At 42.6% G+C, this 144179-nt stretch overlaps 1 protein-coding gene across 2 annotated transcripts; it reads right to left on the bottom strand.

Moving 5' to 3' along the window:
- Positions 1-2274: 2274 nt before the first annotated feature.
- On the bottom strand, positions 2275-99027 carry KCTD1 (potassium channel tetramerization domain containing 1). 2 transcript variants are annotated; one of them, XM_025365656.1, is made up of 5 exons: positions 98323-99027; positions 49442-49620; positions 24847-24991; positions 6263-6568; positions 2275-2572 (listed from the first exon to the last, which is right to left on the bottom strand). In XM_025365656.1, the coding sequence occupies exons 2-5, from the start codon at positions 49603-49605 to the stop codon at positions 2414-2416; spliced, it is 774 nt and encodes a 257-aa protein (XP_025221441.1). In that variant the 5' UTR covers positions 49606-49620; positions 98323-99027; the 3' UTR covers positions 2275-2413. The 2 variants fall into 2 exon arrangements, with proteins under 2 accessions (XP_025221441.1, XP_025221440.1); XM_025365655.1 differs by lacking the exon at positions 98323-99027 and adding an exon at positions 96162-97986.
- Positions 99028-144179: the final 45152 nt, after the last annotated feature.

The raw sequence follows: 144179 nt of genomic DNA on the forward strand, positions 1-144179 counted from the left end.
TTATTCTCCTTTCAGTGGGATGTGGATGACTGAGCAGCTGGTGGGAGCAGCCCTGTCTGTCCCCATCTGAGAGAGTGGTGTATTAGTCTCAAATAGGGAAATTACGCAGCAATGTGGAAACCTGGCTAGCCATCATTAAAGTAATTCAGCGTTTGGGCCGCCTGTGTTTCAGGCAGTGATAGGAGCCATTAACAGCTCACTTTTAGTTTCAGAAGCCAGAGATATTTTCATTACTAGTGTCCTCAGGCATACACTTTTTAATTTAAAAAAAGAAAGTAAGTTCAGGATGGAAATAACCCATCACCACAGGAATATTTCTGCACCAGAAACACATTCTCGTTTACCTGTCAATCTTACCAGCATGTCAGATTTATTTTGAGTGTCTGGAATGAGGAAGAGGAGGGAAGAAAGGTGGGTGTAGGGCTGATCGAAGAATCAGGGTCACTAATACCTTGGAAAAGCTGAGGACTTCATTCTGTTTTTTGTTTTTTTTGTTGTTGTTGTTGAGACGGAGTCTCGCTCTGTCTCTCAGGCTGGAGTGCAGTGGCCGGATCTCAGCTCACTGCAAGCTCTGCCTCCTGGGTTTACGCCATTCTCCTGCCTCAGCCTCCCGAGTAGCTGGTACTACAGGCGCCCGCCACCTCGCCCGGCTAGTTTTTTGTACTTTTTAGTAGAGACGGGGTTTCACCGTGTTAGCCAGGATGGTCTCGATCTCCTGACCTCGTGATCCGCCCGTCTCGGCCTCCCAAAGTGCTGGGATTACAGGCTTGAGCCACCGGGCCCGGCCCTGAGGACTTCATTCTAAAGTGCTGTTGAAATCTCAGGTTTTTTACTTCTCTGGCTAATAATAAAATGATAGTTCTGGCTCTGAGATGTTCCCTACTTTTTGCAAAACCATAATGCCCTACTTATAAGATGCTTTGGACAGGTGTTATGGTAGATTGAAGGTGGTCACAAATGCTTTGTTACTTTCCCCAACAGGAGGTTCTTATTTCCCCCTCCTTGAGTCTGGGCTGGCCATGTGGCTGTTCAACAACAGGAAGCAGCAGAAGTGTCCTGTGCCGCCCGGGGCCCAGGCTTTTAGAGAACTGTGGCTTTCTCTGCCTTCTTCTTGGAATCCGGTTACCATGTTGAGAGGGGCCCAAGCCACATAGAGGCCAACAGCCAAGAATTTGCAGCCATCTGGGTGAGCCATGTAGGACATTCCACACCAATAAGACCCCCTGGATTGCAGCAATGGAGCAGACTCGTGGAGCAGACACAGCCCAGCGAAGGCCAGTATTGCAGGTCAGAACAAAATGTTTTAAGCCATTAAATTTTGGTGTGGCTTGCTCTGCAGCCAGAGATAACTGAAATAGGTATAACCGAAAAGTCCGTAAGAAGGAAGATTTACCTTGCTAACCAATGCAGAATCACAAAGCACGTGAAATAACATTTGCTGAGTCAGAAGACCACTGTCTGGAACAGGTGATGACATCCTTAGCCTTTAGTAGGTTTTGCCTTCAAAACTGACCCCGGCTTTCAAGCCTCTTTTTGATGCTCAACACGGACAATTTCAAAAAGAAAAAATTTCACTTTAATCCAGCCTCACCCCCACATGTGTGTTTCACACAGACCATCTTTTTTAAACAGAGTTTATTGTATTTAATACATTATAAAATTTGAAAAATTGTAGGAAAGCAGCAGACTTGAACTGGAGCAATTCTAACAAGGAATAATTCTGGCCCCTTCGCAAAACTGATCCGTTTTAAAACAAAGTAGAGTTCACATCTGTGAGGCGGACAAAAAAGTGTGACTTCTGTACAAACTACATGTAAAATTTCATGTCTAACATCTTTGCAATGTGCTCATGAGGGTTTTTCTGAAGTCCCGCCTGGTCCCAGCCTAAAGAGGGACGTGGAACCTCCATATACAAAAAAACTGGATTCAAGGTGTTTGGTTTTTTTTTTTTTTTAAAAAAAAGGAAAAAGACAAAGGAAAAAGAAAGAATGGATGGCTGTTGGCAATGGAAACTGTAAGGAGACTGTGTCCTCACCGCTCATGGCTTGTTTATTAGTCAGAGACCTCGGGAGGCCTAGGACACTTCACGGCCATCACAGCACCAACTGCGGCTATCACCTTTTTTTTTTCTTTTTTGCATTTCCTACCTTTTGATATATATATATATATATATATATATATATATATATATATATATATATATTTATATATTTTTTACACCTTGAGGATATCACTATTCCAATTGTTCCCATATGAATACAGGTGTGGTCTCTATTGGATATAAATGTGTCTTTTATTCGATTTTAGGTCCAGGACTTGGTTTGCTGTTCCAACTGCACATAAATGTCCCTTTTTTGTTTGTTTGAGTTATTGGTTTTGTGTGTTTTCCTTTTTGCATAAGAAATATGTCCATTTAGTCCAGAGGCTCTTGCTTTATCCGGATGACGGAGGGTACGCGGGGCGTCCGCCTCAGTTCCCGCCGAAGGACGTATTCGCTGAACTGGGACGAGTCCACTCCTCCCCCACAGGAGCCCACGATTTCAAATCCTCTTTGCTGCAACCTCTCAAGGACCTGCGAGGACAAGACAAGCATCCAGTTAGGGGTGAGGTAAATCCTATGGCTACATAAACACCCCAAAGTTTGAGATTATGCGCAGCTCTGGTTCATCTCATCCAGCACCCATGTCCCTGTGAGCTGCTCCTCTCAAAGGAAGATCCTGGATTAACGGGCAGGAGAGAGGAAGTAAGCATTTCTAGTGCCTAAAATGTGCCTTTACATGGTTGCTTTACACACACCAGCTACAACACTCGGTGGTGTTAGGCCCATTTTATAGATGAGAAAACTGAGGCCCATGGCTAGTCAGTGATGGAACTGGGTTTCCAACTCAGGTCTGTTTGGCCTCAAACCTGTTTTTTTTGTATACGCAATGCTGCCCTCTCTGTCAAAAATGAGGGTTCACATTTCAAAGCTCATTTATCACTAAAATACATCCTATGAGATGATAAGTCTGGAAAGGACAGTGATGGCAAAGTTTACTTAGCCAGTGATTCATTTGTATTCTCAACTCCGCCTTTGTTCGAGTTTCCTAACACCAAGTTAATATATATGTTTCAAACTGGAAGATTGATATAATTTCAATAGCAGAACAAAGGGACTACTGAAGACACTAGAGGATTATCTACAGATTTTCAAGTTTGTAGCATTTGAAACAGATGTATTTCCCTGCATGCATTCAAGGAGACAAGAATCAGCACAATGATTACATATAAGAAAATGTATGAAAAATAAAGATATTCTAAACTTTTTATACAAATGTAAACCATAGAATCTGTTTCTTAATTTTGAAATCAAATACCTAACGCCAGCAAGATTCCCGGGTTTGGCACTACATGTCTGACACTCTTAAATGCAGGAAACAGTACCTGTGACTCTTAGACACAAATACAGGAAACTGATCTGGAGCATTCTGTTTCTTTAGGAATCCAACAAATATTATTAGACTTGCAAATATTTCCTGCCAGAGTTCTGAATATAATTAAATTACCTCCACACCACCTTGAAAGCAAAGTGATTCAGTCATAACTTTAAAAAAAAAAAAAAAAAACCATAAAAAACAAAAAAACGCCCACCTCAAAAAAACTTCTATTGGAAGGAAGTGAAATGTAGTCAATGTAACGTGAATCCTTACTTTTAAAAAAATTATTTTTTAGTTGCCTACTTCAATATAGAATATAGTCTGCTGTGTTGCAAAACAGCTTACTAGATGAGACTGGAAAGCAAGAGAGTGTGTTTTCTAAAAATTAAAACCTCAAGTGCTGGCAAATTAAAAAAACACACAAAGTCCTTATGAGAACAAAATTAACATTCTACCCAGCAGTGCGCTATTTCTGTAGGTAAATTCACAATGCATATGATACCCGTCAGCATAAGGACAGGAAGAAAACAATCCCTAATTTCAAAATCAAGACGTGCTTTGGTGGCAGGTAGATACAAAGACGAATAACAGCTCCCTCCACGTATTCCCCAGCAGAGGCAGGAATGCAGCTTTCAGCAAGAGGCACTCCAGCTTGCTTGGCCAAACCAGACCCTGGAAAACATTCCTTGCCATGATTAGGAGGGGAAATCCAAAGGGGAGGAAGCTGTGAACAGCAGAGAACCTAACCCCGATGTCCGTTTTTCTTTGAGTCTTAAGGTCACTAAATGCTAACAGGAGGAAATCTCTAAGCTCTTCTTCGGAGTTCGATAGGCATCATGTGATAATTATTCAATGTGATCCAATGTTACCTTGGATGTGGTCAAAAGCTTATTTCAGTGTAATGCAAACAGCTGATGGAGCCATTACTTTGGAAACAACACGTTCACAGCAAAGTTCCTTAAACTGAGTGATCATATAACAACTTAGTGAGGTATAGGGTGTCATAAGCCTTATCCCAGAGTCTCTGCGTGCCCACAGGCTGGTGACTATTTCTTGGTCAGTGGAGCAGGAAGCAAGGGTAGGTCATGGCTGTGTCATACGATCACGTTAATCCAGATGAAAATTTCCACATCTGACGTGGGAAACTGTCAAGCATATGAATTGACGATCATTATTCACTGGCCCCAGGGTGTGGCCGAGGCCTTCCTGTCCTGGCTCTGAATGGTTCTGCCCCTCTGTCTGCTCCAGTGGCAGCCAGGGCAGGCTGTTGTGTGGAAGGGGACCGGCTTTCTGGGCTTTAAAGAGGTTTAAACTGCTGAGACCGTCTCAGGAACGCTGTGCAGGGCCATGCGGGAGCGCCACACACCTCCAGGGGGCGCTCTCCACACAGGTGAGAACGCGAATGCCGTCCTCCGGAACCCAGCGACCCAGCGGCCGCCCCGCCGCCTGGGAGCATGTGCCTTCCGCTAGCATGCTTAGGGAACATTTTCTGCCAGAATTTTCTGCTCTTCTGTTCTCAGACATCTGTTCATACATTTAAAGAGTTATAAATAGTCATAGAACAATCCTTAAGAGGCAGCACGGAAGAGTGGGTGCTTCGAGTCTCTGTGCTTTGGGAAGGGTTCTGCTGACTAAATACTGAACAACTTCATGGGCCCATTCCAGTTAAAAAGAGGGAAAAAACTAGAACCCTCACTCCATTGACTTCAAACGGTTTTGTGTCACACGGAGCTGGAATCGAGACCCAGGTGCGCCTCTGCCTTCTCATCAGAAAGACAGAGAGGATTAACAGTGCTTACCTGTTAGGGTTGTAAGAAGACAACGCATGTTCAGGCCCTGGCCCAGGGTAGGGCAGAGAGTCAGTGCTCAGCACATGTTAGCCTCTGAGTTCTGAATTCCACCCCCACATCTCCTGCTCCCCTAGACTTCTCCATCTCAAGAAATGGCAGTTCCACTCACCCAGTTCCTCTGTCAAAAATCTTAGTCATCCCGGGCTTCTGTCTCACAACCCACAGCCATCGTCAGAAAACCTTATTAGCTCTACCCTCCAGACACTCAGAACTGGACACTTCTCAACTGCTTGTACCACAGCTTGCTGCCCGGTCTCCTCGCTTCTCCTGTTCTCTAGCTGCTGTCACAGTGTTCACTTTAAAATACGAGTTCTGTCAGTTCTCCCTTCTGCTCAAAACCCTCCAATGGATTTCCATTTGGCTCACATACACAAATGAACCAAAACCAAAAGGTGCCAAAATAAACAATCCTAGGGCACTTGCCACCCCCTAACAAGATTCTCCATGATCTGTCCCTGATCTTCCCTCCTGTCTGGGCACTTTCTCTCCCTGATTCACTTTCTTCAAGCCAAACTGGCTTTCCAGATAGTCCTCAATATGCCCAGCATACTCTACCCCAGAAATCCACTTACCACCTCCTGGGCAATATATTTATGTTGACTGTTTGCCTCCCACTCCACTCCCACAATGCAGTTCCATGAACACAGAGCTGTCCATCTTGTTCTCTGTTTGTCTCACTGAACCTGAACTGCTGGGCTCAAGTGATCCTCCTGCCTTAGCCTCTGGAGTGGCTGGGACTACACGCGTGTGCCACCATGCTCAGCTGTTGTGTTCTATATCTGTCCCTTCTGTATCTCCAGTGCTCATCCCAGCACCTGGCATAATCACAAGACTTACGGAATGACTGCTGTAGAGGGTGATAATTCACCTACCCAACAGAAGTGTCACTGAGTGAGTTTCTCAGCTTTTTGGAGGAAAGGCACTATGTGAGGGCAAGGTTAAGTGACAACGGTAAGAGTGACATTTGATGCCACACAGTGTGTAACAATGCTATACCTGGACTGAGTTGAGGTGACAATAGCCATTTAGTGGAAACCTGATGACGTGGGTCGAGTCGTGATTCCAGCCTGCATTGACAGAGTTACACATCACGTCGCCGATTTCTGGAAATACTTCTTCTATCAAGGATTTGTCACCGCTTAGTGTGATCCTTTCTCCGAGGTCTGGGGCCACACGCACGACGAGGCACTCACAGGGCCTTGAAAAGCGACCAGTTTCTCTGTCCTGTTTCCATCTTTCCATCTCCAACAACATGGGCTGAAGCTGAAAATATTTTGCCTCTTCATATAACAAAGTGTAGTCCTGGAGAAAAAAAAAAAAAAAGTATTTCACAGTGCAAACTGCAAACATAAAGTACTGAACATGTCCACATCTAAGAGGTGATTTTTTCCACCTCTTGTTACGTCAATAATCAAATCTGCATGTGCATTTTTCATTTGCGACAGGTTCATAGAGGCTCAATTTGCATTCATTCATTCAGTGAGGATAAAAGGAGCTAAGCAGATGAGGGCTGGTCAGGCCTTTTTACATGATTTAAATCCTGTAACCCTCATCATTGCCCAGTGAATTAGGAACCATTATTATTCCCATTTGCAGATGAGAAAAGTGAGATGTGAAAAGATTCACCCAAGACTTGTTTCTTTTAGTAGAAAAAATGTCTCTGGGTATTTCAAGTTTGATTGTGTCAGTGAGAACCCAATTTCTGTCCTCTTGGATGGAACGCATACATTGACCAAGGGGAGGCACAACCTTGCCAACAGGTACCCTTCATCAGAAGCTCCGGGTCACCTTTGGTGGCTACAGGAGTGTGTGGGACAGAGATATGAGGCTAGAGATAGGCGGGGATGGGCACCTGGAGGGGGGGCATGTGGCTTTTACTTGAACTTGGGTGTTGATCTGTGATGGTTCGGGGGAGGCTGGTGGAGATCTGGAAGGCTAGTGTACCGCCCTGTGCCACCTGTTGGAGCTGCCATCACAGAGTCAGAGACATAAACAACATTAGGCCTTGACTCCTGCAAGATGTGCAGTAAAGAAAACCTGTCCATTTCTGCATTTCTGAAAGCATGAACACCTGGTCTTTTGGCATGGTTTCCTTTCCTCCAGCCTCAAAATAATCTATTGAATTGAAACAAAAATCTAACAAAACAGGTATTAAAACACACACGTAAGCCACTGAATGGGAAGACAAAAGAGAATGAGGGGGAGGCAGCAACTCAGGAACAATGTTAACAAGCAGGTCAATGTTATGGCTAAACGTAGCTATGGCCACAATCATTTCTGGGTGTAAGATAAGTGGATACTTGTCTAGACACGTTGACTGAGAACATTTTAATCAGCTGACACAGGCATTTGTGCCTTCCGTCCATGGGCAAGAGCTGGCAGGGGATGCCCGGTGCCTGCACGACAGCCAGTGTTGCAAACATGTGGTCCGAGTGCCTCAAAGAGGCCTCTGATGTCCAGGTGGGTTAGAGCATGAGAAGCAGAAGATGACCATGGGATAATTATTTTCATTTTGCACTTCGCTTCTTCTCTTACAAATCAAGCAATAGCAGTAGCAGCAGTAGGGGCATTATTCAACACTTCCAGAGAAAACAGCATGGAGAGATGAGAGTACTTGGCGGCCTTGAGGTGGGTAATCCACTTTCCATATAAAGAAACTCGGACCCAGTAGACGATGCTGATGACGACACTCATCTCAGTGGAATGGGCTGCTGCTTTATTCTGTCCTTTTCCTGGCAACCCCCTTACCACAGGAGTCTTGGTTCCTTGCAGGAAAGGAGCCCATTGCTCTGAAAATCTTCCTTGCACATGTTTCTACCTGCTTAGCCTCCTGACCCAGAGGAGATACTGTTTTGCTTTAAGGAGTTGAAAACTAGGCTGAGGTGTGGCCACTCTTAAGACAGGGCAGAACCAGGGCCCCTAGCCCAGCCTGAGGGGTAGGAGTGGGGAAGCCACTGCAGGTTCCTCCTGGTTCTACCTGGGATCCCCACTCCAGGCCTGTGTCATCTTGGCATCACACCAACTCTAAGATACTGACCTAAATACTTAGTTACCAAGATGACAGCTCTCAAGATTTTAAAACGGCAATGAGAGTTACACAAGAAAGAGAAGTGAGAACTTATGCTATTGCTTTTTATTTTCTTGTGAGATTTAATTACAAAATTTAGCACAAGGAAGGATCTAGACTCCAGTGAAAATGCCACTTATCGGCTGGGCGCGGTGGTTCACGCCTGTAATCCCAGCACTTTGGGAGGCCAAGGCAGGTGGATCACCTGAGGTCAGGAGTCTGAGACCAGCCTGGCCAACATGACGAAACCCCATCTCTACTAAAAATACAAAAATTAGCTGGGCGTGGTGGCGGACAAAGCCCTGATCTCCCAATGTGTCCAAAGTGAATGAAGTGAATGAAGCTAACAGAACTTGGGGTTAGAAGTCCTCCCCACGCTGACCCCGAGTCCTCACCATCTTTTCTTCCCTCTAGGGTCACAAACCACTTGTTTAATAATCCACTCTGAGGTCTGGCCCTGGATGGGCAGTGAGGCTCGCAACATGATGTTGCTCCAATTCCTTGTTACCTACTTTTGGAAAAGTCGAGAAACACTGGCCCTTTTCCGATGTTGGCCCTGCTCAGTGACCACTCGGGGATCCTGCTAGGGTTTATTAAAGCGAGAGTTCAGAAGCACTCCTATGAAGGTCGTGCTGCCCCTGGGCTAGAGTCTCACGGGCCTAACCTTGAACTGCTTTAAGCCACCAGGTGTTCTTTTATCCTCTCTTGACCATCCTGGCTCCATTTTTTCCTTTACTATGTTGTTCTATCTGGTCTCCAGAGTAGAGCCACTGCTGCGCCATGGGGAGCAGATGACAGAGAACAGCCGAGTGCTCGTGCTTCTCTCCGGGGGCCGCTCACCATGCTGCCTTGCCTCTAAGCACTGGCCGGCTGGAGAACTGAAATGGTCCTTCTTGCTGCGTTACCATTTTCTGCACACGGTGAAGTGCACGCTGGCCATTCATTTTCTTGGCAGGCTCCTTTGTGTCTGTCTTTCTATCCTGCCTAACACCCGCTCACAGTTTCAGCTCATCAGAAATGAACCTGCAAAGCAGAGTCAGTCCCGCTGGCTGCTGTCTTTAGAAACCTCCTTTCCTTCCTTAAACGGGATCATTTAACTTGACTCTCTAAGTACCATGGTTTTTAAAGTTTAGTGTGTTTTTGTTAGGTTCTCTGGCCTTGTGCTTATTTCCTTCAGGCCTCTGAATCTTCAGAAATCTTTCCTTAAGCCTTTGTTCTAATCTGGCAATGTCCTTTCTGGGGCTTTTATAAACTTGAGATGACTGGTCTCTTGTTTCCAAGGTTCTTGGTGAAAATAGGCAGGGGTTTATGTGGCAGCAGCAGGTTCAGCACCTGTGTTTCTGAAGGAAATGAATTCACAACATCCACTTTTCCTCCCTTCTGAGCAATGAGCTTTCAGCAAAGCAACTCAAGAGTGTGCTAGCTGCTGTCACTCTTCTGCCCTGGTCCCATATCCATTTTATCTTCTGTGATTAAGAAAGCACCATCTGGCCAGGCACAGTGCTCACACCTGTAATTCCAGCACTTTGGAAGGCGGAGGCAGGAGGATTACTTGAGGCCAGGAGTTCCAGACCAGCCTGGGCAACAAAGGGAGACCCCGTTTCTACAAAAAGTGAAAATATCAGCTGGGTGTGGTGGCCTGGGCCTGTGGTCCCAGCGAAGTTGAGGCTGCAGTGAGCTATGTTTGCATCACTGCACTCCAGCCTAGGAGACCAAGAAAGACCCATCAAAAAAAAAAAAAAAAAAGCACCATCCGTATTTCTTGCTTAGCCCCATATACAGTTAAAGGGAAACCAGTTACTCACAGACCTATTATCATGTTTAAATCATTTCAAAATCTTAGAATATTGTTTTCTTTTTTTTGAGATGGCGTTTCGCTCTTGTCGTCCAGGCTGGAGTACAGTGGCATGATCTCGGCTCTCTGCAACCTCTGCCTCCTGGGTTCGAGCGATTCTCCATCCTCAGCCTTCCGAGTAGGTGAGATTACAGGCGCCTGCCACTACGCCCGGCTAATTTTTTGTATTTTTAGTAGAGACAGGGTTTCGCCATGTTGGCCAGTCTGGTCTCAAACTTCTGACCTCAGGTGATCCGCCTACCTTGGCCTCCTGAAATGCTGGGATTACAGGCATGAGCCACCATGCCCGGCCTGAATACATACTTTTAAATAATTTAAGATTTACAGTCATTTTACATATGAGCTTCCCTAAGATTCTGAGGACAGGTACATGGGACCAGAAAACAGACACGGGTGGTGGACTCCAAAACGCAAACAGGCCGGGTTTTGAAACTTCTTTCTTGATTAAATAATTGGAGTTCAGAAAACAACCTCCCTAGAGGGAGGAAAACGATACATTCAGTGTCACAGGTTCCTACTGCTGCTGTGAGGAACCACCCCAACTTTGGTGGCTTACAACAACACAAATGTATCCCCTTACAGTTCTCCAGGTCAGAAGTCGGAAATGGATCTCACTGGGCCGAAGTCATGGTGCCAGCAGGGATGCCTGCCTTCTGGAGGCTGTGGGGACAAATCCACTTCCTCATCTTTTCCAGCATCCAGAGGCTGCGAGAATTCCTTGGCCCATGGCCAGCAAGCACATCACTTCCCTCATCCCATCTTCTCTAACCCCGGCCCTCCTGCCTCCCTCAAATAAGGACCCCTGTGATTATACAGAGCCCGCCTGGATTATCCAGGCTAATCCCCCCATCTCAAGACCCTTAACTTAATCACATCTGCAAAGTCCTCTTTGCCATGTCAAGCATCGTATTCACAGGTTCTGAGGACTGGGGCAAACTTCCCCTCACAGTCAATGGTTCCGCAAAACAGTTCAAAGGCTTATTTTCTGAATGTACCTGAGGTTTTACTCAGTAGCTGACAGGTCCTTAACACTCAAAAGGCAACTCAACTGTTCACCTATTTCATCTGAAAACCTGTGTAGGTGCCAGATGCCATGGAAGGCACCGTGAGCACAAAAAGGATTTTTCTCTGGGGAATGTCTCTAATACCTCCCAGGGGCTCTCGCTCTCCCCATCCCCAGGCTCAGGGCAGTGGGATCCTGCTCTTCCGACCCTCGGCAGTGGGTGGTTCCCTAGCAGGCAGGGCACCTATGTATCAGGGGTACCACCAACAAAGCAGGGGTGCCAAGAAAATGAGACGATTTTACCTTTTCCATTTCCAAAACAGCATCCAAGTAGTGGTCATCACAAGAAAAGACAGATCTCTGCAGCACTTACTTTCCTTTGGTTGTAAAGATTTTGTTCTTCTTGTCAGGGACGGGAGGTTGGGGGAGTGGCCACTGCAGTGTTTTCGGTGTTTGGGGTACTAAAGCTCTTCATTGCCCTGGCTTGTCATACTCCTTTGAGCTGGAATAATTTCTTTCTTTCTTTCTTTTTTTTTATGGAGTTTCTCTTTCGTTGCCCAGGCTGGAGTGCAATGGCATGATCTTGGCTCACTGCAACCTCTGCCTCCCAGGTTCAAGAGATTCTCCTGCCTCAGCCTCCAGAGTAGCTGGGATTACAGGCGCCCGCCACGAGGCCCGGCTAATTTTTGTATTTTTAGTAGAGACAGGGTTTTGCGATGTTGGCCAGGCTGGTCTTGAACTCCTGACTTCAGGCGATCTGCTCACCTCAGCCTCCCATAATGCTGGGATTACAGGTGTGAGCCACCATGCCTGGCCCATTCTTTCTTTTCTTCAAAGCCTGGAGGGACTGGCCCATGTGCCCCTTTTCTCCTGCCACTACTTGATACTTCTCACCAGGCAGTCCCCTCCCCATCCAGGGGCACTGACTCCCAGCTTCTCCTGACTACTCTTGTTTCCTGGGTCAAGGATACCCAGACTAGGATTAGTCTTGATGGCTACTGAAAGAAATGGAAGCAGCAGCAGTGTCCCGTCTATGCCCTGTCACTGTCTCCACTCCCCATCTTACAGACAGAAGCACACACAGGTGGTCGTGCCAGGGTGCTGATGGCGGGACGGAAGGCAGGCCCACCAGCATTCTGAAACAACACCCTGGCTTGGTAAGTCACGAGGACGCCACACCACAGGAGCTAGGCCTGATGTCTAGACCGTGCTGAGGGTGGGGACCAGAGACACCATCGGAGATGGTGCCGGGGCTGCGGCTGGCTGCTCTCCCATCCTCCCAGTCCTGCGTCCGGGAAAATATCCTTGGGAGGAGAAAAGAGGGCATGGGCAGTACTAGACAGTGCCAGTCAACAGACCACAGATACAGCCTCGGTGGCGGCAGCTGAGGCCGTGGTCTGGGGCATGTCCTGAGTGGGCACTCCCGCAAGTACCGGTGAAGAAACTCCAGTGAGTGGGGGCCTACCCAGGTTGCCACTCTGCCTTCTCTGAGAAAGTTCTACCCACAGGAATGAGGACCTAGAAGCAATGTGTGTGCTGTCACATTGGCTAAAGGGCAGGCATCGGAGCCAAGCCGAGCCAATCAGATGGTGTCTCTGTAGGATCAAGGGAGGGAAAAGAGGCCCTGGGCTTGCTGAGACTGGCACATGTTAATGGCAGCTCCTGCAATTGAAGTCCTCAGGGCGGTCCTGGTGTTTCCACCCCTGAGAGAAAGCTTCCACTAATTCTATGAGATAAACTAGTAAGCGCTTCCTGTCAATACTCCCTTTAACTTTTCCTTAAGCTGGCGACTGGTTCTCGAGCGGGAGTAATATTGACACTAGAGGGCATTTAGCAAGGTCTGGAGACACTCTTGGTTGTTGCAACCAGGAAGCGGGTGCTAGTGGAATTTGATGGGTAGGGAGGGATGCTGCTGAAAACCCTACATTGCACAGGACACCCCCATCACAAAGAATTGTTTGGCCCCAAATGTTACTCTGAGCTTGACAGAGATCGTTTTTATTGCAGCCTAAGGAGCATGCAACTCACCTTGATCCAATGATCAGTTCATTCCTAGCATCATTAATGGTGGCTCAACCACATGCCTTTGCTACTGTGATGTAACATGAAGCAAACAGCATCACTGTGATGTATTCTCCCCAACATGTCTAACTTAAACCCATCATGTCTTTAGAGATGACTTCCAGTTTACAGGAAATCAGGGGATAGATTCATGAGCTAAACTACACACGACAAGGCCCAGTCTCCAGCAAGTTGTAAAAGGCATTGTGGGGTCAAGCAGGGAAACTCGAATATAATTGCGGACTTAGAGGAAATAATTGTTTTTTTTTTTTTTGAAAATGGAAAGGTAAAGGTTATTGTCCAAAATAAGCACAGGAAAAGATCCAGAAGGCTACTCACTAATGTTTTACCATTGGCAAGCTGAGTGGTGGGAACATATGGTATAGTTTTTTTTTTTCTTTTGGTTTGTTTATATTTTTAAATTTTCTACAATGTACATGTACTTCTTCTATAATATTAAAACGTTATTAAAAATAAACAATAGAGGTTGGATGTGGTGGTGGCTCACACCTGGGAGGCTGAGGCAGGAGGATTGCTTGAGCCCAGGAGTTTGAGATCAACCTATGGCAGCATAGTGAGACTCTGTCTCTACAAAAAATGAAAACTTAGCTGACGCATCTCCAAGACAATCCTAAATCAAAAGAACAAAGCTGGAGGCATCACGCTACCTGACTTCAAACTATACTACAAGGCTACAGTAACCAAAACAGCATGGTACTGGTACCAAAACAGAGATATAGACCAATGGAACAGAACAGAGTCCTCAGAAATAATACCACACATCTACAGCCATCTGATCTTTGACAAACCTGAGAGAAACAAGAAATGGGGAAAGGATTCCCTATTTAATAAATGGTGCTGGGAAAATTGGCTAGCCATAAGTAGAAAGCTGAAACTGGATCCTTTCCTTACTCCTTATACGAAAATTAATTCAAGATGGATTAGAGACTTAAATGTTAGACCTAATACCATAAAAATCCTAGAGGAAAACCTAGGTAGTACCATTCAGGACATAGGCATGGGCAAAGACTTCATGTCTAAAACACCAAAAGCAACGGCAGCAAAAGCCAAAATTGACAAATGGGATCTCATTAAACTAAAGAGCTTCTGCACAGCAAAAGAAACTACCATCAGAGTGAACAGGCAACCTACAGAATGGGAGAAAATTTTTGCAATCTACTCATCTGACAAAGGGCTAATATCCAGAACCTACAAAGAACTCAAACAAATTTACAAGAAAAAAACAACCCCATCAAAAAGTGGGCAAAGGATATGAGACATTTCTCAAAAGAAGACATTCATACAGCCAACAGACACATGAAAAAATGCTCATCATCACTGGCCATCAGAGAAATGCAAATCAAAACCACAATGAGATACCATCTCACACCAGTTAGAATGGCGATCATTAAAAAGTCAGGAAACAACAGGTGCTGGAGAGGATGTGGAGAAATAGGAACACTTTTACACTGTTGGTGGGATTGTAAACTAGTTCAACCATTATGGAAAACAGTATGGCGATTCCTCAAGGATCTAGAACTAGATGTACCATATGACCCAGCCATCCCATTACTGGGTATATACCCAAAGGATTATAAATCATGCTGCTATAAAGACACATGCACACATATGTTTATTGCGGCACTATTCACAATAGCAAAGACTTGGAATCAACCCAAATGTCCATCAGTGACACACTGGATTAAGAAAATGTGGCACATATACACCATGGAATACTATGCAGCCATAAAAAAGGATGAGTTTGTGTCCTTTGTAGGGACATGGATGCAGCTGGAAACCATCATTCTTAGCAAACTATCACAAAAACAGAAAACCAAACACCGCATGTTCTCACTCATAGGTGGGAACTGAACAATGAGATCACCTGGACTCGGGAAGGGGAACATCACACACCGGGGCCTATCATGGGGAGGGGGGAGGGGGGAGGGATTGCATTGGGAGTTATACCTGATGTAAATGATGAGTTGATGGGTGCTGACGAGTTGATGGGTGCAGCACACCAACATGGCACAAGTATACATATGTAACAAACCTGCACGTTATGCACATGTACCCTAGAACTTAAAGTATAATAATAATAAAAAATAAATTAAAAAAAAAAAAAACACTTAGCTGAGTGTGGTGGTGCAAGCCTGCAGCCCCAGCTACTTCGGGGGCACTGAGTCGGGAGGACTGCTTGAGCCTGGGAGGCTGAGACTGCAGTGAGCTATGATTGCACCACTGCATTCCACCCTGGGTGACAGCACAAGACCCTGTCTCAAAAAAATTTTTTAAGGCTGGGCACAATGGCTCATGCCTGTTATCCTAGCACTTTGGGAGGCTGAGGTGGGTGGATCACCTGAGGTCAGAAGTTCAAGATCAGCCTATCGATATGGTGAAAACCCATCTCCACTAAAAATACAAAAATTAGCTGGGCATGGTGGTGGGTGCCTGTAATCCCAGCTACTTGGGAGGCTGAGACAGGAGAATCACTTGAACCCAGGAGGTGGAGGTTGCAGTGAGCCGAGATCGTGCCATTGCACTCTAGCCTGGGTGACAGAGCGAGACTCTGTCTCAAAAAAAAAAAAAAAATTTTTTTTTAATTAATTAATTTAAAAAATACCCAATAGACTTTTGAACATATCCAGGGCTAGGTAAGTTGGGAGCTGCCTGCCAGAAAATTTGTCTATGTCTAGGAATGGTGGACATTCATACAGATAGAACATGAAAGATGTGAGCAACATGGGGGACACTTACCAAAGACAACATTAAAGATACAAGGCTAGAGAGAGAGAGAGAGAGAGAGAGATTTGTATGGTTCTCCATAAAAAATGGGGCCAAAGCTCTAGACTCTTGGTGTGCTGAGAGCTGCAACCACATATGTGCATGTGTGAATATGCATGCGTACATGTGCATGTGCAGGGCATAAAGCAAAAATGAGCAAATCAGTAAAACTGGAGGGAGGGGAAAATTAAGGGAAGAGGGGCAGTCATATCCATAATAAAACACTGCAGAAAAGTTCTGCAATCACTTATGCAGAGAACAGATCTCAACAGCTTTCCATGGAAGCCAGGACACAAGCGGCTGCCACTGAAATGGTGTTCTAAAATATGAAATTATCTCAAAGATGAAATGGGTATCCAGCTTGGACAGCACATTTGCAGAATGAGATTTTAGGAGTGGAGGATCTTGTTTTTTTCAGGATTGCATGCACTTGCTCACGCAGTATTAAATGGCTAGGGAGAGAAGCAGGCAATCAATAAACATTCTCCCCAGCAAACTTAGTGAAAGAGATTCTCTCCTCACGCAAAAAACCATGTCCCAGTCGGGCGTGGTAGCTCACACCTATAATCCCAGCACTTTGGGAGGCTGAAGCAGCCAGATCACTTGAGGTCAGGAGTTTGAGGCCAGCCTGGCCAACATGGTGAAACCCCATCTGTATTAAAAATGTAAAAATTAGCCGAGTGTGGTGGCACACGCCTGTAGTTCCAGCTACTTGGGAGGCTGAGGAAAGAGAACTGCTTGAACCCGGGAGGCAGAGGTTGCAGTGAGCCGAGATCGCGCCACTGCACTCCAGCCTGGGCGACAGAGCAAGACCTCAAAGAAACCAAAAGACCCCAAAAACCATGTCCCTCCCAGGTAAAAGAGAAAACTCTGACGAGGAAGAAAGCACCAATAGTACTGTTCGGGACGCGCAGACTCAAAGCTCCTCTGTGTACCTGTATTTGTGACTCCTGTAAACTGCACTGCTCCTGCTGATGCAGTTCCATCACCAGCCACCAGAGCGGAAGGACCCCTTCAGCTTCCGCTGACCCTCCCAGGTTCCAGAACACCCGGTACTGTAATTTACAGCCTGTCACCCAGAGGTTCTCTGGGAAATGTTTTAAGGCCCTGGGATACGTGAGTTTCATTTGACATGCTTTTGTTTGTTTTTCCTCAAGCGTGGGTTACAGCTAAATCCTTAGCCAATTAAAGGGTGTGTTTGGTACTTAGGATTGATAAATAGCAGGTCTTTAAAGGCTCTGGAATCCTCAGGAAGCACGCAAAAGGTGCAGAGAAGCAGCTGTGCCAATCCTCGGCAGGTGGGCGGGTGAGTCCTTAAGGAAACCGGCCACAGCTGAACTCCGTGTGGAAGTTTTTCCCTCCCCAGCATCTAACCTGAATGCTCTTGGAGGAGAAATAACGACTGCTATGTAGGTTTATGTGCTGAGCGTTAAACCAAACTACATGCCTAAAATACCTGGCTCAGTTTCTGGAACATACTGCAACTAAAAATGAATGGCTATTATCATTTCTAACTGTAATTCCCAATATATTCGTTTGTGATTCCCTGCAGCCTGCATCCTTTTTAATAATGGGAATTATAAATTAATATTATTCTGATAAGCAGCACACAATGATGATATTATATACATGTTTTGTATTTTCTACTTAGTCCTATATAACTTTGAAAAGAAGTGCATTGCCTACTCATATTTAGATTGCAGTTTCCTGCATCTCTTTTAACCCTTTTTTGCTGTATTTCAATGAATTAATACTAAGCATTGATTATGTGCCCAACACACAATGTCCTCTGGAAAAACATAAAAATGTCCCTGCCTGGAGAATTGCTTGAACCTGGGAGGCAGAGGATGCAGTGAGCCAAGATTGCAACACTGACCATCTCAAAGAAAAAAAAAGAAAAAAAAAAGTCCTTGACTGCAAGAACTTTATAAAATGCGGCAAGGAAGTGAAGATATATACACAAAATATCCAGAGTCCAAACATCAGGAAGTAGATCAGCAGGTTTCAGATGAACTGGTGGGAGCCACAGCCTAGTTTGAATGTGAACCTCACTCCACTCATCTATTTACCCATCCATGCGTTCATTCACTCACGCCACAAATATTTACATGCTTAATATGTGGCAGGTGCTGAGCGTGTGGGACAGATGCTGCTGGCTAGCTTCCCCAACAGCCATTTCAACCTCTCTCCCTTGCCTATTTCTCTTACTACAGAGGCTAAAAATAAGCGGGGAAAAAAAATCCCTTTCTCAGCCACCAAGGGGAGGCTCCATTCTGGCCAATGAGCCACAAAGGGAAAGTCTTCTGTGGAATTGTCTGACAAGGACAGAGTCTTGTGAGTTGAAAAGCTATCTGCCCCTTTTTCCTGCCTTGACTGAGGATGTGACGCCTGGAATGGCGATGCCTGGTGCCGTGATGCAGTCACCATATGATCTTGAGGTGACAGGCATGAGGCCAGAATGTCAACACTGAGGATGGCAAAACGAAAAGACAGAAAGCCTCCTGGTCCTCGATAACATTGCTGGGCAGATACCTCTGCCAACATCCACAGGCCTCTGACTTCTCACGTGAGAAAAATGAATCTCCAATAGTGTAAGCTGCTGTTCATTGGCTGTTCCCACTCTCGTGGCCGGAAGCATCCCTACCTCACAGCCGGCCAGATGGTGCTGCACAGTGAGTGATAGACGCACTGCGTGTGCATGGAGAATCGGGGGTACAGGTGAGCCTAAGCTACACTGGGCCTAGGTAGGTTTGCTGGGGGATGTGGTGAAAAAGATGAGTCCTGAATTCTAGTAAAGGCCAGGGGAATGGCTGTGTAGGCGCACAGAGGGGCGTTTGTCAGGGGGCAAGAGGAGGGTGTGTCTGAGGGACAGAGAGAAGTCCTGTAGGGACATGTGGAGGGTGAGAGTGGGTGAGGTGGGCAGAGGCTAGAGCCTTCTGGGCCTTGTGGGCTCTGACAGGGATGTGGTGCTTTGCTCTGTGAGACAGAGGAATGAATGGAAGAAGCCGTGGCTGCTCATTTCTGCTTGACCCTCTGACTCTGGGAGGACGTGCAGCTCTCCAGGAAAATGCCTTGAAGACACAACAGAGCCGAGCATACGGCCCCCCCAGGTCTCCTGCCTGAGTCACTACATTCCTTAAGAGATACATGACCCTAGTCCTTGCCTTTTCTTCCATATGAGATAACGTCTGACAGGTTGGTGAGGACGCTTCTGTAATCTATAACACGCTGTACTCTTACACCCAAAACTCGATGTATTCTGCTTGTGGCATCTGAGCAAGCATCATGTGATTTTCCATGTACTGAACCTCCACCGCCTGTATACAAGCTGTGGGCTGAAATCCTGTGTAGGACCTTAGTAAGACTTCTGAGTCAAACTAACTTTAATTCTTCTTTTTTTTTTTTTTTTTTTTTTTTTGAGACGAAGTCTATCTTCTTCATTCCACAGTTTCAGGAACAAGAGAAAGTCCCTGCAGAGTTTCAAGCAGGAGCAACTCCTGATACAGTATCCTTTTCAAAAAGTGTCACATGGTCAGGGATGGGGTAGGAGATAGTGGCAGGGAGAGAGAGAGAGAGGTGGGTGTAACTGTCAAAGGACTAGAGGAAGGATCCTTGTGGTGATGGAACTGTTCCGAACCTTGACTGTATCAGTGTCAACATCCTGGTTGTGATAGTATTTTGCAAGATGTTATTACTGGGGGGAGCTGGGTAACACCGCATCTCTATTATTTCTTACAACTGCATGCAAATCTATAATGATGTCAAAATTAAAAGTTGCATTTTAAAAAAGTGTCTCAGTTTCCATGCAGAGAATGAGTCAAGAAGGGGTTAAGAGTGGGAGAGTGGGCTCCAATTATGAAGCCATTCCAAGGAGTCCAGAGAGCTGCTGGGCCTTGGGCTAGGGAGGTAGGATGAGGGCAGTGGACTGATTCGCGATGCGTCCAGGAGGTTAAGATGACGGACGCACTGACAGATCACGTGTGGGAGGCGAAGAAGAGGAAAAAGTCCAGAAGGACTGCAGGTTCCTTCCTTGAGCAAGTAGGTGGATCTGGCATCTTTTACCGAGATAGGATACAAAGGAAGAGGAGCAGATTTTGTTCTTGGTGGTGGTGGTGGCAGAGGGGGAGGCAGGCAGAGGGAGCTCATTTTTGGGCATGTAAAGTTTAAAGAGCGAATGAACTATCCAGGCAGGGATTCTGGGTCAGTATTTGGAAATGCGATCAGCTAAACATGAGGTGATTTTCATATCTGTACTAACCAAACCTTCTCCTGATGAAGTCCAGGCTATATATAACTTAGCAAAAAATATGAAATCCTATGGCAGTTTTTCCTTACTAGTATACATGTCTGTAGCTGTGACTACTTGACTTCTTTTTTGACAACTTTATTTTAAAATTGTTATTTTATTGTTTTATTTTAATGACCTAAGTCCTATGTGAATGCCTGCTCATTTTAAAAACTAATGATAAAATTCATACCAAAGCATATGGAACTAAAAGTGAAATATTCTCCCTTACCCCTTTCCAATTCCACTGCCTTTCCTCTAGGAAAAGATGAGAGAGTAAGAAGTCATTCCCCCACCTCTCCACATCATGCTTTGGCCCTTCTCTCTACAAGAGCTTACTTGCTCCCCAAAGTGGGAAAGGGTCCAGAGCTGACTGGGGAGCGCCTGACATTGGTGGGGCCAGGTTGGACTAGTGGCCGATCACTGCTGGAATCTGTGCCCTGAGCAGGGACCCAGCTTCCTGACTCCTCTTCCTGTCTCCACGTGCAGCAAGCACCTGCTTTTGAGAACAGACCTCATTCTCTCCCTAGGTCTCTCTGTTTCACCTGCAGCTGCTGTGGGATGCTGGCCTGCTCTCTTCAACTATGCTATTCATCAGCCGTGGCCTCGAAGACGTGGGGCTGCTGTCTAAACCCAGTCAGTTCCCTTGATCATGTCTGAGAGTGTGTGACCCCAGGTGCAGACTGAGGGCTGGAGGTAGAGACTGCACTTTGGCCTTGGGCCTGCAGAGTGTTGTCTAATTCAGCTATGATCTGAGAGCCCTGGATAAAATTTTTGCTCAAATTAATAAAGTAGCACGGAGAAAAAGGCAGGAAAGAGGTTCAAAAGTTGTCATGCCAAGAAAAAACTGTATACACTACGTTGAAAATTATCCTTGAACAGCCTCTAGGAAGGTACCATATTAGAAACTGCTCCTTGGAATACCATGCAGCCATAAAAAGGAACGAGATCATGTCCTTTGCAGGGATATGGATGAAGCTAGAAGCCATTATCCTCAGCAAACTAACACAGGCACAGAAAACCAAAAACTGCATGTTCTCACTTATAAGTGGGAGCTGAACAATGAGAACACAAGGACACAGGGAGGGGAACAACACACAATGGGGCCTGTAGGGGTAGGAGGAGGGAAAGCATCAGGATACATAACTAATGCATGCGGGGCTTAATACCTAGGTGATGGGTTGACAGGTGCAGCAAACCACCATGACATATGTTTACCTATGTAACAAACCTGCACGTCCTGCACACGCATCCCAGAACTTGAAATAAAATAATAACAACAACAATAATAATAATAAAAAAGAAATCGCTCCTCAATATGCTTCCTTTCCTGAGCTGGAAGAGATCACTACTGATGAAGCGGCTTTTGCTTAGGAGCCATGTTGCACAAACCAAGCCCGCATGTCTTCAAACCCTGGAATCAAGCTCAGTGCAGTGAGATGCACGCCATTGAGGGGGCCTTGGGAACTGCCCTTGGCTGGAAGCAGTGGGCTCCTGTGCCTTCCTCAGGCTCATTCCAGGGCTGAGGGAAGCTCATTCACTGGCTGCAGTTATTACACTCTCTCTATTTTCTTGCCAATTGCATATAGTTGTTTCCATGTAAAATAAATGTGCACATGATGCAACTCCTCTGTGCTCTCTTTTCCATTTGGCTAATAATCCTTGGCATGTGCCCCACTGTTTAAAATCCTGAAGGAGAAGATAAATAAGGGGCCCCTGAGCTTCTCATGAACTTGGGATCTACCCTTCTGGATCTTTTTCTATGCATTTATATATGCATACATACCTGATCTTTTACATAAATAGAAACATACTATACATATGGTTCTGCAACTTAATATTTTCACTGAATCATGGAATTATGGGATTTCCCCCGCACATATCAACAGATACAGATCTAACACATCTTTCAAACTAGTCCATAGTATGGATAGTCTATAATATTTGTAACCATTTGCCACTGCTGAACTTTCTTTTTTAGAAAGTCCAGTTTTTGCTATTATAAACATGACTATAATAAACAGCCTACATATAAATATCTTTACATATTTATGTGACTATTTCTAGCAGATCAAAGAGTATGTATATTTGAAACTTTAATATTTACTGCTGAATTGTCCTCCAAAAATGTTTAATGATTTTTACTTCCAACCACACTGTATGTTCCCTAACACTGTATATTATACATCTTTTAAAATTTTGCCAATCTCATGGATAAAAGGGAGTATCTCATTTTATTTTTGTTTCTTTGATACAAAAGAGACGGAATGCCTTTTCAAATGTTTAATGCCAATTTCTGTTTTTTTCTTTGGGAAAATTTTGTTCATAGCTAAAAAATTTTTCCCACTGGGTTGTTTGTATGTTTCTTACAGATTTTTAAGATAGATCTTTTAGGACAGGTATTCATCTTTTGTTGCAAATATTTCTTATGGTCTGACACTTATCTTTTATTTGTATATGATGTCTTTAACTCAACTATTTTTTTTTTAAAGGATAGCTTCTGGGTAGGAAGTCTCATTTAGACAGGCCCTTTCTGCCTCAAAATTATACTTTTAGAAATTTCAGAGCCGGGCGCGGTGGCTCAAGCCTGTAATCCCAGCACTTTGGGAGGCTGAGACGGGCGGATCACGAGGTCAGGAGATCGAGACCATCCTGGCTAACACGGTGAAACCCTGTCTCTACTAAAAAATACAAAAACTAGCCGGGCGAGGTGGCGGGCGCCTGTAGTCCCAGCTACTCGGGAGGCTGAGGCAGGAGAATGGCGTGAACCCGGGAGGCGGAGCTTGCAGTGAGCTGAGATCCGGCCACTGCACTCCAGCCTGGGCGACAGAGCGAGACTCCGTCTCAAAAAAAAAAAAAAGAAATTTCTTTGTATTTTTTCCTAATACTTTTATTGCCTTTGTTTTTGTATTTATTTTTGAAATTTTGTGAATTTATGATGTAGGACAGGGCTCTGACTTTACAATTCCCTCAAATGTCTCAGTGCTGATCGTCTCAGCGCCTATTACTGACTACTGCTTTGTTTTCCCACTGATGTGAAATGCCACCTTTACAGTACATCCAATTCCTGTGTACCTGTACATCTATCTCTGGACCCTACTCTTCTCCATTGATTTGTATATTTCAGTGCTGTCAGCACCTTTAAATTAATATAGCTCAAAAGTCTGTTTTGACATTGGTAGGACACATCCACATTACCCACCTTTATCACCATTACTATGACCAGAAATACTTTTTTTTTTTTAGCTATCCTTACACTTTTTTTTATTCTACACAAACTTTATAAATGGTTCAAATTTCATTTTGAAAAATCTATTACTTAAGTGGGTTTGTCCTGACTATACAGAATAATTTGAGGATAACTGACATCTTAACAATATTGAGGTTTCCCATCCAGGAACCTAGAATGTTTCTTCATTTATTCAACTGTTTTACAGTTGTATGGAGAGATTTGTGGTTTTCTTAATCAGCCTTTGCTTGTCTCTTGTTAGGTTTATTCCTAGGTGTTATAATTTTTGCTGTATATTTTTCTATGATAGTTTACAATTGGCTCTTGCTATTCTCTAAAAAGGCTATTGACTGGCCGGGCACAGTGGCTCATGCTTGTAATCCCAGCATGTTGGGAGGCTGAGGCAGGCGGATCACCTGAGGTATGGAGTTTGAGACCAGCCTGCCCAACATGGCGAAACCCCATCTCTACTAAAAATATGAAAAATTAGCCTGGCGTGGTTGTGGGCACCTGTAATCCCAGCTACTCAGGAGGCTGAGGCAGGAGAATTGCTTGAACCCAGGAGGCAGAGGTTGCGGTGAGCCAAGATCACGCCTCTGCACTCCAACCTGGGATACAAGAGCGAAACTCCGTCTCAAAAAAAAAAAAAAAAAAAAAAACTGTATACTGATCCTGAATTGAGCTGCTTTAATGAGTTCTTTATAAGTTCCAATAGCATTAAGTTAGCTCTTTAGAATCATCCATTTGAAGAAACATTATCAGCTGCAAAAATTACATTTTCGTGAATTCCCTTCTAATATTAACACTTTCTATTTGTTCTCCTTGTCTGACTCCATTGCCTAGAGTTACCAGCACAACGTGGGCTATCTCAGCGTGACTAACCTTAACACTTGTTACTAACTGTAAAGGGAACAATTCTAAAATTTTACTGTTCATGTATGCTTTCGATTTCTGGGAGCGGGGAGGGGAAGTCTTCATTAAGCTAAGAAGGTTTTCTTTTATTCTCTAGCTCTCTAAGACATATCAGAAATGAGCTTTGAATTTAATCAACTCCTTTTCAGTTTGTTCAAGGGAATTATAATTCAATTCTTTAAATGCAAAGCGATCCTATTTTAGTCATGTAGAAGTTTAATGACCATATCCACTATTTCATGAATACAGCATAACCATGTGAAAGAGAACTCTGGCACCTTTCGAGATGGTGTATGTTAATAATGTAGAACTAGAAATATGTTTTTGGAGCACATAAAAAAATCACATATTTATGCTATTGGTGATTTAACATGGATCCCTCACCTTGAAATCATCAGGAATGAGGAGTTTGGATGTTCGTAGAAAATTCAAGATATATCTGAACATCTGTCCATCTCTGTCAATGAAATAGTGCTGTTTGAGACTGTCCAAAACAATGGGCTCTGTACCATCAAAAAGTCTTCCGATTCTGTGATAGAAAAGAGGGAACAGTGAAGACAATTAGATCAATTGTTCAGCCACTGAGACTAAGAGGTGACTTTTATCACTGTCAAAGGTAGCACTTTTGAAGATGGCAGTAGGGAAAAATCACGATTGTCTGCAAAGTGTTGGTCCCTGCTTGATAAATATCTCAGGATGAGACCATTCAAAATAGTCCTAGGCTTTGTCAAATAAATTCTTTTATTCACTGTCTTTCACCTGCAAAGAAAATGTTCCTGACGTGGTGATTATGGCTAAGTGCTGTCACTGTAATGGAAGGTCACATCTTTCCCCGTGTTACTTAAAACAAGCTTCTCTGCTACTTAAAAAATGTTATTGCTCCAAAGTGTCTTTGAAACAGATACTACTAAAAAAGCAATTTTGTTTTTAAGAAATCGTTTTCTGAGTTTTTGTCACCCATGAATCCCAAACTTTCTAAAAATAAGGCAAAGTCTATATGTTGACACCTACATTTAATGATAAAAAAAGAATAATTTAAAATACCACTCATCTAGGTGAATATGTTTTCCAATAACAATAGACACTACAGTTTCTTAGGTCTCAGCAAAAAGCATTTTTAACAGCCAGGCATCATTACAAAAAAATATTTGGCCACCCCCAAAATATGACCTGTTCAGGAACATGAGTAACTACGCTTAAAAACAAGAATCCATAATATGCTTTTCCCAATTTTGGAATGAACATTTGTATGGTGTGCTGCAGTTAAAAGTGTTTTGCATCTATCATTTATCCCATTAATAAAGGCTGAACCTATACACATTAGTATATGCTCAGTTAATAGAAGGTGGTCATATCTATACTGTGAAAACACAGAGGGCTGGCTAATGACATGCAAACATTCCATATCAGAGAATAGAATAGATTTTACACACTAGAAATCAGTTCCTGTACCAAAAGGTACATTTTACTTTCATTAACAGTGTGGGCAGGCAAATGGCTCCATTTTTTAACGAAAAGCTTTTGCTGATCTCCTAACAAATCTCTCTCTGATTTGGAATAACATCATTCTGTTGCTCTGAAGATCTTGAAATTATACATTTTCTAATCTTAGGTTGAAGTGGGGCAGGTGTAATGATAAATCAATAATTCCACCCCTCTTAAAATACAACAAACAAACAAGTAGGAAAGCTACTTTCCTCTCTCCCCCAAAAGAAAGGCAAGTGAATTTTTGTTTCAACAAAAATCTTTTAAAGATAATTTTAAAACTCATGTTTTAAAATCATTTTTAAAAATTCATGTTACCTTACTCTGAAGGCAGTAAGGGCAAAGAGGAAAGCAAGTACATATGGTAGGGTTATTTTCTAAAATTCAATAAATATTTTTGAGCTAGTGTTTTATCCAACTTTCCATGAATTGCCCGTGATTATCTAGGGTGTGGATTACAACCTTTTTGGGATTCTTTCACTGCATGCCACCTAGTCATTCATTTCTCACTGACACATCAATCAAACAGTAGGCTTGAAACTAAACTATGCTTAGTCACTTACTTCTAATGTTTCCAGGACAATTTGATACAGGATGAAAAAGAATGAGATTTGTTTGCCTATTATTAAAACATTTTACTCTTCACTCTTAATAACATGATAAATTTCCAGTTGACAGGGGAAGAAAAGGGAGCTATATTAAGTGCTTTCCAGATGCCTTGTACCATCCTTAGTACTTTATATATGTAACAAACCCATTATCTTCATTTTAAAGATGAAGAAATAGGCTTGAAAAGCTGATTAACTTGCCCAACTAGTTAAGCAGCATTGGGGGATCTGTGCACAGTCTGTCTGGTCCTAGAGGGGCCTCCCTTACAACAATCGGAATGAAAAGAATTACCAATATCGAATGAAAGCTTATGGTCTAGAGTTTTATTTCTGCCATATATTCGGGGAGTGAGAATTTTACAATGAAATCCAAGCACCTATACCGAAGTAAGTCAGTATCAGTGATCCTGTCACTTTACTAAGAGAGGAAAAGTAGGTATTTTGTTCTTTTAAAAATCTTGTTTTAAAATTTTTAGATAAACTCTCATTTTCAGGTCTAGACTTGGATGTACGCTTGCACAGAATGAGTGATTAATAAACCTATACGCAGTGAACGTGTAAAGGAATCAGGACTGAGGAGTGTGGAATGAGAATGGGGTTTGGCTAGTTACTAGCTGTAATCTAGGTGAATCGACTTCTTTGTCTCCATTTCTTTTTAAAAATTAAGTCTCACTTTGTGTTAACTTTTTCTCGGGGTTGATGAGGAAATTCAGTGTGCTCATGGTGAGCTCAAAAAATGCACAGCAATAGAAAGTATTCCAAGCCAGCCAACAAAAATTTCTATAAAAGCAACTCTTAGAAGACTGCAAGTGCTAAGGCACAGGATTTAAGGAGAAAAAGGAACAATCCTGGAAGTGCAGTGTTTATAGACCTTTCTAAAAATAGGAGAGAAGTGTCATTTAAATGGTTTTTAGGATACAAAAACCAAGAATAAAAAACAACCTCGGGTGTGGATACAATGAAGCATCTTCACTTCCAACGTAGTTAAAATAGAAAAAAGCTGCAAAGAGCAGAGCAGGAGGGAGATGTGAAGCAGGCACTAGCAGAGCTGGCCCGCGAGTAACCTAGAAGCCGCCTGGCCGTCCGGGCGGGAGAGACAGTGGGGAGAACTGGACTCTTCAGGCGGCCTCCACCAAGATCAGAGGAGACGAAAAGCTGAGGAAGGCCTGGATTCCACCCAGCACAAGAGGAACCCTAGCCAGGGAATTTTTCTCATGAGGGGGTCCAGTCAAAGGGCAGCAAGCAAGGCCCAGGCCCTGTCTCGGGGCCCCCTTGCCTGGTGGAACCGCAGGCCCCCGCCAGGCCGTGGGAAGGAACGCGGCGGCCAGCTCGGCCAGACCTGATGGAAGGGGCTGAAAAACGCGCGCTGCCAGGGCAGGAAAGGCCGCGTGGGCTCCGTGGGAGCCGAGCCGGCAAGGGTTGTGGAGAGAAAGGGGAAAGGGCTGGAAGGGAAGAGCGCTTGGGCCGCAGAGGCACAGGCCTGGCGGAGGTGAAAGCCTCTCGGAGAAGAAAACGTTCCCCATTGGAAGCAACAAACGTTAGGAGTAATAACAAGAAACGCAGGGCTGCTGATTTCTGCCAACTTTAAAAGGAGGAACGTTGCAGTTGTGAAAACACGGCGGAGGGGACATGTGGTGCCAAGGGTCGTAAAATGGCGTCCCTGGGTGGTGTTTGAGATTGCAGGGCTGTGTTGTGGAAAAGTATTGTTTGGCTAAGCAAATAATGGGGAAAATCGGCACAGGCTGTATTTCTTGTGGCCATGTGAATGGAGTTACAAATCAAACTGCAGTGATTTGTAAACTCTGGTGCCTGAAAACTATGTGGAACTCATTACAGTTTACTAACCTTGGAGAACATTCCTGTTTTCCAACTAACCAAGACCAAGCTGGCTCCAGACGACGTATGGCTGGTTTTGGATTTTTTTTTTTTTTCACTCATTGAATCAAGTGGCAATGCTGAGAATGACTTTCTTCCACCAATTTCTTTTTGTTTTTTAAGGATGATCATTACTATTTTAACTAACTTTTTTTTATTTTTTAAAACATTTTATTTTGAACAATTTCAAACTTACGCCAAAGCAGAGAAAATAATAGAATGAACCCCCATATGACCATCAACCAGCTTCAAAAGCTGTCAATTCCTGGTTAATTTTGTTTCAACTCTACCTCTGTGCCTCACTCTCCTTTCAACTGGTAATTCTGAGGTAAATCTCAAACACTGTATTATTTTACTGTACATATCTCATAAACTAGTAAGATTAGAAAGTTCACTAAAAATATGTTCACTAAAAAAAGTTCATTAAAAACAACAGATACTGAATTCCACTGTTAATACTAGCTTTTTAATATTAGCATTCTGAGGCCGGGCATGGTGGCTCATGCCTGTAATCCCAGCACTTTGGGAGGCCGAGGCAGGCAGATCCCAAGGTCAGGAGTTCAAGATGAGCTTGACCAACATGGTGAAACCCCATCTCTACTAAAAATACAAAAATTAGCTGGGCGTGGTGGCGTGCACCTGTAATCCCAGCTCCCCGGGAGGCTGAAGCAGATAATTGCTTGAACCCGGGAGACGGAGGTTGCAGTGAGCCAAGATCGCGTCACTGCGCTCTAGCCTGGGCAACAGAGCGAGACTTTGTCTTAAAAAAAAAAAAAATAGTGCTCTGTTGATTACTCTTGTTTATAGAGCAAGTAATGCAAGACCTAATCTCTGAGGAAACCAAGCTTATTTGGTGGGAAGTGAGTCTGGTTTTCTCCACTCTCCCTGGCATCGTGTGCTGTCCATACTGTGCATTAAAGAATAGTCTTAAGTCAAAGAGAGTATAGGGCTAGGATCCTACATTTGGCTTAGTGTGAATCATTCATTAAGAATTTTTTTCTTGTGTATTCATTCATTTTATGAACCTGATTTCTCTAATTTCCTGTGACTCAGGTTCTTAAGAATTTCTCTTTCTTTCTTGTGTAATCATTCAGTTACTCATTCACTCTTTCCACCAGTATTAGTGGGGGCTCACTATGCCAGATACAGGGGATGCAGTAGTAAATCAGCCACAGTCCTTGCTTTTGTGGAATTTAAGTCGTCGGGGCTGGGAGTGCAGGTCAGGTACAGTGTGATCAAGTGTGTCACTGGGTGTGTACAGTGGGCTCAGGAGGTGCACCTGGATCACCTAACTCAATCTGGGGTTGGCAGGGAAGAAAGAGAAAGCTCATCGGAGACCTGAAGGAGAAGAAGTTGGCCAGGTACAGGGGCGGGAGGTAAGGTTAGGTAAGCAGGGAGAAGGGTGGGGAAGATACAAAGGCTTGTAGCCAAACCCTGCCACGTGATTACTCTCTATTGGGGTGTAGTCAGGCTGGCTGAGAAACGAGGCTGGAGCAGCAGAAGCCAGATTGTAAAAAGCCATGTGAGCCGGGTCAAGGAGTTTAGATTTGGTCTCAAGGGCAATGGGGACTGGTGTCAGGCTATGTTGTCAGGGACAGTAAGTAAAAGAGCACATTTAGGAGTGAGACAGAGTCAAGATGCCACATCTGAAATCACACCTTCTCACAGACACAGCTTCTGGCTTACCCAAATCCTGTCTGTTTTGCCTTGCTTTGACTACGTCATTTGCATAATGCAGTGGTCTTTAACCCTGGCTACACGGTGGCATCACCTGGGCAACTCTGAAAAAATAATGATGCTGGCTCCCCACCCCCAGCTATTCTGATGTAATTGGTCAGGAATGAAGCCCAGGCATCTGTATTTCTTTAAAAAAACTCTGTAAGTCTCAACTGAGTTGACAACCAGTGTAAAGGAGGTTGAGCAGAGAGACGAAAGAGGAGGCAAGTAAATCTCAATGGAGACCCTGTCATTCTGAAGTGTCACAGCATACTTTCTCAAACTGTGAAGGATCTCCAGGACAACCAAGTTCAGCCTCTCATTTACAAATGGAGACACCAAGTCCCAAATATATAACACTCAAGGACGCATGGCTGGATAGGCACAGAGCTGGCTCCAGACCCCAGCATGCTGCCCCTGTGGTGATCGGCACAATGGTCAAGTTCAAGCCTACGGGGGACAACGGCTTTAATGCCAGTTACTACTCATTGAATAGCATTATGTGCCAAAGAGTGAGCTGACTGCTTTAAGGGTTTGTATCTCATTTAATCTTTACAATGAGGTCAAGGAGATCATTGGTAGACTGAGAAGATACCCTACACTGAACAGAACCAAACCAAACTGAAACACCCCAAGACTTCTTAGTTCCTTTCAAACTGCTGTTACAACTGTAAAGAGGTCTGAGGAGGGATGGGAAAGAGAATTCCCAGGGAAATGGAAACCTCTGAGAAGAGTAGTATACGTGAGGCTTCATCTCCATTTACCTTGCAGCTCTTGTTCCATTATGTGCCGTGTCCCTACACTTAATCCTGAAAACTCTTATGGGATTTGTCGCTTTACAGCTAAGGAAGTTTAGCTTGAAGAGGCTGCCAACTCTGCCGAAGCTGCCTTCTGGCTCCAGGCTCTATATACCCCACCCTTCCCATACTGCGCTGTCTAGGGCACCCCATGCCACCTCATGCACCAAGGCATGTAACTCAACACCAGGCCCGGCTTTACCGAGAGGCCAGCAGGTTAATCCTTCCAACTCTCCCCTGCGGTCCATGCATGGTAATTACAGAGGGAGGGCTCATCTGCATTGTTGCAGGATCGACCAACCCAGAGTGGGCGGAGGCATCCTGCTCAGGGGTGAGGCTGGGGAAACAAGTGCAAAGGGAAGGGCACCGGTGGTTGGGCTCTTTTATCCATTTGGCTTTCCTTTGCCAAGAAATGCCTTTTTTCCTCTACGTCTAGGCTTCCAAGCCGTGGGAAATATGGTTTGGATTTTAGGAAAAGATTTCATTTAGATTCTGGTCCAGATTTATTTTGCTGGCCAAGAGATTCAGAGGCTACTTACAAATGACATCTTTAGCATTTGGAGATATTTAATTACAAAAGTGATACCTGCTCATGTTGTCAACGGGAAAAGTATAGAGGGTGAAGCAGCAGCAAAACAGAAGAACAATCTGCTGTGAGCCCACCACTCAGCAGGGAATTACTTTTTAAAATCTGATTTAAAGAGTATTTTTCTTTCTTTCCTTTTTCATTTTTGTTTGAGAGTGAGTCTCGCTCTGTTACCTAGACTGGAGTGCAGTGGCATGATCTCGGCTCACTGCAACCTCTGCCTCCCGGGTCAAAGTGATTCTCCTGCCTCAGCCTCCTGAGTAGCTGACATTACAGGCACCTGCCACCACGACCGGCTAATTTTTGTATTTTTAGTAGAGTTGGGGGTTTCACCATGTTGGCCAGGCTGGTCTTGAACTCCTGACCTCAGCTGATCCTCCCGCCACAGCCTCCCAAAGTACTGGGATTACAGGCATGAGCCACTACTTCTGGCCTAATGAGTATATTTCTATTGAACCATTTTGTTTTTGGAAGCACTTGTAGCTTTATACATTTGTATGGCTACTAATTTGCATTCCCAACCAACTTTGTTTCCTAATGTCTGAAACCTAAGATAGATAAATCCAGGGTGGAGGCTGGGTGAAGGTGTGGAAGTTGTGTGCATGCACAATGGAGATTGTGTGTGTGTGTATGTGTGTGTGTGCACATAAGAGGCATGTGCAGAGCTGACACCACAGGTGCAACCTAAACTCAGGACAGCAGGAAGGGAAGGAGTCCTGGAAAGAGGAGATGGTGTTGCAAACAAAGGGTTCCTTTGCCTCCTTTCTGCTGAGATGAGAGAGGAACGAAACAAAGTGGGTGGAAGGGAAGGAAATGCTAGGTTAATACGTGAAACCTTTGGAAAAATAGGGGTTCAATATTGTATTCTCCCTGTGTTTGCAAATATTTTTAAATGTCCATAATAAAACGTTTTTCTGTTAGAAAAGGGAATGCGATGCTGGAGATAATTATAGTGTAAAAAATATCATTAGTCAATTAGTTGTTTCAGAAGTCTGCATTATCATAAACAGCATTTAATTCCTTTAAAGTATTATAACTGTTAAAAATTCCAGGAATAGCTCTTTAAGATTTCCAGACTCAAGAAATTTCATCTATATTTCATGAACACAGATAAAAATTAAGTCAGAGCTTGTTACAGAAATGGATAGGAGTAATTTAAGAGAAGGGGGAAATACCTTCTAAGTAAAAACAAACAAAACAAATTATATCTACTTATGAGGATATAATGTTTCTAGTACCTGTTCCCTGAGGTGGCATCATTTTCTTAAATGATACATAGAACTGAAGAAAGTAGGGGAGAAAGGAAAGGCAAGTTTGAAATATAAGAAAAAGTATGAGCGCAATAACAAGTCAGGAACTCGGCGTTGTGGAGAATCCATCACAGGGCCACTCAGGTAGCTGATTCGCCAGTAAGCTTATTAATCCTCCCCTGACTGTGGTTAGAACATTTTTAAAAATTAGAGGGTTACACTGCCTTTTTACTATGAAAAGTACTATTACAATGAAACTGAACTTTTTAAGAATTGACATAAGTAGACTTTTTGTTTCTTCATTTACTGAATGCCCACCATGTTCCCTGTGCTCTTTGGGGCCTTAAACTGGGCATGATATGGTCCCACTGGGTGTCATGGAAGGACAGAGGAGAGGGAACCAGCTGGCCTAGGCAGGCAGGGCAGGCCTCCTGCTGGAGGCGATGACTGCAGGGTCTGGAGTAAGGGGAAGTGCACAGGGGCTTGGAGAAGAGATTTTAGCCTGGGGGCTCAGCTGGAGAGAGGCCACAGAGGCAGGAAAGAACATGATGTGTGATGGGCGAGGTACAGACACAGCCAGTGAAGAGCATTTCTCTCAGTATTGACCTGAGCGGCACCATTATTCACAAGAGTTTTGGCACAGCCCTTCAGTCATGTCTTAGGAACTTCCTGGCATGTTCAGCTCCAAGACCCATAGACCTGGGTTTGAAACTTGCCTTGAGTTTTGATTTCTTCACCTGAGCAATGGGATAATACCTACCTCAAATAATTCTCATGAGGAATAAGTGGATATCTAATAAGCCCTTCATTGAACTGAGTGTTCATCTGTGCAGGGCACACTATAGAGTCTTGACACCTCCATGAGGTAGGTACTGTTATCCCCATTTTACAGGCAAGGACACCTGGCCAACTAATCAACGGTGAGGCCACATTTCACAACCAGGCGGCTGGACCACAGGGTCCAGCTGGGACCCAAATCTTCACTGTGGCCATTCTACTGCTCAGTAAAACACTGTGCATGGCCTTGGTAAATGCTGCAGATGTGCATCCTTGGGAGATGATGTGCTATGCCAAAACAGAGTTCTGACTGAACAGAAAATCCTGCATGCATCTTGAATTGAAAGAAAACTTTTAAGATCACCTGGGCCTGTTCTCTGACTTGAGTGTTTAAACATGATTTCTAGGGCAAATGGCTATTTGTCTAAGATCAGTCCAGGATCAGATCATCATAACCTTTCTGGGTAGCCCAATTTAGTATTTTTTTCAGCTAGAACAGTTTCTGTTTAGGTTTTCCCTTGCTTTTTATTTGGGCAGGCGAGCACGAACATATGCACAGAGCCTGCCCCCACAGCCCACGCCCACCCTCCTCCCAACACTGTTCTATATTTGGAGGTATTTCTGACACACTCCTTAGTCTCTTCTCTTAATTTAAAACTCCATAATTTGTTTTCCATTTCACAATAATAATTACTATTCAGAGAAAAAAATGTTAAAATAGCCAACATGTATTAAGCGTATCAAGTACTCCGCTAAAAACTTTATGGATTATCTAATTTAATCTTTTTTTTTTTTTCTTTTTGCCCAGGCTGGAGTGCAGTGGCATGATCTCGGCTCACTGCAACCTTCATCTCCTGGGTTCAAGTGATTTTCCTGCTTCAGCCTCCTGAGTACCTGAGATTACAGGTGTGCGCCACCATGGCCAGCTGATTTTTGTATTTTAGTAGAGATGGAGTTTCACCATGTTGGCCCCCATGTCTTGAACTCCTGACCTCAAGCGATCTGCCCCACTTGGCCTCCCAAAGTGTTGGGATTACAGGTGTGAGCCACCGTACCCGGCCCTGATTTAATCTTATTGCAGCTCTATAAAGTATTTTGATTTTCCTGATGGAGAAACTGAGTTACAGAGCTATCGAGTAACTTGCCAAGGGTTTCTGAGCTACATAGTCTATTGTCCCTGAAAAGTGAGGGCCAGCCCATGCTCGAAGCTGTCCCTGACTCACAGTGTCCGTCTGTCCCAGAAGTCCCAGCTCCTTTCCTGCTCTGGCACCTCCTGCCAATCTTTCTTCATGTCGCAGTTGTGCTCTTTGTTACAGAACAAACTCTTTTGCATGTGTTCCCAATGAACTTAATCTGCGTTGGAAGGACTGTTCCTATTCCTGGGTTTCCCAGTATTAGCAACCCTAACTACTGGACTGGGGCCTTCCTGTGTGAAGAAACATTCTTGATTCTTCATCTGTGGTGTCAACAGCTCTAACAAATGGAACAGACTCTGGGCCCATCCCCATGTGACTGCTGCTCTCCAGGTGGCCCCATCTCTCCCTATTTTTTGATTATTTCCCTTGGTGTTTTACTGTTCCAGACTGTTGGAATTGACTTATATGTCACTGCGGTCACTTCATATAAAAACGTCAGATTAATTATATGGCACTATGAGAGGAGTATGGCCAAGCCAGCTATATGTATTTTCAATTTTACAATTTTTCCCACTTGCAATCATGCCAGCAAAAGAACAGCCTACAATGAAAGTATTTAAACCTTTTGCTTTTTACCTATACTTGAAAAAGCAGAGGCTTAACACAGTGCTTAATTCAGAAAAAGAGAACTAGAAAATAGATGTAATTTACTTACAGACTAGGTAAATACTTTTTGGACACCTAACAGAAAATATTTGGAAGCAAATAACTGAATCTACCCTGATTCCTTCACACCCCTACTTTATCCCTCCATACTCAGACACACACACACACACAACTTCATTGATGGTATCAGTCAACAGAATATCTCTTCAAATATTTACAGTATTGAAACGTGGTTGGATGAATGAAAAGGAATGAATTATTCTGTCGTTTATGATGTTAGAGTGACTAGGAAGCTTAAAAACACATTCAGAAGCTACGCCTTGCAATGACCAAGTCAAAGGCAGGAGACAGCCTCAGGACGGTGAGCTATATCTCTTGAAAAGGAGGACAGAAAGCTGAAAATTGGACAAGAATCCTAATACACAACTTCAAAAGTATATAGACATTTTAAAGAATCTATACCCAACATTTTAAGAATGTCTAATTGCTTCTTCAAATCACCGTGGAGGATGAGGCTTTATGCTCTGAGAAGCTTTTAAGGTTTCTAATTTATGTCGCAAGCTTATTTAGATAGTCACCAAATCAAAATGACATGTGAAAAATATTAAGTTTATATCAGCTCATGATTCAAAGACAACACTTGTGGGTGTGTGTGGTTGGGAAATACCCAAGAAGGCGCTGACAGCATTCTGCCCTTGGGTGCACTGTGGCCAACAATGCGCGGTCTGTAGGTGTGTGTCTTGTGCAACCGTCTACGCCCTTCTAGGCTTAGTCGTGGTTTATCATAGTTCAAAAATTTACCCAGAGGCCCCAAGCCAGTCCATAGCCATGCTAGGTGATAGGAATATCTATCAATATTTCTTCCTACCCCTCTAACAAAGAACAGAACCAAGCCCTAACCTGAAAATCATTGAAAGAAATAAGTTTCCCAGCTAACAAGGATTCCTCATTTTTTTCCCCTTCCTTTTAAGATGATCATGTATAGACACTGACAAGTTTTATTAGTAGTTTGATGACTTCACTTCCCATAACTTGTGGTTTCCACTAGCTTTTCATTCAGAAGGCCTGGGTGCGAAAGAAATACTTCTCTCATTTAAAAATCTGCATAAAGAATTATCAGTGGGTTCCTCCAGAGCCTGACACCTGGTGTACTTGGAAATACAAACCATATCTTCCCTGTTCAGCTTTTCCAATCGTTAGAGACATCAAGCTAGGGTGAAGAATGGAACTTCATTTTTTTTAACGTGGTTTCCTAGGTTTTCTTAGTTGTTACAACAACCTTTATTCCAGTCCATTTTCTCTGAATTCCAACCTTAATACTACTTTGTTCCTTCTGCAATGTATCATCAAAATGATGATGTTTTAATAAAGTACCTTCTTTAGGGCCCGTAAGATTACAGATCCGTGGGATACACTTAAAAGAGCATTGTTATTTTTTTTTTCTTTTATATTGACTGTTTGTGTTGCTTTCGGACTAGAAGAGTTTTCCGTTTTTAGCTAAGCTCTAAAGCCCTCAGGACTTTTTAGCTTTTTTTTTGAAAATCAATTTTTGGCGGGGTCGGAGGGGCCTCACCACGTTTAATGAGGCTGGGTGGGAGTTCTGGAACACACTCAGCTCCGATCACAGAAACAAGTTCGGGCGAGCTCAAATTCACCCTTCAGCTATGAAGCCCTCCCAGCCTGGCAAGGTTTGCCACTGTTTGAAAGTGGTGGTTAGCTGTTATGTACGGTTGTAATTTATCTTCTGAATATGGAGAACACAATAAGAAAAGTTGCATAAGAATAAAAATAATCATTACCACCAGAAAAGATAAACAGCAATGTTATTACTAAGCAAACTGACACTGGGCATTTGATACTCGGTAGCAGCAGGAAGCCATTATCCAGCGACAGTGTCTTTTCCACTGATACCACGTCTTGAATAGATTCAGACAGTCGGGCAAATAGCTGATACGATTGTGGCACTGAAATATGATTTTTAAAAAACATTTTCATTTGCAAATGTCACTGCCATCAGATTGGAGCTTCCAGGTGCCTACTTTTGAAATACGAATGCATGAAAAACAGACATCTTGTAAGATTACACCTGACTCTCATCCCCTGCCCGGACCAGGACCATCCTGGGTACCTCTGAAAGGCAGCACAGAAAACATTCTGCACCCACGCAGCTGGCTGCTTTGGGGACAAACTGTCACCACTTCCTATCTCCAGGCAGCTTGAGAGTCATCTTTCAGAAGCCAAATGTTGGTAATTCATCGAACTGAGGCTACAAATCCTGCATTTTTAGTAAAAAGAAATGGTATTTTTATAGGCGATTTCTATAACAATAATAGACTGAACTGTCTGGTAGATGTGGTGGCCCAGACTCTTCTCCTAACATAGCTCATGTTTCAGTGGAGGGCGTTTATGTGGCAGTTTTGTGGACCCATGAGATCTCTTTCAGAGGGACTTTCTGATACTACTCATAGGAAGTTTGGGTTATTTATTTATTTCAGAGAGAGTGTTTTCCAGTGTTTCCCGGACTGGTCTTGAACTTCTGGCTTCAAGCGATCCTCCTGCCTGGCTTCCCAAAGTGCAGGGATTCCAGGCCACTGTGCCTGGCCTGTTTTCTTTTTTTAATCCTGAATATTTAAATGAAAATTATAACATCATGGTTTTGGGGTGTGAATAAATGCTTCTTTTTGGGAATTGGGGACAAAGGTTATTTTCCACATTGGCCTAATAAAAAACATTTCCCCAGCTTGAGAATAACTTGTACGGGATTTTCTTCCAGCCTAGCATACATATAGCACAGATATCCTTGAAAGGAGATGCGTGAGATTCGTGGGCTGGGCTGTCTGAAATAACATCTAAAATATTAAACCCCTTTGAATGGAACTGTTCTCAAGACACAGTAAAGTGGAGCATATTTGTCACATGTTAACGTTGTAAGAGATTATCTGAATCTTCTATGAAATGCCTATGAATTTTTCAAACGAGTAATTCGATCACATGGTTTATTATTATAGAAGTTCTTTCTGGTATGATGAGGGTAAACTCAAAATACGATGAAAAAAACAGAGCAAAAATGCCTGGGGTGTTGCTCAATGATATTATTCATGACTGATCAAAAACGAGTACAGTCAGTATTATTGTCCCAAGCGACGTGGATCGTGCCAGAGTCAATAGGAAAGGCCTCACTCTGCCAGTGAGTCTGCTGCCACACCACCATGGTGCCCACGGTACTGCACGGTGATGCGTTTACATGCCATCACCTTTCTCTGCAGCTCACGTGCTCCGACCTGGAGAGGCATGTGGATTGCGGGAAAACTTATTAAAACTAAAGATTTCCCTCACAACCTGGGAGATATAGATTAAGTAAACAGCAGGTGGAAACTCAGGAATCTGCATCGTCTGAAGTACCCTGAGATGACCCTGATACAGGGGGATTAGGGAAAAGCTATCAACTGGAGGAAAGCACTCTGAAGGCAGGGATCACTGTTCTGTTAATCTGGTCCATTGCTCTTTCCCTCCAGGATAGTGAGACCAGAAAAATCCTTTCTGGTTTGTGCCTTGAATTAAAAACGATGTAAATCTTTGCTACCCATATGAAACTAGGCCAGGCAGGTCCTAAGGCTACTCTAGCACCTAAGACTCAAACTGTTTGACTTTCACGCTGCAACTGTCCTGGGGTGGCTGAGTTGCTCCAGGACATAAAGGGAGATACTAAGCAAAATTCATTCACATTCAACAAATATTTATCAAGCATTTGCTCCATGCCAGGCACCAAAGACTACTGGTGGATCTATTATCTGTTTTAAAACCTAGGGCATAGGTTTGGAGGTCTTTTTTTTTTTTTAGGTAGAGTCTTGCTGTGTCACCCAGGGTCTGGAGTACAGTGGCATGATCTCGGCTCACTGCAATCTCCGCCTCCCAGGCTCAAGCGATTCTTATGCCTGAGACTCCCAAGTAGCTGGGACAACAGGTGCATGCCACCATGCCCAGCTAATTTTTGTATTTTTAGTAGAGACAGGATTTCACCAGGTTGCCCACGCTGGTCTCAAACTCCTGAGCTCAAGTGATCCGCCCACCTCAGCCTCCCAAAGTGCTTGGATTACAGGTGTGAGTCACCGCACCTGGTCCAGAGGGCATATTTTTACAATAAAAATTTAAACAAAGTTTCCTGGATTGGTGTGTGAGTGTGTGCATGCATGCATGCTTATGCGTGTTCCGTGTAGGAGTGTGAACCTTGAGGGTTGCACTGGTTGATGCATTGGCGGGGTGTTTTGGGGTCTACTGTTCCATCAGTAACAAGAAAGGAGGGCACAGCAGGAGGGTGGTGACTAACACAGCCACGGGCCTCAATCCTCCCAGCCTGGGGAGCAGCCCTCAGTACCCCAGTGTTGTCAAGTGCACCATTCTTTCTGGTGGGCACACCGTGCAAGGATCGAAGCTGGTCACTGACTGTTGCTAACAACTTTCTCTTCATAGGTACAAACAGCAAGCCATCAGACAAGTGGCAAGGTCACTGGTCCAAAGTCAACTTTGTCCCTGGCTGCAGGCAGACCTGTACACTGGACATATGGGCCTGAAAGAAAAGGACTTCAGAAACCCACAGGCAAATAAGAACAAGACCCACTTATCCCATTGCCCAGTCCAAGGCGGTCCTTTCCAAACTGTTCCAAGTCATGACACACACAGAAAATGATGGTGCCGTATTTGTATGACACTAGGGTAGCAAGAATTTTGTTCACGGCAGGAAGTGACTGGCCTGGAGCTCTGGCTGCCTTGGGGGCTGAAGGGCTCCACAAGGGTAACCCATGTCCCAGCACTAACGGAGATGCCCTTGGCTAGTGAATAAGGTGAAGGCTGCCTTGAGAAGAAAGTGGCTTGAAATATCGTAGACAATTTGACCTTTTGTCTAAAAACCACTCTGAGAACACAGTTCCAAAAGGGGTGTGTTGGATTATACAGCTGAACATGGGAAACATTAAAAAATCCTGTGCCCAGGACCTGCCCCAGACCAATACAATTGGGATCCAAAGAGCCCACTTGGGCTGGGCACAGTGGCTGATGCCTATAACCCTGGCACTTTGGGAAGCCAAGGAGGGAGGATCACTTGAGCCAGGAGTTTGAGACCAGCCTAGGCAACAAAGTGAGACCTCGTCTCTACAAAAACATAAAAAATTAGCCAGGCGTGGTGACATGCACCTGTAGTCCCAGTTACTCGAGAGGCTAAGATAGGAGGATTGCTTGAACGTGGGAGGTTTATGCTGCAGTGAACTGTGATTGTACCACTGTACTCCAGCTGGGGCAATAGAGTGAAAAAAAAAAATTGGAATCTTTGAGGGGTAGAGGCAGGCAATTTTTTGTTGTTGTTATTGAGTCCCAGTTGATTCTAACCTGCCCCTAAGTTTGAGAACCATTGTTATCAGGCTGGGAGCCCTGGCTCATGCCTATAATCCCAGAACGTTGGGAAGCTAAAGATGGTGGATCGCTTGAGCCCAGGGGTTCAAGACCAGCCTGGGCAACATGGTGAAACCCCGTCCCTATAAAAAATTAAAAATTAACCAGACATGGTGGTGTGTGCCTGTAGTCCCAGCTACTCGGTGGGAGGAAGGCTTGGGCCTGGGAGGTAGGATCATGCCACTGCACTGCAGGCTGAGTGACAGAACAAGACACTGTCTCAAAAAATAAAAATAAATAAAAATAAATAAATAAAGAGAACCATTGTTATCAAAGAGGAGGAAACAATAAACATCGTGGAGTCAGAGTGGGAGCTGGAGGCCTGGCTCTTACCCCATTTCCCAAAGAAGACTGACTCTTAAGGTGAAGTCACTTAACCTCTCAGAGTTTCAGGGCTCTTCTCTGTAGGGATAGAGGGATAAATACAGTATCTACCTATAAGGTTATACATGAAAATATATGCAACGAAACCAGCCCAGCCTTTACATTTCACTTTATAATTTGAATAACGTTACTCAATTATTTTCCCTTCGCTCTTTGGAGGATCTGGCCTCTGAATACAATATTTTACCCAATCATTAATTTATATATGGAACAAACTTTTGAATGTTCACCTGTGGCTGGGATGCTACCAGGTCCCAAGGATACAGGATGAAAAATAAGTGAGAAAGGGCTTTCCAGGGAGACGGTTTCTGTCTATGATGAGACTAAGTTTTGGGTAAGTGAGAAGTTACTGGAAGTTGAGCGTATGATCCGGAGTCCCGCCCTAAGTTATTTCACATTAGGATACCCAGTATGACTCATCTGGCCATCAAAGGCTCTGGCAGGGATGCAAATGTGGGATGTCTGTGGCTAGCAGAGTGGCCTTCACCTTCACAGATCCAGTGTGATGTGTGATAGTGACAAAGTCTGCTTCTAAATCTAAACTAACATGAAAACTAGATTTTGTCTTGAAAATACAGATGAACAAATAAAGATGTATTTTTGGGGGAAAAAACATGTAGGAATAAAACTAGTTTTAATATAGGCAGAAAACGATATGTCAAAGTGGGCCTATTTATCATGTGTGTTCTTTTTGTTTCTTGTTCTAGAAAAAGAACACCTAGATGTCACACTTCCATCTGGACGTTCTTTTGCTTTTTTGAAAAATGTTTGTGGGTACATAGTAGGTATATATATTCATGGGGTACATGAGATACTTTGAAACAGGCATGCAATGCATAATAACCACATTGTGGAGAATGGGGTGTCCCTCCCCTCAAGCACTTATCCTTTGTGTTACAAACCATCCAAATACAACTTTTAGTTATTTTAAAATGTACAATTAAATTATGATTGACTATAGTCATTGTGTTGTGCTATCAAATACTAGGTCTTATTTGTTCTTTCTGGATACTTTCTGTACCCATTAACCATCCTCTCTTCCCCTCCACTCCCAGCCCACTACCCTAGTTGCCATTAGCAAAAAGCTCAATTACTTTTGCACCAACCTAAATATTTTTCTTAATATCACTACTCACTGAAACCTTGCTTACTGGTGGTTTACTTGTTTCCTGGCTGTCCTTCGCCCTCACCCAGGTAAACTATAAGAGCAAGGACTTTTGTTGGTAACTATGCACTGGGCAGATGAGGCGAATACAGTAAGTCTGTTGAAAGCATGAAAGAACAGGCCAGGCTCAGTGGTTCACACCTGTAATTCCAACACTTTGGGAGGCTGAGGTGGGAGGATCATTTGAGGCCAGGTGTTTGAGACCAGCCCTGGCAACACAGTAAGACCCCCATCTTTACAAAAAATATACAAATTAGCTGGGTATGGTGGTACATGCCTACAGTCCCAGCTACTCACGAAGCTGAGGTGGGAGGATCACTTAAGCCCAGGAATTTAAGGCTACAGTGAGCTATGATCCTGCTACTGCCCTCCAGCCTGGGTGACAGAGCAAGACCCTTTCTCAAAAAACAAAACAAACAGGACAAAACAAAAACAAACACAACAGAGGAAACTCCGGCACTGTATGGCATCTTTCCTTTAAATTATGCTCCAAGACTTATGAGCTAGATTACTTTAAAAATAAGGCCTTTTTTGTTCCCTAGTGGCAAAGGAAGTTTGCTGAATCTAGCAGTTGTGCAGGGTAAGTTACTGAAGGACTGGCTTTTCAGCACGAAACATAAAATCCAGTTTCATTTTTTTTTAAAGTCATTTGAAGCCAACCATTTCATTTACTCTTTACCTATATAACTGAGGAGCAATTTTGGAAAAGCAATATTGTAAGATGAAAAGAAGAGAGAGAGAAGAGGAAAATTTCTTCTATTACCCTGGAGAAACTTTCCATTTTTCATTTGCCAGGTGCTTTCCCCCCTTTTAAGTTCCTCCATAAACTAACTTTCTTTTTTCTTTTTTTAAAGATTAACTGATCTTACCAATCAAAACTGTTCATCATTTTATGCGTTTCCTTAAGACTTTTCATAGCAGCAGGGATATGCTCTCTTTCCATCTGTGCCGAGACTATATATTGAAGGTTGATTTCAACTCATCTAAAAATCCCTAATACCTATTCTGTGACTTTTACATTTGCTATTGACACTGAATTATAAAGCATGTGGATGTAGAGAGCAGGTTATAATAAAAAGCTCTCTATTCAATGCCATGCAGTGATTCCGAAAGCAAGTGCAGTGAATACATTGAATGCTTTTTTTTTTTTTTTGGCATTTCTGTTGAGATCCTAAAACAACGGCCTGCACGATGAGGCTGCTGGACCCATGTCTAGGAACTGTAGTGTTAAAACTGGAACTGTAAAGTCATAAAAAGTGATGGCACAGAATCCCCAACCTAATACAGGATTACAGCAAACTCCCTAGGCTGGCATACAACAATTACACAGAAAGCCAAATATTTGAATGCAATTATCCTCTGAACGTATGCACCAGTCCCTTAGTGTTGCAGTTGTCTGGTTTTCCTTTTGGTGTAGCTCCACATAAGCAATCCGGTAATGGCTAACACATCCGAGAGTGACGCACGCCAAAAGCTGGATTGCTGCTGGCAGGACACACATGTTTGGCATCTCCATTCTAAAGCTCCAAATACACACACCCCTGGGTGGCCATGGGTGTCGGCTGCAAGGCTGAAAGTAGAGTCTCTTGTGTTTTGCAATTACCTACATATGCCAGCGTGCTTAGTAACTCTACTGCTATTTAGAAGAGACCAATTTAACATAATCTACTTATGTGGGAGTTAACTCATGTACTGGGTTTAAAATATACAAAAGCTTTGTCAAGCAGTCAGGTTGGATGGCTCAGGGGACTGAAACATGAGATCTCGCCTTTTACCTCCAGGTCACTGGTTGACAATCAGTGCTTTTAGCTAAGACCCCTGTCTTATTACCACTTGATAGGTTCAACGAATTAGTAGTATCAGTCTACTTCTTGGTTTTAAAAATGGTTATCCACATCTGAATAACCATCAATACAGCTGCTATTAAGATTGTTTTTGTTGGAGGTGATAGTAGAGAATGAATAGACCTAACTTTGAAATCAGACTTGTGTCTTCTTTTAAAGCAGAAATAGAATGTATTTTCAATATTATGCATGTGGCTAAGAGGATATTTCAGTGTCACAGCAGATCTTAAAGAGGCCATATAATATGGTACCAATATTAATTACTTATGAAAAATTACTTAGTTACCTAGATCTTTTATTACCAATGATGTTAATAAAGGGTACCTTGGATTTTTGACTAAGATATAATCAGGTCTGTTCTTAAAATTTTCAGAGTCCAGGGCAACAGTGCGAGTAGAGGGTCTACTTTGCATACTTCTAGATATTTACAAGCTATAAATCAAGCTAACAAACTATTAATAAAATATGTTCTATCTTCTTTGTCCATTTATAATCCTTTTTTGATGGTGATCTATTTTTCTTGACTTAAAACATACTTATTTAAAGTGAAATTATTGCAGATCTGAATTGGGTGTTTTTCTTGGGGATTACAATTCAAAATGGCAGTGAGAATTGGAGACTCTTAGGATCCTCTGAAAGGAATCAGTGTTTACCACTGAGATGGTGGAGATTAACCTCTGTCTCAGAAACACCTCCTAAAGAGCTATTTTGCATCTTACATACACATTGGTTAAGACAAAGTACATTACTATGTAATACTTCAGTTAATTTGAAAACTTTAGTCCCTTTAGCTAAAAAAAACACCTGATGATGGAAATGAATAACAACATGAGTGGTTAACCGTGAGGTGTAAAAGTCAATTTACTCACTGAATCATTACTCAGGGTTTACAAGCTAAAAAAAAAAGCACGCCCGCACGCGCACACACACACACACACACACACACACAGGAACCACTGGTAACCTTGGTAATTAGAGAAATGAAGATTGAAAGCTATTTTCTTTTGGTGAAATGGCCATTATGAGATACATGAAATATTCATTGAGGAAGAGCCCTCCATTCTCTAGAAGGGATCATACATCTTGGTGCCATTCAGAGCCAGATGGTGAAAATCAAGACCTCTTTGGAAAACTGCAGAGGTTCCTATTTATTGGTCTGGAGCAGGGCCTTGCATGGCTTTTTAATGCTTCCCAGGTGCTTCTAATGTTTAGCTATATAGTCCACCATACTACTTTTTGGGGGACAAAGTTCTAAGGGTGCTCTTTAGCCAAGAGGGCAGGTTAAGTAGAGACAGAATTTTAAAAACACCTACAACATTTCAAAATGGAGTAAAGGTTCTTTGCAGGACCTCTGAAATTGTAGAAAGATAATATTACATCTTTTATGGTCACTTGTTACATACAAATTAGTAGTTTTAAACTACAAGTCTTTCCCTTGAAATCTAGGAAAAGCCCTCCTATCCTCTGCGTGACACTAAGGAAGAGGTAGGTGAGAGTGGAACCAGGGAATCCAAGAGGCTGGAGCAGAGAATGGTCCCATAGGGTAGGAAGGGTTTGACGCACCCCAGAATCTACAAAACTAATTGGAGTTATTTGTGATTCCATGGCCATGGGCAACCTAATGTCCTTGGATTTATCCAAGAGAGGTTAATAATATGCAAGAGATTTTCCCAGTAATTGGAAGGAGCACCTGATGCCTATGGGAAAAGCATGAAGAACTAGTTCTCTGTATCTTTGATTACTAAAATTTGTGTATGGGTCCCGTTAAATTGGATGTTGCTTTGAAATGAACATTTAATTACCTACAAAAATACGCCCTTCAAAACCCAAGAGGAAACAAAGCAATACCCGGTGGTCAATTCAACAGCAAAACCAGTGTTACCTGAGCAGTGTCATTTGCTTTAGTAATAGCAGCTGAAACAGAGGTTACCTTGTAAGGCTTGTTTCAAAGAGTCTTGACAAATTCTTAAAGATATCTCCTAATGATAAGGATGTCTCGGAACTTGTGACTGGCTTGGCTATTTAAGATAAAGGAGGAGAAGGTGCAGGCCAGGAGTCCCCCGAGATGGGAGTCATCCAGGCAAGAATCCAGATGTAAAGCTGTTTCCATGGCTAGGAAAGCAAGAAATGGAAAATATTTGGAATTTGAAAGACATTTTGAAAAGAAACAATTCCTGGGTTTGGCAGAAGATTAAGTATGAAGACAATATTATGTGTTGGGCACAGGGCCATGGTGTGCTTTTCATAATCACATTTAATCCTCCCAATAACCTTGCAAGGAGACCTATTTGTGCCTATTTTACATGAGAGACGACAGGTGTTCAGATATTAGACCTTTCCATAGCCAAAGAACTGTTCGCCATTTGCCAGCATCCAATCCTAGAACTAATGAATCACAAATTATTTTTGCTGTTGCTCCCGTGATCCTAGGACTCACTGGTGACAGAAAGCAGAGGGAAAGTCTAGGAAAGGAAGATCAACAATTCTATCTTTTCTAATCACATTGGTGAAAGAGACATTCACTTTTTGATGTATTTCAGTATCAGGTTGGGGGAGGGGGAGGTTTAGTGAGATGCTTTCATAAAAACATCTGTTTCATAGTTCAGCGCTGTCCAACAGAAATAAAAAGCAAGACACATGGAATTTTACATTTTCTAGTAGCCACGTTAAAAAAATCAAAAGAAACGAGTGAAATTAATTTTAATAATATGTTGTATTTAACTCAACATATTATCATTTCAACATGAAATCAACATAAAAATTATGAGTTTACATTTTTTTGGTACTAAGTCTTTAAAAATCAGTGTATATTTCACACTTAGACGATATTTCAATTTGGATTGGCCATATTTAAAGCGCTCAATAGCTGTACGTGGCTACTGACTACTGTATGACACAGCGCAGGTAAAGAAAGTGATGAGATCCATGCTATTTGATGCACGTTTCAGGGTGTGGATAAGAAGGAACAAAAGTAGACTCTTAGAAATATCCATGGAAAGATGGACTGAGAAAGAATCTCCAAATGGGACACTATATGAAGTCTTTACCTCATAATATATAGCGACAGAATAATGAAAGTAACAAATTATTTGAGAGACAGGAACTGAACGAATAGAGCCTCTCTCCCTCTATCTTCTACTTTGGCCAGCCCACCAAGTGATACTAGGGAGCTTCCTAGGGGCTAAACCCTGGGGGGAATGAGTCAGTGGAAGGAGACCCACCTAGTTACAACGAACATAGAAGAAAACCAATTGCTTAAGTCACAGAAAATGTAGTTTTTATTAACTTCCCTCCTGTCTCAAGGTTTAATTTTAAAAAACTGAAGCAAAAGGCCATCAGATCAGACCAGTAAATCTTGCTACAGTTTAAGGTTTGCTTTTTGTCTCTTAATATGCATTTTGTGACTTAAACCCTAGAATTAAGTGTTCATTTAAAGAGGCAGCTGTGATTTTCTGTAGTTGATGGTGGTATTCACAGAGGGTTGGAAGGAATGGAAATAGGCATTTTCAAAAAGAACACTACTTATATAACACAATACTTGAAAAATAAAGCCATTATTATAAAATGATTTTTTGTAGTCCCTATTCCAATATACTTAGGGAAGGTAGTGACTAAATAATAGTCATAGATGACTAATACGATCATTTCATTTTAAAGTATATAGTCTTTTGGATAATTGAACCAATGGAAATCTATTTTATTTAAAGCATTTCTATTGAAGAAATTAAATCTGGAAATTAAGAGAGAAAACATTTCATCTTTCTTCTTTTCAACCTTCACATTCTTTCATCAATTATCAAGTAATGGAGTGAGATTTTAAAACAAAATCAAAAAAGTCGGCCTTCATGTAGTATGCAAGGTGACAGTGACTTTTATGTCAGTGCTGTCTACTTAGACTGCAAGCTATCTGTTATCTGTCACTTCATAAGATATTCTTTAAAATGTGCCCTTCTGAAGCTCAAGGGCTTCATCAGAAACAGAGAACCACCCTGTTTCCTGACATTACCCCACATGAGTGCACGCCTCCTCCCCTATCCACCAGCAAAAAGCTTCCCTTACAGGATCTGGGCATAGCCCCCACATCTGGGGCAGAGCCAGGAGGGTTGTCCCAGGGTAGAAAGGAAATTATTTCTTTGAAACTCCTTTAGAATGGGTGGTTGGGGCCAGGTGCAGTGGCTCACACCTGTAATCCCAGCACTTTGGCCACGGCCAAGGTAGAAGAATTGCCTGAGGCCAGGAGTTCGAGACCAGTCTAGGCAACATAGTGCAACCCCGTCTCTACAAAAAATTTAAAAAAATTAGCCAGGTGCAATGGCTCACACCTATAGTCCCAGCACTTTCGGAGGCTGAGATGGAAGAATTGCTGAGGCCAGGAGTTCAAGACTAGCCTTGGCAACATAGTCTGTCCCTGTCTCTACAAAAAATAAAAAAAAAAATTAGGTGGGCATGGGGGCATGCACCTATGGTCTCAGCTCCCGGGAAGGCTGAGGTGGAAGGGTCACTTAAGCCCAGAAGGTCAAGGCTGCAATGAATCATGTTTGCACCACTGCACTCCAGCCTGGGCGACAGAACAAGACCCTGGCTGCAAAATAATAATAACAACAACAACAACAACAATAATAATAATAAAGAAATGGGTGGGCAGGGGCATGGGAGGAGATAAGTCATAAACATAAATGTATACTGCCTATTTGTAAATCACCCTTTATCTTTAAACAATTTGTATATTTATTTATCTACCTTAAGTTCGTAAGTTCCGTGGCCTGCCCTTTTTTTAAAACTATACTATTTTGGCTTCATGGATTTTTGCATACAGATCTAAATATAACGCCTCACTGCTGAGAATCTCTTTTTTTTTTTTTCTAGTCCACAAGTTGATGAACCAACTCATTTCCTATAAAATTATCAGAACCTATAAGAAAGCATGTTTTTAAAGAAGGAAGGAACGAAGGTGTTGGGGAGAAATCACCATCTTTTTTGTACTACATTGAGAAGTATGAATATCATTGTAGAGCAAAATATCACAGTATTCCATTCTCCTGTGACATTTTTACATGGACTCGACTAAGCTGCGGGTCCAATCCTGATTCGAAGACATCCAGCCTAGGCAGCAGGGTGGCTCACACACTTTCACGTCCTGCCCCCTGCCTCCACGAGGCTACGCTGCTATGCTTGTCAAAGGAAAAACAGTTAGGTTATCAAATACATGCACGTCAGAGTCTGATTTTTCAGTTTTTCAGATTACCTGGATTCAGGGTATTTGGTGAGGGTGGCCAGGCTGCTGGTGTACATGTGGCCGCCCACATCAATGTGGACAGGCGCATTGGATTTTGTGAGTTGTGCTGGAGTAGGGATGCCTTGGTTGTTCAGTGGAGATGCAGGGGATCTAGTGATCAGAGGTCTTGACATATTGGGCCGACTGTCCTACAGAGAGATAAGCAAGTTTAGACACTTTTTCTCTTTACAGCAGAAAGATAGGAAATACATATAGCATAAGGAATGAACAAGTGATTAACGATACTCATTCAGTAATAAAACCTGAAAAACCGGCAAGCTCTTGCTTTTGTTATCATGAGTATCAGAAAAACAAATTCTGTATTAAAGAAAAGGAAATCTTCACATGCTCAGAAATAAGGAGCTGAACTAATGTTCACTTCAAATAACTCTGAGGACTAGGAAGGCTTATTATACTAACAAATTCTTGCATTTATCAATTGACAAATCGCAACTAGTATGATATGAAAAGTCTATTCATTCCAAATAAAACAACAATCAAACCCTTCAAACAATACATATCTAAATAAAATGCATATGAGTTAGCCCTCTCTTTGAAAACTTCCTCATTGCTATGCACTTGGAATCAAACAGACCTCTGACACCTGTGTTCTACAAACTGTTTTCTTAAACTTTTTCACATCAGGAAAAAGAGAGCATACTGGTCTAGCCATCAGCTCACATACTCAAAGCAACCTCGCAAAGAGGTACGACAAATTTATCAGTCAATATACCCTCAAATGATACATATGTGCTTGCTCATGGACCACAAGCGAACTGCTCTTCTGTATGCCTGACTTCTTGAAGAAATCAAGTTCCCAAAGTGTAACTGAGGCAGATGTGGATGTGCGGTCGCACAAGCGAAGGGGCAATGTGAGCAAACAGACCAGAATGAGGATATCACCTGCTGGCAGCAAGAACATGTTTAAGAAATTGTACCTTTTTTTTTTTTTTTTTTTTTTTTTTGAGACAGGGTCCCCAGGCTGGAGTGCAGTGGTGTGATCATGGTTCACTGCAGCCTCAACCTCCTAGGCTCAAGCAACCCTCCCGCCTCAGCCTCCCTAGTAGCTGGGACTACAGGCACCTGCCACTACGCCCAGCTAATTTTTATGTTTGTTGTAGAAACAGGGTTTCTCCATGTCGCCCATGCTGATCTTGACCTCCTGGGCTCAGGTGACCTGCTCATCTCAGCCTCCCAAAGTGCTAGGATTACAGGCGTGAACCACCTCACCCGGGCAGAAACTATACTCTTGAGAAAATAAATTATTACATCCTTTCCATGGATACAATATAAATATTTCAAATGCTATCAAAACATGGTTGTTTGCTTTTAAATTAGAGCCCAAACCACAGACAAGTAAAGATAGGTCTCTGGTATTCAATGAAGGGGTCAAACATTTAGAGTATCTAACTGAAGAATAAGCTAAAATAGCATTTATGCACGAATTCTGTAACACCAATGACACACGTATACTCTCAGATTTCTAATTCAGCCAAAGATTGCTTTCAAACATGCAAACAATGTATGGCAAAGCCAGGGATTTTGAAAAATGCCTTTGATGGAGACCACAAAGGGGAAGTCATCTAGCTTTTCTGCATAAAACACAGCATGATAAAATATAAATTTGCAAAACATCATAGATTTTATGATCTGGAACAGCTTCAGGAGTTACCTGGGGCACAACTGTTAGACCACTTAGCATTAACCACATGTCCAAGCAAGACTGTGAATGCACATGCTTTCTGAAACTCAACATCTACTGTGAATGGGGTGGTGACTGGGCCTTTACACAAAATGTTTACCATCTGTGTTATGTGTTTCTACATGCTGAATTAACAGAGCCTAGGAACAGTTATAGAAAAAGAGTTAATGTTTTAGTTCTTAAATCAGCTGGTCGGCTCAAGGGTGTTTACTACATTATTCTTTATATGTTTCTAGATATTTTTAACAATGCAAAATAGATATTGAAAAACACAACAGGATGTTTGTAACACACAAAGAAGGAGAGTTAAAGGGGTATTGGGTATTGGAAAAAAATTTAAAAACCAAGACAGTTGGTAGTAAACATAAAACAGGTAAGGTTCAGAAATACTAAAAGTAGCATTTTAAAATCTGGATGACAGAAAACACATTTTTCCTTTAAAAATGCTATCATACAACCTCCACTTTTAACAGATACATACTGACTTCCTTTTAGAAAATGATTCCCTGGGACAGACACACACACGCACACGCGCACACATACAGGCCCACGCACACCTCCCTCCCCGTTACATTTTAGCCCATCACAGTGCGGCAGAGTCTGTAATAGTTTTTCAATTGGACACATTCTCTATCCTGCCTGAGGGTGCTCAGGCGAAAATGAACAGATTTGCAGGGTTAATATTGTCGTTAGACTGTGACCTCATTCAGCACGGCTCTAACACTGCCAGGTCTATATAGAGAGAAAAATGAAAGCGTAACTGATTGGTTGAAGCATTCCAGATTTCTCAGAATATATACCATTTACATTGTAAGTCATAAATGCAATGGATATTGCTAAATTTAAAATTAAACTAGTGTTTCTTCAGCTCAGGGTGGGGGTGGGGTGGGGTGGGTATTGACCCTTAAGGGCGAGGATTAGAACTGCCCTCCTTTGGTGAGCCCTCTTGGTTCTCCTAGGCTGGATCTCCCCATCCTGGATGTTCTCCTCTTTCTGCAGGGTTGCTCTGGCTATGTTCATTTCTAAGGCATTAACTGATATTAGTTAACCCAGTCAGGGCTTTTCACTTCACTTGGTATTTTCCATATGGGGCAGATTGTAAGAACTTTTTTTTAAGAGACAGAGTCTCTCTCCGTTGCCCAGGCTGGAGTGCAGTGGTGTGATCAAAGCTGCTCACTGCAGCCTCAAACTTCTGAGATCAAGCGATTCCCCCACCTCAGCTTCCCAAGTAACTGGTACTACAGGTACGTGCCACCACACCTGGCTATTATTATTATTATTGAGATAGTATCTCACTCTGTCACCCAGGTTGGTGCCATTTCAGTTCATCGCAACCTCCACTTCCCAGGTTCAAGCGATTCTCCAGCCTTAGCCTCCTGAGTAGCTGACACTACAGGCACAGGCCACTAATGCCCAGCTAATTTTTATATTTTTAGTAGAGACAGGTTTTTGCCATGTTGCCCAGACTGGTCTTGAACTCGTGAGCTCAAAGTGATCCTTCTGCCTCGGCCTCCAAAGTGTTAGGATTACAGGCATGAGCCACCACATCAGGCCTAATTTTTTATTTTTAACGTTTTTAGAGACAGGGGTCTCACTGTGTAGCCCAGGCTGGCCTTGAACTCCTGCCCTCAAGCAATCCTCCTGCTTCAGCCTCCCAAGTCACTGGGATTACAGGTGTGAGCCACTGTACCTGATATATGAGAACTTTTAAAATCCTCAGACTGGTGTTAGGGGAGGATATTTGGGGCTGAGAGTCTGGGCACTTGTAATAGACGTTGGAGTTGATGCTCAGTATCTATCCCATTGACTCCAGATGCTTCATCTAACACAGTTGTGGCAACCTCTTTCCTTGGCCAGTAGCTGGAGCTGACACTTTCTCAACTTTACCTAGATCGACACTGAAGTCCAGGATGGGACGCTGCTACCTGCAGCTGCCATCTCCCTGCCAGTTTAAGGATGAAGCCAATGCCCAGGATGGCAGAGCTGAGAGCTGGAAGGAAGCCAGGTCCTTGCTGACATTGTGGACACACTGCATCAGCCATCTCTCAGCCTCCCACCTCTAGATTTTCTGTGACTTGGGAAAATAAATTTCTGTATTTGTAAAGCGAGTTTGAAGTGGGATTTCTGCCACCTGTCTTGATAAGGAATCCTTCCTGTTACACAGCTGCTTCCCTGCAAGGTTGTTTGGCTTAGGGGGCCTTGGCCAGGGATGCCAAGAATGGCTGCCCGCTGAGATGCAGCAGAGCCTTCTGTCGTTCCATCATCGTCCTCAACTCTACCTTCCCATCATCATCTTAGTTTGTGTATGTCTTTCAGGATTACTTCTAGAGAAAGGAAAACCATAACCTTTAACCAGAAAGAGTGCAAGTGACTTGGATGCGCCATCACACTGCTGAATAAACAACTCAGAGTGCTAGAGACTATTTCGATTTCTGTGCATTGCTCAGGCAGAGCGCTCTGTGCTAAAACTCCTTCTGGAATACAGAGGAAGAATCCGGGAGACGAACCCTGTCCTAACACGAAGCTACTTGATTACTGCTCCTCCCCTGTGCAGCCCATTGTACTCTCCTTCAAAACATTTTCACTTATTTTTATTTTTTAGAGACAGGGTTTCACTCTCTTGCCCAGGCTGGAGTGCACTGGCACAATCATAGCTCACTACAGCCTTGAGCTCCTGGGCTCAAGTGATCTTCTCGTCTCAGTCTTCCCAGTAGCTCGGTCTACAGGTGTGCACCACCACACCTGGCCAACTAAAAACATTTTTTTGTAGACACGGGGTCTTGCTATGTTGCTCAGGCTGGTCTTAAACTCCTGGCCTCAACTGATCTTCCCACCTAGGCCTCCCAAAGTGCTGGAATTATAGGAATGAGCCACCAGGCCTGGACCATGACATTTTATTATTATTATTTTGAGACAGGGTCTCACCTCTGTCACTCAGGCTGGAGTGCAGTGGCATGATCTCAGTTTGGTGCAGCTTCTGCCTCCCAGGTTCAAGCAATTTTCATGCCTCAGCTTCCTAAGTAGCTGGGACTACAGGAGTGCACCACCACACCTGGCTAATTTATTTTTTTCATGTTTTTAGTATAAATGGGGTTTCACCATGTTGCCCAGGCTGGTCTCCAGCTCTTGAGCTCAGGCGATCAGCCCGCCTCGGCCTCCCAAAGTGCTGAGATTATAAGTGTGAGCCACTGCGCCCAGCCCATGACATTTATTAACATCTCTTGAGTGCCAGGCATTGTTCCAAATGATAAGTGAACAAGAGTAAACAAAACAGGCTGGTCTCTGGCCTCACCAGTCCTGCTGTTCAGTAGAAGAGAGCCCATGAAACATGCGACTGCAATCAGGACAGAGGAAGGCCGGGCTACTACAGCAGCTGATGGAGGGGACATTTAACCCAGGGTGGGGGCTGGAAGGATGGGGAAGGATCCCTAGAGACTGAGAACTGAGAACTTAACAAACACTGGGAGGTAGGAAGGAGAGTCCCAAGTGGTATTCCCTAGGCTCCAAAGTGGGAGAGGGCATGGTACCTTCCAGAAATTAAAAGTTCAGCATAGTGTCACAACCACTTATTTTTTTCTCCCAGGTTGAGGGATAATGTGGGAGACAGAAGCTTGTATGGTGATCTGTGGTCTGAGAACCACAGAATTACATGATAATTTACAATGAAAAAATAAATGAAGCCCACCATAATAACATCCTTGTGTTTGGAGAAGAAGAGGTGGAAAGGTAGGGAGCTAAGACCCCACATTCTAAACAGAGCTGTCCACAGAACTTTCTGCAGTGGAGGAGATGCTCTGGACCTACACAGTTCAATACGGTCACCACCAGCCACAAGTGGGTGTCATAGTGAGACTGAATCTTTATTTTAGTTAATTTAACTTTTAATTTAGGCCAGCCGTGGTGGCTCACGCCTGTAATTCCAGCACTTTGGGAGGCCAAGGTGGGCAGACCACCTGAGGTCAGGAGTTTGAGCCCAGCCTGGCCAACATGGCAAAACCTCATCTCTATTAAAAATACAAAAATTGGCCAGGCACGGTGGCTCAAGCCTGTAATCTCAGCACTTTGGGAGGCCGAGACGGGCGGATCACGAGGTCAGGAGATCGAGACCATCCTGGCTAACACGGTGAAACCCCGTCTCTACTAAAAAATACAAAAAAGCTAGCCGGGCGAGGGGGCGGGCGCCTGTAGTCCCAGCTACTCGGGAGGCTGAGGCAGGAGAATGGCGTAAACCCGGGAGGTGGAGCTTGCAGTGAGCTGAGATCCGGCCACTGCACTCCAGCCTGGGCGACAGAGCGAGACTCCGTCTCAAAAAAAAACAAAAACAAAAACAATACAAAAATTAGCCGGGTGTGGTGGCAGGTGCCTGTAATCCCAGTTACTCGTGAGGCTGAGGCAGGAGAATTGCTTGAACATGGGAGATGGAGGTTTCATTGAGCCAAGATTGCACCACCGTACTCCAGCCTAGGCAACACAGCAAAACTCTGTCTCACTAATAATAATAATAATAATAATAAATTTTAATTTAGATAGCTACCTGTGGCTAGTTGCTATCATTTTGGACAGTGTAGTAACTTTGGGTAGAAGTAAACTTTGCTAGAATTTTTCTTAATATTTGGAAGCCCAAATCATGACCGACTTGAATTTCCCACTCCTGTGATGGAGAAGCAGGGGTATTTTAGAACTGAATACAATTTATTCTTATTTCTTAGAGACAGGGTCTCACTCTGTTGCCAAGGCTGGAATGGAGTGGTGCTATCAGGGCTCACTGAAGCCTTGAGCTCCTGGGGTCAAGTGATTCTCCTGCCTCATTTTCCCAAGTAGGTGGGATTACAGGTATGTGCCACTACACTTGGCTAATTAAAAAAAATTTTTTTTTCTTTTTTTGTAGAGATGGGGACTCGCTATGTTTATCCAGGCTGGTCTTGAACTCCTGGCCTCAAGTGATCAAATGCCTTATGACCCCTCACACACACATTCATTTCCCTCTCCCTTTCTAACAGTATTTCTCCCTTCTTTACTGACACTATGCTTTTTTTAAAAAAAAGAATGATGCCCTATGGATTTGGTAGAGCACTGAAGAAAAGGTGTCAGGAACAAAAGGGCACGTACTGTATGATTGTATTTACATGAAGTGACAGGCAGGCAGGACGATGACAAAGATCAGAACAACGGCCACCTTTGGGAGTAGTGGCTGGAAGAGGGAGTGACCAGCAAAGCTGCACATCTCGATCTCAGTGGTGACACAGTTGTATACATATGCACGCGGAGGATTCGTTCACTTTAAGTTCTATTAAATAAAAATAAGATAAACTGAAAATAATCTTGGGAAAAAATCCTCCAATTAGAACACTTTACTGCTGAAATACTTACTTAAATTTCTGTGAAATAACACTTTTTTTAAAGCCAAAAAAAGTGCTTATTATTTCCTTTGATAGAATTCACCAAATCTGACTAAAATATACTCTGACCTGAACCAGCCCTTAGGAATTCTATTTCTAATTCCTCCTTTCCCATATCTGTCCTGTACAGATTTTCCAGGCGTGCTGATCAGTGCATCTTTAACATTTCCATTTCCCAGCTCCTTCCTATAGCTTCATCATCCATCTCACCTACCCAACAGAGGAACAATGATTTTTTTGGTAGTAAAATCCTTCAAGGGATTTGACTTCAGGTATCTTTCAAAAGAAGCAAATGAAAAATCTGCCTTCTAACCTAGCTGTGTGCTGTTCAAACGGGAGCCCTAGGGGTACTGCCTTGAACAAATGAGCTGAAGTTTAAACTGAAAGTTTTAATGACTTTATTTGTTAAGAATGTATGTCCCTGTCTTATGTCACGTTTCACTATTGAGTTTGACCATATTACCTCCTTCACTGGAGAAAGAAACAGGCTTCTTAGTGATAGCTCCAGAAAAGCATGTAAGTGGTAAAATACCCACACTCTCTGACATTTTAATTCATAACATTCAGTAGAGCAGTGAAAGAATTTAATACAGATCATAACTTTTCCACAAATTTCAACCTCGATTTAAATATATTTCTCTCTCTCTCCCTCTCTCTCTCTCTCTCACACACACACACACACACATACACACCCACCATCTGTATTATATGGCATACTTGGATATGGGAATGTTCTGATTAACTCTGATAGTCTGACAAGGGTAATCAAAAGTGTCTCAGGCAAGGATCTTGCTTCCTGGGACGGAAATCTGTAGTTGCCTTGGGAGTGTTGTTTCAAGAATGACATAATCATTGGACTCTCAATAAAGGTTCTTACAAGAAAACATCACTTTACTGACCATAGCTACTTAATTGTATAGCAAGACTCTCAACCATAACGTCAACGTATTTTGAAAGAGGCCTCACTGGTTTCTTCATTCATTCAAGTGCTATTTATTGGGCACCTATCACCTGCCAAACTCTATGTTCTCCATTGACTTTAACTAAATAGCAGAGCCGGGCGCGGTGGCTCAAGCCTGTAATCCCAGCACTTTGGGAGGCCGAGACGGGTGGATCACGAGGTCAGAAGATCGAGACCATCCTGGTGAACACGGTGAAACCCCGTCTCTACTAAAAAATACAAAAAACTAGCCGGGCGAGATGGCGGGCGCCTGTAGTCCCAGTTACTTGGGAGGCTGAGGCAGGAGAATGGCGTAAACCCGGGAGGCGGAGCTTGCAGTGAGCTGAGATCCGGCCACTGCACTCCAGCCCGGGCGACAGAGCGAGACTCCGTCTCAAAAAAAAAAAAAAACAAAAACAAAAAACTAAATAGCAGAATGAGCCTGAAGAGAAAGAAAATAATCTTTCTGGTAATTTCACTTAAGAAAAACAAAACAAAACAAAACAAAACGCAGCAGTGATTCAAAATTGATGAGTACTGTATGCATAATTTAGAGAACAGTTTCTGTCAATCTTGACCATTTGGGAAACAACAAAGAATTAGCCCAAAAGAGTCTCCTGAGTATCAAAATTTGATGTCAAGCTTTCTAGTCACTTTATTCATAGGAGCCCCCTTCAAATTCATAGAGACTACTTACTCTTTTTTAAGAATGTAATAAAATTTTTAAAATTTTATTTTTAATTGACACTTAATTGTACATATTTATGAGGTACAGAGTGTTAATTCCATATATGTATACAATGCTCAGATCAGAGTAACTAGGATATCCATCACTTCAACCATTTATCATTTCTTTGTGTTACTTATTCTTAATCATTATAAGAAGTGGGATTATTGGTTTTCTAGCTCACAGGACAGTAGCTAGTTGCTAAAATCACCTAAAATTAAGTCATCCAAAGATCAAACCTCAGAATAAATTAGATTGGAAAGTACACAATATATTGAATAAAAATTTCCATCCCAAAACAGTAAAGGAAAACATTTTTCTAAGTTAAGACAATTTTCAAAACTCCATATAACTGGCAAAGTCACATATACAGGGCACCCTAAGTAAGGGTACAGGAGAAAGAGCCCTGTTCCTTCGGAATCTGAAGACCTGGTTTGAACTCAGCCGCCCGCCCTGTGCAATCTCTGAGAAGTTACCAAACTGATCTAACTCCAGTATCCTCATCTCTAAGACGGGAATAAATTGCCCTACCCGACAGAGGGGCAAAGATGGCAGTAGATGAGACAGTGCTTGGGAAGACATCTAACAGAGTGTCTGGCATTTAGAAGGAAAAAATGAAGTTTCTTTCTTTCCTCTGAGCACAAATAAAGTGAAATTTGACAAGCCAGATGGACAGACAGACAAGCCTTCTACAGACCTAGTGAGAAGTACAGGGAACTACTTTAAGGTCACTGAGCGGCAAGGCCCAACAAAAAGGCAGTGCTTTGCATTGATGTAACACAGTATTGCATTGTGGGGTGCACATAAATAAAAAGAAAATGGGACAAGATGCTAATTATGTGCCTTGGACAAAGTGTATGAAAGGAAGTAGAGAATGAAATCATTACAGTAGGTTCATGAAATGGTACTTGAGCTGTATTGCTTTTTCTTTTCAGATTAAAATCGTAATTTCACAGAATTAAAAACAAATTAAAAATAGGGTGCTTCAAAGTTGTTTCAAAATGACCAGGGACTGTGTTAAATTAATCTGCAGTTCTTTCCTAATCTGAAGTGGTAAAATGTTACCCTTCTTGCTATGGGGCAGGACAAGGCGTTACTGCTGTTTATCTATTTCACTGCACAGTCTGTCTGCCAGATACAGAGTGAGTGTCCTCAACATGCCTTTTTTTTTTTCTTTTTCATAGTGAAATATGTATCTGAGAAGCTCCCTTATTAGATTACCAAGCTGAGGCCATGAAAAGAATGACTATTGGCCAACATTTCTCTGCTTTTAGTTCAAAAAGGAAATGAACTTGAGAAAAATAACATCTGAATAGAATTTCACAAGTTTCTTACAGCCGAATTAATTTTTAAAATAGATTTCTTACATATTTTTAAATACACTTAAAACACTAGAGAATAATTTAAATACATTCTACAGCTCAACTATAGATACTGTTCACTTTTAAAAAGCTAAAACATAGCATTAAACGTGACAGAGCAGCTTCAGTAATAATAGTTCTATAGGGAAAGGCCATTTTTGCAAAAGTGTGTAGGTACAATAAAAAATTGTAGCATTAAATGCACCAAAATATTAGTAGGCATTAGGACCGGGTGATGATGCTACAGGCAAAAATTTTTAGTTGCTTTTATTTATGCTATACAGAGTTGAATATTTACTACTATTGAATTTTAAAAATGGAAAAAAAATAGCGCTCAATTGTCCAATCAAATCATTTAGTACATACTCTTGACACACTGCTATATTTTACCTTCATAATAGGGATTTTTGACATTTTTAAGAGGCCAGAATGAAGAAATACAGGAATGGAACTAAACTTAGGGATAATACTTCTCTTTTCTTAATTTTCTTGCCAGGGAGGAAATGCGCGGAACTGAGTATTAAATGGGCTTCAGGTCAAGGAAGCTTGTATTCAGCTGACAAGCAAGACGATTTCATTTGATCCTGAAAGACAGGGTCAGTCGCCTATGCTTCCCACACTCTCAGGGTCTGTCTGGTCGTCTGCCCCCTCTTCTAGATCCCTCCATTCCCAGCTCTAAAACACGGCGAGAGCAAAATGATCAAAGCTATCCAAGTACACTGCCTGCGTTTCCTGAAGTCGCCCTGCACACACTCTTGTGGGGGGAAGATGCGAACGACACCAAATGTTGGCAATGAAACAGCATCTAACACGTAGAGGGGGCCTTCAAGTCTGAAATCAGAAACCTCTGCACAATGTTAGGTATTATCATCATTTCAGAGAAGGAAGTTGACTCTGAGGTCAAGTGGCTTAGCCTATAATTATCTAGTAATAAATTTACTGTGATATTTTACATGCTAGCCATTGTGTACCCAGATAAGGTTGCCACTCTCTTATTACTAGGCTATACATGCTCTGGCATTCCCTGCAGGAGGGAGAGATTTGCCTTGTTCCTTTCACCCTGTCTGTGTTTGGGGGTGAACATACTGGCTGGAGGCTTAGAAGGAGGGTCAGTGATCACAGACAAGGCGGGGACCAGCTGGCCCAGGAAGTGGACACCTCCCCTACCACAGAAAATTGGCACTTTATTCACTCCCCTAACTCTCAGTTCCATGTGCATTTAGCAGGACGTATTGGCCTCTACATAAATCATAAACTTACTAACTTCTTGGATGTGGTCATAGAAAGTCCTCATTCAGCAGAGTATCCAAAGCTAAATGTGCTCCTTTTAATCTGAATTGAGTCTCTGGGAACCTCCTCCGAGACTTTTTTTTTGTGGAGATGGAGTCTCACTCTGTCGCCCAGGCTGGAGTGCAGTGGCGCGATCTCGGCTCACTGCAGCCTCTGCCTCCTGGGTTCAAGCAATTCTCTTGCCTCAGCCTCCCAAGTAGCTGGGATTACAGGTGCCCGCCACCACGCCCAGCTAATTTTTTGTATTTTAGTAGAGACAGGGTTTCACTGTGTTGCCCAGGCTGGTTTCGAACTCCTGAGCTCAGGCAATCCGCCTGCCTCGGCCTCTTAAAGTGCTAAGATTACAGGCGTGAGCCACCGTGCCTGGCTTCCTCTGAGATTCTTAAGTGCCCATTTGCTTGACTTTTTTGTATTAAAAAAAGAAAAGTTAAAATACATAGGTTTATACGTACATGACTTACTCTATATAATAAATGTGTTCATAAAAAGTTCATTTGCTTATTTGTTCATTCATTTAGAAAATGTTGGCTGGTTGCTCTAATTGATGCCAGGCTAGGACATTGTGGAAATGAACTCCTCAGGGGGTCTGTAAGTTTAATGTGAGAATTAGTCATATGCACAGGGAATTCCTGATGACAAGAGACCCCACATAAATAAAAATTTTTTGGCCAGATGTGGTGGCTCATGTCTGGAATCTCAGCACTTTGGGAGGCCAAGGCAGGTGGACACTTAAGGCCAGGAGTTCAAGACCAGCCTTGACAACATGGTGAAATCCCATCTCTACTAAAAATACAAAAATTAGCCAGGTGTGGTGGTGCATGCCTGTAGTCCTAGCTACTCGGGAGGCTGAGGCAAGAGAATCACTTGAACCAGGGAGGTGGAGGTGTAGTGGGCCGAAAAATTTTTTTTCAATCAAATTATGTCTGAAATACTTTGAGAACTAAATAATACTTAAATACCCCAAAGACTGCACTTCTCTGGGTTTTATAAATCCAGGGTGTATTATTTTTAAATAAGACGTACCTATATTTAGTAATTCCACATTACAAAGATCACACTTCTAACTTTTGCCCCAATTACCTTTTAAAGAGCAAAGTATTTTTTTTTTTTTTTTGAGACGAAGTCTCGCTCTGTCGCCCAGGCTGGAGTGCAGTGGCCAAATCTCAGCTCACTGCAAGCTCCGCCTCCTGGGTTTACGCCATTCTCCTGCCTCAGCCTCCCGAGCAGCTGGGACTACAGGCGCCCGCCACCTCGCCCGGCTAGTTTTTTTGTATTTTTTAGTAGAGACGGGGTTTCACCGTGTTAGCCAGGATGGTCTCGATCTCCTGACCTCGTGATCCGCCCGCCTCAGCCTCCCAAAGTGCTGGGATTACAGGCTTGAGCCACCGCGCCCGGCTAGAGCAAAGTATCTGTGGCACTTCTAACAGTGTTGGCAAGGAGTAAGGGACCTAAACTCAGAACGTTTTCCCGAGGATGCAACAACATAGAGACCAAGTTTCAGCCTAAGCCATGTCACCGATGAGCTATGTGGCCTTGGCAAATTCTTTTCTCCCTCACTTCAGCTTTCCCATTTATAATCTATGCAGTCGGACCAGATGCTCTATAATGCTCTTTCCAGTTCTGAATTTTTACTAGTCTATGATTTTTAAAAAATATAAGCCATAGAGATTCAAATATCTTAAGAAAGCTAACATTTTAGAAGGTCAGAATTGGAATTCAAAACGCCTTTGAAAGAAAGGAGAACTGGTCATGAAATGAAAGGCATTCCAAAAGCATGAGTGCAAAAAAAGCCAACCCAGGGAGATTCCTTAACAATCACACCATTTTCTCTAGCTGATCGGGAAGATTACATTTTAATCACTACTGCTTTCTATTTGCCTCCACTGGCAGGAGAAAACAGCAAATAAAATATGGTGCTTAATAAGCAAAATGCCTACTTGGGAAAGATTCTTTACTTAGTGTCATTTTATTGGAGTATCATTTACTTATTTATATCTTTCCTTGTTCTAGAATATTAGTCTGAAAGCCGCTTGAGATTCGCCTGTAGAACAGAAAAAAAAATTTGTCTCAATGATATAAAGTGATGCTCTTTAAAAATAAAGTAACGATCTCTTGTAAGCAGAATCAGTGCCGAGTTTTCCAAAAGACATATTCGGTAATAAAAATTTTTAAAGGTGTTGGGGAGGAGAGAGCCAAGCACAGTGGCTTATGCCTGCAATCCCAGTGACTTGGAGGCTGAAGTAGGAGGGATGCTTGAGGCCAGGAGTTCGAGACCAGCCTGGGCAACATAGTGAGACAGTGTTTCTTAAAAAGATTAAAAAACTAGCTGGGCGTGGTGGTCTCAGCCTACAGTCTGTGACTCAGGAGGATGAAACAGGAGGACTACTTGCGCCCAGGAGTTCGAGGCTGCAGTGAGCTATGATCATGCCACTGCATCCCAGCCCAGGCAACACAGTGAGACCGCGTTCAAAAAAAAAAAAAAAAAAAAAAAAAAAAAAAGAAAGAAAAGGCAAAGAGATGTTAAGGGAAGTAGTGTCACAGTAGTGTCACGTTTACACTCAGACCTAATGGGTCATGTGTCCTGTTGATAGGCTCCAGGCCTAGCGATTTGCCAGAAACACTCCTCCTGGACCTAGGTGACATCTGGCATTCACTGGCATTCATTTGTCCTCAGAAAATATAGACCAATTCTCTTCTGGCCGTTGGGCTGTCCAGTTCTTAGTTACATTTGTCCTATTTGGACCAATACTGCCTGCAGCTGAACTGCCAGACCTGGTATTAGCACAGGAGATTTGTTTCTTGGAATATTTTGGAGAGGACAGTGGTGGATGAAACTTCCTGCTTAGGAGCAGATGGGTGAGAAGATATCACTGAAAGCACAGATTAAGAAGCAGGCATTCGAATGAGCCCTGAAGACAGCAGTGGACAATCATCCTCCTCAGTATTTTATTGCATTGAGCTATTCTTTACAATTTTCACACTGTAAAGGAGACATCTGTGTTCTTGGAGATATATCTTAAAATAAAAACCAACAAGAGTACAAAACAAACCAACTTTTAAAAGATCAACCTGACTGGGAAGAAAAGTTTCCTGTAAAAATGGAAATGCATTAGAAAACCATCATACCTTGTATCCAGATAGTGCCTTATGCACAGGAAGCCGCCATTTATGAGATCCCAGAACTCCAAAGACTTTACGAACAACCATGACCCTTGTAAGGTCCAGAGGAAGCAGTAGAGAAAGCCAGTACCATCTTTTGCAAAGAAGGAACACACGGAGGCAGCAATATTTAGATTAGTTGCTCAAGTTCAAACAAGCTAGTTGATTTAAAAGTTAGAAGCAAAATATTCCAGGATCTAAACTTGCATCCTCCTATCTTAGATGTCTGGGGCAATCTGGTGGCGTCTGACCCACTAGGGCTTAGACTCTGAAAACAGGCCTCTTTTTCCTTTTTTTTTTTTTTTTTTGAGATGGAGTTTCACTGTCACCCAGGCTGGAGTGCAATGGTACGATCTTGCTCAGCTCACTGCAACCTCCACTTCCTGAATTCAAACGATTTTCCTGCCTCAGCCTCCAGAGTGAGTAACTGGGATTACAGGTGTGCGCCATCAAGCCCAGCTGATTTTTATATTTTTAGTAGAGACGGGATTTCACTGTGTTGGCCAGGCTGGTCTTAAACTCCTGCCTCAGGTGATCCACCCACCTTGGCCTCCCAAAGTGCTAGGATTACAGATGTGAGCCACAACAGCCAGCGGAAAACAGACCTTTCATTTGCCCGTGGCAGCAGACGGCACTGTGCTAGAGCATTCCTGCCCGAGGAAGTGAAATGGGCGACAGAATTTCTTTGGTATTGTTAAGAGCCCAGCTGAATTTCATTAGATGGCTTTTAAAGCAAAAGACACAGTATATAATGCCAACACAATGACAGGGGCTGGGAGAACACAGCGGATAAATGCTATTTTGTCTGAGAAGAAAAGGGGTCAGGGTCAGAGAAGCAGGAAAGGGACAGACAGCAGCTCTAAAGAGGCCAAGAAGTTAGAAGAAAGGGAAGGGGAGCAGGAAGTGAGGAAAGGACAGTGGTGTGGGAGGGAGTGAGAAAGAAACTGACGGAAAGGAAAATATAGGAGATGAGAGAGACAGGAGGACAGGGGTGTGTGTCAGGGAGGAGGGATCAGACTAGTTTCACCTCCTCATTTTCCCAACCTCCTGTCTACTTACATATTCAGGAGGTCAGGCTAATGCCTGTGTGCTTCCCTATAGATCTTGTTTATCCGCGGGAGGAACTTACTTGATCCCTCTGCAAGTGGGCCCTTTTGAATGAGAGAGGTTTGTAAGAAGAGTTTAAGGGTCCTCCAGCTCCTGCATTTTGCTTCAGTCCTCCCGCCAACCAATCTGAAAGATCCCTCTCTGTATGGCTTCCTCCTGAAGATCCTGGGGCTGAAGCCTGACTTTTAGAGCATCAGGTAGATCCTTGGCCCTGACGGAAAGTTCACCACTAAATGAGCTCACAGAATCACAGGCATCAGCTGAAAGCCTGCAGATGCAATCAGAATAAAATCAGGTGGTGAGTACCATCCAATTACTTTTCCTATCAACTCCCCACAGTACTTCATGAAATCCTTTTTTATTTTTGGTACTTGGTAGAAAATGAATACACAGTACTGAAGATGACAAAGCAAGCCGACAAGGCTCTATGATGGAGTGCTCTGATCTCTTTCCAGTAAGTGACCTCAGTAGTGATTTGTCCCTTGGGACAGCAGGCATCAAATGCTGTTTGATTTGTTACCTACCCAGCCCAAATGTCAATTAAAAGAAAAAACAAACCCCACAATTTCATGCTGTTAATAGGCACACATGTCAAGTAAAGGAAAATCAAACACTCACTAGATGATAGAGATTTTGTGGAAATAAAGTAAACACATAATACTTCCCAGGACAGAAACACCTGCACAGTAAAAACTGCAGTCACCCTGCACAGTAAAAACTCCAGTAAAAACTCCAGTAACCAGGAGGAACGAGGCAGCCTGTGCTCGCTGAGGAATCTCTGGGTTATCAGCCCACACTCTGAGAAGCGGGACATTAGGAGTGCTGGTAATACTGCAGTTTTTAAAAATGACAAGAAGGCAGCTGATATGGTTTGGCTCTGTGCCCCCATCCAAATCTCATCTTATAGCTCCCATAATCCCCATGTGTTGTGGGAGGGACCTGGTGGGCGATAACTGAATCATGGGGACGGGTCCTTCCCATGCTGTTCTCGTGATATTGAATAAGTCTCACGAAATCTGATGGTTTTAAAAAAGGGGAGTTTCGAGGCTGGGCGTGGTGGCTCACGCCTGTAATCCCAGCACTTTGGGAGGCCGAGGTGGGCAGATCACCTGAGGTTAAGAGTTGGAGACCTGCCTGACCAACATGGAGAAACCCCATCTCTACTAAAAAATACAAAAATCAGCCGGGCACGGTGGTGCATGGCTGTAATCCCATCTACTCAAGAGGCTGAGGCAGGAGAATTGCTTGAACCCAGGAGGCAGAGGTTGTGGTGAGCCATCGCACTCCAGCCTGGGCAACAAGAGCGACACACCGTCTCCAAAAAAAAAAAAAAGAAGAGGGGAGTTTCCCGGCACAAGCTATCTTCTCTTGTCTACCGCCATGTGCCATGTGAGATGTGCCTTTCACCTTCCACCGTGACTGTGAGGCCTCCCCAGTTACGTGGAACTGTGAGTCCAATAAACTTCTTTCTTTTGCAAATTGCCCAGTCTCGGGTACGTCTTTATCAGCAGCGTGAAAACAGACTTATACAGCAGCCAAACAGCTCTGCGGGGCTGACTCTGGATTCCTGTAGCTATAAGAGACAGACTCAGAGTGGGTAGGGTGGGTCCCCCCAAGTCCCCCAGCCAGGGCAAAGTGTTTTCAGAAATGAAATATGGTACTCAGAATTACCCTAGGAAATCAGTCTACCTGCAGGCTCTGCAAGGGTAGAACTGGATTTTGCTTGCTGTACCCCCCGTCTCTAGCACAGAGCAAGACAGTCAGTAGGCACTAAATAAACATTAATATGGCATTCCAGAAGAGAATTTAAAAGGTGGGTGCACCACAGCTCACCATCTTTCACCTTCCTTCACATAAACTTTTTCTTCTCTCCAATAACCATATGAAATATTAGAAAACACTTTAGTATGGAGAATAAAAGCAGAAAGGGAAACAAACTAATTTGTAAAACGCAAAGCTATAATTTTTTTTTTTTTTTTTGAGACGGAGTGTCACTCTGTCTCTCTGTCTCCCAGGCGGGGTCCGCCTCCTGGGTTCAAGTGATTCTCCTGCCTCAGCCTCCTGAGTAGCTGGACTACAGGTGCACACTACCATGGCCGGCTAATTTTTGTATTTTTAGTAGATGGGGTTTCCCCACATTGGTCAGGCTGGTCTTGAACCCCTGACCTTGTGATCTGCCCACCTCGGCCTCCCGAAGTGCTGGGATTACAGGTGTGAGCCACCACGCCTAGCCAAAGCTATAATTTTTCATGAAGATTTTCAAAATTTTGCAAACAATTATTAAAAGGTTTAATGATTATTTTTAAGGGATACTTACAAAACGCCAGTCTACACATGTTGCTCACATACCATCCTTATTCCTTTTTCCTTTTTTAAAAATTAAAACAAAATTTTTTAGAGATGGGTTCTTGCTATGTTGTCCAGGCTGGTCTCAAACTCCTGGCCTCAAGTGATCCTCTCACTTCAGCCTCCCAAAGTGTTAGGATTACAGGCATGAGCCACTGCGCCAGCTATCCTTATTTCCTTATTCCCTCTGTTTCCCAGTGATTCTGAACTTACTGTGAAATCCCAACACACTTTATACTGCACAGGACACTGTGCTATACAAAGTAAACTTTATTATAAATGTAAACTTTACAAGTATTATCTTTTCTGCTGATGGATAATGTGTACTAATGAACTTCTGATATTATTAATTACAAGAATAATACATGGTAAATTCATTATTTTTCCTGCTTTTATTATATTCTCAAAACTTTTAAAATATAAATTCTCAATTAAGACATGGTAAATGAAAATTTGCCCGACTTTTACATTTATGCTTAAATCTTACAAGTGATGATTTTCACCTGTATTCAGAAATGCCTAACTTTAATGATGGTCTTAGATAGTCACTGCTTAAAGAATCCTCATGTAAATGAAAAAGTGCCCTCAGAAGTACAGAACATACCTCCTTCCTGTTTGTCTTATCTATGGCAAATATGCAAAAGATGAGACTCTGGTATGTGCGTGATACTAAAATATTAACCTCTTGTTCCTAAGTCAGTCCAGTATTTTATGGAAACATGTTTTCTTGAGACAAATTAAAAAATATTCTAAGTCTAAGTTATTTGAAAATGCTCTGGTCAGCTAATGAAAATCCTAAACTAGAAGTAATGAAATGAAGTTAATAATAACGACACTTAACGTTCTGGCCTGTTTATCACCATTTAGAGGAGATGACCTGATATTAACAGTCACTCAACCATTTATATAAACTAAGACTCAAAATAAATTCCATCACTGGAATTATTTTATCTGCTAATAACACACTCGATATCCTGTTTCATGTACTCGGGCTACGGGTATTAAAATGTTAAACAAATTAAGCAGTGATTACCACGTCTCTCTCTAAAGATACATTCAGTTGTACTAATATAATTCAGTTGGACAAGAATAAAGAGAAAGATGGGAGGAGGTAAGAAATTAGCATATCTGAAATGTAAAAAATAATTGTGGAGAGGGACTGTGGCTGCTCTAGGTAAAAGTCTATATATTCGGAGCCAATTGCTACCATTTGTTACTCTTAATTTAAAAATCTATAAGAAAGCATCAAAATCAATTCAGTTCAGTCTTAATGAGACAGCTCGAGTGAGAGCCTATTCACTGTACCTGTTCTAATTAGCATGAATATGTCCTCAATGTCAAATCTGACAATACAGTTAACTAAATTAATGTTAATCCCGTAACACAGGACTATATTTGAGTTAGTAGCTCTAAAATAGATTTTGCATATTAGCATTTTTATAATGAATAGCAAATGAATTCAGGGCTGGAAAAGATCTGGTTTATGATCGTTTCTGAAACAAGGGAAACTGAGGCTCAGGGCGACTGAGTGGTTTGCTCAGTGCCACAGCTGAGAAGCACCTGGGAAGCACAGCCGCCAGCGTCCACACACACATGTGCCCGCTATTTTCTTTCTGCCATCTCCCCAGAGAGAACCGGAGCCTTCATAACCATGTAAAACTAAATGGAAGTCAGATGATATCCCCCTAAATTATTGATGACTAACAGTATTTGTCAAGACTTTACAACAGAAGACCTCAGGTACCCCCCCCAGAGGTTATTAAGTATAATCCTTGCTTTTTAATTGCCACTTAAGCTGAAATTACTACCTCTTCAAGATTTATACGAAGATAATTTAGAGATTTAGTTTGAGGTGGATGTCGACACATGCTAATTGACCTTAATTCACACGTATTTCTGAAGTGATGTGAAAGATAAGGGATGAGGAAATTTGACAAATTAGAACTCCCCCAAACCCCCAAAATTAAAAATAACTGCTAAAAAGACAGTGTCGGCTGATTCCATATTTTAGCTCTAAAATGTTTGCTATGTCCCAAACAGGAGGCTGGAAAATTATTAGCTTTCAATTCATGCCTACAAACTCCTCCTCCAGCTTGCCTGGAGATACCGAGATACTGAGATAGTAAGAGTCGTCCTCACTTTGAACTGGCATGGCATTAAAATATCTCAGCGTTGGGCTGGCATCTCCCTGTTTTAATTTCCTAAAGGCTGGAAGTTCAGAGAGCTGGGCTCCAGGCTCCCGCCCACACCTGCTGCCCAAAGTCGCTAAGCCTTCTCATGCTGTAAAAAGGAGGCAGCAGAACCCCACTGGTGGGGTGCCCATACCTGTTCATTGTGGAACCTCTTCTGTACAGAGGAAAGCTTACATTTTAGCTGCAGATAAAAACCCAGAAGGCAAAGCTGCTGGGGGAACGGGAGTGAAGGACAGGGGCAGGTCAAGTCCTCCCCGGAGATGGGGGGAACCTCAGGGCCCTGAAGGGTGGAGCGCTGGCCTGGATCATCACAGAAGGGCTTTGGTTGTGACAGCCTGCGAGTCTGCTAATCACAGTGATGCCAGGTGGCATTTGGGGGTGCCCACTGTGTGTTAGGCACCATTCTCAACCCTTGACATCACTATCTCATTTAATCCTTACAGTGGCCTTGTAACACTTCGCTACAAACACCACTATGGGCATATGCCAATATTCTTAAATGCTTTTTTGCAAAAGCTCAAAAATCTCTCAGTTCAACCCATTTTCCAGGTAGCAGTCATCAAAGACTTAAAAAGAGATTCCCTAAGAAACTGCCTCTTTTATAAATGGAGAAAAGAACACTTACTTCGCAGGGCTGTCTGGGGATTTAATGAAGGTATGAGGTGTCTCCTACAGGGCTACGGGCACAGTAAGAAAACAATAAATTTTTCCTTAAAGATCTATCAAGATTGTGCCCCAATAGCTACAGAATTCTAAAGGCTGGATTTATGGTTATTAAAAACTTCCATACTCGATTCCTGTGGACTCACAGTTCACATTAAAAGAACATAAAAGCCGAAAGGTCAGCATAAAAAATATATGCTGTATAATTTCATTTACATGAAACTCTAGAAAAGGTACAGCTACAACTAATCTCCAGGGGCAGGAAGCAGAGCAGTGGCTGCCCGGGGGCTAGGACATGGGAGAGGGGCTGCCGGGGAACGAGCAGGAGGAAATTCTAACCTGACGAAAACGGTCTATACCTTAATTGGGGCAGTGTATTTGTCAAAACTCACTAAACTGTACACTTAAAAACAGATGCACTTGGTTGTATATAAACCATACCTTAATAAAGGTGACTGAAAAAAAAAAAGTAGTTCTAAAGAAAAAGATGCAACAACTGGATGCTTAGCCAAATTCCTCTTGAAGGTTCTTCCAGGGACTGACAGACTACACTCATGTTGTGAGCTGAACTGCGTCCTCCAAACACTCATATGTTGAAGTTCTAAACCAGTACCTCAAAATGTGACCTGACTTGGAAATAGGGTTGCTGCAGAAGTAATCAGTTATGAGGAGATCATCTGAGAATAGGGTGGGCCCCAGTCCAGAGATTGGCATCCTTACAGAAAGGGGAAACTTGGATTGAGACAAGCACACGGGGAACACGCCACGTGAGCACCAAGGCAGAGATCGATCGGTTGATGTGTCTACAAGCCAAGGAACACCAAAGATTGCCAGCAACCCACGAGCAGCTGGGAAGAATCATGAAACAGATTCCTCCGCACAGCCCTCAGAAGGAACCAACCACGCCGACAACCTTGATCTCAGACTTCTGGCCTTCTGAACTGTGAGACAATCCATTTCTGTTGTGTAAACCATTCAGTTTGTAGTACTTTGTTATGGTGGTCCTAGGAAAATAATACAATCTGGTACACGTGCTTTACTCCAGCTACATAGGATTAGACACTTCAACCAGCTGTAACTTTCTCAGGTTTAATCAAATCTCGATGGCACCTCTTTCTGGCCCATGCCCATTACCATCCCCAAGACAGAGGCCACTGGGCTCTTCTGAACAGCAAATCTGCTTGGAGCTCATGAACTAAAAATAAAAAGTTAGTATTTTCTGAGCACTGACTATGTGCCAGGTTCTGTGTCGAGTGCTGTGTGCGAGTCGGCTTATTTACCCTCTTCAATGACCATGAAACAGGAATAAATACCATTTTCTGGTATAGAAACTGAGGCTTACAGACAAAGCTAGTAACTAACTGAGACCTAGACTAGATTTTAAACATCTCCCACAATGCCTCGTACACCGCTCCATGAATCTGCAAGTATTACTCTTAGCTGACAGCCATGGGGATAACTTTTGGAGTTTCTGAATTAGAGCTAAAGTTATTTTAAATAGAGATACTTTTTTTTAAAGTTACTCAAAAATGACATTTTTGTTTTCCATGGTGATGTTGTACATTTGCGTCTCCCAAAGTGTTATGAGAAACCGTGGTGCAAGATATTACCAAGTGGAGGCAGGGGAGGATTAACGATCAAGTAAATTTGGGAAACACTGAGTTCAACAGGCTTCTTTATATAGGGCTTCCAAGAGGATGGCACTGTTTGCCAAGCTCCCCTGACCCTGGAACTCTATTTCTTTAGATGTCTATTGAAGGGTCAGTGTTCCCTCTACTTTGGGGGAAACTCTGTTGCAGATAGTGACTTACTTTCTGTATGAAACTGTCATGGGATTTGGCTATTTTGAGACTCAATTTCTGCATTTATAAAATGTAGATAATAGTCCTCCCCCGGCCACCCCAAAGAGATCAAATTAGATATACATGAGAAGCACATTAAAATCTGAAAAAAGCTGAGTGTTGTGGCTCAAGCCTGTAATCCCAGCTACTCAGGAGGCTGAGGCAGAAGGATCACTTGAGCCCAGGTGTTCAAGGCCAGCTGGGACCACACAGTGAGATCCTCTCTCAAACAAATAATACAATTAAAAAATTTAAAACAAAAAAATAAAATCAAACCATCATACGCCTAAGGTAAGCCTTGTGTGGTTTTCTGAGAATCTTACTATCTAACAGAGTTTTTTGAGTCTGGAAAAATAGTGGTGGGGAGCCTCCCATAATCTATTGTTGATTCCTCTTTCCTAAATTAAGAAAAGCTGCAAGCAGCTTGGGAAATGCAATTTGTGAAACAACAATTAATGTTTAGGAGATCAAACTCTGGCTGATGCCGGAAAGATGACTTGGATTCTGGGGTCTGAGCACACTCAATGCTGGCCAACGGGGCTTCAAGCAGAGAACAGACTCGAATCTGCAGTCTCAGAACAGCTCAGCCTGAGCAGGATTTGGAGACTGCAGCAGTCCCACTGGAGACAATGTAGGGGACAAGAGGGAATGAATTCATAAACTTCTCAATTATTATCTTGGTATCTTCTAGTGCAAATACTTTGAGCCCATCATTGAAAAGGTGCATCCTACCCATAACAACTGGATTAGGATCTAGTCCTCACCAGGCACACACTGCCTGCTTTCCAGCAGGGGGAGGGGGATGCCTGTTGCTAGGAACAGCTCCCAACCACCCTTACTTATGGGCCAAGGTGAAGGCGCCAAGGAGCATGCAAGACAGTGCTCAGAGGCTCCATCACTATCCAGCTTTAGTGAGACACAGAGAGAGACAAGACTCCCAAAGATTCCCCTATTACAGACAAAATGAGAAAATTCAAGGTCCTGTTTTATTTCAAAACATTGTCTTTACAGATAGAATTAGCTCACTTTAACTGTATGTATTATTTATATTTTTTCCTGTAGGAATGATCTGCATTATTTACATGAGCCCCCAAAGTCACTCAGGCTCAGGAATCAGTATCCCAGTGATATTATTCATCCTGTATTGTTCTTTTTTCAATATTGTTCAATTTTTCCCTAACCTTTAAGCAGCTGCCATACACTCAAACATTAAGAAAGCTCTACCTTTCAAAACCCATATGTGGTATGTACATATATGTTTGAATGTGCATATGATATCTCTGGAAGAATCCATAGGAAAATGTTAACAGTGGTTGTCTCTAAAGAGGAAAATGGGGGATTGGCAGTCAGAAATAGGAGGCAGAGTCATTTTTCATGGTATATTTTTAAATTTTAACATGTACATGTGTTAAATTTTAAGACATTTTTTAATTTAAAAAAAAATCTAAAGGCACAAACCGCATATGCTCTTCTGGAGTCATTTGTTACAGGCACAACTTGTAGTTCTCCTTTAACAAAATGCCTTGATCTCACTGTTTATATGTACTGCCTGGATGAACTCCACCCAGAAAGGACCTCTGGAAAGAATGCTGAATATCAAAAAAGTTCATTTCCCTAAAAAAAAACTCTCTCATAGAAAACCCAGCCAATACTAACTGCCAATCCCCAACACCTTCCTTTGATGAGTGGTACAGGGCAGAATGATCCAAACACCAACTTTAAAAATCTTGGTTTCTTTTGCACACGCAAGTCTCTTTTTCTATCAGTATGGACTTTCCAGCAGGCCTTAGGGGTTAGGAGGAAGCTCCGTTGTGCTAAGCAGGGTGCAGACACACTCTGTTGAGGTAGGACCACTAGTATCCCCACAGACCAAATCTAGATTAGAGATCCTAAAGTAACCACATGACAAACTGCAACAATGCACGTGCTCTGATCCGCTGGCGGAACAAATCTGCTTCATTTCCAGGGCTGAATTCAGGGATGTGATTACCTTTTGTGAGCCAATATTCAATCATTTCCCACAGCCTCCAGTGAGGTCCAACTAACTGCTCCACCTCATTCCCTTCTCTGCAGCCAAGTCAAACTGAACTAACTTGGTATTTCCCAAAGATTTTCTAAAACCTTTGCATGAGCTGATCCCTCTGCCTGGGATGCTCTCCTATGGTCAGCTTCTTCCTGCCTCTGCAATTTCTTTCCTGAAGCCCACATCTAAGCAGCCTCACTCCCCTGATAACCAACTGTCATGTCCCCTTGTTTTCATTTTCTGTAGATACATTTATATTTACTACTATATAATGTTTCCTCCCTCCCTGCCTGGCTTCCTTCCTTCCTTGACACAGGGTGTTGCTCTGTCACCCAGGCTGGAGTGCAGTGGCATGATCATAGCTCACCGTAACCTCGAACTTGTGGGCTCACACGATCCTCCCGCTTCAGCCTCTCAAAGTGATAGGATCACAGACAGGAGCCACTGTGCTCAGCATATTCTCTTAATGTTACCTATTTCCCCTTTCTGTCCATCTCATTCCCCCTACAATATAAGCTCTTGAGAGGGCAGGACGCTTGTCATTTTGTGGCCTGCTGTCATTTCCAGAGCCTACACCTGTAGTAGGTGTTTAGTGAAGAGTAGTTCAGAGAGAGACATACAAATTATTTAGACAGTTTACACAGATCCTGTGTTTCTGGAGGCAGGTGGCCAGTCTTTAATAGCATTTTCCTCTGGGTTGAAAAAAAAAATCCAAGGCGGCACAAAATTGTGACAGTTAAATGTGAGAAAAGAGACCAGTGAAGAAGCAGCCCTCTCCGAGGAAAGCCCGTTTGTTGGTTATGCATTTCTGGAGATTTGGGGAGCAGCAGGAGGAGGGAGACCATGCTGCCCATGCACAGTGAACCTCTCTGGGCCTCAAGGAATTCATGAAATTCAAGAAATCTGCGGGATTCCTTCCAGCTCTTGGAGGCTGTGATCTAGATCCGGGCTCCCAAATAGAGGACGTCGCACCACTGCAGAGCTGCAGGATTATTTGAGGTGGCACGCGATGACCATTTTACGGCTTCTTTTTTTTTTTTTTTTTTTTTTTTGAGACGGAGTCTCGCTCTGTCGCCCAGGCTGGAGTGCAGTGGCCGGATCTCAGCTCACTGCAAGCTCCACCTCCCGGGTTTACGCCATTCTCCTGCCTCAGCCTCCCGAGTAGCTGGGACTACAGGCGCCCGCCACCTCGCCCGGCTAAGTTTTCGTATTTTTTAGTAGAGACGGGGTTTCACCGTGTCAGCCAGGAAGGTCTCGATCTCCTGACCTCGTGATCCGCCCGTCTGGGCCTCCCAAAGTGCTGGGATTACAGGCTTGAGCCACCGCGCTTCTAAATAATCCTACATGTGTTTGAATAGGTATTAGAAAATATAACTAGGGCATCAAACCTGGGATTTCGTGGCGACTGTCACTTGAGATGAGGCTAGCATAGCCAAGAGAAAGATGCTAGGGAAACAGAAATATGGCAAAGTCAGAAAGAGCAAAAGTCAAGCCCAAGGCACACGGAAAGGGGTCCCTCTGTTCCTCCGCCTCCTTCAGCGCATCCAGAGGGATGCTGGGGACCCAGGAGGGGCTCAGTCAACCCTTGAAAATGCTGAGCCAATCCCATTTGAGAAAAGATAAAGAAAAAAAAAAAAAGACTAGGAAATGGAGAACAATGTGTGGATTAAAAGCAGCTTCTCTCTGAGGAAGCCTTTCACCTGAAGAATTGGTATTTTCAGTCCCATTTATCTTACATTTTTCTTTTTTTGTCTCCGACAACTTTCAAACCACAGAACATACAATGACCAGTTTCCCTAGGATTTAAAGCAGCCTATTTTCTGTAAAATGTAGTGATGCCTAAACAGTGGAGCTGTGAGCGCTAATGCTTTAACCCCTTAATTCCCAAACTACCTGTTTTTTAACTTCCCTGCCCACTGCCTGAGACATTATCATAAGCAACTTAAAAAGCCAAAGTTTCTCCTCCTTGGCCTTTTAGGGACAGAAATTTACTCTGTAATGCCAGGAAGGGCCATACACATCCTCACTGACTGGCCCTCTGCAAGGTGGGAGGTCAGGATCAAGGACAGGTCTGCCTGCCCAGAGGAGGGAAAAAAGCTGCTGAAATGGGAACTACAGAGAGCTTCAAAAGGGAGGAAGAGAAACTAACAGAGAGAAGAATAAAGCTAGCATTAGATGTGGAAGACAATTGAGTGACTTACTGCTCTAATGTCATTCCATGTCAGCGACTGAATTTTTCTTTTGTGTACTCAAACCAAAACAAAGCTATTATTAAGGTTGTATCAAGATCTTCAAACAGGTGAGGCTGAAAAACACATTTTTATGTTTACGTGAAAGAGACCTACTGCAAAAAAAAAAAAAAAAAAAAAAGTGGGGGGAGTGGGAGGGATGACGAGGTGAAACATAAAGGATTTTTAGAGCAGCAAAACTATTCTATGTGATACCATAATGGCACAGATATGTCACTATACGTTTGTCCAAATCCATAAAATGTACAACACTAAGATGAACCCTTCTGTGAAGTATGGACTTTGAGTGATAATGGTGTGTCAGTGTTTCAGCAATTGCAACAAATGCACCACGCTGGTTCTACATGTCAATCTTGTGGTAAGTTGTGCTTTTTTGGAGGCAGGAGGTTTATGGGAACTCTACATAATTTTTGCTCAATTTTGCTGTGAACCTAAAACTGCTCTGACAAATGTTAAGGAAAAATAAATAAGAGGAAAAATTATAATTGCAAATCCAGTAATTTTTTTCCAGAGAAAGCCAGCAAATAGCAGCCTAGCTCTTCCCTGATGAGCATCCAGTCTACTCAGGTCCAACTCAGCCTGAAATCTAGAAACTCTCTCTGCATACAGGCACTGCACTTAAAATCAATTAAAGTAATGCTAACAAGAGCCTATTTTAATTCAAAAAACACCAGACCAGCATGTTGCACAGAATGGAACTCATTGGTTCTCTCTGTGGTCTGAGAAATATTTCTAGACAGTGCTCCTATTTTATTAGCTTTTCTTTCAATACTATGGGCCCCTACCTTGAACTTGATCCTCAGCTTTTGTCTCCTGCTCAAAGTAAAAAGGATGCTGGAGTTCATCTGGTTGAACGAGGAACAGCCTTTAATGGGGAGCCAGGATCCTTTCCTGGCCAGGACTCCCAAGGGAGTACAGTGGGCCCCATGTGAGGAGGAGGGTCCCAGAATGGTGGGAGGAAGGTGAGACCACAGTGACAGCCGAAAGTGGGTCAATCTTTTCCTTCTGAGTTTAAAGTCTATAAAAAGTTAATAAAATAATCTAAAGCCAATCACTCCACCTGTCCTCAGGACCCCGCCATGCCTACACCCTGCCATCTCTCTTGCTCTTTCTAAACAGGTTCAGGTCCTCTCTCTTCTGAAAACCATACGGGATCCACCTATCATCTCCTCTGGAGCTCTGCCTTCCTCCAGCTGTTGCTCTGCTGCCTGACTCCTTGACAGTCAAACCGGAGCCACGTTTCTGTTCCTCGTTCCTCACCTCTCAGGTTCCCTCAATTCTCGCCAATATGGCTTCTGCTCCTTGTCCCACAGAACTGTTCTTGCAGAGATGACTAATGGCCTCCCTATAGAGCAGCTGCAGGACACACACCCAGGCTTCATCTCATTTGAAATCTTAGCTGCATTGAACAAAATGGACCACTCCCTTTGCCCCTGAAACTAAGGCCCACAGTTCCCCTCCTCCCCTCCAGCCACTTGTTGTGGTTCTATGCCGGCAACACCTTCTCTGCTTTGCCTCCAAAGATTCCAGTTTCTTGAGGCCCTCTTCTCTTTTGTCACTGTAATTTCTTTCTAAGCAAAACAATCTGCCCCAGTAGCTTCAGTGATCATCTGTAAACTGATGAAATTCCAAATTTAGTCCTCCAGCCCAGACCTTTGCCAAACCTGTGTATCTACCTGCTTATCCAACATTTCTACCTAGTCACACCATAAGCCCCTCAAGCCCAATGCTTCTAAAGCAGACTCATCACAGCCCCTTGTACTCCCCTGCAGTGGCCTCTGTTTCCACACGTAGCACCAGCATGTCAATATCTACTTCTGTTCACCCACTACCGCCATCCTAGTCCTCAGACACAATGACCTCTCCCCTTGCTCTGATCCCTCTGCAATCCATGGTCTGCATCTCCTCCTCCACTCAAATCCCTTCCATGACTGCCCTGCCTATATATAAGATGAGGCTTGAAACCTTTAAATGGCCTTGGCACTTGCACTTTAGGGTCCTTGCTGAACTCTTCAGTTTTCTCTCTTACCACTTCCCTATCCTCTCTAGGTTACAAGCCCATGAACTTTCCTTTCTAGAATATTCTGGAATGTTCCATGTTCTTTCCTGTATCAGGGCCTTTGCTCATGTACATTTCTGTCTACCATGTCTCTTAGTCCAAAATCCTTCTCTTTGTTGCTCTCTCTGCACCCCCAGAAGTTAAAACAGAGTAAATCCCAAAGGAAAAGGAGACCCAAGAGAAACTAACCAGTTGACAAAAAGTACCAAGACAGAAAAACAGGTAAGTTCATCTCCATTTATTAACTGTACTTTGTCCTCTCAGACCACATTCTTTAAATTTAAAATAAAATGCAACCCAAGGAGGTTGTGCCTAACCGAATACAAATTTCCAAATGATATTAAATAACTCTGAGAACACTGATTTTAATTTCTGCAGTTGTGAATGATCAAAAAGACAAATGGGATCCATGACCAAATCCCATAAAAGTAAAAAGTAAAACAGGATTAGTGACAATAGTCACTGACATTTCCTAACAGAGGAATGCTATGTCCTAATAGTGACAGAATTAAACTAGGAAAGCGAGAAGAGGTGCTAAACATAAACAACATCAACAAAACCCCAAGGTGGATGGCTAGACCTACAGACAAGGATCCACGCCTGTCTCTGGCCCTTCTCTTCTGTAGAAAGGGTGCTTACTTACAAATCAGAGTCTCCCAAGGCAATGGAAATGGAAGACTAAACGGATTCTTGCCCTGGGTTGATATTTATTCCCTTAGGATTTCAAAGCAGTATGTCTAGAGTTCTTTTTACTCTTTTCCCTATACCCAAATTTTAACATGGACCCCCTCAAGTTGGAGTTCTTTCCCTAAGAACTTCTCAATTTTGCCCTGTCAACCCTACACTTTGAGTAAATATATATTAGGTGATTCTGAACCTCTATAAAACAGTTTATCTTTGTTGTATTTCCAAGGATTTAGAGGTTGAGCCAGGGGAAGACAAAAGAGATATGAGGGTTAAGGGGAAAGGAAAAAAAGAAAGAAAAGAAGAGTAGGCTTGAGGTAAAAGGAAAAGGACATCCATATAGACCCAAAACACAGAAGAGGCTGAAAGTCCAGATTTGGTGACTTTGGGGCAAGTCCATCTTGGTCGTACCCCTCCCTCATGCACAGAGGGCACAACCTACCAAACCAGACCCACGCCTCACTAGGACAGCAGTATTACTACCACGACCACAGCTAATTTGGCTGGTGATTTATTTTGGGTGTATGTGATACCTACTAAGTGCTAAGAAATCAACAGAGAACAAATTAAAATTGGAACATACGTGGTAGAGCACTTGACTTAACCTTCAGGGCACTGTCTTAATCGTCTGATCCTGCAGAGAACAGCACAGTGCCAGGCACACAGTAGGTGTGTAAAACTATTTAAGGGATGATGTGGGGTTTTTTCTTCATGTGCTATTGGAAGAGCTTTTTATTTCTAACCTTCACAGCTAAGGAATTTGTTTTCATCTTTTCAAATAAGGGTAAAATACTTAGATTCTTTCTGTTCAAGGCAAAGAGGGCAAAGATTATCAAGTAACCTGAAAATGTTACTATAACATATTTTTATTAATTTCTACAAGTACTTTCAGTACTGAGTATGTACCAACCACTGTGGCAGGCATGGGGAATAGGGCAGTGAGCAACACAGACCACGTCCCTGCCCTTGAGGAATAGACTTTATTTATTTAAAGAGTAAAAGGAATTAAAATCATGAAAATATTATTTCTCACTCTTAAAAACGTATAACCATTATTTTTTTGGAGGACTACTCTGATTATGGCAAATAAAAAATAAAATAGGGAGGCCAGGCATGGTGGCTCACACCTGTAATCCTGGCACTTGGGAGGCTGAAGCAGGAGGACCCCTTGAACCCAGTAGTTTGAGACCAGCCTGGGCAACATAGGGAGACTGTGTCTCTATTAAAATAAAATAACCCAAAATCAATTGGAAAATTTCAACCACAGGTTGAAATACTTTAAGTCAAATACATACACATTACATTAAATCAAATATTGTAAAAAAGAAGTATGTGTATATATCCTTAAAACATATAAATCCTAACCAAAAATGACAGCATCGTAAGGTATACCAAAGTACGTTCAACTTTAAAAAGCTTGACCCAGTATCAAAATTCGTATCAAGAACAAATGGGAGCTATAAAAACAGAATTTCCCTCAGTGTACTTAAACTTTGATCTAATTTAGAAGCATTTGATTTGCAGACATTTTTTTGCCAGGATAGAATCATAGGTTCTTAGGGTGGAAAGAGATTCTAACTATCACCTGACCAGGTATTCCTGGATCCTAGCTGCCCTATTCAGAAGGGCTCTTCCTAAATTTGTTTGGTGAGGTCACCCATTGACAGCAAGTAGGAGGATCAGGATACAGTTTAGCTGTGAACAGCAGCCTCCTGAGCTGATCTCATTCTCCAAAGCTAATCCCACGATTCTTTAGTATCACAAATATGGATGAAGCATTTCACAAACAAGTGCTTACCTTTCTTAACAGTTTCTTTTGATTCCATCAATAATACCTTAGCTGCTTTCTTTTATAAGAATGAGGGAGAAAGGCCTGATTTCTTGACAGACCTATCTGGAGAGCGGCAGTTGGAAGGAAAGTGTGTATCCCAGAGAACAAAGATCTTAGCCCTTGAGCGATTCATTCAGATTTTGAGTGGTATGCCGGGATGAGGACGGGCTGAATAAGGCAGGATGTAATCCCACCATAAAGGCTACACATAACCTAACAAGTGAGGAGAGGCGGCTTTGTCAAGAAGGAAAGAGATTCTGAGTCTTTGAGTCAGGATCAATTCCTTTTTTATTCTTTTTTTTTTTTTTTTTTTTTTTTTTGAGACAGGACCTTGCTCTGTTGCCCAAGCTGGAAGGCAGTGGCATGATCATAGCTCACTGCAGCCTTAAACTCCTGGGCTGAAGAGATCCTCCTGCCTCCAGAGCCGCTGGGACTACAGACATGCACTCCCACAACTGGCTAATTTTTTAATTTTTTGTAGAGATGGGGTCTCATTATGTTGCCCAGGCTGGTCTCAAACTCATGGCCTCAAGCGATCCTCTAGCCTCAGCTTCCCAAAGTGCTGGGGTTACAGGTGTGAGTCATGGCTCCCTGCTGATCACTTCCTGCCTCTAGGCCGGAATCTGCTACTCACCTTCTCTGGGCCTCCATCTCCTCACCTGTGATGTCTACCCTACCTAACAACGGGTTGAGGTGGTCAGAGAAGGTTGGCTCTGGGTTTATGCAGTGCCTTATTGTGATTATGTTGGCATGAGTGGTCAGTGTGGCCAGCTTCTGTGGGGGTGTGACCCAACTGATGGGGAAAAAGATGACACATTAAGAGGAGGAATCCTGGGGACTAGAGTAGCTGCTCAGTTACTTCCATCTATATTAAGCATGGTTTTATGAGTTTTCCTGTCTTTCCCACTTGACTGTCAAGTCCATGGGAAACAAGACCTTCAGTGCCTTGTTCTTTATTGTGTACTCAGTGATCAGTGAAGCTGGTGCTCAATAAATGTTTGTTAAGTGAATAGAACAAGTGAAAGACCTGGGATCCAGTCCTAGGTTTGCCATTGACCACCTCCTTCCTGGAGCAGGTCACTTAAGCTCTCTAGCCTGAGTTGCTATGAGGATCATACGGAATAGAGAACCTTGAGTATTTACATAACATGTGATACACAGATGTTAGTTGTTGGGTTGATTGTAGGAACAGATTCTTCAGGAATGAGATATGTGGTAGCCCTCTTACCAAGCAAAGCATTGAAGGCTAATAATCTAACTGCGATTCACACTTTATGGTGCAGATAATGTTTGCTGACTTTATTTCTAAACAAGCTAGTATAAACTAAATTACGACTAAAATGTGAATTATTTGATTGTTTTTGTCAACTGAGCAAGTATTTTATTTCAGTCAAGTAGGAAAAGGGGGCTAAGAGAATGACTTAATTTGTCTCAAATGAGCACTTTATTACAAAGAGTGCTACTGTTCTATGTAATACATTGCCAGAAAGTTTCATATTCTTTATTGTATTTCGATGAGATCTTTTCTAGCTAAGTGGCCATAAGAATTTTTTTTCTTTGTTTCCTCTGTAGCCCAGGCTGTAGTGCAGTGGCACAATCTTGACTCTCTGCAACTTCCACCTCCCAGGCTCAACCAATCCTCCCACCGCAGCCTCCAAGTAGCTGGGACTACAGGCATGTGCCACCCTGCTGAGCTAATGTTCATATTTTTTGTAGAGATGGGGTTTCACCATATTGCCCAGGCTGGTTTTGAACTCTTTGAGATCAAGTGATCTGCCTGCCTCAGCCTCCCAGAGTGCTGGGATTACAGGTGTGAGCCACCACTCCTGGCCTTTGAGAATATTTTAAAGCTATAATAAAAAAAAAAAAAAAAAAAAAAGCAAGCCATGGAATTTGCAATTTATCATCTGATTGTGTTCGATTTTAATAATAAAAGTGTAAGAGTAGCCTAGCTCCATATTCTACATGATGAAGATATTTCTTTTTTTTTTTTTTTGAGACGGAGTCTCGCGCTGTCGCCCAGGCTGGAGTGCAGTGGCGTGATCTCGGCTCACTGCAAGCTCCGCCTCCTGGGTTCACGCCATTCTCCTGCCTCAGCCTCCTGAGTAGCTGGGACTACAGGCGCCCACCACCGCGCCCGGCTAATTTTTTGTATTTTTAGTAGAGACGGGGTTTCACTGTGGTCTCGATCTCCTGACCTTGTGATCCGCCCGCCTCGGCCTCCCAAAGTGCTGGGATTACAGGCGTGAGCCACCGCGCCCGGCCGAAGATATTTCTTTATTGAAACACATTTGGAATATGGTTTACTGGTATCACAACATTCCAATGAAAATTATAAATAAAAAGTGACTGATCTCTGTAAGTACACTGCTTATAATTAGGAAAAATCAAATTGCATTTTTTATTACGAGATGGATAATCTTATTGAAACCTGAAGATTTCTATTGCCCACACTTGTAATTCATTTTAGTTTTTTATTTATAATCTACTTAAAAATATACATAGAAAATAAAATCTACTTAGTGTTTGTTCAAAATTAATCCTTTAAATATTTTACATAAAGTATATTTAAACTTTTCTTTCTGTGGCATAAAGGAGAGAAAAAAGTTTGTGTTTCATTTTATTTTTATATTTTAGTGAGTCACATAATACCTACCTACACCTATAATTTAATATCCATCCTTCTCTAAGCTTTAGTTTTTCTTATTTGTCTCGATTATCATTATTTTATCCTTGCCAAAGATGTGAGTTCTCCAACTGGTTTCTTTGTACATCTCCACACTTCTGCCTGTGTTTATAAATAGTTTGTAATTTTTTTGGACCCTTTGTCTTATCTTTCAAACAGACTACTGAAGATCATCTGTAAATTGTATATAATCTCTCATTTTCCTCTAACCTGTCAATAATCGCTACCCCATAGAATATAGATATATATTTTATACATATGTATTTTAAAGCTATCATTTATTCAGCACTTACTATGGGCTTTCAATACACGTGTATTTGTATTATTCCTATTAAGAAATGTAGTAACCTGCCTAAGATCATTCAGGTCAATGATTCATGTAACTTTAAGCTGGTCCATCCTTTGGTAATTCTACCAGAACCCATACAGAATATGAGTTTTGCTCCAAACCGCTGTACCTCTTCCTTTATGACCAGAGGTTCTTTAACCACTTACTTCTCCTACACTTTTTTCTACTGTCTTTTCCTCATTTTCCTTTTTACTCTCATATCACCGAAGTGTTCTTTATCTCTTGTGTTATCTGTTGTCACCAGCAAAAGACCTATGTGTCTGTGATTTCCACTTCTGAAGGATGTTCTTGTGGTAAGAAGTCAGGTGACTCCAAGACAGTACAATCTTTTCACTCACCTGTTCTGGCTGGGCAAGAGCTCCCTGCCAAGGGCATCATGGAGGGAAAAGCCTGGGGTTGCAGGGGACTGTCATCCTGTGCCAAGAGGTAAACCCTTCCCCCATAAAGTACCTTGGTATTACTAAACATTTTCTATTTGTCAGGCACTTTATAGTCATTTTTATTGGTTCTTTTTACTAGCTCTAACTGCATCAGAACTGCATTCCTTTTCTCTTTTAATTCAGTGCTCTGAATGAAGCGGCAAAGGCTGAGGGCCTTGGGGAGCAAGTCTTCAACTGCCAGACAGTCAGCGAACAGATAAAGAACCACAGAAACACAGGACTGGTCCCAGTGAGTGCCAGACCTCCAGCAAGGAGCCAGTCTGCACTGACCCACTGCAGAAATGGTTCCAGGGGGCTTGACTTTGTATTTTTAAAAAAGTCCCCAAGTCAACCTAAGACTGTAGCTTTCCGCCACTGATGTCTCGGGTGTATACTGACATTTGGAAGACTGGGCTGTTCATTTCACCTGAACCCATCATGTTCCCCTTTCTTTTCCTGAGACTCCAAAAACACAAAATCACACTAGGATTCATTCCATTTTCAAAAGACACATCCATCAATACACTTGTGATTTGGTGTCCTTTTTATCTTCTCTTTAATACCTAACTGGACCGTATTTATAACTTTATCTATAAGGTACAGCTTTAAAAGTACCACTGTAGAAGTGGCCTGGAGTTGGAACCAGAACTTGAACTTTGTTTTTCGGTAGGTAGGTGAATGCGAAGGTCAGTTTTCCTCATCTGTAGAATGGGTATGCTGAAAGTTCCTATCTTTTCTCTTCAGCTTGCTAATATTCTGTGCATAGATTCACAGGACTTATCACACAGTCAGGGTTTATTCATTTGGTTACTTATTTGCCTGCCCCATGAGACTAAGTGATTCCTCCAAAAAAAAAAAAAAAAAGATTTTTTTTCTGTGTCCCCTCAGTCTGTCTAGCCCAATACCTGACACTAGGAACTGCCCTACAAAGTCCCTGGAATGAAATCACATACAGGAAAGCCCTTTGCCAACTGTGAGGTACTGTCTACAAGCACCTTAGTGGTTACTCAGAGTGTGGCCCCACAGACCTGAGAGGTGAAGGAAACCACGCTGGGCTCCAAAGCCATACATTTAGTGAGTGGGAGTTGTAATTAACATGTGAACTGACAGGGTACCAGCTCTGGATTTTGTGGGATTATTGTACATACGCTCAATCTTAAAATATGTGGCTTCACAACAGGGTGAACATTCAGAGTGGCTCATATGTGGTGGAATGTGGCAGCTCACTTGGAATGGGGACACCTAAAATACAAGTGTACTAAGGCTTACCAGAGAAGCCTGCAATGTTACAGCAAAGAAAAGGCTTAAATTTTTTGACAAGGTAATATTTTATTTTTTCCTGGGTTTCCACATTCCCCGTACATGCACTTCAGGTTTAACTGCTTAGTCTTTCAGTTCGCTTAGGCCAGTTTTGGTCCCATTTCTGAGATACTAATACACACCCCTTGCTCTCCAGGGCTGACCTGGGAACACTCACCAATGAGATAAGACTGGATCTCCAGCCAGTCCTTTGGACTTGCCCTAGATATTCCACTGTAGTTTCTCCAGTGTCTTCTCTTAAATATTTCTAAGTTATTCTTTACCTCCAAATTCCTACCTTGCACACAGTAAGTGCTCAATAAATGCTTTCATAAATGAATTTGCTTTTCAGAGTTTTTCTGAATAGCATTCTCTTTCACCTTGCCTTTCTCTCCTTAGATCTTGGCTCACATCCCAAGAGGTGGTTCTAAAAACCCCTCAAGGGAGGAGTTACAGGATGACATGGGATTCTATGACTCCATGATCCTTTTCATAAATTTAAAAAAAAAAAAAAACCACGAGACACATTCCTGGAACATTACCACCCCCACCACCTCCATAAAGTGATCCTGAAAAAACAGTAAAATCCAGCATTGTGAACACCCTACCATTAATTATAAAAGACGAACATGTGAAAGAACTCTGGGATGAGTGGAAAAGAAGCTAGCATAATCAGCTTTCTAATGTTCTTGTTACACTTTTATTTAGGTCTGTGTGTTTCTACAGCAACATGTTTCTAAATTGCTACCTCAATGCACTGAAAAATAAACATTCAGCAAGTCTCTTTTTTTCTGGAGTAAAAAGCAACAACAACAATATTTGTTCAAGATGTAAGAAAATATCTAAAATCTATTTAGATATAGTTTTGTCAGAAAGAATATCACAAAATAGAAGCCAATATTCCATATAAACTGGCTTAATACAATATGCTATTCTATAAAACCCAAAAACCTATTCCATAAGGACTATGCTGGCTGAATACTGTAAGTACTTGAAGGGCAAACTAAATCAGAGGTAATAAATCCCTGCACTGTCACACTAAAAACAAGTTACAAAAGATCATTAACTGGTCAGCAATAATGTATCAAAATACCAACCAATTATCTTAATTCTATAGTCTATTTCAACTGTGTATTAGTACACCTCAACTTTAAGTGACATTTCTATTGATTTACATAGTATCCAAGACAGAAGTGAAGTATTAGAAAATTGTAATGCATTTTTGCATTAGGGAAACGTAAACATCATAGCATAAGCTCTAGCCAAATATAGACCCTACTTCTAGAATACTGAAATTAAGAAATTTATGTAGATTATAGCTATAATGACCTTCATAATATTTTAGGAATCCCAGTATAATGACCATTCCCTTCATCTCAAGCCATTCCAAATAAAATTTAATCTCTTTTGAAAAACTGTTGATTTCACTCTGTTCATTGTTGTCTCATTTCATTTGTCAATGTGCTGTAGCCTGGGCAGCAGTTATGCCCATCAGTAGGCTCCCCAAGTCCTAGTGCTAATTTTTTAGCACTAGAAAATTTCCGGCTAGGCATGGTGGCTCACGCCTGTAATCCCAGCACTGTGGGAGGCTGAGGCAGGTGGATCACCTGAGATCAGGAGTTTGAGACTGGCCTGGCCAACATGGTGAAACCCCGTCTCTACTAAAAATACAAAAATTAGCCGGGCATGGTGGCACACGTCTGTAATCCCAGCTACTCAGGTGGCTGAGGCAGGAAAATCACTTGAACCCAGGAGGCGGAGGCTGCAGTGAGCTGAGATCTCACCATTGCACTCCAGCCCGGGAAACAAGAGCAAAGCTCCGTCTCAAAAAAAGAAAAGAAAAGAAAAGAAAATTTCTAAGCCTCTGTAAAGAGCAACAGGAAGGGTCTGCAGAACTAAGTTAGAAGAAGGTGTGGAGTTAAATCCCACGTGGGCCACAGGACATACAAATCTTAAGGAAAAGTAGAGGAGAGAAAACAGGCTTTGAGGTAAAGCATCCACACAGATGGGCTTTTTTAGGTTAATTGTGAGAGGGAAGAGGGCCCAGGTAGGCCAGAATGCCCGAGCCTGCACTGAGATCTCGTATCTCCCAGAAGACCTGCAAAAGTGCTACTGGCCACAGTCTATGGACACCGCAAAAGAAGAAACGGCAGAGGGGCCCCCTGCACAGCACCTGGACAAGCTACTTCCAAGGGCCAAACTGAAGGCTGGTAAAGATCTGCATTTGTTCAAATGTAAAGCATTCTGCACTAAGATAACAAACTGATAGCAAATATTCATATAGTGCTCATGTCTGAAGCACTTTTCAAGCAGTATCTCATTTAACACCCACGCTCCTGTGAGATCAATGTTATCATCATCCCCGTTTGACTGAGGAGGAAACTGAGGCACCCAGCGGTCTGGGCAGAGCTGAGATTTGCTCCAGGGGATGTGGCTCTGGAGTCTGTTCTTAACCACTACGTGATATGGTTTCTCAAATGAGGTTGCTCCAAATCCCAGACTCAGCAAAGGCTGGGGGCCCCACACAGCAAAACGGAAGCATGCCACACACTGGAAATATCATTTTGTGTGTCTCTGCCTACTTATATCATTGCTTTGTAATGCTGTCTTTTAACACGTTCTCTCTTCTTCAGTTGTTCCAGAAAGCATCACAGGTAATAATGTGATTTCATGTTCTATCATCTTCTCTTTATTGGATTCTTTTATTTGAACAGTTGATAAGAATTCTGGAATCAACGGGCCATGGGTTTGAAAGCGCAGACTGTGGAATCTGACAGGCTGGGTTCAAATCCCAGCATAGTTACTTACCAGTTGTTAGGGCTTAAACAACTGAATCAGCATCTATGACCCTTAGCTTGCTTCCTCCTTTACAAAATGAAAATAATAACCATAATTCCTGGGAGGGCTGCATGAGGATTAAATGAGAGACCACATCAGCCAGTGCTCAAGATGTTCAGAGCACATGCACTGCCTAGGAGTCTTTTCAAGTGCAGGGGCTGATTCAGGGGCACAGAGTAGTGGGATTTTTGCATTTCACACAAGCTCCCAAGTGACGCAGATGCTGCTGGCTGGTGGACTACTTTCAAGTTTTCAGTATGTCTTCATTATTATTAATGTTAATGGTTATATTCTACTCCACAGCTACGGAACCAGTTAGAGATTGTGACAGTTTACATCAGAACTCTCCAACGAATAAATCAAGTTTGTCTCAGCAGACTGCAGTACAACGAGATGGGAGCCTCGTGCCTTATGCCCCTACAGTGCTCCCCACGTTCACTCCTGCCTGGATCTGGTCTAACAGTCCACTCGCTGACCCGTAACAGCCAGGAATGTGGAAATAATTCACGTTTCTAAGTTAAGTTCCTTAAAACCGCATGTCAAAAACCATAGCAACTTGAAATATCAGAATTAATCCACAGGCACAAGAAACTTATCCTCAATACTTATTTCTCAGATCATGATGAAAATGAAGGATTTTTTCAAATATCAAATTTACATATACGTGTATATATGAAGATATTATCTATGAACATTTTGTCTAAATAGAGGGTGAAGCAGAGAAATACACAAATAGGAAATTCGATTTTAAAGCTATAGGTAGTGTACTTAACTAGTTTGGTCCCTGGCACACCGTGAAAGGGCCCAAATGGGAACCGGTGCTATAAATAATTGCTTCCTTTTTCTTCTTGTGTTAAGACAGAAAGGATGGGGATTGAATGGGGAGATACTAGGCTGAACTGGGTTAAACCGGACTAGGCACATGAAGTAAAACTAGAAATTCATGATCACAAGCTCCCAAACTAGTCCTGACATTTTAATTTGCAACTGAATTACTCACAAAGGAAGCAACATCTGTCTCTGTCATTCCTTAGCATTCCTTTCTGGACTCCTCCTCTTCTCGCCTAGAGGCCTACCACCTAATGCTGTCTTAAATCTGCCAGCCTCTTTGGGCAGCACGTCTTACCTGCCTTCCTCCCAGACTGCATCAAAACCTTCCGGGTTCACTGCCAGTTGGGGGAAAGCAGTACACTTGACTCTTGAATGACAGGGGTTTGAACTGTGCGGGTTCACTTATATGCGGATGTTTTTCAATGAAAGTCACACCAAGTGTGCCTGCCTGTCCTGCTTCCCCTTCTACCTCCTCTGCCTCCTCTGCCTCTGCCACCCCTCAGACAGCAAGATCAACCCCTTCTCTTTCCCCACTTCCTACTCAACCTGAAGACAAGGCGACCTTTATGATGATCCACTTCCACTCAATGAATAGTAAATACATTTTCTCTATCTTATGATTTTCTTGATAACATTTTCTTTTCTCTAGCTTGCTTTATTGTAAGAATACAGATGATACATAAAACATACAAAATATATGTTAATCAACTGTTTATGGTATTGGCAAGGCTTCTGGTCAACAGCAAGCTATTACTTAAGTTTTGGGGAAGTCAAAAATTTGTTATAAGCAGCGTTTTGACTGCAGGGGGTTGGCGTTCCTAAGCCCTGAGTTGTTCAATGGTCAACTGTAATTCAGGGTGTGAACGAGTCCAGATACTCCCAGGAAAGGTTTGGATTATGAAGAGGATTTTCAAGTGGCATTGCCTCTTCCCGGTGGAGATGGTGCTGCAGGGTTGGAGGTGCAGAATGGGCTGGTGGAGTGGGGATCACTAAGAAGCCTGAGTCCAGCCTCAGCCCTCTCCCTCCAGGTCTCTCCAATTCCCTCAGCTCTCCCGGGTTACATAAAATGAACTCATCACTAGAGGCCTGCACCATCTTCCCTCTGCCCTGCAGCCCACAGGATTAAAAACAACCAAGGTCCCTGCCTGGAGAAAGAGGAGGTGAATCCCACACCTTAGGATCGAGAGGGTCTTCAGAGAAAGGAAATTCTCATTGGGGTTGAAAATGTGAAAAGCTAGCCCAAAGCAAACTGTGTACATGCAGGAGTTGCCTAAAAGCACATGTGATTAAAAACTCCAAAGAAAACGCAGACACTTTTGACTTACGATACCGTAAGATAGCTCCTACCTCCGTTATTGTTGAAAATTCTGTTACCCAAGACTTGGGCAAAATTTATCATATCCACCCCCAACCAAAAAAAAAAAAAAAGCCCTGTCTGTCATGAATGAAAGTTTGCTGTCATATGTAAGTGGATCTTTTTTAGGAAGAAAGAAAAGGCTCTGTCAGGTTGCTATATACTATAAGCTAAAAGGTAAGAAGTCTGACTGTAAAGAAAGTGTTGAAAGGAATTTGGAGAATCACTGAAAACCCAGAACAGGCCTCATTAGGTTCAGCTTTCAGCTTCCTGTAGTGCTAGTGTGGGCACAGCAGGGTCTGTTGTCCAGTTTACGGTCATGGGCATTAGATAACACAACCTCATATTCAGATTGAATCTCTACCCATACCCTTTGCTGTAGTGTATTTCAAAGGACTGAAAAGATCATTTATTTCCGGGCCATCTAGAAGCTCATGCTGTTATAAAGACTCAAAACCACTCACCACCCATGTTCTCTTGGAAGAGAAGAGTAGGCAAAGGAAAAGTTTTTAAAAATCTGAAAATCCAAAAGAACTTTATAGAGCCCAAAACTTTAAGAGTTCACCTGTTTCCCCTCTGATGATCATGTAGCAAGCAGAGAATTATTTCAGCTTTAAGGGTACAAGTCCACTAATTGCCCAGCCTCTGTGAATCCCTCTTGAGGGCAAGGACTGAATCCTGCTCCTCTCTGCAGCACTTAGCAAGCAGAAAGATGCTCAGTTAACAGTGGATGAATTGAATTCAGCATCTTAGAGCACTAAAAATGTTAATTAAAGAAGCGTGCCTGTGCAATGTTTCAAATCCTAAAGCTACGTTTTCATTCATGTTAGTTTACCAAGGTCAATCCATATCCCCCTTTTTTGAACAAATTAATTCATACTACCTTATCCCTTATATAAATTGTCCAAAGAAATCTTTAAAAAGGCAACTTGACTATTGGTACAATGCAATGAATGACAGTTAAGTCAAGAGAAGTAAAATCGGTTCTACAAAGGAAAGTTCTAACACGTGACAGACCTACAGATGACTAGTTTACATTTACGTTCCTAAGATTTCAAAGACACATACTACACTGGAACTCCTGTATCGATTCTGCTTTTGAAATGGCAGGTAAAACACCAAAAGGTGTCTTGAAACTCAAGTTTTATTGGATAACTGAAGTAGCGCTTTGACTGGCCTGGACCCACTTGGGTGAAAAGTTCCCAGAAAAGAAAGGCTTCTTCCTGCTTGAAAACTACTTAGTAATGACAAGAGGGTGGTCTTTCGGTGACATTTGCTTGGGGAGCCAGATTTTAAAATCAGGATGACACAAAGATTTAAGTTTTAGATGAATGGGGTCTACTTTCTCCCTTGGCAGCAAGTATTTCTTTTTCTATTTCATGGGTCAGCTTGAGTACAGAGTGAACTGACATCAGATATGAGTTTACATCAATTTAAAATAATACTCCTGAATACTGGTTGCAACATTAATACATGAGTGCATGAAAGAGAATATAAAGGTTCAGATTTCTTTCCCAAAATGACTGCTGCAAAACACTGAGTGCATCACCTTTTAACTGTCTTTATTTTGATCTAGTTTAAACAGGTAAAGAAGCCAAAATTTTGCCAATGAGACTACTTGTCAGGTGGTAAACGATTAATTTATAGATTCCTGTTACAAAAGCCAAAATACTAGGTGCTCAGTAACTACCTCCTGAATGAAGAAAGTTACGTACTTGTGTACAAGACATTTAGTTTCTCCACCAACTTGAACTTTTCATAAAGGAGAGCAAACATTCTTGCAGCAGAAAAAGGAACATAGCCACAAACTAGTATTAAAAATCAGAAAAACACCCACTCTTTAAAAGGCAGTTAATCTTAATAGCTCCAAATAACCATGGCAAGAAGTCTTGTTACAATTGCTATACTCCTTTCATGTTTATAAAAATTTGATTCCATCTATAAGAAATAAAGAACATCCCTCCCTCTTAGTCTTCAAATTCAAACTAGGACTTTACCAGTTATTTCAATTAATACATAAAACGCATGCCTTTTTCTATTAAGTAGATACATTAAGTATTCCTTCTTCCTTGCCCCTACAGCACCTGAGTCGATTCCCTGAGCTGTCAGCCTCTGGCTTCTCCTCAAAGGTAAGTTAATAAGCAACTAACTGTGTCAGCCTGCTTGCAGCCTCTGCAGTTTCCACCCCGCAAACTATAAGGACCAACAGCCCACAGTGAAGACAATAAAACACAAACAGGGGATGTGCACCAGCCCCCACAATCTTTCCACTAACAGATGTCCTCTCTACAGAATTCCTTAAAAGTATTTCTGGAAATAATCTAGGTTAGGGTCAAGCAAGTGCAACTAAAGACACCTTTGTCACAGTTTGCAAATGCTTCACACTTTTGTTTGGCACAGGAGAGAGACATGTCTACAGAAACTGTAGTGACAAAACTATGACATTCAGAATCTAAACTTTATTAGTATTTTTTCCTCTGAGAATGATAAAGAACAAAATTTTTAATCTCTATCATCCCTCTAACCTGAAGTACTGTTCTCTGAGGTAGGAAAAATGCTCTATTTTTATGCAAAGAGGATAGTTATAAGCATGGAAGATACAGTGGTAAGCAGTTTAAAATGGGCTACATGACCTCTACCTGGGAGCTTGCAAACCGTACCAATAACTGAATCATTTTAGATCACAATAGCTATTTGGGGGACAAGGGAACTAAAACTACCCTTTACTTTTAACACAACCATTCAAGAGAATTAAAGAGTGGACCAGTTAAAGCGACCATCACAACCATCGCCATAATTCCTTACTCACCCCAAAAGCCAGATACTTCACGTGAGCAATCACACATTCCATAATCTTTGTTAATCCTTGAATGCATTCATTTTTCAACCAGTCCCATCTATAATATACTTAATAACACCCTCAAAAAGTAAAAAGAGTAAATGCATTTAAAGAAACTGGCTCTTCATCTTTTGAGAAACTTGCAACATTAGTAGAAAGTCAAAACATCAGTGTGTGACCTCTCTGTTATCAAGAAGTCTCTAAGATGGTCAACAGTGGAATTCCGTATGACACTACTTGATGAAGTCCAGTCAGTATTAGGCTAGAGAGCCTATGTTTATGATTAAGTAATAATGACTGAAGCTGGAGCTGCACCGGGCATTTCCTGGGGGTTAATGACCAGCCAGAACAGTTGATAACCCAAAGCAATGCCACAGGCCAGCAACCTCCGCCAGGCATTAAGCCCCAGGAAATGCACTGAACCTCAACCCTTACAGTGATTTTAATACATAAAGAAGGAAAAAGTTTGCTATCAACCTTCTACTGAGCAATACTTCAATTGCTCAGACTTCATAAGTGAAAAGCTGACTATTAAATATGTGCAAACTGAACAACTTTTTGTAGTGTTTTAACTAACAGGGACTTGGAGCTAAGATCTTGTTTGAGAGCCATAATAATCATATAAGCCACATATGGACACTCAAATCTATATTTAACTTAGGAGTTACCTGACAATAATGCAAGAATAATAAAAGCATCAGTATACAGTCTTTTTGGAGCTGATTTATTTTACTCAGGTAAATAAAAGATAATGACTGAAAGACTGCATTCCTTAGAACAAAACCAAACCAATGAAACAAAACCCTCTTATCTTTTGTGGTTCTTTATGTCACAATTCTATATTACACTGGTGTCAAGAAACCAGCAGACAAATGCCAGTAGACAAACTGTTTCATTGTTATCCCAAGGCCATGCATGCCTTAATAAACTTTCTTAGGCTTTTAACTCTTAATCAGGTGCTCTTCTAAACTAGGGCATTTCAAGGGTGTTTACTGTATCAGAAGAACGTGAACATTTATTTTTTCTTTCCAAGAAAAAGCAAACCCTAAATTCTCCTCCCCATTCTTAAAACTCTAACACAACCTGTCAGAAATGGACTACACACCCGAAGTACAGAAGACACAGAGCCTACAGGTCTTGTGTATTTTAGAGAACTCTGGTGTTTATATTACCACTCACAGCCCCTTTCTCAGTTGGCCTTGAGGCTTGCCCATTAGCTGGTAAACGTTTGAAAGGGTCAGTTTGTCCAGAACTGGAATTTCCACTTTGGAAAAAGCACAGAGGTACCTGACATATGTTCCTGGAGGGCCTGCACTATACCTTCAGACTTGCAAAATTCCTACTTCTGCTTGATGGCAGGCAGGTCACAGTTGTAAAACCTCCAGTGGCTACGCCTGCCTCTGCAGAATAGAGCACAGTGTCCGAAGACTCTGGTTCCTGACTCCTAGAGTGTGTCCCAAAAATGAATATAACTTTACTAATACTCACGAAAATACTACCCTGGGGAAAATAAGGGAAGCAGCATCTAACACTAGAGGCTCCGATCTCGACCCAGAATTTGGCACTGCTTTGACTTAAATAATGTTAGGGTTGAAATAATTTCTTCCTCTTTGATGAGGACAGTGAAGCCAAGAGAAATGAAGTGATTTGTTCATGCTGACTCAGCTGCTGGGTTAGCACTCTTACTCTCATTACCTACTTCATAGGTATTATCTGCCCTCTAGGATGGTGAGCTCCATGGGGCTAGAGGGAGACAGCAATGTTTCAGTGCCCACAGTGCCGGGCACCACAGGCCCATACACTAATTTGTAGCCTGACTGAAATTGCAGATACCACGTTCCCACCTGAATAATAACTCTAACAAGAGACTTTAGTTTCTGAAAATTGCACCCCACACGGCCACTTTACATTCGACTACATGTTACAGTATAAACTGGCACTCAACTGCCTGGCTCTCCACTTTCCACCCCTTTTCTTAAAAAAAAAAAAAAAAAGGAAAGAAAAAGAAAAAAAAAGCTACAGGAAGTGGGATTGGCACGTTTTCTTTTCAATAATTTATAACTGTTTTTCTACCTTCCAAAGTCATGGCGAATATGTAATAGAGTCTTTTAAGGGATACTTGATTCAAATATGTCTTAAGCAACTGCTTCCTTTGCATTTACAGCGTTCTCGCACTCTTTGCCTTATAAAACTCAACACATTCAATGAAGAGCGGCTGCAAGAGTGAGCTAATCCTTTTGTTCGGCGAACTTTGAAGTTTTTCGCCTTACTGCACAGAAGTGATTTGTTACGTAGCATGCCCTCTCTCACATTTTTTAAGGTTAGGTGTAAAGTTTCCCAAAAAGCACCAAGAGAGTTAACTTCTAAGGGTGAAACCAAATCCCATTCAGTACATTGCCTACTTTTTAAAACTTCCCCCCTGCCCAGAGCTGCATTAGCACAAAAGTTAGTCCCGAAGTTGTACCAAAGAAACATTTCATGCATAGAGTTTGGTTTGGTTACCTGGGTGGGGGAAACAATAGCAGGTGAAACTACTGTGGGAGAATTGGTGCTTCTGTGCCCATTGGCTTCTGGAAGAAGAGGCAGGGGGTCGTGTTTCACGGAAACCACCACCACCGCATCCACAGGCTCCGAGGGGCGGATACAAAGTCTTTTGGGGGAAGAGGGGCCGCAGATTTCCCCCGACCCGAACACCGACTCGTACAGGGCGCGCTTGGGCGCAGCCTCGGATTTCACGTCGGGCCCGACCTGGCTGTCTTTGGGGAGGATGTAAGTGTTCCCCAGCGAGGGCGGCTGGGGGCGGTGGTGGTGGGAGGGATGGGTGGGGGGGTGGTGGGAGTGGTGCCGTGCCGCCCCGTTCAGAGCCTCGGCGTAGCAGCCCTGCGGGGCGGGCGAGCCCAGCTTGGTACCAATGCCCGCGATGCTGTTGAGCGTGGCGATGGAGACGGCGCCGATGCAGTGGTTGGTGTAGGTCTTGGAGAGCTTAGCCGCCTTGGACAGCATCTGCATCCTAGTGCCTAGCAAGTTCTTGCCGATGGCTTTGTTCTCGTACCAGGTCACATCGCCCTCGCTGCAGTGGTCCCGGGGCCGCTGGAAGAACGCCTTACAGAGAGGGTTGCGTTTCGACAGGTACTTGACGAAGCTGGCGTAGGGGCAGAACTCGGTGCCCGTCTCATACATGCGGGGCAAGTTCTCCTCGTCGCTGCTCTCGGCGCGCTTCTTGCTCCACGACGACGAGCGCGACTTGTGGTAGGGCCCGAGGGACTTGAAGTAGACGAACTTGCGACCGTCCTCGTCCATGGCCAGCCCAAAAGAGTCCTCCTCCAACTCACGCTGGTTCTCGCGGCCGCGGGTACAGAAGTACATGCACGTCTCGAACCAGACCTTGTTGAGCAGCCCGAAGGGCGTGTTGGTGCTGAAGACGCTGGAGGTGTACAGCTTGCGCAGGTCGGCGCGCGTGATGGCTTGCTTCTGCACCACCGGTCCGGCGCCCTGCTCCTCGAGCTTGCGGATGACCGCGGCCAGCGTCAGGTTCGCGCTGCGCAGCTCGGGATCCTTGGTGAGGTCGAGCGTGCGGCAGTACGGGGGCTCATTGAGGTAGCGGTTGAGGGAGCTGCGGATGCTGATGAGCGACGACTTGCTGTAGAGCTGGCCGCTCTTGGAGCGGGCCTCGGCATAGAAGGAGCGCAGCACGCGGCACAGCGCCCCCTTGTCCATGGTCTCGAAGTCCGGGCTCTGCGCCTTCTCGCTCAGGTACTCCCGGAAGATGCGCACGGCGTAGCGGGTGGCCAGCCGGGTGTTCTCGCTCAGCCGGGCCCGCTCGGGGCGCTGCAGCACGTCGGGGTCCAGCTCGGCGCCGTCCCCGGGCGGCCCGCCGCGGGCCCGGGGCGCCAGCAGTCGCGGCGGCGCCTCGGGCTCCAGCGCTGCGCTCTGGTCCATATTGATCATATGGACCGGCTCGGGCTCCAGCTCCTCCCCGGCCGAGTCCTCGGGCTCCAGGGGCTCGTCCCAGTCCAGCCCCATCTCCTCCTCTTCCTCCTCCTCCTCGTCCTCCTCCAGCCCCCCACCTCCTTCCTCCTCCTCCTCCTCGTCCCCCGTTATCTGCACCTCCTGGATCTCGTCCTCCTCCTCCTCTTCCTCCTCCTCCTCGCCCGCGCTGCAGTAGTGCGGACGGCCGTGGCGGCGGCCGCGGCCCCCCGCGCCGCGCTCGCCCTCGCCCCGCTCCCCATTGTTCTCGGCGGCGGCGGCGGCGGCGCTGGCGCTGCCGCCCGCGCTGGTGTTACAGTCCCCGCTGCCAGGCATTCTCGCCATATTGCCGTCTCTCTGCCAGTCCTCGGGCAGGGCGCATGCGCTATATTGGACCGCAGCGCTGAGAGCTTTTGTGTTTAATGACCTTCAGCTACCGGGAGGCAAAGCCGGGCTCTTAAAGGAGCCGCGCTCCAATTGTCATTCCCGAGCGCAGCTCCGGAGGGGCAGCGGCGCGCAGGGGATGGAGGGGAGGGGGGAGGGGGGGACAAGTTAGACGGGAGAGATAGGGTAAAGGACGGAGGCTGACCAGACCTTCTTCCTCCCCCACCCGGCTCCCACTTCTAAGAAAACTTTGAAGGAAAAAAAAGGAAAGGGAGGGAGAGCTGTCGGTGGGGGCGAAACACTCCCAACTTACCCTCTGGCGGAGAATTGCGCGGGCCCGGGCAGGAGAGAGGGAGGGCCGGCGGGAGGGCGGGATGGTCTCGTTTCTCTAAGTAATGCCCGAGGAGCAGTGCCCCTTCCACTGCCCCCTCATTGCCCCCCGGAGCCGGGGGGTCGGGGCGGCGGCTGCGCCGGGCGGGCCACGGGTGCTGCCGCGGGAAACCCGTGTCTGGGGCCGCCCGGAGCGGAGCGGAGCAGGCAGGTTAATGAGCAGGGTGGAGGAGGCACGGCGAGGCCCCGCACCCTCTCGGCGCCCGCGGCCAGGGCGCAGCGGGCGAGGCTTGGGAGCGGGATGGGGCTGGCGGCGGCGGCGGCTCCCCCACCTACTTGCTGGCGGCGGGGCGCGGGGGCCTGGGGCCAGCCGCGCGGCTCCCAACTCCCTTTCCGACTCTTGCAAAGGAGCGAAACACGCCCCACGTCAGCCTCATCCCTTTCGACTTTTCCAACAGCCACATTTAAGCTGTCATTAAAGACCTGGGGCGCTCCCCGTAGGTCTGGGGCAAGTCCGCGCCGGTCCAGCCAGCCCCGGGAAGGAGCGAGCGAGAGAAGACTGGGAGGGGCCGGTGGGAGGGGAGACGAGGGAACAGGCGCTCGGGACCCCAGGGGCCCCAGGGGCCCCAGGGGCCCCAGGGACCCTTCCGCACCCGCCCAGGGCGCCGCCCTCCCTGCCCCCGGGCAAAGTGACACAACTCCCTCGGGCGAGGCGCTCCACCAGGCTGGAGCTAAAGTCTCCCTAAGGCCCGTCGGGCAGACGGAAAAAGCGAACTTGGGTCTCGGCCGACCCTGCCACCGCCACAATTCGGCAATTCAGAGCCGGAGCGCACTCTCACTCAAAGTTTGCCAACCGCCATTCGTTCGCCCTCCGGGCTGCGCTGCCTCAGGCGCGCGGGGGCGGGCACCTCGGAAACTGGAAAAGCAGCCAAAGAGCTCGCCGGGTCCCGCTTTCCCATAGGAGACACTGCCCCACTTCCAGCCAAACGCCCGCCCCCGGCGCGCCCAGGCTCCGGGCGCGTCCTTGCGTCGCCGTCTCCCGCTCTCCCGGCCCAGGGGCAGCGTCCCAGAGTCGCCCAGGACCTCGGCTGTTCTCTTAGGAGGCACAGTCCAGGCCACCTTCGGAGCTCGCGCTGCATACTAACTTTCACCTCCTCCCGCAGCCCGTGTGTCCCCTGGTGCGCGGGCCGACTGCGAGTCCCTGGGGTGAGGGGACTCGAGGGAGTCAGGTCCCCAGCAGCGCGGCCCGGTGCCAGGCCGTCCTCCTGGGAGACAGCCTCGCCTGCTCCTCGGGTGCCCTCGAATTTGCCTCCAAGTCCAAATTCTCGGCAGTTAGGCTGTGAGAATCTTGTCAACTGCCTGTTCCCCCCTTCCCTGGCCCTCCTGTCTTGCTCTCAAGGGATACATTTTACGCATCAATTGAAACCCATCCATCAATTTGTTTTTTTTTTTTTTTTTTTTTTTTTTTTTTTTTTAAGAAAGAAAGACCAGGTCTCAGGGCCGCGTGGGCTTCTGAGTGGGAGTTGACGATGTCTTTTTCTGCAGCGAACGCTGCTGGTCATCCGCGTGCCTCCCCGGCCCTGGACGCCACCCGAGCTTTGGGGAAACCGCGCCAGGTGTGAAACAAGTTAGAGCAAGTCCCTGCCTCGCGGGCCGCCTCTGGCTCCTTAGGGAAACACACACACACACACACACACACACACACACCCACACCCCACACTCTCATCCGCCCTGCTCTCCGCGAAGAACCGTCCGGGAATCGTCCCCGAGGTGCGGTCCGAGAGGTGGCCGGCTTTGTTCACAATGCACTGCCCTCCCCACCCGCCCTGGACACGTGCAGAAAGGCGTGTTCGTTTCTCCGAGGCTGCGGTGAGAAGCTAAGTTAGTTGCACACTCGGACCCGCACACAGTGAGCTGGCACACACTAGTCACACACGGCTACTTCCAGAGGGCTGGCCCTTTGTCCTGGGATGCTCCCAGGTTTTCGGGCCGCGGTGCGGAGAACTCAGGTGGGTGCCCGGCAAGTTACCTACCAGGGGCTGGTCCCCCGCGGCCCTTGCCATAAGCGCAGGGACCCGGGGGCCGCACTGGCTCCGGCTGTGCTCGTGGCTTGGCCGGGGACACAGGCCCACGCTCCAGCCTGGGAGCGGAGCCCCCCCCCCCAGGTCTCCCCACCTCTGCGGGCGGCGGGGTCCACCCCCGCTCCCACCAGCTCCCCTCCCTACTGGGCGAGCTGCTTTGAATTGCTCGCAGTTTGCCGGAGGCGGTGTGCTGGGTTGGACGCTCCGGGAAACAAAGCAACCCAAAACAGCTCCCAGTTGACGTCAACTTATTTCCAGAAAAGAAAATAGTTTTGTGCTCCCAGGACAAAATACCCCCCAGGGCAGGTCTCTACTGGCAAAAGTCAGAGGAAAGAAAACCCCAAGCGCAAATAACTTTTTAACGGACTTGGAAAAGCAGCAGTTTGGGGTGCTGCTTGGACAGTTTGCAAACAACGGGCAGGACCCGCGCTTAAATTCGATATGAAAAACGCACCTTGGAAAGTATGCCTTGGCCTGATTACCGGGCAACTGTGGATCTGCTTCGTTGCACCAGCTCCGGAAAGGCTACCAAAATGATTTGCCCGTAGGATACTTCATTAAATACTGGAAAAGAAGACGTCTTTGGGCTACTATCTGTAGGAGTGATGGGAAGAACACCCAGAAAAACAGATATGAACCCTGCTTCCCCTTGACCAAAAAAAAAAAAGAAAGAAAGAAAGAAAAAAAAAGTTGCTTAATTTTTAAAACCCAATAACACAAAATTACAGTGCAGTTCATAAAGTAGTTCAATTCCAAGTTTAATAAATGATCCCTTAAAAACATCCTGTGGTTCCATACAACTCAATTCCAAAATGAAAGAATCAAAAAAGCTTTCTTCTTATTATTTCTGTAGAGGCAGTATTGGTTGTCGTTCTGCCTATCAGCCAGCATTCGATTCCTCTACTTGACCTCTGCATATCATGAAGTCCATTGACTACCACCTTGACAATTGAAGCTGCCGGTCACCCCTTTGAAAGGATGCTTTATTTCTTGTGCAGGATACGTGACTTCTTTATAATCCCAGCACTATAGGGAACATTTATTGCAATTATTTAACTGTCAGAACTCTTTAAACTATGGTATGATGTTTACGACTTTTAACAAGATTCTCCATCTTTTGCTGGTGGGGTTGGGGAGGTCTCCTTGTATATTTGTGCTTCTCCACTTCTCAGAATACTTGAAAATAGTGAAACGGTTATTTCGGGATGAAAAACTCCAAATGTTTCCCCCTTGATTCATAACCCAACTACTTCCATTTCAGGCTAACATTTTATGAAAGGTTATACTATACAGAATCATATTCAGCTCTTCCTCCTTTTTGCTTCCAGTCTTCTGAGTATCATCCCTGTTAATATACTGGATATAGTTGCTTTTTATCTGCCTGTTTCCTCTCTACTAAAGCAACACACACCCTTGTAGTTTCAGTCTGGTGCCTGGGGACATGGTGAGCACTTGTCATTTATATTGAATGAAGAGAATCTGTGTTTGGTTAAATCTTACATTTTGCAGGGAAGTTTTTGTGAAAAATTAAAAATAACATGAATCTGAAGTTCTATATTAAAAACCAGAACAAATAGTAACTACAAGGCAACATTATTGTTTGCAAGTTAAAATGAATTGAATGGCTGCTTTGGATGAATGTTCCCTTATCATTAATTCTCTCTCCAGTGGAACATGCTTTAGAAAGTTATTGCAGAAGTAGAATGAGGGACCCTTTTCTCTCAGCAGAGTTAATGTTGCCTGTTCTGAAGGCAGATCTGGGGAATGGAAGTGTCTCTATTAAGAGAGGTGGGCTGGGGAGGATTTAAATTGTTAAATTTGAGGAATTTTGTGTGCTCTTGAGAGCAGAGGCCAGAAAAAGCATTTAGTTCATCATTTTAAAGACACAAATTAAAAGAGAACGCCATACTCTCTTGATGTAATTACTAAAAGATTCATAAAGGGCTTTCAAGGCTAAATATGAATTCAAATTGAAACTATTTTGGTATATCTTGGTTTTAGAGGTTTTTTGTTTTGTTTTGTTTTGTTTCTTTCGAGACAGGGTCTTATTCTTTTCACCCAGGCTGGAGTGCAGTGGCGTGATTATGGCTTACTGCAGCCTCAACCTCCTGGGCTCAAGTGATCCTGCCATCTCATCTTCCCAAGTAGCTGGGACTACAGGCCTGCTCCACCAAGCCTTCCTAATTTTTGTATTTTTTGTAGAGATAAGTTTCCCCATGTTGCCCATGTTGATCTTGAGCTCCTGGGCTCAAGTGAGCCACCACTCCTGTCTCAGAGTTTAGCTATTAATTCTGTTGAATTCAATTGAGGATCATCTTGAGTAATGTTTTTTGAACTCAGATGAAGATCGAACCCATGTAATCTAAGTTGACAAAGTGCAAGAAAAGAAAAATAGCTCCACAGGAGTAGAAACTATGTCTTATTTATTTCTGTATTTCCAGTTCATTTCCTATTCAGTTTCTTGGTATATTTTAGCAGAGTGACTGGCACACAGTAGATACTCAATAAATATACACACATTTATGTGTGGGGAGAAAGCTAACTTCAACAAAACGTTGTATAGCAGAGTGGTGAAAAACTCTCTCTGAAGCCAGCCTACCTGGGTGTGAATCCTAGTTTGCCTTACTAACCACCCTTTTCTATGGCTCAGTTCTCTCATTATATTACCTGGGTGATAATGATAACAGTCCCTACCCCTCAGGATTGTTTTGAGAATGAAATAAGTTGATATGCACAAAACACTTAACACATTCATACACATGCAACCATTACTTCTTATTTATTAAGGCCCTATTGTTTCCCAAGCTTGATAGCAAACAAGAAAACTAAGGCCAGAGAGGAGAAAAAAAAAAAAGTGAAGACATTTTCCCAAGGTCTCCCAGATCTGACTAGGGCAGGCAAATCTGGTTCCATAGGCCGTGCTTGAACCACTTGACCATATTCAGCCTCTAGGAACCAAAGAGTGAAGAGAGGAAGAGAGAGAGAGAAAAAAAAAAAAAAAAAAGAAAGAAAGAAAGAAAAGAAAGGAAGGAAAGAATGAAAGAAATAAAGAGGAAGGAAAGAAAAAGTGTTCAATAATTCAGAAAGAAAGGAAAATAAGGAAGGAAGGAAAGAAAGAAAAAAAAACAAAATTCAAGGGAAGAATTCAGAAAGAAAGAAAAAGCAAGAAAGAAGGAAGGAAAAAGAAAGAAAAAGAAAAAATCTTCAAGGGAACAATTCAGAAAGAAATAAAAGAAAAAAGAAAAGAAAAGAAAGAAAGAGAAGAAAGAGAAAGGAAGGAAGGAAGGAAGGAAGAAAAAAGAAAGAAAGAAAGAAAGAAAGAAGAGAAAAAAGAATCTTCAAGGGAAAAATTCCCTACCATTAAAATACCCCTGTGTATAATTGGATTTGGGAAACTTGGAAAGGCAGAATAGTACTTTGCCAATGTCTTGGACTGTGACACAGCGTATAAATGGACTGAGAAACAGTGTCATCTTTGTCACTTGGCCACCTAAACACTGGTACAATTTTTCTTGGCTATTGGAAGTAGGGGCCCATCTGTGTCTTAGAAGACATGGCAGTGAAGAATTCAGAGACAAAAAGAATGCCCAGAGATTCAACCAGACTAGAAAGAGGCGCTTTCTGTTGAAATCCTGGGCTATTGTGAATCTCCTGGGGCAAAGAGGGTATTCCTACTTTTTTCTTCAATGCTTTGTCAAAAAACAGGTCAGAGTAAACTTAATGCAGTAATTGACAGAATATTTAGTTCCTAATTGCTACCTGGTAACTACAATTCTAGGTCTTTCCGCCTAATAATCACCTACTTGTTTCCTAGGCTATTTGTGAAACAAATAATGTGCAAGAGATATGTAGTTTTCCGTAAGTAAATTGGGTTTTTGTCGAGCGTAAAAGTGTACCATCTTTCATCGTTATAATATTCTGATCATGAAACTTCACTTGGTTAATAAAGAAGTCAAATGTAAAGGTTGTCAAAGTTAAAAGAAACCTAAAATTCAGAATGATTGTCATTTCTTTATCTTCTAGTTGTATGTCTGTAAAAGGTATGTGGGATTAAAGTGGACATTAGTCCTGTTATTAAATAAAATTTTATTTCAATGTCATTGGAATACTAATTATGGTGGAAAGGAGATAAAAGTATGTGATAATATGTCATGTAACAAATATGTATTTTTTAAATAATGGTAGAACTACTTACAATGGTCTCACAATCTAAAATATTCCTGAAACGATTTGCTGTGATTTCAAATACAGTGGTCTGTTAATTTAGTAAAAGCAAAACAAATAAAAACTTAAACACTTTCTACCCAAATGTTGGTATGAAAATGTTATCCTTATCTTCTTTTAACTGTCAATATCAATTAAAATATCCTTTTACAGGAGAATCGCTTGAACCTGGGAGGCGAAGTTTGCAGTGAGCGATTGCGCCACTGCACTCCAGCCTGGGCAACAAGAGTGAAACTCCATCTCAAAAATAAAAATAAAATAGCCTTTTAAGAATGCAATTACTAGGCAACCTCTTCAAAAGCCATGAAAATGTTCATATTCTTTGACCCACAAATTGATTCTAGAAGTTCATCCTCTTAGGAAATATCCTGTTCTACTTGTATTTTGGTAAAGTTTGGTTTATTGCATCCAGGCCACCTGGACAAATGAATTTTTTGGTATATGTCACAAACTATGCTGTAGAACTACATTTTATAATGTCTTAGAGACCTATCTTTGTTCACAGAAGTTTAGAGAATAAGTATTTGTGGAATGGAGAAGAAAGAAGTTCAATTAGGGTAAAATCATGTCTTATCAATGTTCTATAGCAATGTCAGTTACCATTGAATGAGTAACGATAATGATAGTGAAAATAAACGATATGTACTCAAAGGGTAAAACGAGATAAATTTTAAAGCTCGTATTTCAATATCTTCATGACATTGAGAAAGTTTAAGGACCAGATTTTTAAGCTCTAGATATCAGAAATTGGTATCTGGGTGTATTGGGGCAATTCACAGGATGTGCGGAGGAGTGGGTATGTACCTGCCCCGTGGCTGTGTTTCTAAATGAACTAAAAAGAAAAGAAAAAAAAAATCCCCTTTTAAATACCCAGAAGCACTAACCCACATTTTGAACTAATTGACTTACTTTTTCTTAGGAAAGCTTAATTTAACTGATAGGGGCACATGGGTTTATCTGAATATTTAAAGAAGCCCTGGGATGGGTTTGTTCTATTTCTTTAATTTGATGCTAGAGATCCAGGCTTTGCACCTGATGGAAGGAGACTGCCTTGGAGAGGGGCAGAGAAGCAGCAAACATTGTGACCTGGTCCCTCTCTTCTGTGACCTAAGTTTGCAGAGCCAGGGCATGATTGCTCCCAGGGGAAGCCTCACCATTCTTCATGTTTAGTCTTCCTACAGCCTGTCCCTGGATTAGGATACCCAGGGGGTCACGTGGTGTCATTATTCCCAATAAAAACAAACTCCCCTGACATGGATTGCATCTGTTGTATTACAGTCTTTTCTCGTTATAGCTCATTGCCTTAAACTAATAAACACAAAACAAAAATGTGGTTTATCATTCTTTTCTGATTATAAAAGCAGTAAGTGTTCATTGGCAAAGATTTGGGAAGTACAGAAATCTGGAAACATATATGTGTCATATTTCTTTCTTGCTAACGTTTAGTGAATGCTTGCTGTGGGCCTGGGTTTTTACATTAACACTCTCGATTTCTTCTTATGAGTATATGTGAGGGTTGTTTCTATTCCTATTTCACATGTGTAGAAACACAGAGAGCTTCAATAACTTGCCCAACCTCACAGAGTTAGTGAGGCCAGACTCTAGGGCACGCACACTTTCTGAACAACTCACCAGACCATGACCTTTGAGTTCTATTTCCACTGCCAGAGACAACCACCCAAATTTTACATTTGGGTGTTATTTCCATGATTTCAATCACATGCCATTTACCGTTAAGTATTTGAAAATCTGTAATTCAAACTACATAATCAGTGGATTTTTGGCAAACTCTGCCAAGCACCTGCTAAGAGACAGGAAGGAAAGAAGGCTCTCTCCAGGAGCTCCCTGACTCCAGGGAGGGGCAAATTTTCAATAAGCCCAAAATGGTCAATAGTGTTTCTTCTGTCAATAGCATTTCTCCTGTCTTTCTCATGGTTATCTTAGTGCAATCTGCCATAGAAAACACATAAACTTATTCTCTATCCACCTCTGAGAAGTTAGTTGAACTGTCAGAGTTTGAGGATGAATTCCTCAAGCTTTTCTTGCTATTTATATGGTGTTACTTACAGAATACAGCTTTTAAGTGGATGGTCACTGAAATGCCCAGGAAAGTGTTTGCTGTGGCTACTGTTCCCAGTTCGGTGACACTTTGGATATTGTAAGTGCGTTTTAGACCTCAGTACCATGCTTTAGTGGTCAACATGCTTTCTAAATTCACTATTAACTTTGCTTTCCTAGAATTGCTAGTTTTTAGATTTACAGCCTGAGATATATTAACTTTAGAGTACATCAGAATTAGCTGAATTACCTGGAGAACTTGCTTAAAATATGCAGATTCATGGGTGCCAACTCCAGAGATTCTGATTTAGTAGCTCTTGAGTGTGGCCCAGGAATGTATATTTTTAACACACAGCTCAAACAATTCTAATACTGATGTGACCACACTTTGAGAAACACTGCCTCAAAGCTCATATATTAAGCAATAAAATAATTTCCTCTCTAGCAATCATTCTGGGGCGGTGAATTCACTTGAAAATTGAATGCAAGTTGTGAAACCTCTTCAGAAGATGCACACACACACACACACACACACACACACACCAATTTTGCCTACCATTTCAGCAGGGATTGGAGTCAAGCCTGCTTTCTTGAAGCTCTGCAGCTACCTGGTCTCCAATACCACTTTAATACATATCCTCCCCTGGCCAAAACATCATCGTGGCTCCTTTCTTACTTTAGTTTCAAGTCCAAACTCCCCACAGTCTTGCCACAGTCTAATTTCCTGACATTGTCTGTTTCATCTCCCTGATATGAGTCCAGCTCTCTGTTGGGGAAGACTCCAGAGAGTTCTGGAGAGCTCAGACACCGGGAGGACATTTGGCTGGGAGTCCCCAGGACAGTGATCATGGAACCTGCGTGTGTTTCCAAATCACCCAGAAGGCTTGCTGAAGCAGGGTGCCTACATTTCTCAAAAGAAGACGTACAAATGGCAAACAGGCACATGAAAATGTGCTCAACATCATTGATCATCAGAGAAATGCAAATCAAAACTACAATGAGATATCATCTCACCCCAGTTAAAATGGCTTACATCCAAAAGACAGGCAATAACAAATGCTGGCGAGGATATGGAGAAGAGGGAACGCTTGTACGCTGTTGGTGGGAATGTAAATTAGTACAACCACTATGGAGAATAGTTTGGAGGTTCCTCAAAAAACTAAAAATAGAGCTTCCATACAATCCAGCAATCCCACTGCTGGGTGTATACCAAAAAGATAGGAAATCAGTATATAGATGAGATATCTGTACTTCCATGTTTGTTGCAGCATTCAACATTGGCTATACCTCAGAATCACCAGGGGAGCTTTTATAAATTTAAACACTGAAGAATAATGTAAGATAAATATTAGCCCTTGCCACCTTCCCCCAACCAAAAAAAAAAAGGAAATGTGCCAAATTTTGTTTAAGTATTGAACATAGGATACATGGGTGTTCATTCTCTCTACTTTTGTCTATGACAAACATTCTCACAACAAAAAAATATGTATCAATGCCAGATCCCACCCCAGATTTGTTCAAATAAAAGCTCCTCCAGCCACGTGTGAGCCCCCCAAAAGCCCCTTGTACACTCTGGTTTTCTGTTATTAAATTCTTTTTAATCCTTTTTCAGGCCTCTCCTAGACTGCAGTGGTTCTTGTGATTGGCTGCATGTTAATATCACCCGGAGAACTTGCAAAAAATACTGATACCCAGATCCTTTTCCAAAAGAACCAGATCGAATAGGTCTGGGAAGTGGCCTGGGCATGAGGACTTTTCAAAGTCCTGCAGGTGATTCTAATGTGCAACTAAGATTGGGACCCGCTGCCCTTAGACTGACACCACTCACACATGTCTATTCAGGGTCCTCAATATCAGGTCTGGCAGGGGGTGGGGAAGGGTGTGTTCTGGGGTATGTTTAGGTTGTCTGTGAACCTGCAGAAATTGTATGCAAAATGTTCTGCATATGTACATCTGTATATTTTTCTAGAATTAAAATCCATAGCTTTCCACATCTTAAAGGAGTCTGTGATGCAAAATAGTTCAAGAAACATCCACGTGGGCGTAGAGCAATAAGCATATGCATCCTCTGTCATTGCTAGAAGGGTAAATGGTACAGTCTTTTTAGAGGACAGCAGAAAAATGCACATCCCTTTCAACGCAGTAATTCATTTCTAGAAATGGGCTGCACACAAAGATATATGTACAAGGGTGCTCTTGAAGCATTGTTTGTAATAAAGAATCATTGGATACAATCTAACTTCAGAGGCAGATGATGAATAAATAAATTATGTGTCATCTATTCAACAGAACACTATCTATAGATATAAAGAATAATGTAGGTTTGTAAGTGCTGAGTGCAATGGTCTCCAAGACATTTTATTAAGCAAGATAAAAACATTAGTGAAAAGTATAAGCCAATTTGCTGAAAAAAAACCCTCTGACCTAAAATGATCCATACATATTTTACAAATGTAACTGCAGTGGAGTAAAAAGAAAACATGTAAAATAATTTACGGTGGTGACTTTGGCAGAAGAGAGTGGCACTGAGGGACTTTAACTTCTTATACTCCATACTTTGGTATTGTTTGAATTTTGCAACATGAGTATGTGTCCCTATATTGCTTATTTAATAGGAATTGGGTCCATGTGCTGTCATTTCTGAACTCTGTCTCCATGGCCTTTGTTGCTCTGTTGAGTGGCCCATGTCTCCAGGTGCCTATTGTAGATATATGTCCTGGGTCTCTCTGCTTGCATGTCAAGCAGGTCCTCCAAACCCAATAAGTCTAAAACCAACACAATGATCTTCTTACCACCCCAACCCTCTGTTCTAGGTGTTTCTATTATAGTGCCTGCCACACCTCAGACCTTTCTAAGGATGCTGCCTTGCTCACAACCACTGATCAAGGGACAGATTTGTCAAGTGGTCTATCACATGACCAGCAATTATAATGAATGTGCCCAAGGATGGGTCCCTGGGCAGCCAATCCCTGGGCTAACTAGAAGGCTGGATTGAAACTCCTGAGCCAAGCAGTCTCTCTTTCTCTAGGAATCAGGGTCAGAGTAGTCAGTAGTTAGAAGAAAGGGGGCAGGGCCATGGAATCAGCCCAGTCCCATGCTGGCATGAGCACCTGCTGAGGGCCTGGGCTGCTCTGTATCCAGACCCACAGTCTAGTCAGTCTCCAAGGAGTCTCACTCTCCTAGAGTGCTGATGTTGGGTTTGAATGAGGTTCCACTTCCCTTTTAGTCTCACTATATCCCTACAGGTAATCAGCCCTGTCTTAAATTTCTCTTGCTTACAACCAAGAAATCCTAACTATGCTTTCGCCTTCTGCCCAGGTGCAACTCCCAAATCTCAGACTCAGGGAAAGTCACCACAATTCACCCTGTATCCATAACTCAAAGCTGGACAATATCCCATCCTCCTTCTCAGACTCCACTTCCACTGAAGCACCAAGCCCTGCCAATTGTATCTCAAGATTTGTTTGTTTGTTTTTGAGATAGGGCTACACAGGCTGGACTCCAGTGGTGCCATCTCAGCTCACTGCAGCCTTGACCTCCCAGGCTCAAGCGACTTTCCCACCTCAGTCTCCTAAGCAGCTGGAACTACAGGCACACACCACGCTCAGCTAATTTTTATTTTCTGTGTGTGAAGACTGGTGGGGTGGGGGGGTGGGGTGGTCCCCTTCAGTTGCCTGGGCTGGTTTTGAACTCCTGGGCTTAAGTGATACTCCCACCTCAGCCTCCCAAGGTGTTGGGATTACAGGCATGCACCATTGCACCTGGCCTCAAGAATTGTTTTTAAATCCATCTATTATGTCTTCATCCAAAGGTTAATAGTCTTTTCCTTTCTATTAATCGGCTTGGGGTGCCATTAACAAAATACCATAGACTGGGTGGCTTAAACAACAAAAATTAATTTTCTCACAGTTCTGGAGGCTGGAAGTCCAAGATTAAGGTGTCAGCAGGGTTGGTTTCTGGTGAGACCTCTTTTCCTGGTTGTAGATGACCACTTCTCTGTGTGAGAGCCTGGAGAGAGAGGGATCTCTGGTATCTCTCTCTTCTTATGAACACATCAGTTCTACCAGATTAGGGCCCACCCTTATGCCCTTGTTTAACCTTAATTACCTCTTTAACAACTCTATCTCCAAATAGAGTCACACTGCAGGGTTAGAGCTTCAGCATATGAATTTGGGAGGAACATGGTTCAGTCTGCAACATCATCCAAATCTGCTCCTCCTGCTTTATTTCCCATCTCTGCAACACACCCAAGCTAGGAACTCTGCAGTCCCCTTCCCTGCTTCCTCTCCTTTATGTCAAATCCATCCCATTCAGCTTGTGCTCTCCAGTTCCAATGGCATCACACTAATTCAGGCCACTTCTGCTCTTCAGTGATGCAGCAAACAAAGTAGAAGGTGAAACTGGAGGCCGCACCACCCACAGGAGAGTGGGCAGCCTGCAAACATGTCCAGGCTGAATTTAGTCTCTGATCCCTGGTCCTTTGTATCCTTTAACTTAGACTATTGGTGTAAGTTTGTCTTCCCTGAAAACCAACAAACCAAACTATAATGTACTCCCTGCCTACTCCTTGATGGGGGTCCACCATTCTCCAAAACCAGCCTCACCCTCCAGCTACCAGGAAGTAATTGCTCTTCCTTGAAATCACTTGTCTCTCATCCTACCTTGGCTCTTATGCCCTTGGCCATACTCTTCATCTCCTGGCTCAACAACCCAACTCCCAGAGATCTTTTTGGAATGGTTTCACATGTTACCTTCTCTTGGAAGCATTCCCTGACTTCAGCAGGCCTGGGCTTCCCTCTCTCTATAGCAAGAGAGTGTAGTATAGTGGTAAGTGCATGGGCTCTGGCACCAAACAACTTGGATTCTGGCACTGCCACTTATGTGTTGCGTGATCTTGGGCAAAATCCTTCACCGTTTTGTTTGTAGAATAGGGGATTGTTTTGATGACTAAATGAGTTAATATGGATAAAGAGCTTAGAAGAGTGCCTGGCATACTGTTAAGTGCTCATCCATATTAGCAATGATCATGATCTTGCCTTGGTAGTGCCAACCACTGAACTGTGAGTCTTCCAGTCTTAGCTCAAGTCCTCTGAGGCACCTTCTCTCACTCCGTATGGCAGATTTCTCCTTTGGTTCCCCAGCACTTTGGACAGACCCATGTTTTAGCAGTTGCATGTATTGTAATTGCTATTTTTCTTCTTAACCAGACTCCTTAGGCTTCATTCAAAAAAGGGCCTTTTTTTTTTTTTTTGTATTCACATTGCCTAGCATAGTTACTGGCACATATTCAACAGATGTTTCTTGCATGTATTGTAATTGTGAATTTATATGCCTGTATCACCCATTCGACTATGAACTCCTTGTATCCATTCATTTTTTGCACAAGGAGAAGGACTGGGGTGCTAACTCAGACTGAGCATGGACTTGGAGCCAGACAGCCTCACTGATATCAGGCAGTGCTACTTTCTGGCTGTGTAACCTTGAGGAAGTCACTTTTCCAGTCTCATTCTGATTAACTCAATACACAGCCCCAGCCTGGGCTCTAGCTGCACTGCAGTGTGCCTTATATCTGAACCATCTATTCCCACCATGTCACAGGCCTTTCTCCAAACAGCTCCCCTCTGCCTAGGATGCCTTTTCCTCTTACACACTTGATATGTTCCTAGTTATCTGTTAGGACCCAACTCACACATGTCTTTGAGGCTTTTAGAAAGCCATCTCTGATCTTTGTCCTATGGTAATACTTCTATATTATTTTATTATAATAATATCTTCCCAGCAAGGCTTCTCTCTCTCTCTCTCTCTCTCTCTCTCTCTGTGTGTGTGTGTGTGTGTGTGTGTGTGTAACAGTAGTTTCAGGCTGGGCACAGTGGCTCATGCCTGTAATCCCAGCACTTTGGGAGGCTGAGGCAAGTGGATCACCTGAGGTCAGGAGTTCAAGACCAGCCCAATCGACATAGTGAAACCCCATCTCCACTAAAAATACAAAATTATTCAGGCATGGTGGTGCACGCCTATAATTCCAGCTATTTGGGAGGCTGAGGCAGGAGAATCGCTTGAACCTGGGAGGTGGAGGTTGCAGTGAGCTGAGATCGTGCCATTGCACTCCAGCCTGGGCAACAAGAGCGAAACTCCATCTCAAGGAAAAAAAAAAAAGAACAGTTTCAAAGGGTCATAAATACAGCCTGCAATATGTATTCAAAACCAGGCAAAAGGAAACACCACAAAGCATCAAAAGGAAAGAGATACTTGTGACTAAATCTTAGGCTAAAAATGATAATGTTAGTCTTCTAACATAATGTTTAGTCTTCTAAAAAGTTAGATCAACTTTTCTTTAAAGAGTAGCTATTATGGATAAGATGAGAGAAAAGGAGGTGAAGAATTCATTAATATTGGAAAGATCCTTTGAAGGTGAAGACTGCAGGGTGAGAGTACTAAGGTGTCAGATTACTGTGTAATTAGGGACCAGTTCTGTTCCAGATCATCTCTATCTCTGGCAGAGTCTCACTTTATTTTTGCAAACAATTGAATTCTTTCATTCGTAACCTTTCCCTTTATATGGATGTGGTTCTGAGGGGATTCATCAAAGAGCCTGGAGATCATCAGCTGAATCAGGTTGTCTTTACATACCATGTTATGGAAATGAAATCTTTATCTCCCTTTCTGTTTTTAAAACAGGATTTAAATTCTGTCTTTGAAAATGAAAGCCTTCCCAAAGCATACTCTGGAACTTACATCTCTAAGAGATATAAACCCATCAAGAATGCCCAATGGTACATTGAAAAGTTTTTCCTTTTCATCTATGAGAAAAAAACTTGTATTTCTTTTTTAAATGACTTTCATTTTGTGGGCATTCATTTGATTCTTCTGGGTCCCAACTTACTTTTCTGGATGAATTAGACTGTCTTTAATTTGCTGCTTGATGCTTGTGTGGGAGTGAGCCAAGCTTTGTTTCCAGAACTTCTTCCCTGTGGGATGTTGATGTGTTAGTGCCAATTTTTTTTTTTTTTTTTTTTCAAAGAAGGATGGAAGAGTCAAGTTTAGTACTAAGGATTAGCTCAGCAGTGGTTGCTAAACTCTTTGAAATCATTAGATGAAAAGCAAAAATAGAGCTGTACTAAGTATACATATCATTGTTATTTTTGTTATTATTGTGGGAATTTTCCATTCAGAGAGTATATTATTACTGGATAATTTTCTCTCCAGATTTATGATGTTAAGTTTTGTTTAGGAAAAATGTGTTTCTTTGACAAGTACTTTTTACTTTTTTTTTTCCCCCAAGATAACTTTCTTGTCTTGGTAGAAGCTGAACCCTATGGGATTCATTGTATCCAGGCACTATGTTCAGTGCCTAACACAGACCCCAGCACACAGTAGGGACCAATGTGTTGAACCGAGTTGAATCTAATGGCTTGCCATTTTGAAGTGGTATCAAATAGCTGTAATCAAATATTGTTTCCTCTTCAATGAATTCAATGCAAGATTATGGCATTTGAAACCATTTTCTTCTTGAATTCGAATTCTCCAGGTTTCATGGTCTGTCCAAGGATCCTAGCACTGTATCTGTGACCTGGGTAGGGAGTAGGAAGCCAGATTCCATAAGGACAGTTTCTGCCCAGGCTTCTGCCCTGTGTTTTCCCTGGCTGCACTTCCCACCCCACCAGGCCCACACCTGCACTGCAGAGGCACGGGACCAGTTCCACCGAACACCTTCTGGCTGTCCTGAAATAAACCGACAGAACTTGCCACTCCCGGTACACCACCAGGCTCTGAGTTGGTTAACAATTCGCTGAGAAGACAGCTCTAGAATTGCTTCTGCCTACGAAGGGTGAGGATGGGTATATATAAGAGATTTCCAACTTGACAAATCCATTTGGGAAGGCTGAATTTGCAGTTTGAGGAGGGAGTTTGTTCAAGGAGCATCTGCATGAACATTCTGCTGGAGCAGCCTGTGGGCCGAAATCCACAAGGCTGGCACTTTGAGGTTCAACTTGATTCTACAGGCTCTGTGGTCTCATCCCAAAGTCACAGCCCACACAACTGGCATTTCCCCTGGTGGCTTGGATTAGACAACAATCCCTAAGCTCTACTTTGGAGGCAAGATCTTTAAAAAAAAAAAAAAAAAAGGTGGAGGTGGGGGCAGACAGGGAAGGGATTATGGTCTATGTAGCTGTTCATTTCCAGTCAGGGATTTGTGCCCCAATATCCCCGGGGTGGTGGAGGCATCAGCCTTGAGGATAGTGCCACAAAAGGCTGTTCCCGGAGACAAATGAGCAGGGGAGGGTTCGTTTTCTTGGCTGCAAGTGGCTCTCTGGGAGCTAGGGAAGAAAGAAAAGGGAATGACTCTGAGAGGCTCCTGCAAAGCCTCTCTTTGCCAGTAGAGTTCAGATACTGCCCAGTCTTCCCTTGACACTAGTTGCCTACTCTTCCACCAATTACATTTTACAGAGCTATAGCCAAACACCACCAAGGTCTCTATCTTTTAGGATTTCTGCTAATCCTTACCTTCAGATAAGAGATCCCCAGGCATTGCTCAGTGTTTCAAGAAATGTGTTACTAATTCAAAGGTGCTGAAATCGGAAGGTTATTTACATACAAATTGTGTAACAACCACTCTGGAATCTATTTGCAATTCCAACATGCTTTCTTGAGAGTAAGTTAATTGTGTCTCCAACTTAGGGATGGTGTGGGGATGAGAGGGAAATGCTGTTGTTCTAGAAGCAGAGGTCTGATGCCTTTTTTTTTTTTTTTTTGAGATGCAGTCTTACTCTGTTGCTCAGCCTGGAGTACAGTGGCATGATCTCGGCTCACTGCAACCTCCGCCTCCTGGGTTCAAGCAATTCTCCTGCCTCAGCCTCCCGAGTAGGTGGGATTACAGGCATGTACCACCACACCTGGCTAATTTTTGTATTTTTAGTAGAGACCAGGGTTTCACCATGTTGGCCAGGCTGGTCTCTAACTCCTAACTTCATGATCCACCTGCCTCGGCCTCCCAAAATGCTGGGATTACAGGTGTGAGCCACCGTGCCTGGCCAAGTGCTTCTTTGAAAACCTACTGTTATAGCAAATAGAAACTGAATGCACACTTTGAAGAAGATTGAGATTTCTCTTAATCTATATAAAAAAGCAGCTGTCTCTCTCCACCTGCCCCCTCTCTTACTCCATCAGGAGGAGGAAAACAACAATGAAATTATATTTTTCGGAAAAATATTGTTTATGAAATCAAAATCAAGATGATCAAGGCCTCATTTTTTTGTAAACATTTGTAGGATTTTAAGTTAGCACAACATTTTCTATCTTTTTCTTCTCTGGCCATTGGAAAATTCATTTCCTACCCATTTCCTTCTACTTAATGAAGCATGATTAACAGATTCCATAAGGTGATATTAAATGAAACCCCACACACAGCAAGAGTAATATAAGTGGAATTATCAAGAGGGAAAGAGTGGAGTAGTTAACAAATATAAGTGGATCAGCTCATACAATTATTGTTTGTTTTTTTTTCCAAGACAGGGTCTCACTCTGTCACCCAGGCTGGAGTGAAGTGGCACTCCTAGCTCACTGCAGCCTCGGCCTCCCTGGGCTCAGGTGATCTCCCTGTCTCAGCCTCTTGAGTACCTGAGTCTACAGGCACGCACCACCACACCCAGCTAATATTTGTATTTTTAGTAGAGACGGGGTTTTGCCATGTTGCCCAGGCTGGTCTCGAACTCCTGGGCTCCAGCAATCCACCCACCTCGGCCTCCCAAAGTGCTGGGATTGTGGGTGTGAGCCACTACACCCAGCCTCAGCTCATACTTTTTTTTTAATGATTTCTTTTCCTACAACATTAAAAAAAAATGAGATAGGTTGTGTACACGGTCATTTATATAATAATTGCATCTAAAACCATCACACTGTAGAATAGTACGAATAAAAAATAAAGTCATTAACATGATCCATGGAGAGCTTAATCAAGGCCAACACTCTGTTTGCTTCCTGTTAATTTGTAACTAATTTGCTGCTACTGGTATACTTTTGATACACAGCTTTGTAGATTGCAAGCAAATCACTGGAAGCTCAACAAATTGTTCTGATATGTTTTGTGCTAAATTAACCCTTGTTGATACTGTTGAAAATACAAAGCTGGATTCCAGATATATTTTCTTTGGGAAAATAAAGAATATTTTGTTGTTGTTGTTGTTATTATTATTATTATTATTATTATTATTAGGTTTGGGCATAACAATTTGATTTAAGAGGAAGGGACAGGAATTACTGTTTAATCTTTTCAAAAGGCAATTAGTCCGTTAACTGATCCCACCTCTATTGCATAAGTAGCATTTTAACAAAAGGACTGAGCTAAAGCACTTGTAATAATCATATGTAACTTAATCATATGACCTTTGTATGGTGTGTTAGAGGTTACAAAGCACTTTTACATGTATTATCTCATCTCAACTTCACAACAAAAAATGAGTAAGTAGTATTATTATTCTACACTCGACAGATAAGAAAACAGGCTGAGAGCATTTAAACAACTTGCCCCCAAATAATCCAGGTATTAAGATGCAGGGCCAGGAATTGAACCCTGTGCTTATATCCCAAATCCTGTATTCCTTCATTACACTACAGCTGCCACCTAAAAATTGCAGAAGTACTACATGGGGCTCTGAGAAATAATCTTAGTGCTTTGGGCAGAGCTTCTCTCAGTAACTGATAAAACCCACTCAGATCCCTTCCTTCCTGACAACTCACAGCTCAAATGTCATCGAAAAGAAACACTTCCTACCTCTCTCGCCTTTCTCCCGCCCCCGACAACACTCTTCTATTCAGGCTGTCAGATTCCTCTTGCAAAGCATTTGGGACACAAATCAGGGAGGTGGGGGGTGGGGGGTGCGGGGAGCACATTGCCTTGATTCTCATGACAATGACAACTAAACTGTTACATTAATTGTTGAGGGGGAAGAAGGGGTACAGATTATTCACAAAGAAAAGATAATTCCCAGCTCACCTCAGGTTATGAAATACCTGCTCTAACTTGATCTTAACCCTCTCCTAGCTCAGATCTGAAATCATCTATTGGAATTTAGTTTTAGACAGAAAGACACACAGCTTATAAAGCTATTCACTCCCAAATAATTAGGAATAATATATTGTCTGAGAAGCTGAATTAATTAGATATTAGCAGTCAATTAACTAAAAGGTCACATAGGCTGGGTGCAGTGGCTCATGCCTGTAATTCAAGCGCTTTGGGAGGCCAAGGTGGGTGGATCACCTGAGGTCAGGAGTTTGAAACCAGCCTGACCAACATGGTGAAACCCTGTCTCTACTAAAAAGAAAAAATTAGCTGGGCGTGGTGGTGCATGCCTGTAATCCCAGCTATTAGGGAGGCTGAGGCAAGAGAATCTCTTGAACCCAGGAAGGGGAGGGGTTGCAGTGAGATGAAATCGTGCCACTGCACTGCAACCTGGGCGACAGAGTGAAACTCCATCTCTCTCTTTCTCTCTCTCTCTATATATATTTGAAATCGCATTCATTTCAGGTACCTCACTATATAGTGATTTTTGAGGTTATAGGTGAAACGAGGTTATATTATGTATGAATTACATTGCAGGATGGTAAGGTGTTATGAAATATTTGTTACAAAAAGGGGTTATTGCCACTGCACTCCAGCCTGGGTGACAAAGTGAGACTCCGTCTCAAAAAAAAAACAACAAAAAACAAAAAACAAAAAACAAACAAACAAAAAAACCACACAATAACAACAACAAAAAAAAAAACGGGGGGAGCGGTTATATAAATTAAATCATATATATATATATATATATATATATATATATATATATATGTACTCTGAGTATAATTCCATTATTCTCTAAGAATGCCTCAGTCATGTATAGCTCTATTATTCTGTGAGGTTGTCTAAATCATATGCCGAGTATAACACAATTAATCTCTGAGTTTGTTTCGGGCACTTCCATGGTTCTAAGAATATTTTTGGCCAGATAACATTTCCAAATACTCCATTTGTATTTTGATTGCTAATTATAAAATATTTTTACTGGTAAATAGTCATTACACCTAAAATTCCTCAGCTTTTTCTTTTATAGAATGTAAAGGCTTAATAGTAGATTTCTAAGTAACCACTGAATATGAAAAAAAGTCTTTCTCTCACTAATTAGAGGGTGGAGACCGAGTATCCATTCATTTCTGCGTTAACAGAATGTCCCTTGCACATAGCAGGCCAGTAAACACAAGTTATTGAATGAATGAATGGGTAAGTAAATGAACAACTGAGTTCCAATTCTCCAAGCTTTGGAAAAACTGCCATAGCCTTAACAAACAGAGAAGAAATAATCAAAAACACTCCATATTGCAATTTAAAAAAATACCCATATCTGGTTATACAGTTGTCCCTCGGTATCTGAGGGGCACTGGTTTCAAGATACCCTCCCCAACAGGATATCAAAATCTGAGGATGCTCAAGTTACTGATATAAAATGGTGTTGTGTTTGCATATCACCTACATGCATCCTCCTGTTTACTTTAAATCATCTCTAGATTACTTATAATACCTAATACAATATAAATGCTATGAAAATAGTTGTTGCACTGTATTGTTTTTATTTGTGTTATTTTAATTGTTGTATTATTATGGTTTATTTATTTTTTAGAATATTTGCAATGTGAGGTTGGTTGAATCTGAGAATGCGGAACTTACAGATACATAGAGCCAACTATAGATAGATATTCTTGGATCATGAATATGGTATGGTGATTGTGCATAGTACCTGGCGTTCATAGTGTAACCCATTTCAAATAGCCATTCCTTATTTTAAAAAGTCACAGGGTAGCAAATGCAAGCTTTGCTAAAAGGTGTCTACATATATAATGTTCCATGTTGCCTCTTCAGACAATGGTATGAAGTGTTTGGTGTAGAGGTGAAGAAGAACAAATTAACCCAATGAGTGAATTTATTCTGTTCAAATGTGAGATAGTACATGATACTTAATTCTGTATTCATTAAAATTAAACCTCATGCTAGTGGTAAGGTTTTATTTTTTATTTTTATTTATTTATTTATTTTTTAGAGACGTAGTCTCACTCTGTTGCCCAGGCTGGAGTGCAGTGGCGCAATCTTGGTTCACTGCAACCTCCGCCTCCCAGGTTCAAGTGATTCTCCTGCCTCAGCCTCCCGAGTAGCTGGGACTACAGTGCCACCACGCATGGCTAATTTTTGTATTTTTAGTAGAGACAGGCTCTCACCATATTGGCCAGGCTGGTCTTGAACTCCTGACCTCGTGATCCGCCCGCCTTGGCCTTCCAAAGGGCTGGGATTCAGGCGTGAGCCACTGCTGGTTTTTACAGTTCTTGGCTGGCACCATTACAGAATAACACATGAAATTTCTTTCTGTGCAAGAAAATTAGGTAATTTAAGGAAAGTGAAAAGTCACAGGCACGGTACATGAGTCCGATTATACCAAGTTCTTTGTATTGGTTTTGGGTGGTATTTTATTAGGTCCAGAGTAATCAGAAGAGCTAAGGGATGTGAACATCAGAATGGCTACAATATAATGATCCTATTTAAATGAATCAGTGTGTGGGGTTATGGCAATGGGATGAGGCACTCGGTTGCTTTTGATGCAGTAACTGCGAAGTAGACTATGGGGTTACACCAATGAGCCACTTGTGCTGCCAAACATTCCAACAATTATTTATTCAGGAACTGCCCTCCATGGTAGTAAACCCTGAGATACTAAATAAATTAGACCATGAGCTAGGTGAGGAGCTCTCATGTTTGCAGATGAGAGGATATAAAATCTCAAGATAGTTGCAGGTCAAACTAGTGTAGGAGTTGAAATAATGCTGGAAAAACTCAAGTAAACAAAGGCCCTCCTCAAAATGGCTTAGGTTTGAAGGAAATGACTTTATATTAAGTATACAAGTAAGTTAATAGTTGAGTTTCTAAGATACAGACCATGTATTTATAGTCTGATATATATTGTAACCCTCCAGACCCAATAACCACCCCTGTCTTTTTTTTTTTTTTTTTGAGACGGAGTCTTGCTCTGTCACCCAGGCTGGAGTGCAGTGGCAATAACCCCTTTTTATAACAAATATTTCATAACACCTTACCATCCTTCAATGTAATTCATAGATAATATAACCTCGTTTCACCTATAACCTCAAAAATCACTACATAGTGAGGTATCCGGAGAAGGCAATTCATAGAAACAAAATTAGAATGGTGGATGCCAGAGGCTGGGGGAGGGGAGAATGAGGAGTTATTGTTTAATGGATACAGAGTTTCTGTTGTGCAAGATGGAAATTCTGTGGATGGATGATGGTGATGGTTGTACAATAATGTGAATGTACTTAATGCCACTGAACTATACACTTAAAAATTGTTAAGATGGTAAATATTATATGTATTTTACCACAATTTTAAAAATTGTGATGCTGCCCTACTTATAAAAGAGACAAAAAGGGCAAGACGTTTATTTGGAATTAATACGAACAATAAAATGTTAATGTTTGGGCACAACTATGCCGGAAGACATGAGAAGGTGGTGAGAAGCTGGTTATCTCTGGAATCACCATTGATGTGTGTGCTACAAACGCAGTCAGCTATAAGTGCCTTTCCAGAGCAATGCTGCTGTGCACGGGATTTGCCAAATGGTGGCCAACTCTCAGAAAGCTCTGCCCAAAGCAAGGCACAGTTTTGTCTACATGTATATGGTAGTTGCATTTTTGGAAAATTCAGTGTCTTTAAAATCTTGCAAAATAGACATCGTGTTTTTCAATTCAATATGTACAAACAAATTGAATTCATAGATTATTCTAAGCAATTTTTCACCTACAGAATGGGTTGGATGTGAAAGTCCTGAAGACACAGGAGTTTTTGTGTTTCAAGACTAGTCCTTGCATTTGCTGGACATCTCCTATCCCTGGTCCCTGCCCACCAAATACCAGTATTGCCCCAAAGTCTTTGTGACAACCAAAAGACCTCCCAAGTTTTCATCAAACCCCTTCTTGAGAGCCACTGACACATGCTGGTCATACTTTGTGCCACAGGTTCAGGCACCCTTTCACTAATGCTGGTCAGATCCCTCTTTCCACTATGATTTCCTTCATCTTGGAGCTCATAGTTTGATTATCTCTTATTGATTATAATTAATAAAAAATAAAACGGCTTTTTAACAGTGCTGCCTAATTGGCTGACAACCAAATAACAGAGGATCTTAAATAAACACACTCTCCTCTTTTATAAACGCACGGCTCCTTTTATAAAAGCTGACAAATAAATGAGCTGATGTCAGATATTTGTTCTAAATATTAGCCCTCCGTGCTTGTTGCCATGGGACTCGTGATGCCCTTAGATAGCACAGTATCTTCCAGCCATTTGAGAAGGATTAACTTATACTCAAAATGGTTCCCAGTTAACACGGACTTCTACTGTGGTCTTTCAAACACACAAAAAGTAATTCTCAAGAGCACAGGGGCTTTGAGGGTGAGCCTTTGAGTGCCTCCCAGGTAGCTGTAAGCATGGAAGGCACTCAATACAGATCTGTTGAATTGAATTTGTCTATGTAAGCTATTTATAGTAACTACCAATATTAATTAATCAAAACACACTAGCTTCAATCCCTCCAGATAGACAGCATTTTAATGTACTGTATTTCACTTTCAAGTATGTCATCATCTCACAATTGATAAAGAGAAATGTGAGTTGCGGTGAAGATCAAAACTTTTTGCACAGGTTCTTCTTCCAGTGATTTTATGATAGATAAAATGAAGAACCCGGAATCTGCAGAGTAATTATGTTAGATAGCTTCACATCATCATTTATTCATTCCCAGGATAAAACTGTTTCTCCTGGGCCCTACGAGAAACAAGTTTGGCTAGGACAAGCAACCCTCAATTATAGTGATATCTTTGCTGTGGAAAAAAAAATAAAAATAAAACGTGTAATTAAATTTTGCAGGTGCAACAATCCTGCTACCACGAACCGTGGAGGAAATCTGTGAAATTATCCTGAGCAATTTTCTCCAGTGTAATTTGGAAATTAGCCCACCTGGAGACATAAACCCACAATTTCCTCTGCCATTGTCTTATCACATCCATCTTGTCTTAAATGCTGAGCCTCCTGTTGCAGAAAGAAACAGGTTTGAACACCCGAATCTCAGCAATGGAGTAGAATATTTCAGAAGTTTGAATTCCAGACCCATTGACTTTCACGGTGGCTTTAAAAGACCATAAAAACCAACCGAAAGTACTGCAGGGCATAAACTAACCTGCCAGCAAAGCATCGCCGAGTCGTGGCAACTCGGATACGCGTGCAGACTTGAAAATGCAGAGCGCCGCGCCAAAGCCTGCGTTCCTGGGAAACCACATGCAGCGTCTCCCAAGAACGTGGTGTGCGTGCGGGCAGGGCTCGGGAAACAAAGCTAGTTCACGCCAGAGACGGCGACCCCCTGGACAGGGCCGTTTCTAACTTTCCTCTCTCTGTCTCTCCAGGGGTGGAGGGAGGAGCACGATCCAGACACCAGAACAAAGACAGCCAGGTCTAAAATGGTGTGTCTGTTTCTGCAAGTCAAGGTCTTTGTGACCTGGGGAAATGGCTTAGTCTCTAGCTTGCCAGCTAGAAAGGGAAAGCCTTTATTTGCTCAAACGCTTTGGGATCTTCAAAGGAAGACTCTGAACTACTATTCAAATATTTGTACATCATTTAGGCTGCGCTCTTCGTACTTCATTATGCTCCCCCAAACTTCTCAGGGAATTTGGATCACTCAGAAACTTCAGCATGCTATCGTCTCTTCCTCCTCCTGCCCTCCCTAAAGCCTCATTGAAGGCACTGATCTTTTGATTATTGGAGCTTCTTCAACAGAGCCAAGGATGAGGCTTTCAGTGTCAGCCACAACGATATCCGGTGTTACTTTGCTATTAGCATGGCTGGCTTGCTTGCTTTTTTACTTCATACAAATGCTTACACATTCCAGACACATGGACGTGTAAGTAAATACATATATTCACAGAAGGATACACCTCATACATGCCTTGGCATCCCTGTGTCTATACTCCTTATGGATAGCATCGCTTCCAGGAAGCTTTGCTAACACTGCTCCATCCGCTTCAGCAGGGGTAAATGTCCCTTTATAGCCCTCTCCAGGTTCTTATGCATACATCTGTCACAGCACTTTTCACTGTGTCGCGTAATTGTGTGTTTTTGTTTGTTGTATCATTTGACTACGAATTCTTTGAAGACAAAAATTGTATTGTTTATTGCTGTTTCTCCTGTGATTAGTACAATGCATAGCACATGGTAGGAATTCAGTATATATTTGTTCAATGGATGAACGGATCCATCATCCATATTCTACTCCCTTGCTGAGATTTGGGTGCTCAAACTTGTTTCCATTCATCCATTTAACACACATATACTGAATTCCTATCGAATGAAATGTATAAAATGCATTTTAATGTATTTTTGCCAGTCTCTTGACTTCCCTTAATTTATTAATCTTTGCAAGTTGCTTTTAAGCTTTCAAGAGTTACACGTGCTCCTGGTAGCCATTTCAAACGATTCAGAAGTACATACAGAGGGGAAAAAATGAATCTGTTTTCATCATTCCTCATCAATCCCACCCGCTTCCTCCAGAGGAAAGCACTGTTAAAGCCTTTCCTCACATTTATAAATGCATATTTAAATATACCAACAAAAAGATTTTTTTAAAAAATAGGGTTATATTTTAGGATTTGTTCTGTCTTGCCATTTCTACTTAATATATAACATATCTTACTATTTTGTATATATAGGTTCAGAATATTTATTCATCAGGTATTCATCTACATATTTATTTATTATTAAAATGTTCAATGCGCTTGTTTTAACAGGTTGAACAGTGCTGAGGGTATAAAATGAAGAGTGAAACTGCCTTTGTCCATTACCACCCTTTGCTTATTCCATATCACAGAGGTAAACACTTTGTAACTGTGCTGAGTTTTAGTACTTTTGGTGGTTATCCCAGCAACTATGAATTGTTTCTTGATTTCTCAATATTAGAAAGTATCTATGAACTCCTTGATAAGTTGAAGAATTTAGTGGTTTATGTTTAGTTATTTTAGTGGTTACATTAATAACCTTATATAAAATGCTAAAATTCCATCTTGCCCCATCAACTTTACCCAGAAAATACTGGTACCCTGCTGTGCACTTTGCAGATGTTAGAACACCTACACTCTCCTTCCACTTCTTCAAACTTCTCTCATCTTCACCATCCGTCACTGTCAAGGTTTATGATATTTACATCTGGGCTTTAGTAGTTTCCATTTATTCTGTCCAGTGTCTCTGCTTTTGGCTTCTAGAAATTTTTTGAAATTTCTTATCTGCTAATGACACCTCCCTTGTTAATGTTGTTATCAATCAATTCTTTTCAGGGTATCTTTGTTATCTTGATGAGGCTTATGGAGGTAGTAGAGACAAACACAGGTGCTTATTGTGACATCTTGAACAGGGCTCTCCTTTTCTTTTCAATGTGACTATTTCTTTTAGATAAATTCATGAGCATTTCTTAATTTTTTTTTTTTTTTTTTTTTTGAGACAAGGTTTTGCTCTGTCATCCAGGCTGAGATGCAGTGGTTCAATCATAGCTCACTGTAGCCTTGAACTCCTGAGCTCAAGGATCCTCCCTCCTCAGCCTGTTGAATAACTAGGACTATGGGAGTGCAACACCATGCCTGGCTAATTATTTTTTAGTTTTTTTTTTTTTTGTAGAGATGATGTTTCACTATGTCATCCAAACTGGTCTTGAACACCAAACCTCAAGTGATTCCAATGTCTGAGCCTCCCAAAATGCTGGAATTACAAGTGTGAATCAGCATGCTTGGCTGAGCATTTCTTAATTCTGATCACCCATAAATTCAATGGTGTCTGTGATCTGAATTGTGTTGGAAAGAGTTTAGGGATTTGGTAAGAAGTCAATGAAGATTATTATTTCTGGGCTATCACTATAACTCACTGTAGTATTTTTCTGTTTGCCCCATCTCCACCTTGCTATTCTTTTCTTTTTCTTTTTCTTTCTTTTTTTTTTTAGACAGAGTCTTGCTCTGTTGCCCTGGATGGAGTGCAGTGGTCCAATTCTGATCTTGGCTCACTGCAACCTCAGCTTCCTGTGTTCAAGCGATCCTACTGCCTCAGCCTCCTGAGTAGCTGGGACCACAGGTGTGCACCACCACACCCAGCTAATTCCACCTTTATTCTTAGTAAGCAGTAATATCGGTGTTCTTCTATAAATATTTTTGCTCTTCTATAAATCACTTTTACAAACTTTGGTAGTATATTGTTGTTTACAAAAGAACTGAACTGCCTTTAATGAAAACATATTTATACTAAAATTAAAACTCTATCAAGGATTCGAAATTGCTTGTATCACAAACTATTGTTAGTATTTGCTCCTATTTATATTCCCAAGTGGATAGTAAGCTGCTTGAAGAATTATAAAGAACTTCCAAGGTTGCATCTTACTGGTTTTTTGTTGTTGTTGTTGTTTAATAAAATTGTTCCTAGCAAAGTACATGCCATGTAGTGGTGTTCCATTAGTTTTGCTGAACTCAACTGAACCAACCTTGGCCGTACCTGTGGATCCTCCATTGCAGACTCCAGGCTCTAAGCCTTACACATTTCTTCCCTAGGTGACTGTATGAAGGAGCCCTTGACATGCCTGAGAAACTCCCTTTTAATCGTAATTATATATGACTTCTCTTCCCCGCCTGTATGCCAATATTAAACGCACCCAGGAAACTGATTTCCACTACAGTGGATGCCTTACCCCTTCCAGTTGATCAAATTACACATCCACACGTCCGTGGAGGTTATCCAGTGTAATTCTTAGTACTGGGGAGCATGAACAGGGTACCAATTACTTAAGAAGTACTCATTAGGAATTAGAAAGCAAACATAATTACCACATGCCAATTGCACAGGAAATAGGAAGGCTTCTCAACAAAGCCAGGCTTATTTTATGCATCCCATATAGTTCCTACAGAATGTGTTTTTACCTGTTTTGTTTTGTTTTTTTTTTTCAGTCCACCAAATACTGGATGAATATACAAGATGAAGACTTAATAAGTAGGAAATGTGTAGACTGCAAACTCCTTATTTGTCTCACTCCACTATACTTCCAGCACCTAGCTGGGCACGCAGTCAGTGCTCTAAACATATTTATTGGATCTTTTTAATACCTCCAGTAGAAAATAAGTTAATTTTACACAGTGTGAACTTTTTCTCACCCTCTCACACACATACAAAGCATCCAAAGTTTTGAATGTTCAGTTAGTGTCCAATTAGTGTTGGACACACTTGGCAATCAAAACATATTTGGTGATTGGTTAATTGCTCTATTTTATGCCTGACCTTAGGAACTAATTAAATTAAACAACAGTTTTGCAGATGACTACAGAGAAAACAAAAGTTGTAGATTTTTTCAATAATTGTCATCTGGTGAGTTCCTCCTGATTTAGATAAAGTTAGGGTTTTCTGTACTGCTTCCCCTAAGAGGTTTAATTTCCTTCTTATAATTTAGCTGTGGTCTCTTAAAGTGTAAGTGTAACATAGAAATAGTTTGGGTAAAAAGTCAGATTTTCCATAACTTACATGCAAAACCCAGAAGTTATTTCCCATCATCAAATTTTCATATTTTTATTTCTTGTTAGCATGCAGAAATATTTAATAATGATGAAATAGCCCATAAATGGCCAAGCTACAGCCTGAGAACAATAAGTGGCACTTAAAAAAGGCTTGTTTTTGACTCCAGCTGGAAGGGGAAAACTGAAGCCATTTCTTCAGCTGGGCACCCTCTCTTGGTGCTTAGGTCTCCCACACATTGGAAGGAGCCCTGTTTATCCTTTGAGTCACAAAGGAAGTATAGGATGATGAAACCATGAGCTACCCCCATTTTTGCCTCATCTCTATCTACTTAGCTGTGTGGAGAAGTTGGCCAACAGTAGCCTAGTCCTTGTGGATTCTCTCAGAAACAGGTAAGTTCCAGTTTTAGTAAGGCTTTCCATGTTTCTGAGAGTTCAGGCTCAGCCTGCCCAAAGCCAAGTGGGTGACTTAGAGAGGTGATTCATTGAGTCAACAAACATCTGTGGAGCACCCTCCCTATGCCAAGCCCCATTCCAGGCTCTTGGTCTAGGCAGTGAGTAAGGCAAAGTTCCTGCTTGCTTCTGGCCGGGGAGACAAACAAGAATCACGCTAATGCATAATATGATGTCAGGTGTCCCGAGTGCAGTGATAACAAGGACAGGAGGTCAGGGGATACTGAGTAATAGGCAGAAGGTGCTGTGCAGTGGGTGCGGTTTGCATCTAGTAAGGGATCTTAGGCTACCCAGTGTGATATAGGAGCTCAGTGTGGTTCCCTGGTGAACCTAGCACCTTTATCATTCAGTCAGATCTAAATTCTGATGAGGACAGGGCACACTGTTTACCAACATAGCTGGGCAAGCAGCGGCTGAGAACACACTCTCAGCCTGCCTTAGTGTGGAGCCCAAGGATGTGATTGATTATTACTATTGTTATCACCTCTGTCAGCCTTGGTCATGAAGTTCGCATTGTTTCTAAATCTGATTCTAAAAGAAGCCACAGAAACTCACATACCAGAGGACACTGGGGAGGCAATGTGGCAAAATGGCTTGGAGCCTGGGTCAGCGTACCATGGCCTGCAGCTAAGCCAGCCCGCTATCTATTTTTATAGGGCCCAGGGGCTAAGGATGTATTATATTTTACATTTTTTAATGGGCAGCCAAAACTACATAAATAAACAGATCAATCAATAGAATACTTTGTGACATGAAAATTTTATAAAATTCAAATTTTAGTGTTCATACATAAGGTTTTACTGGAACACAGCAATGCTTATTTTGAACATGTTGTCTTGGCTGCGTTTGCGCTGAAATAGCAGAATTAATAGTGGTGATAAGATTGTATGGTCCACACAGCTTCAACTATTTACGATTTGGTCCCATAAGACAGTCTGTTGGCTCTGGCTAAGAGTATGGCTTGTGTTCAGCAAGGAACTGGGTATAACATTTTGGTATGTGCTGGAAAAAGAATACTATACAGATATGAAAAAGAATTAGATTTCCATATGGGTGATGTCTATGATACGTTGAGTAAAACAAAAACAATTTGAGTGTAATACATTTGACTTCTCTAAATATTCCACTAGGGTATCAGTTCCATAAGTGCAGCCCTGTGTCTGTTTCATACATGTTTTTGTTTTTAGAGATGGGGTCTCACTCTGTTTCCCAGGCTATAGTGCAGTGGTTAATCATGGCTCGCTGTAGCCTCAACCTTCTAGGCTCCAGCAATCCTCCCATCTCACCCTCCATAGTATTACTGGGAAGTTGGGACTATAGACACACAACATCATGCCTGGCTAATTTTTAAACATTTTGGATAGATGAGATGGCACTATGTCGCCCAGGCTGATCTCAAACTTCTGGACTCAAGAGATCCTCCCGCCTCAGCCTCCCAAAGTGCTAGGATTATAGGCATGAGCTACCATGCCTGGCCTTTGTTCACTGTTAAAGCCCCTGTACCTAAAACCTTGTGTCCCCTGGTATACTCTCAATAAATATTTGCTGAGCTGGGCACAGTGGTACATACCTGTAGTCCCAGCTACTGGGGAAGCTGAGGCAGGATGATTTCTTGGGTGCAGGAGTTCAAGGCCAGCAAGACCTCATCTCTAGATAAATAAATACATACATATTTGTTGAATGAATGAATGACTATAACACAACACCTAGGGAGCTATATAAAATATATATGAAATTTGGTTTCATAAAAATTTAAAAGGTAAAAATATATTTTTTTTACATGGCCGAAACCATCATAAATAAACGTAGCCAACTCATGATAAACTTCAAGAAAATCACCAAGGGCCTATTCCTTAATGAACTCCTACAAATCATTAAGATCAACAACCCAATAGAAAAGTATGCAAATAGGGCTGGGCATGCTGCCTCATGCCTGTAATCCCAGCACTTTGGAAGGCTGAGGTAGTTAGACTGCGTGAGCTCATGAGTTCAAGACCAGCCTGGGTAACATGGTGAAACCCTGTCTCTACCAAAAAAAAAAAAAATTAACAGGGCATGTTGGTGCGTGCCTGTGGTCTCAGCTTCTTGGGAGGCTGAGGTGGGAGGATCACTTGAGCCTGGGAGGTGGAGGTTACAGGTGAGCCAAGACCGTGCCATTGCACTCCAACCTGGGTGACAGAGTGAGACCCCGTCTAAAAAAAAAAAAAAAAAAAAAAAAAGTCAGCAAATAATAACAGGCAATTTATAGAAAGTAGCTGCAAATGGCTCCTTAAACCTATTTAAACATGGCCAAGTTCACTCATAAGAAAAAAGCAAATTAAACTACATGAGTTACTGTTTTTCTACCTCTCAGCTAACGAGAACACATTGTACTAGTGGAATTGTAAACTGGCAGAACTTTCTAGGGAGTACAGTTTGGCAATATGTAACCAAAATTTAAAGTGCATATATCCTTTTCTCTAATGATTCTAATTTCAGAAAGTTATCCTATAAAAATATTCACATTCAAAATGACACAATTGCATGGTTATTTATTGAGACATTGCTTATGATCCCAAGATATGGAAAATAATTTAAAATTGTCCATCAACAGGTGAAATAAATTAATGTGCAGCCTGCAAGATACCATGCACCTCTAGAAAAGAAAGAGGCGACTTTTCATGTATAGATATGGAAGGATCTCCAACATATGTGAAGTATGAAAAAGTAGAATGAGCATGTATAGAATAATACCATTTTTTTTAAAAAAAAAGATTTATATGGAGTTCTTTGCATAGACTATCTTTAGAAAAAATACAGAAGAAATTGGTAGTAGTGGTTGCCTTTGAGAAGTGTAACTTTTACAAATATAATTAATATTGAAATATGAACATGAATTCAATTTAGAGAAAAAATGAGTATACATAGAAAAATCCGAATGAATATAAACAAACAACATTACAGGGAATTTTCAATTTTAAGTTATATATTTCTGTAATGTTTAATAGTAGATGGTAATTTTTAAAAAATATGATGGAGATAAAAGAGAGCAAAAGTAGGTTGAGTGCAGTGGCTCACACCTGTAACCCCAGCACTTTGGGAGGCTGATGCAGGTGGATCACCTGAGGTCAGGAGTTCAAGACCAGCAACATGGTGAAACCCTGTCTCTACTAAAAATACACAAATTAGCTGGATGTGGTGGCAGGCACCTGTAATCCCAGCTACTCAGGAGGCTGAGGCAGGAGAATCACTTGAACCCAGGAGGCGAAGGTTGCAATGAGCTGAGATCACACAATTGCACTCCAACCTGGGTGACAGTGCAAGACTCCGTCTAAAAAAAAAAAAAAGGAGCAAAAGTTTGCATGAGCTTTCAGTCAGAGATAGGGGTAATAGGACTTACTGTGACAGCTACTACAAGTACCAAATCATCTAACAAATGTAATCTGGCTTCATGTGTGACATTATTCTATGCAAATGGTACTCTCTGATGTACTCTGTTTCACCTTATAGGAATTCAAAAGCACTTGGCCATACATAAGTTCCATTAAAGAGGATAAAAATTTATTTCATCTGATGCTGCTATCATCTAAATCTTTAGCACAACAAAAATACAATGAGGTCCTAATGAGTTATTTCAGCTATCATTTTGATTACATATATTAATAGGTGTTTTAGGAAATTTAAAAATATCCTTTCTGTTTAAGAAAAGTTGTCCAACTTCTTTCTCCATCTATCAAAATACTAAAGTGACTCCTCAGGACGCTGGAGGAAGACCTTGACATTCTCAGTAATGGTAGCTGTTTTCTTAAGCACAGGACAGCCACCCAGCTTCCCTGTAAAGGAGTGCCAGGCATTTCTTGATTTTGAGCTGGGTCTGTTGTTTTGCATCCTCATGTTAACATCAGTCCACAGATCAAGACATAAATCCTATAGAGTGGCCGTCTTTGTATTTTCTAGAATCCAGCTGGGTTTGGTGCCAGACCAGAAGGTTGTGTGTATTCGAAGTCATTTCTCATAGGAAAGACCAGGGTTCTGAGGCAATATTGGGATTGGAGTGAGGGCTTTGAGGGCTCATCAAGTGTGCTGGCAATACCCGGAACAGATATTTCTTGGCGTGGATCCACCTATGTTACCCAATACAGTAGCCACTGGCCATGAAATGTGGCAAGACAAATTGAGATGTGCTGCAAGTATAAAATACAGACTGGATTTTGAAGATTGGGGGAATAAAAGGTAAAATATCTCACTAACAATGTTTTATACTGAGTACACATTGAAAATAATTTTGTGATGTACTAGGTTAAACAAAATATATTAATAAAATTAATTTTATCTGTTTCTTTTAACCTTTTTTATGTGATCACTAGAAAATTTAAAACTACATATGTAATTTGCATTACATGTTTGTTAGTGCTAAGTTAGGGGGTTTCCTATTCATTAGCTCTTTCAGTCATTCACTTGACAACTATTTATGAGGAGATTACTATGTGTCAGGCATTGAGCTGGGTCCAGGAGGCATCATGACAAATGAGACACAGTCCCAGCCTTTAAGGAGCTTTCATTTTAGTGCAAGAGGAAGATGAGAAGTACTGAGACAGGTATTCACAGGGTGTTTTGTGAGTACCTAGGAGAGGGGAGCCCGCTGCACTGGCTGTGTAGGGTGTGATGATGGAGGCTGAGGCAAGAAAGGGTTCCCGGAGTAGGTGAAGTATAAACTGAGTGCTGAAAATTGGCAGGAATTAACCAGATCAGGAGAAAAAGGGATACGAGAGAAAGGTGTTGCAGGCGTGGAGAACGGCATGAGAACGGCATGTATAAGACTGGGAGGCAGAGAGCGCAGCTCCCTGTAGGAGGACCATGTAGTCCTGCTGGAGTGTGGGGGTGAACTGAGGGACTGTGAAGGTGGCAGGCAGGTCTAGATTGCAAGGAGCCCCTCTTCTAGGTGTTTCCTGCTTCTGACTTTGGGTGATGCCTCATGAGCATTCCAGGCCACTCTTGCCCTGGTCTGATGCTGTCCCCCGATACCAGGCTGGAGGTTGCTTTGGGGAGCCAAAGAGAAAAGTGAACTTAGCTGGACCCTAACTGCCCCACCTGTGTAGCCAGGACCTCCATCTGTTGGGAAGGTCCATTTTTGAACATTTCGGCCACCAGCATACTTTTGGCAATTAATGCCTTTTAACAAACAAGTTTTCAATTACGGTAAGATCATTGTCTATCCATATTGGTAATATACTTAAGGCCTAAAGTTACCATCCAAATGGAATTTTCTACCTGTACAAAGAATTCTGTGTTTGACTAAGGCATTGCAATAAATTCTAGAGTCAGAAGTTTTTGTTCAACTATTTAATGAGTGACTTTAAACAAGGTAATTAACATGCAGGGGCCTCTGTTCATTTTTTAATAAGAGTTTTCAACTCAGTGATCTCTAGTTTTCTTTTAGTTTTAACTTTCACAGAGTCTGGTAAATGGTGTGCACACTATAAATAATTATCTAACTAGGAAAAGGCCAGATACAATACCAAGAAGGCAAAAATGGGATTTCATTCAGTTTAATGGTCCAAGTCAGAGAACCAATTATATATTTTGCAATTATTATTCAAAGTATCATATTTTATTGAATTACGCTGTGTGATGCATCTAATTAAAAAAAAAACAAAATTGGCAAATGAAAACAATAAGCACCCTTTGGACAGATTTTCCGTGGTAGTAATTTTTAAATCTCCCAAATATGATTAACTATAGTCGAAACTTAAAAAGTACAGGTATGCTTGGGCAACATAGTGAGACCTCGTCTCTATTAAAACAAAACAAAACAAAGCAGATTAGCTGGGTATGGAGGTGCATTCCTATAGTCCTAGCTACTTGGCAGGCTTGAACCCAGGAGTTCAAGGCTGCAGTGAGCTAGGATTGGGCCTCTGCGCTCCAGCCTGGGCCACAGAGGAAGACCCTTTTTCTTAAAAAACAAAACAAAACAAGCAGTCTCTTCAATTCAATTCAATTGTTTTATTGTATTTCGCTTTATAGCAATTCAAAGATACTGCATCTTTTACAAATTAAAGGTTTGTGGCAACACTGCATCTAGCAAATCAATCAGCACCATTTTCCCAACAGCATGTGCTGACTTTGTATCTTCGTGTCGTGTTTTGGTAATTCTCATAATTCTTCAAACTTTTTATTATTATTAGATCTGTAATGGTGATCTGTGATCAATGACGTGATATTACTACTGCAATTGTTTTGAGGTGCCATGAACTGCACCCATATAAGACAGTGAACTTAATCAGTAAGCGTTGCCTGTGTTCTGCCTGCTCCACCAACCAGCTGTTCCTCAGTCTCCCTCCCTCTCCTCAGGCCTCCTATTCCCTGAAACACAACAATATTGAAATTAGGCCAACTGATAACCCTACAATGGTCTCTAAGTGTTCAAGTAAAAGGAAGAGTCACATGTCTAAATAAAAAACGAGAAATGATGAAGCTTAGTGAGGAAGGCATGTTGATGGCCGAACCAGGTGGAAAGCCTTTTGCACAAGTTATCTAAATTGTGAATGCAAAGGAAAAGATTTTGAAGAAAATTAAAAGTGCGACTCCAGTGAACACACAAATAACAAGAAAGCAGAACAGTCTTATTGCTGATATGGAGAAAGTTTGAGCGGTCTGGATGGAAGATCAAACCAGTCACAACATTTCCTTAAGCCAAAGCCTAATCCAAAGCAGGGCCCTAACTCGCTTCAATTCTATGAAGGCTGAGAGGGGTGAGGTAGCTGTAGAAGAAAAGTTTGAAGCTAGCACAGGTTGTTGGTTCATGAGGTTTGAGGAAAGAAACCATCTCCATAACATAAAAGTGCAAGGTAAAGGAGCAAGTGCTGATGGAGAAGCTGCAGCAAGTTATCCAGAAGATCTAGCTAAGATCTATTTCTTCAATAAAGGTGGTTACACTAAACAGATTTTCAATGTAGATAAAACAGCTTTCTATTAGAAGCAGATACCATCCAGGACTTTGATAGCTAGAGAGAAGTCACTGCCTGGCTTCAAGGGACAGGCGGACTCTCTTGTTAGGGGCTAAGGCAGCTGGTGATTTTAAGTGGAAGTCAGTGCTCATTTATAACTCTGAAAATTGTAGGACCCTTAGGAATTATGTTGAATCTACTCTGCCTGTGCTCTGTCAATGAAAAACGAAGCCTGAATAAAAGCACATCTACTTACAGCATGGTTTACCGAATATCTTAAGCTCCCTGTTGAGATATACTACTCAGAAAAAAAGATTCCTTTCAAAATATTACTGCTCGTTGACAATGCACCTAGTCACCCAGGAGCACTGATGGAGGTATACAAAGGAGAGATTAATGTCGTTTTCATGTCTGCTAACATAACATCCATTCTGTAGCCCATGGATCAAGTAGTAATTTTGACTTTGGAGTCTTATGATTTAAGAAATCTATTTCATAATGCGATAGCAGCCATAGATTATGTGATTCCTCTGATGGACCTGGGCAAAGCAAACTGAAAATATTCTAGAAAAGATTCACCATTTAGATGCCATTAAGAACATTTATGATTCATGAGAGGAGGTGAAAATTATCAACATTAATAGGAGTTTGGAGGAAGGTGATTCTGACCCTCATAAATGACTTTCAGGGGCTCAAGACATCAAGACATCAGTAGAGGAAGCAATTGCAGATGTAGTGGAAATAGCAAGAGAACTAGAATTAGAAGTGGAGCCTGAAGACGTGACTGAATTGCTGCAAGCTCATGAGAAAATGTTAACAGATGTGGAGTTGTTTCTTATAAATGAGCAAATAAAGTGGTTTCTTGAGATGAAATCTACTCCTAGGGAAGATGCTGTGATCCTTGCTGAAACAATAACAAAAGTTTTAGAATATGACATAAACTTAGTGATAAAGCAGCAGCAGGGTATGAGAGAACTGACACCAATTTTGAAAGAAGTCCTACTGTGGGTAAAATGCCATCAAACAGCCTTGCATACTACAGAGAAACCTTTCACAAAAGGAAGAGTCAATCAATGTGGCAAAATTCATAACTGTCTTAATTTAAGAAATTGTGGCCGGGTGTGGTGGTGTGCACCTGTAATCCCAGTACTTTGGGAAGCCAAGGCCGGCTTGAACCCGTGAGCTCCAGGTTACAGTGGGCTATAATGGTGCCAGCCTGGGCAACAGTGTAAGACTGTAGAAAGAAAAGAAAGAGAGAGAGAGAGAGAGACAGAGACAGAGATAGAGAGAGAAGGAGAGGGGAGAAGAGGGGAGTGGAGGGGAGGAGAGGGGAGGGGAGGGGAGAAAGAAAGGGAGAGAGAGGGAGAATGAGAGAGAGAAAGAGGGAGAGGGAGAGAAAGAGAAAGAAGGAAGAAAGGGCAGAAGGGAGGGAGGGAGAAACGGAAGGAAGGAAGGAAGGAAGGAAGGAAGGAAGGAAGGAAGGAAGGAAGGAAAAAGAAGAGAAAAGAAAGAAAAGAGAAAGAGAAATTGCCACAGTCACTCCAACCTTCAGCAACCACTACCCTGATCAGTCAGCAACCATCAACACTGAGGCAAGACCCTCCACAGCAAAATATTATGACTCGCTAAAGGTTCAGATGAACATTAGCATTTTTTAGCAATGAAGCATTTTTAATTAAGGAATGTACTTTTTTTTAGACATCATGCTATTGCACACTTAATAAACTACTGTATATTGTAAGCATAACTTTTAATTCACTGGGAAACCAAAGCATTCATATGACTTGCTTTATTGTAATGGTCTGGAACTGAGCCCTCAATATCTTTGAGGGTATCTCTGGACTATATTGCAATAAAGGGTATTATAAAAATATGAAATAAGCTAACAAAACTAGCACAGTTCTGACACAATACATTTTCCAGTAGCTTTGGAGCATTTTCTAGCAGCCATCACAGAGGATTTGTGTGGAATGTTCTAGATTCTACTGTGGAATATAGAGCACTGTACTGGGAAATACTGAAACAGCATAGTAGAAAGCAGCAGTTCTCAAACTTTTTGGTCTTAGGATGCCTTTACTTTGGTAGAAGTTATTGAAGACCCCCTAAAAGCTGTCATGGGTTATATCTGTCAATATTTATCCTCTAAGAAATTGAAACTGAGAAAACATAATATGTATTTTAAAATTCATTTAAAAATAAACAGTTACATGTCATGATACACAATATACTGTAATGGAAATGCCTATATTTTTTAAAACAAAAGATTTAGTGAAAAGTGTGGCATTGTTTTACATTTCTGCAAATCTCTTTAATGTCCATCTTAAGGGGCGACAGCTAGATTCTCATACCACTTCTGCGTTCAACCTGTTGTCATATCACGTGTCATGTGACCTCTGGAAAACTCCACTCTACAACTATGGGAGAATGAGAGTCAAAGAGACAAATAATGCCTTAGTATTATTGTGAAAACAGTTTTGACTCACAGACTCCCTGGGTAGTTTTTTTTAGGAACCCCAGGGGACCCTGTACCACACTGTGAGAACTTCTGGAATACAGATCAGCTAAAAATAATTTGTACTCTGTGGAAAACAGAGTTTGAATGCAGGAGTTTATCAATAAGTATGAAATAGTGACAATTCTGCAGAGTAATAAAGAGTTGGGCACAGCTTTGAAGGGTGACAATTGCCTAGGGAACAGCTGACATTAGAAACAAGGTAGCTGATATGTGCAACACCCGTTATCAGGGGCCCAGAAAGCATTTTCTTGGAGGCTGGGCTGTCAAAGAAGCACAGTATAGAGAAGGAGGCGCTGATTTGGGAGGGACTTCAGGCCATTTGGAGTTTGCATGAGATAGGAGACAGTTTGCAGAGCTGAGAGAGGTTCTGGAAGGTTCCTGATACTCCACTGGAGACATTATCCAATCCATTGCTTTTCACACTTTCTACAAGGAGCAGAACCCCTTTTTCACAAAAATCCAACACAAAGCCCTAATATATACAGTACAGAGCAGTGTGTTGCTTTGGATGAAGTAGGGAAGAGGTCCATGTGGCCTGGCTTACTGAAGCATGAACTCAGATCCCTAGGCTCCCAGGAAGAGTGGAGGAAAACCACTGATCTAACTGCAAACAATCAGCAGAGCAGCGATAAATACTCTCTAAGGATCCCTCTCCTAGGCCTATGTGTCGGGGAATGGAGGATATGAAGGGAGATACCTGCATGAGGCGACCTCATAATTAAAGGCTCTGTCTAGACCTGTGGCTGTGGGATAAGACCTGGGGGAGGACAGGATGGTAACATGAATGTGAGGGCAACAGAGAGACAAGACTCAGGCCTGTGGCTCAGATTTTCAGTCTTGGACCTTGGATTGGCCATTGGCCACAGGAGGACATTTAAAAAGCATGAAGAATGAATAACAACATTAATTGAGCATTTATCATATGCAAGCCATTCAGTAAAGCACTTTCCACAAATGGTCTTGTTTCATCCTCATGAAATCTCTATGGGATTTTATGACTTTCCACATTTTATGGAAACAGATTTCAAGAAATTAAGTAACTGGAGCAAAGGGGCATAGGTCTCAGTGGTGGAGCCAGGCTTTCTGAAATTCTCAATGTAAAGCTAGTTATATAAAGTCTTTCCGACTTTAAATAAACTTGAAAAGCATTATCAAAGACATCACAAGAATGCTTTCAAAGTATTTTGGCTACTGCGGTAGTTACTATCAATGGCCTAGCCGCTGGCCATTCTCCTTTCTTTCTTGCTAACAGAACCCCATTTATATTCAGATATCTGGTGGCTGTGTGTACCAAGGAAGGTTAGATCCCTCCCTACCCCTAGTGGGTCAACCTTGACTGGTATAAACACAGCATGGTTATTCCATCCCCTACCAGAAATGAGCACACAAGGCAATTCTGGTCAGTGAGAGAGAAAGGCAAGTTTACTGGGAGACTATTATTATATGTGACTGCTGGTAAACGGATGCATGGGAAGAAACAGCATCTTCTCTGACTTCATGAAGTCACAACTACATGTGGTACCCGGATTATTGGCAGCCACCTTGTGAGCACGAGGGGAGTCGATCTGAGAAGGCAGAACTGAAAGGAGGCAATGCTTCTGTTGTTAGGTTGCCAAATTAGTGAATCCTGGAACAGCCCTATCTCTGTACTTCATAAGTGAATGCATTATTTTATTTTATTTTATTTTATTTTATTTTTGAGACAGAGTCTCACTTGTCGCCCAGGCTGGAGTACAGTGGTCTCAGCTCACTGCAACCTCTGCCTCCTGGGTTCAAGCAGTTCTGCCTCAGCTTCCTGAGTAGCTGGGGTTACAGGCATGTGGCAACACACCAGGCTCATTTTTTTTTTTTTTTCATTTTTAGTAGAGATGGGGTTTCACCGTGTTGGCGAAGCTGGTCTCGAACTCCTGATCTCAAATGATCTGCCTGCCTTGGCTACCCAAAATGCTGGGATTACAGGCATGAGCCACTGTGCCCGGCTGTGAATGCATTTTTCTTATTTGTTAGAAATGTATTAGACCATTTCTGAGTCTCTTATTATTAGTGACCCAAAGCATCCTAAGCTAATTGTGACTTATATTGCTCTATCTATTTAGAAAGGTAGCTGATCAAGCAATACCTTAAAACATGTGGTTGTTTTCTTTTAGCAAGGCTTCTCTCAAAAAATATAAACTTAGCCAGGCCTTTTCCCCTTGTCTGGTACAGTTTAACCTGCTGAAAAATGAATAGCTATTTGCAGAACAATGTTAAAAGGTTACATGATGCACCTGCAAATATTCAATTATTTAGGCTATTGTTTATGTTCCATTATGGGTGAAAACTGCCTACATGCATTTTTGGTTTTTCTAACTCCAGAAATCTGAATGTATTATACACATGAAGTATAACATTTTATCTTGTGTTCACAAGATTCTGGCTAGGTCCCACAGTGTAGCTCTTACAGGGACTAATTTTAAGTAAAAACTAAATTTTTTTCTAAAGGTTTCCATGTCTAATAGTCCTGATGGTAAACCCCAAATCATGGCTGCTTTGTTTGACACCCAAGGAATGCTTATTACTAACATGCACTAAGGGGAATATGAAGATCAGTGGTTCCGATTAGATAATGTATATGAAAATCACTGATTTTTTTTTTTTCAATTGAGTCAGGGTCTTGCTCTGTTGCTCAGGCTGGAGTGCAGTGGTGCAATTATAGCTTGAGTTCCTGCCCTCAAGCCTTTCTCCTGCCTCAGCCTCCCACACAGCTGAAACTACAAGTGCATACCACTACACCAGCTAATTATTATGATTTTTTCCCTAGAGACAGGGTCTCACCTTGTTGTCCAGGCTGATCTCAAACTCCTGGCTCCAAGCAGTCCTCCTGCCTTGGCCTACCAAAATGTTGGGATTACAGGCATGTGCCACCATGCAGGGCCTGAAAATACTTTAAATAACGAAATTATTTTCAATCTTCTTTACCCATCTTTTAAGGATACTTTCATCCTTTCAGGAAGGGTTGCTGAAGATACAAGGTAAAGCATGTTGCTCTGCTCAAGGCCTCCCAACTAATACTAATAATAACAATAACAATAACAACAACAATAATAATAATAATAAAAGACCCTGAGCTGGGATTGAACCGCAAGTCCATCTTACTACAGAGCCACATCCCAAATTCTGTTCAAGGTGCAGGGATTTCCCCAAGGCCTTCACCATGGCCACCTTCCTGCAGAAATTGCAATACGTAGTAAACTGCTCAAAAAGTGTGCAAAAGGAGAGGGTGGAAGCAACAGACCTCCGTACTCTACATACCTAGAGTAAGCTGTACAAATTCTCTAGTTACCCTTAAGTCCTGCCTAAGGCAATCAAATAAAAATCTGGGGACACTAAATTATCTAATTCAAACCACCAAACTTTATATTCCTCTTAGCGTGTATAATAAATAAATTAGCACTCCTGGCGCGTCAAACAAACCAGCCATGATTTGGAGTTTACCATCAGGACTGTTAGACATGGAAACATTTTTTTACAAATCAGTTTTTGTGTAAAATTAGTCCCTGTAAGAGACACAATGTGGGGCCTAGCCGGAATCTATTGAACACATGATACAATACTATTTTTAACATTAGAGCATAAATCATGCACTGTAGCTACTGTGGAAGTAACTATAACTACTAGTTACTTTGTTAATCTAGTAACAACTTCTGACACCTGGGCATATTCATGAAAGTCTTTACCATGTGTAATAATGGCTCATACAGAGCTTCATCACTACTGATTATGAGAATTAAGGTCTCAGTCCCCATCTCTTAAGAGTAGAGTTGTCTAATTCTTAAAACCCATCCTTGAAAAAAATCCCTTTAATACAAAAAGTTAGAAACAGTTTTTTTTCTTTACCAGAAAAATAATTTAAGTAATATTTCAAATTATTTAGTTCTTCTGCAGTGAAGTATAAGAAGATGACAGTGAAATGGCAACATATGCTTTGCTGAGAAAATCAGGAAAAAGAGGAAAACCTCAAAATTCTGCAGTAGCCTTGGGACTGTTCATTTATAACAGTTCCACGACTCCGATCACCAAGCTGTGGGCTCTGTGCCCATCACTCCATGTCCGCCAATCTCTAGTTCTCCCCCCAGCATCTGTTCAGGGGTTTCTGTCTTGCATGCATACTCACCTCTATTCAGCCCAGCCTAGTAAACCATCGCTGTTGATGCTGATGGCCCATCCAACATGAGCCCCATATGTTCTTGCCCTTCTCTACTCCAAAGATCTTGACTTCTATCCAGTTCAGCAACCCAACCCCATGATCACATCCTTTATTTTGTCTTCAGTGGGAAGTGCTCCAGCTCTGAAAGCTTAAGCATTATAATCCCCTTTGCTTGGTAACCTCCCATTTTCTACCTTTCTTATGTCCCTGGAAGCAGCTAATCTAATGGGGAAATGGGGGCAAGCTTTAGAAGCAGAGATCTGGGTTTAAATATTGGCTCTGCCACTTGCTGGCTGTGTGACCTCAGGTAAATTATGTTTCTGAGCCTTATATTCTTTGTCTGTGACAGAGGATTTTGCAGGATGGTAAGGTGAGCTGTATATGACTGAAAGCACCTGGCAACACAGTTGATGCTCAATGAAGCTAATTTCTCCCCTTCCCTCCCTCTTCCTCACATCTATTAACTTTATTGTTCAATCTCAAAGAGAACGCTGGTCTCTCCAGTCTCTCGTCCCCCTCTGGGCTTCAAGGTCAGTCATTTCATTTCTCTGATGTTACACCACATGGCTCAGGTTAACACCAAGCCTGGAACAATGCACCACTTCCATGCTTCACTCTTGCTCTTGGACTGCCCAGAGCATTTAGCTTGGCCACGGAGGCCCTGTACATTTCTGTTTCTGAAGCTTCTCATAAGGAAGGAGGAGGAGGAGGAAGACAAGGAGGAGGAGGAGGAAGACAAGGAGGAGGAGTAGGACGAGGAAGAAGAGAAGGGAGGGAGAAGCACTCAAAACAGGATTATAAAAATAGTGGAATATTTTGTTTAGAGGAAATACTCCAACCCCATCCTTGATGCCTTCACTTATGTGGAAGAAGAAATCACATTAGCATAACAAGTGGCATCATTTACCATCTTGGTGAGCTTGAAGCAGCTGGGCTTGGACAGCTCCTTTTCTGCCCTCCAGGCATTTCTCTGTGCTCTTCTGCTCCATAGTCTAGAAGGGTTGCTCCTTCCTCCTCCTGCTAGGGAAGGCCTAGGTCAAGAGCTGCCAGTGACTGGAGTGGAAGTTAGCCTAAATCAGTAGAGTATTAGGAAGACCACTTGTCTGTAAATGTATGCTGCATTCTGTAATATAAGCTTATTTAGTAATAATGGTAAACTTTTGGCATTTGTGCACAGACTTATTTCTTAATTGATGTCTAGAAGTCAGGTGGAGGAGAGAAGGATTTTTATTGGGTCTCCTTAAAATCCTAAAGTTTATCTTTAACAAATTAAGTCTTTTAAAGTTAAGAATATAGTGCACCTAGAATTATGCTGTTCCTATGACAGAGAAGTTAAGACAAAAATCACAGAAGACCCTAGGTGAGGGGATCCGGGTAACTGCAGTACAAATGCATTGCAATCAGAGAGTATCTGCTCCTTTCAAGCCTGTTACTGGATCTGCAGGCCCCCATGATGGCTAACTTTATGTCAACTCAGCTAGGCTGCGGTGCCCAAATGTCTGGTCAACCAACAGTCTAGACGCTGCTGAGAAGGTATTTTGGAATGAGATTAACATTTAAATCAGTGAAGCAGATGACCCTCCATCATGTGAGTGGACCTCATCCAGTCAGTGAAGGCCTTTAGAGAAAAGATTGAGGCCCCCAGGAAGCAGTAGTTCTATCTCCAGGCTGTTTTTGGACTCTGGGCTGCAACATCAAGTCTTGCTGGAACTTCCAGCCCACCCGCCAGACCTGCAGATTTGGGACTTAGCAGCCCTCACAATCATGTGAGCCAATCCCTTAGAATAAATCTCTCTCTCTCCATTGTCCTCTCCCCCATCTCCTCCCCTCTCCCTCTTCCACTTTTCCTCTCCCCGCTCTTCTGCTCTTTATCTCTCTCCTCTCTTCATCTAATTGGTTCTGTATCTCTGGAGAACCCTGACTCATACACACCCTTATCCTCAATGTATAACTCTATTTAGACATTAAGTTGAAAGTCTAAATTTAGGGCTTTGATGAATGATGTCAGGCCTGGCACAAGAGGCTTTCTCATTACCTCCTATCCCATTCTTGTGATAGGTCCTGAGCATCATTATACATTTCTTATTTCCAATTTACCTCAGCCCTCGGTTTCCTTAGGATTCCTTCATTCTTCTCTGATATGGCAGAAGCCACAAGTGTATCTCTAATAACGTGTCTCCATTCTTCAGTAGAAACAGAATCCCAATTTTTAGGTGAACATTTGGCCCTCTAAATAAAGATCACATTTTCTAGTTTCCCTTGCAGTTAGGCTTTGGCATGTGACTATGTTCTGGTCAATGGATGCTAGAGGGAGGGGCCTGCATAGCTCGTGGGCAATGTCTTTCCTTCCTCCTTCTTGCTGGCAGGATGGAGGGGCTGGACTGCCACAAAGTGACTTTGGGATAGGAAGCCACACACAGAGGGGCAATCACAGAGAAGTGCCTAGGTGCCCCGCACTGTGCCACCACCACCTACCTGAGGCTCATCACTGCTGGACTTCTTGGGCTTCCATTTACTTTTCAGTAGACCCTCTTAAAGTTCTAAGTTTTGTATTGAAGAAGGCAAAGCTTTAACATTAGAACTGTTTGGCTGAGTACATTGGCTCATGTCTGTAATCCCAGCACTTTGGAAGTCCAAGGTAGGAGGACTGCTTGAGACCATGAGTTCAAGACCAGTCTGGGCACATAGCAAGACCCTATCTCTACAAAAAATAATTTTAAAAAGTTAGCCAGGTGTGGTAGTGTGCACCTGTAGTCCCAGCTACTCAGGAGG

The sequence above is a fragment of the Theropithecus gelada genome, chromosome 18 (assembly GCF_003255815.1).
Source record: "Theropithecus gelada isolate Dixy chromosome 18, Tgel_1.0, whole genome shotgun sequence".
In the NCBI taxonomy this organism is placed as follows: Eukaryota; Metazoa; Chordata; class Mammalia; order Primates; family Cercopithecidae; genus Theropithecus; species Theropithecus gelada.

Excerpts from the sequence above, each read along its gene's own strand:
- KCTD1 (XM_025365655.1), bottom strand. The coding sequence starts at position 97,970 with ATGGCGAGAATGCCTGGCAGCGGGGACTGTAACACCAGCGCGGGCGGC. Across the intron at positions 49,621-96,161 it reads CTATTGTTTCCCCCACCCAG|GACAGTCGGCCCAATATGTC; the intron begins GTAACCAAACCA and ends ATCTCTCTGTAG. Across the intron at positions 24,992-49,441 it reads ACCAAATACCCTGAATCCAG|AATCGGAAGACTTTTTGATG; the intron begins GTAATCTGAAAA and ends TTTCTATCACAG.